The 144,179-nt window shown below is 29.9% G+C and overlaps 1 protein-coding gene across 1 annotated transcript; it reads right to left on the minus strand.

Moving 5' to 3' along the window:
- Positions 1-26,234: 26,234 nt before the first annotated feature.
- On the minus strand, positions 26,235-119,428 carry LOC129962199 (cytosolic carboxypeptidase 6-like). Its single transcript, XM_056075939.1, has 7 exons — positions 119,369-119,428; positions 109,214-109,388; positions 105,203-105,317; positions 105,012-105,123; positions 74,418-74,620; positions 28,359-28,477; positions 26,235-26,551 (listed from the first exon to the last, which is right to left on the minus strand). Exons 1-7 carry the CDS (start codon positions 119,426-119,428, stop codon positions 26,235-26,237), a joined length of 1,101 nt encoding a protein of 366 aa, XP_055931914.1.
- Between the last annotated feature and the right edge of the window lie 24,751 nt (positions 119,429-144,179).

Raw genomic sequence — 144,179 nt, forward strand, 5'->3', positions numbered from 1 at the left:
GTATTATCCTATTAATATAGGATAACAGGACAACAATCCATTTATGGGAAATTTACCAGTGTCATAGCTAGAAATTTCTTTGAGACATTCCACGACACACAAAGTAATACCATAAAAATTAAATTTCCTAGGAAATGTAATATATTTACTGACATCTTATAAAATCTCTGTATCAGATAATTTGGAGAACTGTTCCAATTAGATTAACCCTATAAATCTTTTAGGACATCATTTAATACACATCACATTCCATTCATATTATATCCTTAAGCCCCCTCAAGTAACCGTTTTTATAATTCCTTTATATTTTCTCTAATACTGTACATTATCATGTTCATTCATCCAGTTTTATTGTACTCCAGATATTTTTCATTCATAGTTTTTATCATTTCTTGTTATGTTTATAAGTATTAGTATTTTATCATTTGTTTGTTTCTTTTAAATTGATTGCTGTGTAATTCTTTTTTTAAAATAAAGTCCACTTTCAACTAGACCAAACCGGAAAGGGGTCACATAAGTTCTAGAAACGAAGGTGTGGTGTTAGGAAAATGTAATTGATAATCTTATAAAATATCTGTATCTGAATGCATCAGATTATTGCTGGCATCTTTACTAAATTCTGCTCAATAATACACATACTCAATACTCAACTATGAATAATTTTTTTTAGCAAGAGTCGCATTTCCTACAACTGCCTTTTTTCTACTGTGGGAACACATGAAACTAGAACCAAATGCACCCAATTAAAAAAAAGCATGCACGCTTACAATTTATGAGTTATTGTACAGTATATTTTGGAGAATATACGAAATAACACGAACTATACTGAACGTTTTTTCAACAATCAGCCTTATGCAACATAAATTCCTATTAGAAACGACTATCATCACTGAATACAATGGATGCCCTGTTTAAAAATCGTGCGAAAGCTCACCCTGTACATAAATTCTAAATTCATAATACTTTTAGGCCTTTAAGATGCGTTGACTGTTTTTAAGCGAAAGTCTTGAATATTGATTTCCAGAGCAAAGAAGACCGAACCTTAAACGTCAGATGGAAAACCTTCTTGGCTAAGGCCAAATTTCGTGGAGCTTACTTCAAAGGTGACAGTTTCATGAGCTGTAGCTTATAAAAGAGAGATGTCATGTTTAAGGTGTTGTGGTGGCGTGACAGATACTTGAAAGAAAAAAAAAAACATCTCACAAAAAGATTTCTTTTTGTAATCCAAATTCCTTTTCAAATTCAAATATAAATTCATCTTTTGAAAACAGTTGCAAAATATTGAAGTTTTCTCCTCTTTTTTTTCAAAAATATTTTCCCATTGTTGAAAAAAGAAAAAAAACTTTTTTTTCAGTCAGTTCAATGTTTTATATTCGAATATATCAAGTCAGAAAGTTTTAGGGAGTTTCTCTTTATATAAATGCAAAGAAAGTCAATGCATGGTACAAAGCACAAATTAAAATGCATTTTCAAACACATTTTGACGTTCGGGAAATGTGACGATAATACTGTTTTATTGAACAAAATAAAATTAATTTACTACATACATTTCTTCAAGTGAAAATGAAGACGTAGATATGTCGAAGGTACTCAAAATAAGTAAAAAAATCATTATATTGAAAATATTTTTTATTTAATGTCTTATTTTACTACTTCAATACTGTATTAGTAATCTGTTTCGTAGCAAATTAGATCATACAAAAATTTTATACTTTCTTTTAAGCATAATTGAATTTCTGTAAACAATATTTTCGGTGTTTTGGTAATGGCTTTTCGCTAATTTTCACGCGCTAAGCAGCCAAAATGTTAGAGATTTCTGCTATTCTCTAACATAGATCGAATTTTCACGTACGCTTCTATGTTTGATGACGTAGCACATTAGAAATAATCTATTGAATTCTTATATTGGAAGGAAATGCCATCATTTGTGATTAAGCTGAAAAGGGATGAGATGAAATTATTTGAGTGAATTAGAACGAAGCATGAAAATAGACTTAAAATTCTAAGTTTTACTCATATACTCATCCCAAAAGATTATTTTGAATAGCAGAATCAAAGAATAATAACGTACTTCTTAACTTTAGTTAAATGTTTAAATATATTAGACAGATAATGCATTCATTTAAGTATTGTAAAAACTTACTTAATATAAATGCTATACAATGTTGCTTTCTGTAGGTGATCAGCTTTTTGAATTCATTGGCAACAGAATATGTACTGCCAAAGTCTATTAATTTCTTAGTTCAGGCGTAACACAAAGTTAATTATATATATCGGTTACTACTTAGCATACTGGTGTATAAAATGGAACCAATCAAAGAGTTTCTGAAAATATCACTCATTTATAGAAAATTGCTACTGATGATGAACTTCTTGTACGAAGATTGGTTTTTTACGACTCAAAAACTAATAGTTTTGAAGATTAAAGTTTATTTCTCGATTAAAAACAGATATGTGAAACTTTGTGATGAGGCTGTTGCATAGGTGAATGTAAGAGAAACATTTTACTAATTTGCACTTTTGTTTTAGGGACGACATAAAAAAACGTAAAAAGAAAAATTAAAAAATGAATATAAATATAAGTATTTTTTATAAAAAGAATTATTAATTTTTAAAAAACAATTCTTTAACTTTTTGCTATATATATATATATATATATATATATATATAATAATAATAATAATATTTTCGAATCCTGTCGAATAATATGTAACATATTTTTGGTTGAAGCAGAGTGCAAGTTGAAGACATAGACGAGATGTTGTATTTTTAATTCCGTTTTATTCTCTCTCGGGAGGCAAACATGATTATTCACAAGAAGGCGCAGCGCGGCACAAAAACAGAAGGCAAATGATCACTAGTCTTATATAACATAGGATTTCTTATCAGGCGTCAATTCAATAGACGTGATGACCTTTGACACCTTTTCAAGGGCAACCTAAGATATCACTTTCTTTTGATACGTAGTACTAATGGCGCATTATTTTTACAGAGGAATTAATTAAACCGAAAGTGGAATTGGATCACGAAATAAGAGAATATTATAAAATGAAGTTACGATGGGCTAAATTAAGATTAAATCTTGCAAATTAATTTGGATTAAATTAAGAGTTTAAAATATCATTATATATATTTATAAAATAATAAAGAATATCCCTTTTTAATAAAAACCTGTCATTCCATTTATTGTTAACTTGAGTGAATAAAGAGGAATTTCAAATACTGCTTTCGATATTTTTTCAGCATGCTCGATTTATGACCATTGAAGAGAAACGAGAAAAAGCTAAGAATATGAAGCAAAAAGAGGATTGAAAAGTGCGCGGGTAAGTGGACTTCTGTTTTTGAGAGTGATGTTGGAAATGAAATGAAAGAATTGCTTGGATAAAAGTTTTAGGCAGTTAAAGTCAACATTATAATATTTGTATTTTTGAGTTTACCACGTTTGCATGCATTCGGATATTTAGATCAGATAGTTGATGCCTGGATTCAAATTGGGCACATATCTTCACTTGAGATATTCTAAATATCTAAAATCTATATAACAAACTTTTATTCACTTGATTCCTTTCCTTTATCTTCAGGTAAGTTGACACGATGATAGAATACCTCCTGAATAGATTTCATATAATTTTTTTTAAAAATATGCATATTTAGAATAGAGATTGAATACTGAATGTCGTCCGTCTCTACCTCAAAGAATTTTGTTTCAGACTCATCTGTCTCTATCTCAAAGCTTATACGAAATACATAAAGACAAAGAATTGTAATCAAAAAAAAAAAAATTCAATCTTGATATTTTGAAGAATCTCCACGTTTCAGTCTCTTGTACGAAAAACACAATTTTGGAATTTTTACTTGTTTATGAAAACTATAATTCAAATAACTTTGTTGTAGAGAGATGGTATATTGTACCTAATGCAAATGAGCAGAGTTTTGTAAGATTTTTAACGAAATCTATTCATTCCGGCAGACCAGCTCTATAATATATTTGGCGCAGCTTAGCCATATTTGGCTCTTGCACCATTAACCCTTTAAAGGGCCATTTTTTTCTAGTCATATTATGTTAAAATATTTTGAGGCTTGAAATTAGAATAAGAAAAGGGAATTAGAATAAGAAATAAATTTAATTTGATTAATTAATTAATTTAGTTAATTAATAATTAAGTACAAATCAAGACACATCATTTTGTGTGAGAAAAAGAACTAAAGTATCTTAGTTTCTTTTTTGCTAAAAAAATTTGTCAGAACTTATGCCAATCTACAAAATTTTATACAAAGATTGATAAATTTGGTGGGAAGCATACTTCCCACGGCCCTAGAAAGGGTTAAACTCTAAATAACTGTCTACCTGCCCATCATAACACGGGAAGAATAAAACAAAGAGAACCAAATGGATAAAATTTGGCAGACATATCTAATATATAGAGTGAAGATCTGTATCAAATTTGGAATCATATTCATTTAGCGTCTGTCTGTCTGTACTCTCAAAACTTGGAAATACGGTAACTCAACAACAGTGATTTCAATATATGAAATTTAACTACAATGATGACTACATTTGACTACCATTAATTGAATTTTATGTCTACAATTTTGTTTTTGCCAAAGTTTAATTTCAAAAACGTCCAAATTACACATTTTTCTTTGGTACCTGTGCTACCGGTTAATTATGAAACAATGATAAAAATCGCACTCTAACAGGTCTTTTGCAACTATTGTTCGTCAGTGGTATGCGGTTAATAATATGCAATATATATGAGAAAAGTTTGAGGAGACCACCTTGAGGTTCACAAGTGGGAGACAACATGTATTTGATACAATTATATTGATTTTATTTTTCTATGCATTCTATAGGACAGGTGTGGTCTGTTAGTGAGTTTTGGAATTCGATGTCTGATACTATAAATAATTAATTGTGTTCTTCATATTATGTTCTGGTTGAATATTGTATTAGATATATTGAATCCATCAGAGTAAAATATTCTCTTCCTGCTCTTATATAAAGCAGCCAATTTTTCTACTGATGGATTTTAAATATAATTAACATCGATTAGATTTTACTTCACATTTTTTAAGTTTTCTCGCATTTTTCCGTTGGTTATCTTTTAAAGATTTTTTTTAAAAGTCACTTTTAAATCGGAGGATTTATCTTCTTTTATCGCAATGCCGAAAATGTTTTCTTTCATCCAAACGAATTCCAAAATTAGGAAATTTTTTTTCTCTGAATTGTAAAAAAGAAAAAATGTCATCTCTGTCATCCTTATGTTGTCAAGATAAAGATTTTTTTTTTATCTTGATGATAAAAATTATTGTATCAAGTCATCCATTTCAAAAGTTTTATTGGCAAAAATAATGAAAGTCGTTTAAAATATTTTCACTTAATACAAAAAAACAAAAGTTATTACAGTACTCGAAAGTGAAAAACAGATATATTTAGAAAGAAAGAAGTTCTTTAATGCATTTAAGCAAATGCATTAAAGTACTTAACAGCACGATTGTATATAATGCGCAATTTGTTTCTTATTTTGAGTAAATTTGTTACTTAAGATTTTTTATCGTATAAAATTAAAATCATTTTAGCATTTTTTTTTAAAAAAGAAAATAATTTTTAGTTATACTATTCTGTAAAAACAGTGTTCCAAGAAATTACGTTTTAAAGCAGAATTTTATTGAAGGAAAATTAAAAAAAATATAGAGCAATTTCGAGGAAATATAGAACAGGACCAAAATATAGTTTTGGACAAGTTCCCATTTTCCTTTCTTTTGAAGAAATAAAAATATTTTTACATCTTTTCATTAAAAAAAATCCTATTAATAAATACAATTCCACTTTAATTTTATTCTTATATTTTAAATTTGTTAGCTTTGATTATTTTAAAAGTTACATCATATCTGTTATTTCTTAATGCTTTCAACTTAAAGTGAATTTTTATCTCTTTAAAAGCAAAGGTTTGTTAAACTTTGTCAATAAATAATTTAATTTCAATTAAGAAAGCCATGATCTCCAACTGAAAAACAGATTAAAGAATGATTATTTGAATATAGATTATTACAGATTAATGAAATGATTATTTGAAGTTAAAATAAATTTAACTTCAGTTAAAAATTATTATTGCATCCATAATATCTATTTCATTGGGCAATGGATGCAAATCTCTTTATTTTTAATTAAGTACTTTTATAACTTTTTTGTTTGCGAATATACAAATATGAAATACAATGAAAAAATTTAATAAAATTATCTTTGTGATTACTCTTATCATTTGCATGACTTTAGTTTGGATTGTATCCCACAGTTAAAATAATTCTAACTTTATACAATCGGTTTTAAAAATAACAATGAATTTTCTCTTATTTATTTTGATTACGAGTCATATTGAACACTGTGGATAGAGCCTCGAGCTGCCACGTTGTTTACTCAGGGTCGACTCCGGTCTTACAATTCGATATTTATCCTGGTAGGTTCGCGAGTTTTCCAATGCTCCTATTTTCTCCTACTGACGGGCACCTCAAAATTGAGGATGAGAAGCCTCCGCTATGGTGAGATGGGTGAGAAGTTCTCACCATCCTGGTGGACATAGGAAAAGGAAGGTTGGCTACTCCCATCGATAAAGGGTCGTACTTCCCAAGGGAAGGGTTGCCCCGTGGCCGGTGATGGCCCTTAGGACTCAACAACAGTTCTCACCAGTGTTGCTGTCGCGATGATCTGGTCATTCAGTTTTTTCCGTGTGTTTTTGGGCGTGTCGGAGTAATTAATTTGTGATTATTTGGAAATATCCAAAATGATCTATGAATAATTCTGAATTATACTGAAAATTATGATAACTTTTATATGTAAAACTAAATTCAAACGCATATAGATGAATGTATTAGCAACTGTGGTGGTTTGTTGGAAATATCTACCACTCAATCGTTTTTCATTGCTGCTTAGGCACGCGTTGGCCTGGTAGTAAGTTGCAGTGTCGGAGGGTTCTAGACTTCAAGCCCGATTCCATTGAAGGAACGTCCTGTAAACTGGTTTTTTGCACATTAAATCAGTCGAGCCTGACCCACTGGTGTGGTACGATAGCTTGGAGAGGAGGTGCCATTCTCGATGTCTTGTACCATTCTCGTCATTTCATCCCTTTTAAATTTCAAGGTCTATCATGTATATTTCTAGTTTTGTTTGGGAACGGGATGTAACTATAATTATACTGAATTCATTGCAGCTTTGATATGCTATACGATATTAGAAGTACGTTGCTCATTTCATATAACAGCAATTATTCTGGACAATCTTGAGATTGTTAATAAACCACGTTTTGAGCCATAATTCATACGCTACATTACCCTCATAATCAATGGTTATATTTAGGTAATAATTTTTTCTGTCTTTATACATACAGGATGATTGGTGAAGTCATTTTATCTCTTTAAATTTAAAACGACGTCTCGTATAGCTATGGAAGTAACGTGTACTTATAATAAAATGACAATGCTAAATTTATTGAGATAGGTTACAGCGCCCTTAGCGGCGAAATAAAAATCACAAAAATTACTCAAAAAAAAAAAAAAAAAGACCGACCAAAAAGTCCTATAATACGGTATACAATAATAAAAACACAGGAAAAAGCTTTACGTGAGTTATAAGTAAACTTGTGATTAAAATCATGAACTTTCCGTGACCTGGAAAAGAGTTTGTTCTAAATTGAAAAATGTAGCCTCCCTCACCGACTACTTTTGAAAAATTTTTAAAAATCATTTTTGTTTATTTTCTTCGATTTTAAATTTCTCTTCACCGCTGCTTGGCTCGATAAAATGCATGATAATACTGGAGAATACATTTTTCAATATAAAATGAATTCTTTCTTCAATTTTAAATTTTAACAACAGTTTTACAGATAAATCTATGAAGGCTTTCATTATATTTTTTACTATGGTATGGCTTGAATTTTTTTAACTGGACTTTTTGACCGATCTCTGATTTTTCGAGTTACTTTTTGTAACATTTATTTCGTCACTAGGGGCGATGTAACCTACCTCAGTTAATTCAGAATAGTTATTTTATTACAGGTAGGTGTTACTTCCCCAAAAATAAAAGGCGCTATTTTTGACATAAAGTGCTTAAAAGGATTTAACCGGACTGTCTGTACATTGCTCATAATACATATCTTTATTGGAGAAGTGTTTTGTTCAAAATCTGTCCGATTATAATATTTTTGTTACATAATATCTTGACCAAAGCTTTCATTCAAGATCACTGACTCTATAGTAACACACAGACGACGAACTTTCAAGTCAGCAGTGCAAATATCAGTGCTCAGAAGACATGTCATAAGACAGTGCTCATAAGAAGTAATTAAACTAAGTAGAATTAAAAGTAACTACAATTTCTTGGTTTAGAATCTTTCATGATATTGCAAAGTATTCTTTAAATATTGTACAATCTATTCGGGTCACTTAGATTTTCAAAAGGTAACTTGAATCACTTTATTTAAATTCCTAACTTTACCATTTCTTATTAGACATCAAGAATTCATCTGATTGCTTTTATTCAATTTTACATGAAAAGAAAAGGCTCTTCAATTTTTACCATCTCATTTGCATATAGAATGAGCACAACTGCAACCGTCTTCCGGCAGTGAAGAGGGGGGAAAAGTAATTAAGGGAAGCCACCGTCATCGGAAGCCCACCCCGTAAACATCACCATCCATTCAAAAGCCATTTTCCTTTACCATACACAGTTCGTTTTCTGCAAATCAACAGTCATTGTCCGAGGGTAGTATGATGAGGCAGCTTGTGCCTTTCAATTCCCCTGTCGACTCTGCTGCCAGCAGCTGACGACATCTAGTTCGAAAATTCTTCTTTGCCCGTCGCTTCTTCTCTTGGAAAATGGAATGGGAGGGGGAATTCGATCTCTTCAACGTAGACGTGAGCAGAATAAAGCAGACGACGCAGAAGTGAAGAGACAACTCAACTCGCCTCTGCCTGCTGAAGGCAAACCATGAGAAATGGACACCAAAGAAAGGGTAATTTGTTTTTAGAAGGCAATGATTTTATATTCGGGTTTTCATGGACTATAGTTACAGTTTCTTGTTGTCTACAGTTTCAAATTACTTTTCAATTGAGAGATCGTTTCCGTTCTTTTTTTTGTTTGTTGGTGACAGTAATGTAGAAGAATACAAGAGAATCTCCTCTTAGCTTTGATGGTTATTGACTTTAGCATTTTTGAAAATATTTGGGCATGTCAGTTTTCGACGTTTCTGAAACAAATTTGCATTAATTTATGATCTCTGATTACAGAATTGGATACGTTACTTCTTTTATTTTTTGCTCCAAGGTTTTTTTTCCTTCTAAAAGAAAGAAAAGTTATTAAAAAATTCCAGCATCTAGTATGTATTAGATATGCAAATCAAGTGTCTTCACTCACTTTAGATATCAGATTAGCGTTCAACATAATAAAGCCTAGAATTATATTTCTGCAACTAAATTCACTGTCTAAAAGGAATCAATTCTTCAAATTGTTTACAATTACCTACCGAATTTATCATTTGCTTCTAGTAGTATCGCCTATTTAATCCTTACAAAATTATCTTTCATGCTGCAGCATTTTTGAACTTAAAACTTTTTCTCTGAATCTGTTCTTTTTTTTACACTCAATTTTTTTTCTTGTTCTTTCACTTTTGATGTGTTTCAATTAAGTTTGATTTTTGGCTGCTGCATTTTCTTGTTCATAAACTTACTTTTAAAAGTTAGTATAAATAACGATAAGTATTATCTACTTACTTGTTCCATTTCGGTTCAAAATCATTTATTTCTTCTACACATAATTTTAATTTCCAAAGTGCAAAATAAAAACTTGTTTTGAAAATATGTTCTTTTCTATGAAACCATCTGTTTACAAATATTATCTCGATTTTACTTTAACGTGAAAAATAGATACTTTATTCTATTTTTCACCTTAAAGTAAAGCACTTTATCCGAACCGTTATCAGTACAATTCATTTCAAATAAATTATTAAAAAGATTTATCTGTTAATTTTTGAATTGCAATCGTTTTTGGCATTGCAGCAAAGGTGTCACATTGACATAACCATAAGAAAAGAGGATTGTATAGTTTCCATTTATTATACTGCAAAGTAAAAATCCCAGCTCTATATTTTGATGCATTTGCTTTAAATGCAGGAATAAAAATGTCATCACTTTTTAAAGTTTCACATAATAAATTGCAATGATTTTAGTTATCTATTGAAAATTTTTCCAGGATATAATTAATAGTCGCTAACAGAGCATTAAAAGTATTTATTAGAACTTTTCATGAATAATATAAAGTTCCAGTGCTATTATTTGAAGTATATTCATACTAATTTATCTAAAATAGGCATCATTTACAGTTTAAATCTAAAAATAATTCGCATTTCGTGAATTTTTTAAAAATTATTTTTTAAATGTAAAATACATAAAGTTCTATTTTCAAAGCGTGTTCTTGAGACAAATTATTAACTTTTATTATGAAATTATTGTTAAATTTCTATTAATAATTTGTATAAATGATCACTATATATAGAATATATAGAACAATTATTTCATATTTCTCTATTGATAATAATGATCTTCTATTTTTACATGTTATTCTGCCCTACATTGAATTGTTCATTTTCTGTAGTTTGGGGTGTATTAGTGTTAAAGATGAACAAAATTTCAGTCTGATACATAGAAGAATAAAAAGACTTTTAATTATAATTATTTATTTTTCAAAAAGTGAATCCCAAACATAAACCGACAAATCTGAAACAAGCATGATTTTAATTTTGAAGTGGGCAATACGTTGTTACTATTGTTGCTATTTATTTGAAAGATACATATATATTTGAAAGGGTAACATGTTCAATTTAGAAAAGAACGTGCAATCTTTAAATTGTTTTTTTAAATATTTATTATTATCATGTGAGAACATGTTGTTTTGGTTAGGGAGTTTTGAAGCTCGAAATCGCGTTGACACTGAATAAAGCATAAATGGCAATTTTCATCATCATCATTTAATCGTATATATTTTTTACCTGCTTTTACCAGTATTGCATTATTATTATGTATGCTTCTTTGACAGCAGAAAGGTCTTTTTAAAAGGTTGACGAAGAATTATGACATCATAGCTGTTATTTCCTCTCAAAATTGGTCAAGCTCCAAAAATTTATTTGCCAGCTAAAAAAATTGCAATTAAAGTTAAAAAAATTATCATTATATTAGTATAATATAGGGATAGAGACTGATAGAGAAGTCTCGTGATTGTTTCAAACCTGTTTAAACTGGTTAATGACTTAAATTAATTAAGATAAATAATGACTTAAAAATAATTATGTTCTCACTTGATAACTTGAAATTTGCGATCGTAGATTTCATTAAAACTTTTTTTACAATATTTTATTTCGTTTCATGCTGATTTTGTTGGCAATCTCTGTTTTTTAAAGAAAGATTTTCGAATTCTGTTATTAATTTTTTTGATGATGATTCTTCGTGCATCAAATTTTAAAATAAATGTGATTTGAATTTTGGAATTTTATCTTTGTTTGGTATGCTAAAAGCTTCTAAAAACAGAAATCATAAAAATGTAGCCTACATATTAGTGATCCAAATCTTTAAGAAAATAAAATGTCGAACAGTGATAGAATCGAGAATGAAACTGAACTGCAAAGTGAGTGTTAAAATGTTTTTCAATTTGGATTTAGGAATAAGTTTGGTTTTATCAAGTAGAAACTCAGTTCGATATAAGTGGTATCAATGTCGAATAAACTAAATTTAACTATTTAGTTTGTTGGGAATATATGGGATATAATTAGCAGTGCTTTTAATTGTGTAGTGCTTTTTGCCCAATTTTCTGTTGCAAAATTCTATCTGAAGTGTAAAAATCTTACCGAACTTTCTGTGGCATACTTTTGTCTACATTAGCACTAATTGTTGCGATACTAACTTTCAAAACAGACATGGGAATATTATTTTAATAATATGGAAATAAGTTGACGGATTGTTCACTCTGTTACCAGAAAAAGAGAAATTTTAAGTTAATTATCACAATGCATAAATCGTTTTCAATGGGAAATCTTTTGAAGAATTTGTCACGCATATGCGTCTGCATGACAACCGGTCACCATTGAGCTGAAAATTCGTTTTATCACGATTACAGGAATTTCATTGAGACATTCTATAGAATGTTTAGGAAAAACGACATGTAGGCCGTTGTAACATCTTGAAGATGTTGATACTTAAATCTTTCTCAGTCACTGATGACACGGGATTCATGTACATCGATTATTTACATTTTCTTGATTAAAATAATATTTTTTATGTACATGTAGCTATACACGGCAGAAAAGTTCGAAATAAACCATCATTCTAACTCTGGACACCCTTCTTCTTCGTCAACCTCCGGGGTCTCCGCTTTTTCTTCACTTCGTTTCTGTGCGTTGATTGATAACTCCCTACATTCCTCCACCCCTTGTTCTTCACTAAAAAGTTTTATTCTGGGGGTGAGGGAAACTTCGTTGATCTCATCTGCTGTCGGGTTTCTCACACCATGCAATGGATAGAGAGTATCTAAAACTATATACTTGTAATGAAGACTTCAACATATTGTTAAATTGCATCTTTCAAATAAATGGGTAAATATTCGTTGCAGAGTGCAATTTCATTCTGGTTCATATTTTGCAAAAATTGCTCCAGAGGTTAGGCATGCAAAAATCGTCAAAGCTCCCCAAAAGACAAACCATTGGATCATGAATTTTCAAATTTGGAGGTTTACTTTTTGGGCAGAAGGCACTAATTAAAGAAAGACATTTTAACATTTTAATTACATCTTTAACCAAAATTAATCAAAATCATGACACCTCTACTCAATAACTTATGATACATTATTATAGAAAATAATTTCTGCACCACTTTAAAATTAAAAAAATAAACTTTTATTTGATGTAAATTTTTTCGTATAAATTTTTTATGACTTAAAAATTAAAAAAAGAACAAATTTTCAAATATGTTTTGTAATTATGCTTTTCATTGTTTTAGTTACGAGGGTTATATTCACGAAGGCTCCAATGATATGAATTTTATTTTTGTACTCTTTTATCCCTCCTGTAGAATTAAGATTAAATTTTTAAAAATAGAATAAAGACAAACGAGAAAGGCCTAAAGCATTATCATGCTATTTCGAGCTGGAGGCTCGAATTTCATCAATTTTATTTTTTGCCCTAGTCATGATTTATATTATATAATATGAAAAAAGTAAATATAAAATTATGTTCAAGTAAAACTATAAAAAGATAAGCAATTTGTGATTTTTATAATTGAATACATAATTGATAAAATAATGAATCTTTTGTAGTACAAAGCAAAAAAGTTATACTTTATTCCATTTAAGAAATCGCACAATGCTTACTGAGATAATTTATTAACCGCCTAATTACTTATTACTTACTTAAGAATTCTTTGTAGATTCTATGGAGCAGAAAAATAAGAGAAAATCGATTTGCTTATTTTAAATATACTAATCGCCTTTGGTGACCAGTTTTTTCACCCAAATTATTGATTTTTTTAGACTGATTTTTTTAGGTATTTTCTTTTTTAAAATTCGTCTTGTTTGATAAGACAGAGAAACATGATTTTAATCGAATAAATCAAAACAAATTATAACGCGTGCAAATTAAAAAAAAATGTATATATTGCGATAATAAAAGCGGAAGTGAAAAGACTATTTCGAAATTAATGTCCAAATAAAGCCCTTTTTAAAACCCTCATTTTAACACTGGCAAAACTGTGTGATTGCATAAACTGTGCTTTTGATGGATAAGTTTAAATTTTATTTAATTAGAAAGTGCCTTAAACAAAAATTTACAAAATATAAAGAAGATATTGTACAGAAATGAAGTTAATATAATTAAAAAGGTACATTTTTGAGTTTTAAGGTAATGCAAAAAATCATTTTTGGGAAGTAATATTTTTAGAAGCTATGGTTATCATATTGCAAAGGTAAGTTATATTGTTTACCTATTTGGCAGCAATTAAACTTATTTTTGCATTAGATTAAACCATGTTTGAAGCCTATTTTTTAAAATTTCTTTTACATTTTCTTACCTCTGAGCGAATAGAGATTTTAGAGATCCCTGTCCGCCCAAAACGTTTCTAATAACATTTTACAGGTCTCTTAATTAACTAATCGAATGTATGAATAATATTTGTAATGTTTAGTAAATTCTGAAATGTTTGTATAATGATTTGCGTGTCCGAAATGTTTGTATTTCAATGTAGCAGTCTAAAATGTTTATATAATGATTTGTTTACACTTGATAGTTGCCATTCGACAAAATATAATAGCGCTTTATGTTCCACTCATGTAAACGCTATATGTAACTTGTAACTATATATATGCTTGTAAACACACAAAATTTATATTTTGAATCAAATACTCTTTAAGGAAATCCTTCAATATAATTAACTTTTTTTCAGTCAGTTTTTTCTGTCAGGGAATTAAATAATTGATTAATCAAATTAATTAATGGCAAATCAAAAAGTTTCGATGTATTGAAAATTTCGTCACATTTTTGCCTTATATTGTGGATTCGATTTATTCTTTATAGAATATTCCATGCTTCTGGAAAAGAACAAAGAACCACTTTAATAAGAAACTGTTCTCTTTACTTAAATAATCCAAGTCACCGCCAGCGTCTCATTATCCCTTTGGCCGGCTGATTATCTTTACAAAATCAGTCATCGCCATGTCAGCGACTTGAGTAAATGTTTAACCCGACCCAAGTAGCAGAACTGCTCGTCTATTAATTCAGCAAAGCCTCTGATGTGTTAATCGCCGTAGATTATTCTGTTGCCATCCTTCACCGAGAAGACAACTTTTTGAAAACTGTTCCGTGGCTTTTCGGCTGTCATCTGACGCCCAGCCAGATTCCGGGAGAGGTAAACTTGCGAAAAGTTTCGATGGCTAATTAGCTGCTTCTGTTCGAATTTTACTGCTTGACACACAGAACAAGTCGGTTCGGCGGCAATATGGAATTTTCTTAATTACGCCGGAGCTGCAGCGTATGGCCTCTCTCAGCAAAAGAGGGGAGAAATCTTAATTTTCTCTCTTCTGGTTTTTCATTAGCATTTTAAATGCGCCGAGGAAATGTTGATGATGATATTTGCTGCTGGGTAGGTATTCGGGAGTTGAAATTTTCTTACAAAAAAGCACGAATCAGCTGTGGGAAAGCAGGTAATTACCTTCAGTTAATTTTACAGCCCTTTCCAATGCGTTTTGGAATTCAGATGTCTAGTATTAAAGAGGTTTATATATATAGGAGTATAATGCAAATGAAGGCTAGCATTTCATTTAATGCATTTTCTTTATGTAGGAAAAAAATTAATTTAGGATAAAATATGTGATGTACCGTACAAAAATTCATAGTTTTTTAAAATTTTTGTTTTAAGGAGAGTTAAATATTTTATTCTGAAAAAATATGGTTTGAAGAACTTACAAATATTATTTATCTAATGGTGATAAGACTATTATATAATTACTAGATGTGCATGGAATTATTTAAAAAATGTCATTATATTATTTATTAATGAAGGGGGAAATATATTTAAAATTTGTATATTAAATTGATTTAATAAGTTTTTGTACTGTTTAGATATTATTATTTATTATTAAAATTTTTTGTATTCATAACTTTATATTTTAAATAAAACTTTCGAATAGAATTTTCGGAATTCGAACAATTTTTGTTCTTGATTACCTACCGAAAAGTAATGAAAGACGAAAAGAAATCTTTCAGCTAAAAAATTATTTATTTGATGTAAATAACATGAAACTGTTAAAGAAGCTGATTAAAATGATTTGAGTAACAATTTCGAATACAAAAATTTGAATCTAATTTTATTCAAGGAAGAAAATAGAAAAGTAACTTAGCTGTAAAATTGATGGACTGTCGAAAAAAAATATTTTATCACATAAAATATGCCGTGTTTGATACATTTGAACTTTTAGGAAGTAAAGTTCCAATTAATATTTGTTCTGTCTCCAAATCATTCGTACAAATAAATGTAGAATTTTTGTAAAAAAAAATCACTGGTGAACTCCGAAGAAAACAGAAAACAAGATAGATTTTAATTTTTTTTATTATTCTAAAGTGCTGTTGTGATACAAGCGTAGCTTTTAATATAACATCCATTCTTTTATATTCTTAAGTATATGAACCGTATAAAAACAAATAATATAAAATGACACTTCTTTTTTTTCCATAGCAAAGCAAGCAAAAATAGTTTACAAGAAACTGGCTTTCACTAAACCACAAAAGTATGATACACAAGCTCATCACAATATCAAGCTTTCTGTTTATCTTAAAGGCAGAATTAGGGTTATACAGACTTAATAATTACAGTAAAACCACGTTATAACGAAAGAAAAAAAAAAAAAAAAAAGAAGAATTTTGCAAACAAACAAAAGATAAATAATGAAAAAAATCGTGTCTGAAAAAAAGAATTGTAATTAAACATTGATGATTATTTTCTTTAAACATAAAAAAACCTTTAAGCGATTTTTTAGAGATTAGTTGGAATTATTTTTTTCAACAGAAAATAATAATTGACTTAATGGTTTAAATTAAGGAATGAAATTTCAAAGTTTAATATTTTTTATGTATTTTAAATGAAGTAACACAAATATTTTTCATTTAAAATTTAAATAGAAAGTTTCATTAATTTCTTACTCCTGTATATCCGTATAATGATTATAAGTCAAACTAAAACATTTATATCTCATGTTAAATAAAAAATATAAGATTTTTAGAAACATCTAATCTTTTCTATGTTGTAATACATATAATACAGTGAAATCAAAATATTCAGTTTCAAGTACACAATAAACAAAAAATTCATTACAAAAAAAAAAAAAAATCGAATTTCTATAAATTTTTTTCCAAAAATTCGAATATGTATCAATGAACAAGGTATAACGATGTTAATTTCATTCAAGTTTAATTAGTTATATAAAAATGCAATCGTATCAATTCTGACTAAAACAAAACACCAATGAAAAACAACAACAAAAGTTTCTTAATATCTCTTAATATCAAAAAGTAATCTCATATAAATTTATAGTCAAAGTTGGTTCTTTCAAGCTGCAGGAATCATAAAAACCGAAACATTCCTTAGGTATGCATTACACTGAACTCTCAAGCGACAACATTTTGGAAACTTTCATTTTTTAAGAGAATAAATACATTCTTAGCAAATTTACAATTCTAAACTATATATATATAATAGTTTAGAATATAGTATAGTTTATACACTTAATATAGTTTATACATTTGTTTGGAATACAATATGTGAAATTAGATAAAATTGAAGGATCAATTGAAATTATCCTAGTATTTTTAATTAAAATTATTTATTCAATTATTTTTATTTGCAGATTTCTATTAATGAGTAGCCAAAAGACATATACAATTAATATTTTTAGTTTAAATTCTACTTTCAATCTATTAACAAAAGCGATTATGTTTTTAAGAAGATCAATTGTTTTAGATATAGAAATGAAATCTTGGCTTAAAAATTCTTAAAGAAACTTAAAGAATCGATTTCAAATTTCGATTTAGAAACCTTATTCATCCATTATCAAATTCAACTCAATGATATAATTTTACATTTAATTTAACAGCCATATCGTATGCTTAATTTAATATATTAACTAAATAACATTACTATCATTTCATACTGACAAAAGTTGATGGGCAAAAACTAAAGAAATATTCATTTTCAGCATATGATGTACATATAAAATTAGTTAAAAAAATCATTTACCCCAAATTTGTGTTGGTCTGTTTTTTTAAATAGCATTTAGCAATTTTTAATATTTTCTACTTTCATTCATTTAGAGTTAAGAAAAATTCTATTAACTGTCAAGTTTGAAATACTTTCTTTTCTACTCGCATACCTAAAATCTCACAGCTTTTAATTAAACAAATTTCAGATTTAAACGAATATTCGGAAATGAAGAAATTCTAAAACGAAGGTTCCTTAAATGCGTCGGAATAGTGAGAGCTCATAATAAAGTAAAAATAAAAGGTACATATTATAAGTATACATAAATTGAATATTATTTTGTAGTAAGCATAAAGGATTCTTTACAGCGATTTAAAACTTCTGGAAAATCTAAAGCGAATCATTAAAACAAGTTTGGTCAGGAACGTCATTTTCATACGGAAGGAATATCAGGATTCCTATTATAACAGCGAAACTTGCAGAAATTTTTGATTATGGATTAATAGAAGCCATAAACCATACTTAACCTTAAATCTGAACGTCCTGAAGAATGGAGTTATAAATATTTCTGAAGTAATCGACGCTTACACTTCTGAACGGGTGCAACACTTATCGAGTAGTGAAGTAAATATGTTTCCGAAGTAAAGAAGTCCTAACCCATTTCAACTATGATATTCGTCAACTTTGATAAGCGATATTCCGATAGCTATAATATTAGGTGTTATTATTTGTTATTGTTAAAATAATATCTAGATTATAATAACTCCAAAATTTTTAATATAATCTCTGTCAAGCTTGATTTTTTCTCGCGTTATACGAGGATATTGTAGTTATGCAATAGCCGTGTCTTCTATGCAATAGCCGTGAAAGTTCAAGATACTCCAAGAATTTTACACAACGTTTGTAATTGAACATGTACACAATCTCAAACGTATCATATAGCTTGCTGATTCAGTCTTGAACATTTAGTGCCAGCAATTGTACATTCCTCAAATATATTAAAAAGATATTTTGTGTTTACATACGTCCAGATTTTATGCTTTCAACAAGATAATATGTCACGATATTACCGCTTTTGCATTTCTATTCAATTATAATTTGTTTTTTGCACACTTTATATTTTCCAGAAGTTAATGCACGAATTTGTAGAGCTTTCTGTATGAAAAAACACTGAAAGATAACAATCAGCTTCTAATGGCAACTAATTAAATTTTCATTCTCTCGTGAATCCACAATGTATATTTCATTATTTCTCTCAAAGTGCAGACTTTCTGACGGAAGAAGACATCACATGAATTTGTTATTATTCACTGAATTTGTCAGATACAGCAGACTCGTAACTTTCTGTCTAATGGTGGAAGGACAGGCTGGATAACAAAAAAGACAGTTAAACTGGAATTCGGCCAGTCATACGCATTACTTACTTTATCCATATCATTGAAATCTTTTGTATATAAATAACTTATTTATACTTGTATCACTTATTTGCACACATTTATTTATATTTTCTGATTTTGGAACATGTCATTACATTATAAGTATTTGTTATATATTATATGTTTTAATAACGCATTATTGGCATAACATTATTTTTACAAAAAATAATTCCAAAGATAAAAGTATTATGCTTATTTTACGTTGAATTATTTTATTAATTTAACTGCAGCAAATATAAATCGTGTGCTTTGTCTAGCATACACGAATATACTTTTAATTAAGTAAAATATTAATTAACATAGACTTGATTCTTAAAAATATATTAAAGTTATTTAATTGTTCTCTAATAAGTGATAACACATATGTAGGCATCGGATGAAATAATCAAAACAGTATATGTTTTATAAAAATGTCTTTCCCCAGATCTTCAATTTTCCCTTTTGGCCCTTTTCAGTCACCCTGTATGTACCGCTACATTCTTGGTCTAAGTAGTTCTAAACAGGTTTCGTTTCTTAATTATTACTGTCATGCAGCCCATTGGTGGTTTTTCCGGAGTTAAAAGTGGCGATGGACAGATCCATTAAATGGATATTATTGACTTAATCAACAAATAAACAAATATGTAAAAACTATAAATTGTTTGAATAAAAAAATATTAGGATTATAATAAAATTTCATCAAGCATAAATTGACAGATTCTTGTCTGTTTCATTAATTTCATTTGGTTATAATAACAGTTATAAATACTGTTGCACAAAAGCGGAGCTGCAATCATAAATTAAATAAAAACATATGCATTTTTGCAAAGTTATTAAAATAAAAAAAACTATAAAATAAGTAATTGATATATTATTAATTCTAATATAAATTAAAAAGATGCTGAAATGTGAAATTAAGTGGGTCATTTTATTGTAAAAAGGGGTCTCATAGTGTACATTGCATAGGGTTGCAAAGTTCTTAAATCCGCCATTTGTATTGCTTCAAATATAAAACTGTATGATACATTAACAGAGGAGTTCAGAGTCTACTGTATTAACCTTTCTTCAGTTTTGTCAGTCAATACCAGTATAAAACAATTTCGCTCTTTGAAATGACATTTAAAAGATTTCTACAAACTCTCTTTCCAATCCAGTCAACTATTAAAATTCACTATAGAGATAATGCAAGACAAAATGTATTCCAAAATATTGCATATAAAAGACAAGATCATAAGCATAAGGGTAAAAACCTTCATTATAAAATTCCAAAGCAGGTTCGTGGTTACACAGTCTCAAAGATAAATTACACGAGGTAAAACATTAAAAATAAGTAAATCAACAACTATATTCACTTGGACAATTCTAAAACTAGAGTGGACATAGTACATAAGCGTGTTTGGTTCTTTTACCATGCACATGAGCAGATGTTGAAGTTAATATTTTTCAAAGAACTAAGTGGATTTTAAAGCTTCTATGCTACATAAAAATTGCTAAGAATTCCTGACTGAAGAAGCCTTCAAAAAGGGAAGCGATGCATTTAAAGAATAGCTTTTTGCTGGTCCTCTTTTTTCTTATCACATTTCTTTAAGATACAGATTAGGCTTATTTACAAATTACAAAGTCATTCCATTGCATAAAAATTAATAATAGGAAACAGTTATGAAGTCCATCATAGTGTTATAATTTCTGCTGACTACAAGCGTTCATATATTTTTCGAACAAAGAAAAGCATTTTATTTGATATTTTGGATTACAGGGAATTTAAAAGGAAGAACAAAGTTTAAAACCATGTTAGATTATTTTGAATGAAGTATTTTTCAAAAGACGCTGAATGTAGCTAGAAAAGCTAAACTGCTAGAGAAGTAGATCCTTATGTTTTAGTACCCAACTCCAAATGTGATAAGAAGCAGGTTTTTTGGGACATACTGCTGTTAGCAATTTCAAGATGGGAATAAAAACATCTATTTTCCGATATTACGAAGGTTTTTATACATGTGGTAAACAGACCTTTAAAAGGAATCGCAACTGTTGTGCACCAGAATGTTCTGAAATGGGACATTCCTTTGCTAATGATGAAGTTTGATACAATAAAGGCACAGACTGAAATATCATAACTATCTCAAATAATTGCCCAAAAGCAAGAAGTAACAACAAGTTTTGGTTATGAACATTGCATGGCGTGAAGGACTTTAAGCAATAACAATATCACACATCACTTTCAAAGCTTCTAAATTTAAAAAAGATGGGCATTGTTTTAATCTCATGAAATATTTTCATTAATTTTTATTACAGAAAATGGTAATATATATATATTTTGGACGATTGACTTTGTTATATATTTTGTGATAAAAAATGTTGGCGAATTTATCATTTTTTTTCAAAACTTTGTTCTACTTTAAATGCCTTGTAATTCAGACTTCATTTTCATTATATCTATTAATAGCTTAAGTTGGAATTGCATTCTAATCACATTTATTAAAAATATAATGTCTTGAAAGACAGAATTAAATCCAATTCGGAATTAAGTGGAGATTATTCTGGATCTCAACTTAAAATTTTGAATATTAAAAAAAACTGTTTTATTTATTTACTCGTCTAGATTAAAAAAAAATAAGCACATACTTAAAAATACATTAACACACTATTTGATTATTTTCAAATACTTAACATTCTTTTAAAGCAATCAGTTATAGAACTCACAAGTTATGCGATTGAAATAGTGTAATATAAAAAGTGCTTTTGAATTACTTTCTAAAGTTATTGAAGCTATTTGCGTATTTACTTCAGACAATATGCTGGGTGATGCTTAATTCTCAGTGAAAGGATACTTCATGTACTTTTTGTGATGTTTAAAGAAAGAAAAATATATTATGCACTGCAAATTTTGCATAATTTAAATAATTATCCTTATTTTTCCTTAAGTGATTTAGAAGAAAAATTTTTAATCAGGTGATTACTTTTCTCGATTATATTAAGTAATATCTTAATCTTTTAAGTCATAAAAGTTTTTGAAATTATTCTCTGCCCAAGCTTAAGATATTGATTTTTTTTATATCGTTTAGATTGAAGCTGAAATTCCAGATTATAATAAGGATTTTAAGAAAACTAGTATATTTTGGCTCTGGAAATTTGGCACTTCATCTCAGGAAAAGCACAGATCTGAGAATCACGGAGGAATGAATCGATACATGTGTTCTGAATTAATCGGAAACTTGTTTCAAGTGTAGCATTCATTACTTATTGCCACTTTCGGCGAATGGAATAATTTAGAATCCCTAAACCCAAAAATAACTTTTCAGAGCCAATATATGGAGGAGTTTTTAATTTGTATTACAAACCTCATGAGACAGAAATTAATTTTTAATATGACCTTTGTCTATCGTTAAAAATTTGATACTTATTTGCCAATTTTTTACATACTAAGAATATTCACTTTTAGATTTATTGAAGTTGTTTTAAAAGTAATAAATATAATATGAAAATGGTTTTAAATAATTATCTTTGATATTTCGTTCCAATGTAAATCTTTGATATATATATCTTTTACTGTTTTGTAATTACTTTGCACCTTTTGGTATTCACAGCAATCTTTTAGGAATTATTTAATAAATTTATTAATTTAATAGTATAAATAATATATTGTATAAAGACATTGCAAAATTGTTCTTTACATTTTTATACCTGTATGTTGGCTTAAATACGACAACAACAAAAATGGCTCTTAAAAGAATATGGTACTTTATGCTGTATATTGAAGCAAACTGATGTGCAAAATAGTACTTGAATGAATTTGACAACTATTTGGATCTGAAGTTTACCGTACAGGAATTTATTTGCTCCACAATTTGAGTACTGCTTCATCTATTAAATCCAATAATACATAGTAATACCAGCATTCAATACACCATTTGCTCAGCAGTATACGTTTTTTCTTATTATTTTTTGACATAGTATTTCGAAGTTTCCTTTTAGTTAAAATTAAAAACTCGTCCATATGATTTACCGATTAATATGGATTTATTTTATTAACAAAAAAAAAATTCAAGTTCCTAGCCATTTTCATTGATCAATTATAAGTAAAACTGAAAATTTTAAAATTTGTTTATCATGAAAATAGAGTATCTAAATGACATTTTAAAAAGTTGCGTAGGATTTAAAAACCACTTTATTTCCGTCTTAAAAGGAATGATGTCTATATTCATGAATTTTAATTCTTGTATGTTTGACAATAATGGTTGCCAAAAGTTAAAATTTCTTTTTAAGTAAAAAATTTTTCTTTTAGATGTGGTTTATAAAGTTATTTGATATGATCAATGTGAACTTCCTCATAACTGATGTAAAATGTTAACAGTTAACGTAACATAAACAGTTAACAGTTAACATATTCTTAAAATTTGCATTTTTTCATTTTATAAAATACTTAAAGATTATTAACATTAAATAGTTCAAGTTTTTAGTTACAGTTTTTCAAAAATTGTTATATTTATATCCACTTTACAGTTTTTTTGTTGTAATTAATTTCCTTAGTAATTTATAAAAGTAGAAATATTTTCATAAAATTTAAATCACGGGTATCTTTTATAAACAGAAACTTTGCATTTTACTCATTGTAGGCATTGCATTTTCATTTTGACTTAAAAAGTGTTACGGTCTCAATTCTTAATCAAAAGATTTAAAATTCTAAGTTATTCATTTTTTCTGAATGGAAAAAGTTTTTTAAAAATAATACAACTTTTCTGTAAAATTTGATAATTTTTTATGGCTTTTTGTCCATTATAACAAATTTGAATCTTCAAAGTCAAAATATATTCTGGAGCATTTACTTTTCTTAGCATAGTTACTTTTAAGCCTACACTTTGTTTATAATGAAGTTTATAATTATATTTTTCCTTTCTGTATGAATTAATGTTACATTTCATTTTATCACAAATATTATAAAAATAAAGCAATGAGGGATATTTTGCTTTAGAAAAGAATCATAGCTAAATTTTTTTTATCTTTATCTTTCTCTCTTTTAATTAACAGGTAAATTAATTAATTGTGTTATTCACACTAATGCTTAAAAATGAAATCAAGCAATTGATTCTATCTTTTAAACATTATCATGCTTTTAAACATGTTTGGGAAAGCTTACACTGAAGCAGATAGCAATCAATATATATATAGCTGTCAGAAGTCAAAATTGCATTAATTTAAAAGAAAACAGGGAACATTGATAATACTGACTTACACAATACATAATATTTTTTTTTGTTATTAAGCATAAATTCTTTTTAACAAGATTTTATAAAAGTAATAGTTTATAAAATGGCATTTTATGATAGTATAAAGCATAACAATTTTCCCAAATTTTCTTTCAACAGTAAAATTAAAAAGAAATACCATTGTTGAATGAATGATATATATCTTATGTAATTCCAAATTATAGTTGGAATGATTTGATCCAATTGTGGTACACAGTAATAATATTTCTGAATAAAAACTAACACAAATACGGTTAAGTGTAGATCAGATATAATTATTAAAATGAAGGCGATCTTACTAAACCCACTTTTTTTGTTCCCCTAAACTTGAATCACTTAAGTGAACCCCAAATATTTTACTTTTTCAACAGAGATTGTGCTATATAATAGAGTGTCTGTGACAACAGCTGAAATGAATAACAATTAACGAATTAAAAAATGTAACAATTTAATCAACTATCCAAGAACATGGTATTTTTAAAATGCAACTTTTATTCTAAATGATTTATCCTTTTAGGATCTTTTTCATATTTTATAACTTAATTTAGAAGTATAAAATACACAATATCGCTTTAAAACATTATTGTATACAGATATAAGATTCATTCAAATCGAAAGCCATAAAATCCAGCTGTTTTGGACGTTTTTCCTATTTTATAACTGCCGATACACTATCGATGAAGCCAAGTTCAAAGAGAACACGAAGCTAAATTCAAAGAGAACATTTAATATAATCTGCATCAAACGCAATAGAATCTTACATAAGGTTTGGAAATATTTAAAGAAAATATTTGATTGCATTTTCCTAACCATGAGAAGACATAAGTGTTCTTAAAGTAGGTGCTTCATATGTTGACTGAGGCAGACAATCTAACGGTTCACCATTAGCCCTTCATTGTTGTTACGTTATATTGAATCTTTATTTCTTTTTTAGATACCGAGATGCATTTTGAAATGGATGCTATAAGATAATTGAAAAAGAAGACATCATATGTTTGTATTTGACGCCAAACGAAACATTCGCCAATAAAAGATACTGTTTTTAGTTAATGGTTCAACGTTAATCTTACACAGCTTGATCAGCTTGAAAATTGTTATAATAAAGTTCTGTCTCAGAAGCAGCTAGCACTTGTCAACAGAAATGAAATGATCCTTTTTCAAAACAACACCACGATCAACATATTTTATTCGGAACTTTTATTTCATCTGCCTGAATCACCAAACATAACTACTTCTGGCTATCACCTATTTTTGATAGTAGATATATTTATTTATCTAATAGCAGTTCTGTAACCAAGATGATGTCTTACAGGTGGTTTAACTTTTCTTCTTCTTTTTTTTTGGCTCGAGGGACAACAACTTTTTCAAATGCTCTATATACGAACTTGCAACATGGATATGTAATTTAAGCTGTATTAGATTATTTTGTTGAATAAAAAGCATTTGCACAATATTTTAGAGTTGTTATTTCTCGCTAATGCAGATATTTTCTTTTGAAAATAAAACATAAATTCTAAAATACTCATATTATTTTTTTCCAATTTCAATAAATTAATGAGAATATAATTTGAACAAATAAAATTTCAAATGTATCATTGCTATTGGAATTGAAATAATTATCATAATTCGTTACTGAACATATCGAACAGACTTTAAGTTAAGAATTTTGAAAAATCTCAAATCAATCAGTTCTGCACAATCTCTGCTAAAAAGATAACAATTTTATAACTTAAATGTTAACAATTATTTTGACTTCTAAGTTTCATTTTGAAAAATCTCCTAAACGAGGCCTTTTTTAAATATTTTTAGCAGCCGTTGCCTTGTGGTTAGATGAGGACTTCTGCTCGTTTGACTGCTTCGAGGGAACAGCTTTCGTCTTCATTGTTTTATTTTTGGACGTAGTGGGTTGGGGCCCAGCTTTTTTGTCATTCAATGTTGTATTCGATGCGGCACGATGAGGGGATCTATTGTTACCATTGCTGACCATTTTGGCTCTAGAACCTTTGCAGCAGGACTCCCTTACAGCCTTTGGTACTTCATCTGGAGGTATGTACTTTATTGCGCAGTAATAATCTAACAAAGAGTGGCAGATACTTTCTCCTAAGCGAAGATCTACGATTATTAAGGAAAGAAAAGGCAAAATTGCTTAAAACCAGTTTAAATTAAATAGTTATTTATTTAAGCAGATCAATCATTATATAATCAAAGATAATAGTAATAGATAGTAAAATATTAATGCATTCAGTGTTTTTTTTCTTTAAACAGTTTTAGAAATGATTTTCTGTTTTTCATTGATTATTTTTAATTTTACAAATAGTTAGATGTACACTTAATAATAGTAAATAGAAAATTTTATTACATATATTTATTTAATAAATAAAAATGTACATTATGAATGCATTTATTGTCAATGAAGCTCCACTTCAAAAATAATCCTCTCTGATATATTGTTATAAGAATTAATATAATCTCAAAATATGATTGAGAATATCTAAAAAAAAAAAAAAACCATTCACTTGAAATTTTTAATCTATTTAGAATAATTTACAATAATACAATTTTTTAAAGGTTAATTTCAGATCGAAATAAATAGTTATTGATTAATTTCTTTCATCGATTTCTCGATTTATTATTTTGAACCTTAATTCCGAAAGAAGATATAATTAAATTCTCAGATGAGTTTATAACATATAAAAAAGTGTCTGTAAAAGTTAGGTTTCAAATTCAGCTTGTTTATATTCAAATAAAACAGCGGTTCTTAACCTATGGGTCGCGACCCAAAATTGGGTCGCGAAGCATATTTCTTGGGTCGCGCTGAGTCGAACCAAAAAAGTTTCAAACATTTTTCATTCAGACAGAAAAGAAACACCCATTAGCATCTAAATTCTCTGAGTTGAAGTGGATTACTGAAGTTGTTTATTTGTCAGATATTTTATTTGAAATAAATAATCTAAATACGACTATGCAAGGACGTAATCATAATATTGAATTAACTGAAAAAATGACATGTTTTAAAAATAAACTCAAATGGAGAAATAAGGTTGAAGTAAAGAAACTTGCTTCATTCCCGACTCTTAATTTACTTGTTGAAGACAATAATATTGATATCACAGATTTTGAAATACAGAAAATTATTATTAATCATTTAGAAAAACTAATAGCAGACTTTGATCGATATTTCCCTGCAGACGATGTTTCCAAATATAATTGAGTTCGAATGCCATTTAATTTTGATGTAACTGATTTGCACGAGGAATTTGTTAATATTAATCAATTTCAAGAACAATTAATAGAAATACAAAGTGACCAAGCACTTCGATACAATTTCTACAAAAACACTGAATCTTTATGTGCTTTCTGGTTAAAATTAAAAACTGAAAAACCAGTAATTGTTAAAAAAAGCCCTAAAAGTATTATTGCCCTTTGCAACAACATATGTGTGAGGCTGGTTTTTTGGCTCTGTGTGTAATTAAAAACAATTACCGGAACAAGTTAAATTCTGAAATAGATATAAGGTGCTCCCTGACAAGCATTCAACCGAGGTTTGAAGATCTTTCAAAATGTATTCAAGCACACGGTTCTCATTAAAACTGTATGACTTGCATTTAAAATTTAAAAGACTTAACATATGTATTGATATTTCTTTTTTTTAGGAATAAGTTAAAATGTCAATTATTTTCAAAAAGTTATAAATATATTTTAATTTGGTCAATAAAAATTATTAAAAACACTTGATTATTAATTAAATTTTCCTTGGATCGAAAAGTACTTTTGTTTATCTTTATTATTAAAAAAAATGAATAAAAAATTTGTAAGTTAAAAAAAATCATCATCGCAGGATTGAAGATTTTTTATATATATTTCTTTTATATATATTTCACCGCTTAAAAAGGTTAAGAACCACTGAAATAAAGGATACACTCTTCTTCATTGTAGACGTGGATGGTGGTAGAATTTCCTTTCGGTACTTCGTAACCATGGAAACTCACTTCTAAAGTGTAACAATTTACCTTTTCGTTCAAAAAACCCGCTAAAAATCTGAAAGAAGAAAAGAATCAAAATGAATTTTTACTGCTTATTTGTAGTTAATGGAAAACAGCAAATTATTTGACCGAAAGATTTTTCTTATATTAAATGTTATCTAGTTGAAAATTCAGTTATTTTTCAAAAAACAATTTTGATAGACAAACTAATAATAGTATTTCGTATAGGAACAGACTGATTAAAAGATTGATTATACAAATTTGATAAAAAAAATCAGAAAAAATCACAGATATCTGATTTAAAAAATTGCGTCTAAGTTATCTTTTACCTTATATATGACCTTACCTTAAATAATTTGAATTATGGAAAATTTATAGTATTCAAAATAAACACCAATAATATAACTGTATTCTTAGGATTCACAGTTAAATATTGTGAAACGAGCCAAGTCTATAAGTCTATTTTTAGGATTCACTGTTAAATATTGTAAAACGATCCTTACTTGCCTTAATTTATTTCTTGTTTTGATTGTTTTCTTTTATTATATTCGATACCATTTCATGTGGAAAGTTTTAAATAAGGAGGAGACAGAGAAGACAGCCAAATTGGCGATTATTCCAATCTTAATCACGATCTCTGTGAACAACATCAAAATACTTCCTTTCAGATAGCGGTCTCAATGGGACCTTGAGACGAACAACACATCTTATGCTATCAAACTTGTTTAATCTTGGGCTTTATTACGAAGGTGGGATGAAAAGTTTCAAGCCTGACCTAGAGTTGGCTCTCCAAGAATTACTTTGACTAAATTATTTCAAAATATTTTCTTTATTTGATAATTCTTGCGTATTTTCAAAAATTTGTGTTTGGTTGTTTTTATACTGTGCTGTTTTAAAGCGTTCTTCTTTAGCTTTTAATTGAGTATGGAGAAAGCTGAAATGCGAGGTATGTTAAATATTTTTTTTATAAAAGTATTATCTCCAACGGATATTAAAAGTGGGTATATAATACACTTGGAGAATCTGCTCCTTCATTTACAACTGTTGAAACATGGGTTTCGGATTTTAAACGTAGTCGATAAGCACTCTGGATGCGAAGCGTTCTGGAAGATCAAAATCAGCCACTACAACCGAAATCGTTAGAAAAGTTCACAAAAATATTAGGAATGATTGCCGATTGAAATTAACGGAGGTTGCAGAGTCTGTTGGTATACCCAAAGAACGAACATACCATATTTTAAACGTTATTTTGGGTATGAGTAAATTGTCATTAAGATGGGTGACGCGTTTGCTGACCTTGGATGAATGTTTAGTTTAGTTATACTAACGTCCCATTGTAAAGCAACACTAGAGTATTTTGAGATGGACCTCGTAATTTTGAACCGCGGTCAGATGATGAGGACGACACCTGAGCTGGTATCCCCCTCTTCATATTACACCACACCAACAGGAGAACGTTTGGCCCTTACAGATTTAACTTGCAACAGACCCTTTTACATGACGGTTCTTTGGTGGAATCGGGTCTCGAACCTGAAACCCTTCTGCTCAAGAGCCGAGATCTTACCACCAGGCCACAGCGGCCCCACTCTTGGATCAAAAACTGCAGCGAATGACGTTATCGGAGCTGTACATTTGAAATCCAACTGATTTCTTGAGGCGTTTCGTTACTGCGGACGAGACATGGATCCGACACTATACACCAGAGACCAAACAGCAATAAAAACAGTGGCTAGCGAAGGACAAATCAGCACACACAAAAAAAGCAAAAAGTGAGTCATCTGCTGGAAAGTTTATGGCAACAGTTTTTTGTGACGTTAAGGGAATTTAATTATTGGATTATCTACACTCATGTCCAAAATTAAGGCCACAAAAATGTTTTTCAAAGTAATTCTAAATGGCTACCAGTAAAATTTAAACAAATTGTATTTTATATATTGTGAAGGACCGCTAACACGATATTAACCGTTTTTTGTGAGAAAAAATGTTGTTTAGCATTAGTTTTTGGGAAACTACTAAAATTAGACCGTTTAGGCATTTGGGATTTTTGCCTGTAATTTTGTGAATATTGCATTAAAACAAAAATTTTAACCTTTTCCAGTGAGAATGAGTTCTCATAATCGTTTAGACGATGTCTTGAGATGGAGAACTGTTAGTAGGCTTGAAGCTGGGCAGTCTCAAGCGGAGGTGGTTCGATGGTTACAAGTGGCACCGAATGTGGTATCCAAGTTGTGGAATCAATTCTAAACAAGTGGTACTCTAACCAGGAAGGCTGTCCAAGGCCGTCTCAGAGCAAAGACGCCTGCACAGGATCGCTATTTGGCATTAAGCGCACGACGGCATAGGCTGACAACGGCTACTCAACTTGCTCATGCTCTTGCTGCTGCGTCTGGAATAAGAATTTCCAAACAAAACGTATACAGACTTCTAGCTGAAAGGGCTCTTTATGCCCGGCGACCATTTGAGTTCGTCCCTTTGACTGCATCCAACAGAAAAGCCCGGCTGTTGTGGTGCCTAACATATCAAGTCTTGGGCACAGCAAGATTAGGGGCGTGTTCGTTTCAGTGATGAGTCGCGATTTACCACACAGAGTGACACGTGTCGAATATTCATCTGGAGAGAGCGAGGAGCTCGCTATCATCCCTCCTACTTAAAAGAAATCGACAGATTTGGTGGCAGAGAAATCCTTATCTGGGGTGGCATAATGTTGGGCAGACGTACGCCACTGCACGTCTTCGATGCGGGTACTGTCAATGCACATCGCTATAGCGTCAATGCACCCGCTATAGGGATGAGATCCTTGAAGCCTATGTGAGGTTGTTCCTGGGTGCTTTTGGCCCAGACTTCATTTTTATGGACGCGCTTATGAAAACGCGCTTCCACACAGAGCCCAGATCGTTGATGATTTTCTTGAGGAAGAGGATATTCGACGTATGGACTGGCCCTCTAGGACTGCGGATGACAATCCTATTGAATATGTTTGAGATGGTCTCGGAAGAGCCATTGCACAGCGTAACCCCCCTCCTAATACCCTCCAAGAGTTAAAAGTCGCGCTTTCGGAAGAGTGGGCTTTGTTGCTATAAGCATTTATTGACACCCTCATAAACAGTATGAAAGCTCGTTGTGAAGCCAGTATAGCAGTGCACGGTGGTCACATTCAATATTAGACAGGAATTTTCCCGAGATAAATGCTTTATCTCTGATTCATAATGTAACACTTTTTGATATATCCTGTTTCTTAATTCCAAATTAAAATCTTTTCCACGTTGTTATATGTCTATGTTCTTTCTTCCATTGTAGTGTACCTCTGTGCCAAATTTCGTGGCAACACAGTGAATAGTTTTTCATTTTTCGCAGATTTTATGTTTGTGACCTTAATTTTGGACATGAGTGTAGAAAAGACAGGACCATCATTGTTGAATATTATGCTAATCTTTTGGATAAACTGCATTCTAAAATCAAAGATAAAAGACCAGATTTGGATAAGAAGAAGACCTGTTTCGACAGGACAATGCTCCCGTTCACAAGGCTGCCATTGTGATGGCAAAACTTCATGAACTGAAATTTGAAATTTTTCCTCATGCACCCTATTCTCCAGATATGGATCCCTCAGACTACAGCCTCTTCTCCAATCTGGAAAATATCTATCTGGAAGGAAATTCTGTTCGGATACCGAAGTCATCTCAATGACGAATTCCTACTTTGAGGCCTTAGAAGAAATAGATCCTCTCTTATAGAGAGGGGATCCAAGCCTTATCGCACCCTGGAGCAAGTGTATATCTTTGGAAGGGGACTATGTTGAAAAATATAGCAATTATTAAATATATATTTTTTATTTTCCTTGTTAGGCCGGAAACTTTTCATCCCACCCTCGTAACAAACAAGAAAATAGATATAAATTTTACTCGCAACGAATTGAGCATTTCAAATTTACCCTTTTTCCCTTGTTGCTGAATAAACACCTACCACTGCGCTCGCTCGCAATGTGACTACCAAACGGCTGGTAATAAGTGCTGTCAGAATGTCCGAATTTTTTTCCCCAGCGTTTGTAACTTTTTCAAACGTCTAACATTCCATTAGCTTTTTCACTTAATAAGACCCCTCCTGACTAAGTTTTTACATTTTTAATGTTAATAAACTTTTAATCACTCATTGAATTCCTAAAAACATTTTAGAGTATTTTTTTTATATTTCTCTTTTTTGACTGTTTTACAATAATATGGTTTTACTTTTTTTTTTTCACGCTTCTTGCACCAGAAAAATCCAAATAATACAATTCTTACTTGCCTTATAGCTCTGTACTAGTATGTGAGATTATTCTAATATTTATTTCATAAATTATCAATTTATGCAAAATTTTTTAACTGGGTATAATGATGTAATCGAGAATTAAATTTAAAATATACATTTTCAAATTTATACCCTTTCACAAAAATTAACAGAAAAAAATTAAATGAGATTAATCAAACATCTAATCTAAAATTTTTTTTATTTCAAAAATCTTTTTATTTTATTTTTTATACTTACTTTTATTTATCTTTTAAAATTATCATTATTATTATTCCTTGTATTCATTTTATGCTTTAAATTTATAAAGATGAATAAAGTACTGGATTTATATTCACGCAGCACACGTGAGTATAAATCCAGTAACTAAAAGAGTGGAAAATATAGATGAATTTAAAACTAATTTTAAAAATTTAATAAAAAAATATGGAAATAAAATTATTATTGACAAAAAATTAATTTTATTGAAATTTAAAAGAGTAAAAACTGGTTTTCTTGCAATAATATGATCCGAAGTGAAAAAGAAAAATAATGTATTATTTCAATTAATTTTGAATTCAGAATCTGTTTAAATTTTTGGAGAAAAAAAAACACCGTCTTTTAGTGAACTTTTATGACCAAAAAGTAACTATCTGCCTTATCTGGTAGCTCCAGGTTCAAGAATTTACCTTCTACAGAATTGTGAGCGTATTTCCTTCATGCGTGTTGTGACTTTTGAATGATTTTTAATCATGAGTCACATGATATAATTTATAGATAGTATTCCAGCTTATAAACATCCAATTAAAATTATACTGCTACAGTTTCGAAAAGATAAGGATTGCATTATAAGTAGTTCATTAATGAAATAAAATAATTCAATTTAAACCAAGGGTTCGTTTCCAATAGAAAGGAGAAGTTTTGCTTCCATGACAAACACAATGTGACTTTAATGAATTCAAATTTGAATTTATTGACCAATCTTCAATTGCTACTTATAATAGTGAAAAATAAATGATTTTTTATATGAAATAATAATGTTTATAGACTGGCACATTAGCTGTCAATGGCGTCAGACGATGTAGATAATGCGCAGTTGTTCAAAATGCTTTACAATAGAGCTACCCTTGGAGCTACAACAATCAAATTTGGAAGGAAGTTAGTTCTGCTTATAATAATGGGGTAGTAGTTGTTCACTATAAATGGATTTCCTAAAATCCAAATTTGATTTTGAACTAAAAATTTATCAAAAATATTATATCTCTTTTCGGCAACATTGGTGTACATTATCATATAAAAACAATTTCTGCGTCAATTTAAAATAAAAATTGTTTTCATTCATTTCAATTTTTATTTCCTTAAAAGTTTATTTTCAATATAAATAAATTTTAAACATATTTAAAAATATATTTCACAAAAATATTTTCTAATATTTCAGCAACTGGGCTTACATATCGATATTCGGTGATATTAAATATATATATTTTTTGTGCGCAAGTTATCGCTGTTATATGATAAGCGTACATTTTAAAATTAAAGATAGATGTATCAAACCTAGAATATTATTATGGTGCAATGCCTATAGGCTCGAATGTCTGAATTTTTTTTTTTTGCCTCTTACTTTTGTCAAAAATATAAAATGAGTCCTTTGATGGAAAATTTAATTTAGTCTAAAAGTTAATTTTTAATAAATACTTTCTGCTTGCATTTGAATTATTTGTGTTTAATTTTATTAGCAAAACTTTAATCAAAACTTTTATTATTTTTTTTAAATTTATGAAATATTTAATTAGTCTTACAGGATTATTAATTAAAATATTTTATTTTATAAAATTAATTTAGGAATATATACATTAGTGCGCTAAAAATAGTATAATGCCTAAAAAAGCATAGCAATGTGTTGATATAGATTTAAAAACTTATTAATTATTTTGAACTTCAATGCTTTTTTAACATCCAAAAACTAGTTAGATGCTTACAATGCTTTGGTGGTCATATTAAACGGTCAAATAAAAATAAATAATGTAATTATTTTGATTAGCAACCAAATATTTTTTTAAGCTTAAGCATCAAAATGCCTTGTAGCTGCACGAATTTAATCTTAATGGCTAATCAATCCGGAATGTTGAAGGCTACTTAAGAAAAATTCTCGTAAGTCACTTACCTTTATCTTTTGCATTATATCAGTCAAAAACTGAATAATAACAAATGTTTTTATTCAAAATATAAATAAAGAGCAATATGTTAATGACAGATTCAACCGAATAATTGATATAGATGCAAGTTTAGACGCCATGCATAGTTACATATATCATATAATTATAATATCACATTAGTATAACTCACTGAAAACTATTTATAAAACAAGCAGAACAACATTACTTATGAGTGGGCAGAAACATTTTTGTTTTAAGCAACAGTTTAGGTTTAGATTTAGATTTCTGGCGCAAGATCCTGTTGCAGAATATGCTGCGCCGAAGCAACTTAAAATTTTCACAGCAAGATAAAAAGTAGTTTATCGTTACGAGAAGTGCAACTGACAGTGTTCAAACTAGTCAAAAGTTAAGGAAACAAGGTATTAAAACTGCAAGTTAAATTTCATGGATGATACCAACATCTTTAAAGTACGAAAAAACGTTTGGATGATGCGACTCACCCAATAAAAAAACTAAGGTAAAATTGTTGGACTTAAAATGCTTCCAACGAAGATCGGTAAAACTTGCGCATTCTATCAAAATGTGTCGGATTGTTAAAACATTTCCACAATTATAACATACTGGCGGTGGCTCGGTAAAAAGTAAAAATCTATGTGTCAAGCGAGTGTGACCAATGCGTAGTCGGGATAAAATTACATCATATTTCCTGCTTAGTTTTGAAGAGCAGTTGGCCAATTGTGGTTTAATAAAGTGAAGTTTGTTGTTAGTTTCCATGTCCCATTGATTTTGCCACTGGCGATAGCACCAATGAATAATAGCTGTACGCATATCTTTATAAGAAATACGTTGGGGCAAAATTACGCTCGCTGACTTAGCTGCTGTATCTGCGATTTCATTTCCAGAAATACCCATGTGCGAAGGGATCCAGGAAAGCAAAATTCTAATATTTTTCAAGTATAGAAGACTTTTAAGCAACAGTATTTATTTCATGATTATTTGGACTCTTTTCTAATAACAGAAACAATTACAAGAACAAAAGCAATAACAAAAATTTGCAGTAAAGTGTGAACCTCTAGTTCGAAATATTATAGTATAGTAATGTTTTAGACTCAGTTTCCCTCTTTTATTTTCATATGGATTGACTGAATTAGTCCTGCACGTTCATAACAAGTTTCACATCACGAAATTCATCGAAAGAATGTCAGCCTAAAAGCATCATCATAATATTAATTATTAAAAGTGAAATTAAAAGTTCTGGTTTATATGTAAGTTTCGAAGGAGGCAATTTTTTTATAATGTTAAGAATGGTAAAAACTGTGACTGAATAATTTGGTGCAACCATGCTGTTGGTTTAAATTTCTATATACGGTAATAAAAATTATTCTTAATATTGTAACAAATCTTGCGTAAGATTAATTTCGAAAAGTGTATTAAAGTTAAACTAAACTCGCATACATATAAACTGGTATAATTGAAACTTTAATTTTATAAATTGGACAAAATTTTGGAATAAAAATGATTTTTGTGTGATAATATGCACCCAGGTAATTTATAAAAAAATTTTAAACGTTAGATTTATTTCTAATTCACAAATTATTAATTATTAAAAAATTAAACAAAAAATAGCATGCATATAAACTGGTATAATAGAAACATTAATTTCATACATTTTACAAAATGTTGGAATAAAAATGATTTTTGTGCGATAATAAGCACCTAGGTAATTTATGAAAAATGTTTGACGTCCGTTTTATTTATAATTCACTAAAAATTATTTAAAATACTTAAAAACCCTTTCTTAATGAGAATATGCTACTCAAGAAGTATTTTTGAGTCAACTTTAGTAGCTGTACGTTCAAAAATCTTCATTGTAAAATATTTTGATGGTTTTTTTTTGTAATTCATAATTTGCTGAAAGTATACTATCTTTAAAACAAAGATTAAACATTGCATTTAAAACAAAGAACTTAATTCCTGTTAGCATAAGTACATCGAAACATGTCCGATAACTTGCGCATTTGTACTTTGTCATGGATTTTAACTATTCATTTGGTAACATTTTTAGATAAGTGCAATTAAGTTTGTTATATGACATGTAACATCGTATGAATTGATTCTGTGACAAATTTAATCCATGAGATGGTAGTCAATTCTAAACTATATAAATGTGGCCAATTGAAGTGAAGTAGTTTACATTTAATTCAAGATAAATAATTTGGGATAAATAATAATTTAAAGTAAATATTTCTATTCGAAAATATTTTTATAAAACTTATTTATTCACTTTCACAGATGCATAATTATTCTTTTGAAAAACTCATTCTTGGAAATTCAAGAATCCATAAGCCATCCATAAATTTTACTAAGCTTAAATGCTAATATATTATTAAATTTGTCATGAGTAATTAAATGAGAAATATATTCTAAATTCTGAATCTACATCATGAAAGGCAAAATTAATGACATTTGCAAATCCTAGATTATATAGAAATGAAAATAATTTATAAATAAAATATAAATCTGTTTAAAATAAATTACATTTTTTATTTTAATGAATGTACTTTGAATAAATGACTGTTAAAGACCGGAACATCAACAAGAAAACAGTTATGCACGCTTTTATTTTGCTGTCATATTTATTCAAATAAACATAAATATTTTTAAATTAACATATTTCTCTCTACTTCTTTTGGAGTTTTCCTTTATAATTAATTTTATGTCCATTATATTAAGCTCAAATAAGAATTTCTTTGTTCTTCTAATTTTAATGTCAAAAACTACATCTGAAAATTTTAATGATCGTCTTTTATTTAAAGAATTCGCAATTGTTCTGTCATACTTCATTACTAAACACAACTTAGTTTAATATATGGCTACTTATTAATCGTTAAAAAAAGCAACGATCATTGTTTTCTAAGGTTATTTTGCATTGTTCACTAATTACTGCAATCATTTCGAATGACTCTGGCTTAGTGTATTCCCCCCCCCCCCCCTACAAATTATTTTGTCCGAGATAAATAATTAATTTCAAAGTTTTACAGGCATCATAATTTAAGCTTTATTTTGTTTGGATTCAAAATTTTATTACACTAATTTATAATAATAATGAACTGCCGATTACTAGGCTAGTTAAACTACATTATGCTCATCTGTAATAAGATAATTTCTTTAGGCTAGTAATTGATAATTTATTCAGATTAGACAATTAGATATTTCCAATAATTAAATAAAATCAGTTTAAAATATAGTACACTATTTTATTAGCAATAATCTTCTACAAAAATATAAGGAATAATTCGTTTTGAAAAGGCGTAAAATTTTTTAAAACCTAAAAACGTAAATTTTAATTATTTCATGATTGACCTATACGTTCATATTAGTGCAATCACAGATCAATGAATAATATAAAAAATATTTTAAGACGTGATATTTTAAGACATATTTTTAAATTAAAGCATTGCTTATTTTGAACATATACTATTCACCTGTACAGGGCGTATAATTTCATATTTTATACATTAAGGTTAAGGGCTTTAAAACTTATTTTAAAATATGTATACTATTTTTATTCATAGATTTATTTTTCCTGTAAAAAATGTTAAAGCTTAGATAACAAAGAGTTATAAAATTTTAGTCTGTGCTAAATGGTCAGAAAACACGAATAGCAACGATTTTTGATATTGAAAGTGAGTTTATAATGGTTTGGATAAAGCAGGAAGTCTATCCTTCTCCGGCCATTTTGATATCTGGCTACTTATCTGCCATATTCGGCCGGAGAGTCAGTAATTTTTCTATATATTCTAGCTATCTTCAAAACAGAAAAGCCACATTCTGTATTATAGAAGGCGAAGGCAGACACATGAGAGGCCAGAAACAGGGTTGTCATCATATTTCATCTAATGGAATATGATGCATATTTCATGCATTCAGAAATTAATTCGCAAATGACGTATTTCATCAAAAATAATTAACCAGTACACATATTCAGATCTTTAAGATCAATTTTCGTGACCGAAAAGCCGAATCCAGAGAACAGATTAAAATGGACCAATTCTGCCAATGGCCAGATGCAAACAAACGTCTTTTCTAAAAAGACCAATTACATACTCTTTAGCAATTATGATATTGGTACATCAGTTTACAGAGAAGACAAGAAAATCAAACGAGTTTATTGGCATAAACTTGTTTACAGAATATTCATATTCAGTAGCTTAGATGCGAGAGCCATCAACTCCAGCAAAACTTTAACAAAATAGTTGGGTAAAAATTGGGAAATTTTGGTAAAATACTGAAGTTTTTCAAGATTATAGAGCTTGCTGATAGATGTATCAACAACATGGTGTTTGAATCCATCAGGACGAGTGAAGAGGAAACTGTCTGGTTAAAAGAATTTCCTTCTTTCTTTTTCTGGAGATATCGCAGCTATGCCCATTGCAGATGGTGGAGTCTCCAAACTGTATTTTCAGATCTACTATAAAGCAAGACTAACAGCTCTTAACAAGTTCCAACTTCCATTCCTTCGAAGAACTCAAGAATCCAAACCCAAGACCTACAATGGATGGCAAAGGGCTGGTCCACACATTTTCTCTATGTCTACACTCCACTCAAATCTCGTTAAAATATGAAAGCAATAATATTAGTATAAATTTTAATTTAAATATTTTCACTGATGACTGACATTAAGATAGGTTAGAATTGTGCGCATTTTTTAAAGACATTTCAACAGCAATACAAGACAAGAACAATATAGTATCTGAACCGAAACTCTTAAACCTCAAGGAAACTGTATAATTATGCAAAAATAAAATCAGAGACCTATAGAAATTCACATTGAAAATAGAGTCAGTATCTTGGCATCATCAAACTGTAAAAGTATTATCACGCAACTTGAAAAATATATCAAATTCAATTCTAAACATCAAGATAACGTAAGTTAAAGCTCTTATTGACCATGATGACTATTTGGCCAAAGATGTAGCAGAGCAAGGGCAACTTTAATTCTCAATCCAAATTCCCAAATCTTTCATCAAAACCACCTCGGGAAGTTATAAGTTACGTGAGTGGAGAGATCAAGATGACGTCAAAACCATGGAATTCTACCTCAAGTGTCCCAGTGATCAACTAACTGGATTAGGGAAGATGTTATTCACTGCTCTGAACAAGTACTTTTCCTAGTATGTCTCCAGATCTAGACGATTAATAATAATTTTGACTGCGGAGAAACAGACGCATCATTGCATTACACCCCAGAGCAGTTATACTATATTTTGGCATATATGAAAACTCTCAAAAATAAACTTTTTGGAAGAATAGTTGAAAAGAATAACTCTTTATTCACTTTTAAAATAGGAAATTCACAATATGATTAAATTAATGCATAATAATGGGCATTTTTACCTAATAAAGACATAGCATTTCTCCACTCATAGACAAAAATCTATACTTATAATAAAGCTCAATATGTATGTGTGTGTTGGCGTTCTACAGGCCAGACCATTTGACATACAACTACCAAATTTGGTACACGTATACCATCGAGGTCAGGAATGTGCAACTCGGAGCGATTTTTTTAAATTTTTAATTCGAATTTTAATTAATTGAAAATTAAGCGAAATTTCGGTTTTTTTACAATAATATTCGAAAATATTATTGCAAAACATTGTTTTTGCATCAAGTTACAGATAAAAAAATTAGCTTTTTAATGATACCAATATTTTAACATATAAGTTAAATTTCTATTTTTAATGAATTTTTAAGAATTTATTTTATGCAAAATAAAACTTAACCTCCACGAGCATAAAAAAAAAATAAAATAGTCTTTATCAACGTGTTGCCATCAAATTGATAAAAGCTCAAACTAAAAAAAAAAAAAATTACTGTTATTGGAAATTAAATCTAGAAAAACGTAATTTTCAGCACGTGTCTGCATGAAATGACATATATTTTCTAAAAAATAAATCTAAGGAAAATATTTGACTTTTTTACATTGTATATATTATTAATTCAATAAATTAGTTTCATTTAAGGCAAATATGGGTTTCATATATACAAGGTATCCACTCTAATTTGGGACCAATTGTTACTTCGTAAACCTGTAATAATTGACATATTTCTGATAACAAAACTATCTAAATAAAGTAAAAAATTATATTTTTTTATGTAATTTGAGTCAATAAATGCTCTAAAGAATTAGGAATTTTAAATTTTTACACAGATCCTCTGCTCGGTGAATCATATTTAACAAAATATTCTTGAGACGCTAATATTTTAAATAAAAGGAGTAACACTCAAATCAATTAAATCAGTCACTAAAAGTGACTGACTTTTGAAAATCTGAATATCAGTATTTTATAAAAACGGGCGATTTTAGATCACTTCATCGACCGTCTCAAAGTTGATACGTCAATCATCTTCCAGTGTTTCTCAAGAGTGATTGGCCAAGAGTGTGAAAATGTTGATTATTCTAAAATTGTTATATATAAACTTCATAAATTGATCATATTTAATCGCAGAAGATAGAAATGTTTATTTAATTTTTTAAAAGTTAGAGCTCCAAGAATATTTCTCAGAATATGAGTTCTTAGGATCAAAGGACTGTCTAAAAGTTAAACCTTTTGAAGTAAATTTATAGACCGAAACAAACTAAAATATTATTATTGATGCCATTTAAATCCTTTTAAAAATAAAAATAAAAACTGAATAGTATGATAAATAAGAGAAATTTTTTGTTGAATAATCCTTTGAGATATTATATAAATTAAAAAAATTATTCAATAGTGCGCATAAGATTTAAATGTAGAACGATTCTACTTTCAGTTATCATATTTTAATGAAAGACATGCATGGTATTAGTAAAAATGCTTTTATATTAATTTTTAATTTCAGTTTAACATTTTCATCTTAACTTTTCAAACTTTATGGGCAATGGCAAAAAGTTCAGAGATACGTAGTAAAATGAAAAGTTTAAGGCCTACATAATAGAATGAGTGAATTATATGGCTATCAAAATTTGAAGTTTAAAAGTAGTTTTTTGAAAAAGTTATTAAGAGAGCAAGTGACATATTGAAATGAAACTTTTAGCGACATTAATACTGGCGAACCCACTGGTCGCCAAGGTGGCTAGTATATAATAAAACGTAGTTCCACTTATCTGATCATCATTTTTGTACGTTGGTACTTTAACTTTTTTTAGTGCTCATGCGAAATAAGAACGTTTCCCCGCCTTCTTAAAAATATTTTGTAAATTGTCTTTCCGAAAATAAATCTAAATTTTCTACAATATTGCTTTTGAAAATCTTCAGTACCTTTTTTCCCTGCAAATCCATCTGATTTGATTAATCTTTATACAGGTGGTTATCAAAATAATGGAAACAACTTAGATTTATAAAGAATCCTTTATTTGTATGGTGTAGGACCACCTTTGGTATTTAATACAGCTTGGATTCGCCAAAGGAATCGATTCTTACAAGTGTTGAATAATGTTTAGAGGAATATTGTACGTTTCTTCCAGGAGATATTGTAAAAGTTCTGGGAGAGATGCTGGTAGAGGATATCAATTCCGTATTGAAAGCTCTAAAATAGACCTTAACGGTGCAATTATATTGAAGTCGGGTGACTATGCAGGCCAAGGCAGATGTTTAACTTCATTCTCATGTTCATCAACCCATGATTGGACAAGTCTCGCTACAAGAAGAGGAGTATTATCATCCTGGTCTTATGATGCAAACTCCTTCATACTTCTCTCCAGTGATCCTCCCTTTCAGGATTGCGATTGGTCCAACAGAAAACCACGACATAGCTTTCCATATGACAGATCCACTTCCATGCTTGACAGATGGAGAGACAATCACAATCACACGCTTGTGCAGGTGTCCTCCAAACGTGCACCTGCCCTGTCGTAGGGAAAAGTGTGAAACATGATTCGTCAGACCATATTACTTTCTTCCACTTAACAATCGACCAGGTTTTGTGAGTGTGGCACCATTGTAGACGACGTTTATCATTAACGTCTGTGACAAGTGGCTTGGGAATTGCTGCTCTAACATAAATGTTCTGTTTATGAAGGTGTCTTCTAACTATAATCACTGACACTTGAAGAATCCAGATGGGTATTGAGCTATGCGGTCATTTTTGCTGCAATTGTTCGCTTTTTAGACATTACAATACGCTTGAATACCTATCGGTCTCTTTCACTGTGGTTCTGTTTCCACCCACTATTTTGCTTTGCCGGACTTGTTTTGCCACGCTGTGTGTATACTGTCATGACTTTAGACATCACACCTCTAGAAACGCCTAAAAGTTGGGATGTTCTGGTCACACTTTCTGCAGCTAGACGGGCTCCTACAATTTGGCCTCTTTGAAAATCTGCGAGGTCCGACATTTTACGGTTTTGTAAAAACTCCAAGAATTACAGAACTTTAATAAAGCTAACATATATTACCAGAATATATACATACATTGCTATTTATAAAAAAAAAACTGTTGGCTATTATTATATTTTAATGCTTACGAAGTGCATTCAAAAATGTCATTTTTATTCACAGGTGTTTCCATTATTTTGATAACCACCTGTATTTTTTTACGTTAATATAGTGTAGGTAAAATTAAATTTGTTCTTTTAGCGTCAGTTTATTTTGCTTTTTTTGTCAATTATCATCTTATATTTGTAGTGTTTATTAAAGCACATTAAAACGACGCAACTATGTTTAACAAATTGCATAAAGATATAATCTCATTCCAGGTACCTGGTATAGAGATGTTTTGTTTCAATCTGATCAATATGATTTTTTAAAAGTTTTATGAGTCTTCAGAAAAAATCGAATCGATGTTTCTATTACATCCTGATTACGACTATTCCACGTTTCAGAATTGTAAAATGTCCAATCACTAATTTGATATTTTCCTTCTATTAAAAATGCGTGCGAATTCACAGTCCACATTTTCATAATCATCTTCAATTGGGAGCTTAAAATTAGTTAAAACGTTATACAAAAAGGCATAATAAAATGTCTTTTAATTTTAAAAATTAAATGAATACTACAATAAAATCCTTAAATGTTTTTTTTAAAATGAACGCATTTCTCTTCAATAATATCTGCCCTTCTGTAATGTATATAAATTTTATATATAAAGGTTTTATAATATAAATAGGCAGCGTATTCTCTAAAGTGATTATTTTTTCCAAGAATATTAATGGAAGTTCGACTTTCAGCTCAGATTAGGGTTTCTTTGTTACAACTATTAACAAGCAATGATGCTCGTCGAATAGGAATGCAGAAAGTAGGCAAAAGAGACCATGGGAATCATTTAGTGTTCATATTCTTCTGAAAGAGATTTCTCTCATTTGCAGCTGAGCAATCATTTGGGTTTCTGTATTTGTAGATTTTACGCTTGGAAAATATAAACTCTCGCAACATCAGAAGTATGAGTTGAGATTGTAAAATAATTAATTTGAATGACGAATTAACGAATGAACTGAAATTAAAAATCATGCATACATTCGTAGCGATCCATATTTTTTTCCTACTTAAGAAAAAAAAAAGCAGTTTCTCTATTCAATAACGTAATCTTCAAGTTAATGCATTATCAACATCAAAGACAGAACTTCAATGAAATCCATTATTCTTCTTAGAGAATTTCTTAATGAGCACCACAAGTTCAGCAAAAGCAACTGATTTTAGTAAAATTAATGGGGAATTACGCGGAACTATTTCTCGATGGAAGTTGTGAAAAGTTAATAATGTTAATTAGAAAAGAAAACTGAAACTTAAGATCTAATTAGATGATTTAACGATTCTCTGCTCTTATTCTACAAGATTGCGAATACTTTATTTTAGAATCAATTCATCAGCTGAGACAAATAAAGGAAGGCTAACATTTTAATAAGTACAACTTCTCATGTTTCCAGGAGTACTAAATTAATATGGAAAAACAATGCAATTCGCTTGAGACAAATGCTATCGAGTTTCACAAAGTCAATTTCTTTTAATTTTAAGTCTGGTTTCATGAAAAGTTGCTTTGTATTAAATATATGTATTTTTTAAATTATAAGAAAGAATTATACTAAATGAATATTTATTTTCAAGTAAATATATATTATAGTTTTATAATTTGGGGAATAAATATTTTTCCGCTTAGATAATTAAGGATACTTAATAATCAATTTATATAAAATTTTAAATTAAGTTAATAATTAATCAAGTGTAACTTAATAATGCATGGTTTTTCATGACATTTAGAAAATAATCACTTCCCCCTCAAAATATCCTCAATAATTGTAATTTTAATTATAACATGAAATATAATACGAAATATATGCTTATATGTGAATAAAAAACATTAAAATATTATTGTTAAATAGAATGAATGATTAATATTCTCGGATTAATAAGCATATATTTTTAATAATATTTCTTAAAAGATCTGGCGTTTTTTACAGATTTAAATGATTTTGAATGTTCCAGAAAATATTATTTTTGAAGGAATGGTACAAAATTTATTATAGAAATTCCTGTTATGCACTAAAATAAACTTGAGAATATATTTTATGATTCTATTTCATTTATATAAAAAACCAATTTTAATTCAGCAAATTACGAAATCCGGATGAAAGTTTAGTATCTGGGTATAAAAAAAATACTTCCAGAAAATTAACTTTCAAATAAAATGACTGTTTTATTTCAAATGCATATTGTATGACAGTAAAGAAATAAACTTTAAAATTAAAATACTTGGACTATTTTTAAATAATTTGAAATGTTAGAAATTTTTTAAAAAATAATATATTTAGGATAATAGAATTTTTCTTAGAATAATTCACTTATATACATTTTTATATAAAATATATGTATAAAAATTTTTATCAATCTAAATCGGTAATTTGCAAAAATTCTTAATAACTTTTAATTATTTATAATATCTGATCTATGAATCTTTGGCATAATAATATAAATTCTTAATACCCCTTTTGAATTTGGAGGAGCTATGGGTACCTTAGTCTCTTAAAGAAAAAAGCTTTAATAACGAGATTTTTGAATTTTGAAGAACATATTTTAAATTTGATCTAACAAAACATAAGATTTAATATATATTAACAAATACTGAAATTTTGTTACATATGATTAGATAAATTTTGCCTCGTTTATAAAAAGTTTGAGTTTTCATAGAAGACTTTCTGTACAAAGTTTTGCAAAATTAAGAAAAAATACTATATTTTTAGTGATTAAAGCCCTGGAATTAACAGAAATTTAATCATGTAAGAATAAATGCATGATAAAAATTATGCAATTGCTTAAAAATTTCGATAATCCTTATTAAAAGATTGCCTAGCAAACGGATTCATTTCCCGTTAAGGGAAGTAACTTTAAAGGTAAACTATTTGTAAGAATTTGTGATACTGCTTTTTAAGCAATTTATTTAATGATAAGGAAGAGAGTTTTACTGATAGCGAATCTAGCGGATGCTGAATGAATACCAATTCAGCTCGGCCGTGGCGATAAACTTGAATACGAATTTAGAGACTTTGGTGCAAAACCGAAAATTCCAGAAATTACTGGAATTTTGATATCTTGATTAAAGACGAAGATACGATATCCTTCTAAAAGTTTCTTTTGCCCTGTCACGGAAATTATAAAAAGACGAGAGACATAGCTGAAGTCAATTAAGTTAAGCTTAAGTGAGTAGTCGAATGAACTTTCTCTTCGAAGTATTGATCTTTTGTGAAATCTCTATATGATATTCTTGCTGCTGCGATAATTTAATAATGATTTGCTACTTGTGTATGGGATTTAGTTTAGTTTAGTTATATTAACGTCCCGTTTAAAAGCAACACTAGGGTTATTATGGGACGGACCTCGTAATTTTGAACCGCTGCCAAATGACGAGGACGACACCTGAGCTGGCACCCCCTCTCCACACCACACCAGCGGGAGGACGTATGGCCCTGACGGATTTAACGTGCAACAGACCCCCTTACACGAGGGTTCTTCGGTGGAATCGGGTCTCGAACATGAAACCCTACTCCTCACGAGTCGAGACCTTACCACCAGGCCACCGCGGCCCTTTTGTATGTGATGGATTTTTGGAAGTACTGCTTTGTGAATGCTACGTATCAGTTTTATTACCCGTGTTTCTTCATTTTTTCCTGTAGAATAAAATGCCGTTATTCGTTACTAAGTGTTTTGGACATTTCACTGTACACTTATTAGAGAAATTTACTTCAGTGCTATTATACAGGTTTGATACGAAATGAAAGATGAAGGTAAACAAACAAATTGAATTAGTTCTTAATTTTTATAAAATAAAAGTATAGTTATGTCGATAATTAAAAACCTTATCAAGTTAAAGTTTTGAAATAGTGCAAAAATAAAAAAGCAAACAAATTTACGACACATTTTTATTAATATACCGTAAAGCGATTTATTTTTATTATTTTCTATATATTAGATTTTAATTGATAATTCCTTATCCAAATGTTAAGAAGTCTTGAATCAATTGTTTCTCTAATTTATTATCAAGTTGCGCTTCACGTATATTATCAAAATTTAACTTTAATTATTGATTCACTGGTAATTTCATTTATGAAAGTATTAAAATAGAAAAATGCAATCGACATCACTAAGTACACAAAAATTTTGAGGCACATCGCGAATTAGGTGTAATTCGTACAAAATTCCATCTTTATAAATATGAAATAAATAAAGCTAAATAAAAGTTCGTGAAAACTTTTAACATGCAAAATACGAGGCGTGTACAGTAAAAGCCTAAAAAATGTCTCAACTAAAAATCAACGACGATACTAAATTTGATATTCAAGTGAACCATGAATCTTTTTATTTTGACGAAGTTATAAATTTAATCTCTGTAAGAGAAAAAACATCAGATACAAATCTTTTCGGATTCTTCATTCATATTTTTAAAAAAGTACGCGCAGAAAAAACGAGCATATTCTCATTTCGGAAGCCAAAGAGATATTGCACTATTCAATAAATATAAGATGTATTTATACATTTTCAGTTCAGACATTGATTGGAAAAGGACGGCATGACCTGTTACACTGATCACGTGGTGGAAACATTGTTTTAAATTTATTAAACAGTACAGTTAAACAGTAATAAAATTGAATGGAATGCAATCAAATAAGTAAAATGTTATCAATATTTATATAATAAACATAATGTATTTTAGAGCTGACAATCAGAGCTGAAAATGAAAAATAAGAAATTGTTTTACTTATTATCTTCCATAAATGTTTCTAAATTTTCGCAACTTAGATATACCGAAATCTCACTTTATTGAATTCAGTCATCGAAAAGTAAATTACATCTCATATTAATGCGAATTTATATTACTGATTTTAAACTAGAACTGCACGTAATTAAATTAATATTGCACGTAACCCGTGTGATGACATCAGGGTTAATAAAACCTACTTTATCGCATTAAAGCAACGATACATTTCACTAAGTTTTACAAACTTCATTAAATCTTATAACCAATTCTCGAAGTGGATATTTCACATTTAACTTTCATGTGTGACGAGAATCTCTAATCTCCGATTAGCTTGCTGACAAGATGGCGACATCTCAAAGTCATTAAATTCATTACTTTTCTAAATATCTCATTTAATTCTTCGTAAACGACGACACGAGCTACCAAGAGTCAACTCACGGACCCCCCCCCCCTCTTTCAAACATCGAATTAAGAACAAGAATTAACTACATGTAAATAACTCCAATTAAACGCAAACCTCAGAAGCATCGATTTCGTCCCCTCGCTTTCGCAATAAATAGAATACAAATCGTTCTTGGTCGTGCCGTTGCTCTGCGCTCTTGAAGAGTTAGTTCTTCTCCCCCATCCCAAAAGATAGTTGGGAATGGAGGTGGAGGGATAGGATTCGCGTAAATGAGTCGGAAGAGTCGAAAGTTGGGAAGGTGTGTGTGTGGGGGGGGGGGCTGTTGAAGGAATCAGAACAATCGCATTCGAACATTGGAAGAATTTCTAAACAGACTGGGAGAAGAAAGGTTTGTGCAGAGAGACTTTTAGAGTAACCAGAATCGCCGACTAATATTACAGACGAGGGAAATTTCACCGAGATTTACAATAGCGGTGAAATCAGTCATTATTAATGGTATGAGTTTGGCATGGTGGTCCTAATTTAGGGACTCTTTGGTATTACTGGAAACAAGAAATAAATGATGCTTAGTTAATGCTTTGCTTCTTACTCTTCATGTTTAAGATATTCACTTGAGTGCAAGCTATGGAGAACTTTCAATTAGGTAACCATCTAAGCCCACAGGCAGATAGATTAAAAGAAGGTTATAAGCTTAATTGCCAAATAAAAAATTGTAAAAATTAAAAATTTTATAAATTTTAAAATAATAGAGATATAATATGTGTTTATATTGGATTATTACAATAATTATTAGATAAATTAAAGTATAATTACTTATTTATAATATATTAGACTATTAATTACCAGTGAGACCGAACTTAGCTCGATAATTTTTCTTTTTCTTTCGTAAAATCATGTTTTTTAGGAAAAAATATTTAGATACGAATAACATACTGATTACATATTTTTCAATCTTACCTACAAATGAACTGGTCATTTAAATAAAAAAATCATGAACATACTTAGTTTAACATGTTATTCGAAACTATCTGCTATATTAAAGTATTCATTTTACAGTTTATCTATCATTACTTATATTTTTGAACTTAGTTTTTACATAGTGAAATAGGGTCTGAGATCGCGGTATATGACATTGTCAGCATAAGAGCTTATATAGAAAATGGCTCTAATAGTTAATTATAAAAAAAATTTTGAGCCATTTCCGAGATACAAGAAATAAATAAATTTATAAAATTGCTCATTTAAAATTATAAGATTTTTTCTGAAGCTCGGATGTTTACCTCAGTCTGTTTAGATCCTGCTTAGACTGGTGGCGCCATCTCTTGGACTCTGATAGTTAGCTATTTTTTTGTAAAATTGATTTCTTTTTTGAAAAGACACCTATATTGATAACTTAAAAAGCAAAACTTTATTTAAATATAAAATTTGATTCAAATCGTTAGAACCATTTCCGAGATACACGATATTATATATATATATATATATATATATATATATATATATATATATATATATATATATATATATATATATATATATATATATACACAAGAATTGTTCGTTTAAAGATATAAGATATTCATTTAACTTGTTACGTTATAATCCATTTAACAGATCCTTAAATTAATAATATTTAACAATATATTTGTTTGAAAATTACTATTTCCTTCTATTCCATCAAAATAATTATATATTTTCGCATTTAAAGAAAAAAAAACATTAACTAAGCAAACAAACTGTAATCACCATAAAGGAGAATATGTGTACATTGGCCCTCTAAAGGAAAATCATTTTGATTATCACTTACTTCACTTATATTTTGGAAGGCTGGAAAATGCACCTCAGATTGGTTTAGAAAAAACTAAATTTGGATTGATTTCGTTACCTTACAATTGTTTTTGATCCTTACCTTATAACAATTGATCTTCGTGTAAAGTATCTTGGTGAAGCCCCAATGGTCCTATCTTAGGTGCGCTACTGATTGATTAAAAATTATTTCTATATCTTGGATAAGTCTAACATTTTCGTATTAAATATTAAAGATCTCATTACTTGCAGCTTTTGTATTAGAAAAAAAAATGAACGTTTTTTCCTTTCGTATTGCTTATTTTTTTAATCTTTAGTACTTAATTAAATTTCAGTTATATTTTGTACTCTGTCTTAGTCTTAAAGCATTTTTTCTTATCTACTTACTTTATCATTTTTGTCCGTTTTTTTTTCTAATGAGTTTTAGCATGAGTGGAGGAAACCAAATGGCATTCTTTCAGTATCGCCTCTCTATTGTTACACTTACTTTCATAGCTTAATTCAGCTATGAAAGTAAGTGTAACAATAGAGAGGCGATACTGGAAGAACCTCTATTTTATTAACCAAAAAATTTGGGTGTAACTGGGTGCTCCTGTACCCGATTCTTCAAGCCCCCCAAAGCAGTTTTTGAAAAATTGATGACTATATAATGTTTCTTATATTAAAGGAGAAATTTGGAGGAAAATAACAAAATGTTAATTTTATTGTAATTATGCTCAACCAAAACTAATTTGAATCCTGTAATGTCTCAAGTTATAAGCAGAGAAATTTCAGCAATCTCACAGCATGCAAATTTTGTGTCAGTGGTTCAGCACACAGATTTTTTTTATAGTTTCAGGATCTATACTTTTGTAGCTTTTTATTCCTGTTTTGCTCCATGCATGGTTTTTACAACATAAAGAAAGGCCATGCTAACTGACAGCATGTACCGGATCAGTGATACATGATGTCACTTCATCTGCATTTTGATACATGGTACAAGAAGTGTCAGTTTGTTGTTTTAGCATGCAGTGATATAATTTACAGATTATGATTGAACTTACAAACTACATATAATTTTACTTTCCAAATCATATTGTACAAACTGAAATATAAAGGAATTCCGTAAATATTTCTTAAAATTTGGAAATGAAGAAATATAATAATAAAATGTGCTTATTACTTAAAGAAGAAAAAAAAAATTACATTTGCTCTTTATATATATATAACTTGAATGGAAACCACAAATGGTTTCTAGCAAACACTAATGAGTGTTGCTTAAAACAGTTTAACTGTTTATAACTTGAATGGAAACCACAAATGGTTTCTAGCAAGCACTAATGAGTGTTGCTTAAAACAGTTTAACTGTTCTCTGCAGCATAGCAACACAAACTGAACCAAGATTAAACGATCCAAAGTGTATTATGTATGAGGCATAAAAGCCTTCCCAACTAAAACGAAACCTCCAAACATATTTAAATTTCAAGAGACAGCGGAGAGATAATAAATATAAAAACTGATGGTAATTTAATAGAAGATTCAGATTACCATAAACTTAAAGTAATTTTAAAATTCATCATTCATTTGGGAAGTGAATATAGTGGAAAGCTAAAGATGCATTAAGTTGAGTATCTACTTAAGAAAATTTTAAATGACTTATGCTATTTTATTTTTATATTTTTCGATGCAAATTCTTAAATTGAAGAATCTTTAAATTTGAGAATTCTACGTCTGGAAATATTAATATAAATAATAAAATTAGAAATTTTAAGAGCTTTCTTTATCCAAAACTTCTTTTAATTCCACTTTACAGCTAAATTAGTATTCTGGAAACTAGAAAAATGTAAGTAAAGAAATTTAGAAATTTGGTTAAAAAAATTAATTTCTTTATTTTTACTTAATTTTATAAGTCAGTATATAAAATCGAATTTGGCACTAAGAGAATTAAGAATACATGAAATATACTTAATGCATTCGTGACATTTAAGATTATATAAAGTTTTTTTCTTTTTATTCATTCTAATTGGGGCTCAGGCAAATAAAAAAAAAGAACGGATGCTTTTTTAATAAAACTGAGTTCTGAATGCTTGAAATCTCATTTTAATTTTGTAATTGTATTAAGATTTTGAAGTAAACTTTTGGCAACTATAAAATTATTTTATGGACATCTGAAAACGATTCTGACGAGATTGAATAATTAAAAATAAAATCAGAAAATAAATTCTCCAAATAAAAAAAAACACTCAAATAAATAAAATTAATATTAAATGCATTTGAATAATTACCGTCAATCAAAATTAGATAAATTAGAACTTCAATTATGTTAATTAACTTTCGAAAAAAAGCAGCTTACATTAAAATTATTTCAAGAAAGTAAACCAAAAATACTAGTTAACTTGATGATTCAGGTTTCAATAAATGGAAAAATATTTTATAAACTTTACTTACATGTTTATTTATCTATGCAATAATGCTAAACAACACTGAGTTCTGATTAATTCAGTAAATATTTTCAATTAAAAATAATAGCTGTGAAATAGAATTTTTAAAAATTTATGATGATGTTAATATCCAATAGTTGTTCAAAAAATGTTTACAACTAACCGTTAATGAAAAATATTTAACGCCTGAACAGATCGGAGCCAGTAATTTAAGTGCACAAACAAAAGTCCGTATCCAATATGAAATTGGGGCTAGCATTACTTCAGATGCGATCACTTCCCAAAGATATGCAATATATTCCAAAATTTAACGGGCCCAGCTCTTTTGGAGTGTTTCACTCGATCCTGATTTAATCTTTACTTAGATGTTTGAGATGCATCTTTACAAAGTGTTGTAGTTATGAAAGAGAATAGTTTCATATATTTGATTCATTACTCCATATTTAATGAAAATATTAGTATGATTTTTTTTATGTATGAAAAATTTTGCAAGATGATTTATTTTGTAATTTGCATCTTATAATAGCAAATATTAGTCTGTTTGCAAATATTGGTACTTTAATTTATAATATTCTTTTCGATATATCAGACAGGGTAGTTATAATTAAAGTGTCTCCGTTCAGACATCTTTAGAACCCGTTCTGCCAATCGGATTTTAATGAAATTTGATATAGATGTTATATAGAGCATGGGAAAAAATTTCTGCAATAAATAAAACTCGAATTTTGACCACCAAGGGGAAATGTGCCACCAAAATCAGGACAAAAAATCTGAAAGAATACTTAAAATTTATTTAATTACAGAATGTGCTCAACGTGTGCTTCATTAATAGTTACAGTTACTTTTAAGTTACGCTTTAAAAGTGTATCAGTGTGTTCAATTGTAGCACAGAAAAGATATTAGATTTTAGCAACATGACGTGTAATGCTGGTTTTCAATTCAGATAAAGTCCTAATTATTCCTTCATAAACATGATCCTTTAGGAATCCCCATAACCAGAAATCACATGGATTTAAGTCGGGTGGACGAGGAAGACAGGCATCCAGAAAAGCTTTGGATATTATACGATTCTCACCTAAGTAAGTACGAAGAAGCTCTTTGACTTGGCGCCTAATGTGGCAGTAGTTTCATCTTGCATGAAGATAGTGATCTGCAAACATTTCCATTCCTGTAAACAAGGAATAACCTGCTGTTAAAGGAGTTAACTGTACCGTGACTCGTGACAGAGTACGTTTTATTGACATAGAGGAATAAGAGTTTCAAAGAAAAATGGTCCGAGAATAAAATCACTAATAAATCCACATCATGCAGTCATATAATCAGAAAGCAGTAGTTGTTGGTGCAGGAGATTAGGAGTTGAAGCACCGCATATACGGCAGTTTTGATTATTCACATTTCCGTCCAAAGAAAAGTGTTCCTCGTCTGATCATAGCCAAGGCCATGCGTCATCTGCTTCCATTCTCACAAAAAATTAAGATACAAATTCATATCGTGTTTCGTGGTCTTAGGGTTGCAGCATTTGCACCATGTGGATCTTATACGGATACCATTTTAAAATAGATCGCAGAATTTTTCGTGCTTTCGACCACGGAATCGTCAACTAAGTGACACCGATCGAGCACTTTCTAAAGAATAGCTGGAACTGGAACACTATGACCACAGCAGCAGCAGTAGCGACTTCTTCGACAGTTTCATTCGCAAGCAGTTTAAGTCCTCTTCCTGGCAGCATACCAAGTCTCTAGTCTCTTCAAATTTCATAATAATCTTCTTAAAACCATTTTTCGACATGGGCCATGGGCATTTTCGCAATCCCTTGAAACAACGATATTCAAGCAGTGCAACTAAGCTATTACTTCCGTTTTGATAAAACAGTTTTAATAGTAAAGCTCGTTCTTTCCTTTGTAAGGGCTTGGTTAACGTTAACAAAGGCTTGCAGAATGATTTAGGCTCTAACTGCAAGTCTCTTTATAGTTTTGACTGTTTTGTATAAGGAATAAGTGGGCAAAATTTTAATTATTTTTTTATCACATAAATCTTTCTTTCATGGTGCATATAATGGATGTACCAAGTTTCATAAAATTCCTATAGATAGAATGGGTTCTAGAGGGGTATAAATAAGATCACTTTAATAATAGCGAACCTGTAATTTAATTTTAAAATTTCCCTTAGGTAATGAACTTGTTTAAAAAGCTTATAAAAATATTTTTTGTTAATGATGGTTAAGTGAAGTTCTCTCATTTAAAGGACCAATTTGATTACGCATCTACATGCAAACATTGTTTTATTGCGCAGTTTTAAACACTTTCTCCAAAATAAACATTTCTAGAATACCTATTTTCTTCTCAGCAAATTCCATTTTTTTATCACGACTGAATTTAATTCGACTGAATTCGACAGAAGCATTAAGCCCATTTATCATTTTTATTTTTTACAATTTTGTTCTTATCACTTTCAACGTCCTTCCATTCTCCATCTTATAATGATGCGCACGGATTTTTCACTATTCGACGCAATGCTTCTACTAATTTCCTGAAAGCAGCTTTAGCATCTTCATCGTTTCTACTTTACATGCATATACAGTTTTAAGTCCAATTCATTTTAGAGCAATCTTGATCGTAGAGCATAAAAAGAATTTCCAGGGGGCGAGATCGGATGAATAGGGCCGATGCTCTTTTGTGAACTTCTGGTTGATGGAAAATGTGGTGAAAGATGCTGCTTTAAGGGCTAGGGATTTATCTCGATGATGAAGCCATTATTAGTTTTTTCACATTTACTCCGTATCTATTCAAATAAAGTAGAAAGTACACTCGTGTAAGTTTCTTAGTTGATTCTTTGTTTTTTGGATTCCTAATTAATGTACAAAATTTCTTTGATGTATAAGAAATTTTCGAATTTATCAACAAGTAGATGAATCGACATCAATTTCTTCTCTACTCTTTCCGAATCTTCTAAAATGTTAAAAAAAATGTGTACGTCAGATGCAGATTCTTGTTTAACAGCGGAGAAATTATTTCGCAAATTTTCAAAGTTTAAAGACGGATTTCATATTAATACAGAACTTTTTCTGAACAATTTGCATTTTTTCTCTGTACAACGTATATTAACAAACCTTTTTCAATTAAGTTATAGTTGTAGACATGTGGATTGAAATTAGAACAAACGCAAGACGAGGGACATGCATGATTTGTCTCGGATTTTCTAACCATTCCTTTATAACAGAACAGTGCAGTTATTTGCTTGTTACACCTGATACCACTTTAATAAATCGATTAATTAAAAATCCATAAATTGTATTTTTAAAATGCGAAGTAAAAATGGATGAATGAAAATTTTTTGGGACAGACTGCAATAGCGTGCATTTCTTTAGATTTGCAGAATTAACTTTGTCATAGTGACTAATGAGATAGGAAGTTATCACAGCACAGACAGATATGTGTAGAACTAAAGTTAACATAAAATAAGGAATACACTCAATAAAATTAAACACTTTTAATTTTATTCTGCTCTTATAAAATATATATTAATTCAATGAAACAATAAGAAAATGATGCAATATATTGTATTTAGATTCACTGCCACTCGGAGCATAGCGTTGTTGTATCTCTCTTGATAACGTGGCATAAACATGTCGCTATTTTGTCCCCATGGTGTTCCCTAAAACTGGTGCCTGGAACATCTATGCCTTTTTTGCTCTTCCTGTCGTTAAGATCATTTCTTAGATTTTTTCTTAAACAGAAATATATTTTCTAGTTATCTGAAATCGAAACTTATTGTAGTGATGCACATTCTTCAAAGACAGCTAACGTTTTTCTTTCAATTCAACATCTATTCTTTCTCTTTATTTCATTGAAAAGATGTAGCCGAATTTTTATCTTACGATTGACATATTGATTTCAAAGAGTTGAAATTGACCCAATTTTCAAATCTTTCGTTAATGTAGAATTAAAATTTGGTATTTATGTAACGAAAGTGAAAACTATGAAATCTGTAATTATTTAACATCTCAGCGTAGAGAAGCATATCCGATTTATTCATTGAATGACAGATTTTTTATAGGATAGGATAGGATTATTATAATATGTTATTAAAATAAAAAATAGCAATTGATTCAAAAATTAAAATCCATTTAGATTGCTTACGCATTTCGGGATCTTACCCTTTAGATATGCTTATCTATATTTTTATGCTAATAAATGTTCCAAACAGGATGTGCCTTCTAATTAAGAGATAATATGAATTCGTACGTAAAGGGATTCGTACGTAAAGGGACTTAATTAGGGCCAGCAGAATAAAAAACAAACAAAAAGAAGTCACTAAATGTTGGATTTGAACATTGTTAATTCTATCTTTATTATTCGGGGCTCACAGCAGTGACGAATTCGTGACTTAAAATTATCAGAGTTCTAAATAAAATAATATTAAGGTAGTCTTAATAAAAAAAGTAAAGTTTGCTTACAAAAAATTGTGACGTCCTAGAAACCGGCCTGCCAAAAGTAAAACGAACGAGCATACTTTGATTAATTATTGAAATTCAATTCTGCAGTCAATGACGTAAAACGAGGTATTTAATTATTGGACTATTCCGATTAAATGAATATTTGCATATGAGGCTGGAGTCTTGGGTTTCTATGAGGTTTTATATTAATTCTATTCCCATCTGATGTCTTAAAGGAAGGCGGAGATTAATGCTTCAAAAAGAAGATTTTGTATGTCTGGAAGATGTCTAGCTCTGTACAGTTCAGGCGCTTCTCGAAAAGAGCTCGTTAGAATAGAGATAGCTCCTTTCATTGGAGATTGATGTTATTGAAATGGTTATGCAGTTATTTGCTTAAGACTTCTAAAATAGACACACAGAAAGAGAAAGAATTTATTCCTTCAACTATTGAAATTTTAGAATTACTATTTAAGTGCAAATATTTATAAAATAAGCTGATTCTTCTTTGAATGCCAAGCTATTGCAGAATAATGAAGTCAACGGTATAGACGGTAAACACATTAGCTCACGGGATGCTACAATCATTAGATTAACTTACTAGCAACGTAATCTTCGGATTGCGCAGCTGGAAAGTTAGAATCAAGTTAAATAAAATGTGTGACAAAAAGAAAAGAGGCAAACGATTAAGTTAATTATAAATAAAATGTTTGACAAAAAATATCTGGAATTATTTGCTTGAAGGAGAACTTCCAAACTGTGCAACAAATACAAAAAAAAAAAAAAAAAAAAAAAACCGACATTTTGACAAAGCATCTTTTTATGCAATACTAATCTTTCAGTTGGCATAAATCAAAACTTACTGCAGCCACCCTCAAACCGTCAAAAACAACCTGCGTTTCATTTAAAACGATACACACAGTCTTTACACAGGTTCTTATTTCTTCGAAAAATCCATCCTATTTAGGAGACTTGAGCCATTTTGTTATCTGTAAAAAGCAAAACAAAGAAAAAAGAAAGCGTCTGAAGGATGACTTAAGCACTTGGTGGAGGGAAAGTTCTATTTTCTACTCCCTCCTCCCTTGTATTCCGTTTTGTAAGCATTTTTGTTTTGACAGCTCTATCACCAATGGCTGATACTCCTCGGTAAAAAATTGAGATCCAATGAAGAAGCGTAGTCGCTCGCTACTCATGAGAATCGAAAAAAGGCAATCTCGGCAATTTTCCCCCTTTGTTTTGTTTTCAATAAAGGAGCAGCAGCATAAGCGCGGTGTCATATGGCCTTCAACTCGCCTGGGGAAATGTTATCCCATTTTTGGCGTTCGCCAAGCCCAACTTGCTAAGTTGGCATCGTGTTACTCGGATCACGCGAGATGCGAAAGGGGATGGGATACGTGTTACGATTTTATTCCACTCGAGTCGTTCAATAAAGTTTTCAGGGATCGATAGAATGGTAAGATTCTTTTCGGTAAGTTCTTATGTGACAGGGAGTAAGATTCTAATCATATTACATACGGTAGACAGAGAAAAATGGGAATATGGAAATGCCACCACAGATATAGCAGCAAAAAAACAAATATGTGACTTATAATGAATGCATGGAAATTTTGTTCATTTACTCATAATGGCTCAATGTTGTTGTGAATATGGGTAATATTGATTTACTTTAGTTCTATTTTAGAAATAACGTAAAAAGTATTGTGAGACGGACTCGTAATTTTGAATTTTCACAGACGACGAATCTATTTCGAAATTCAACTGTATCTTAATTCAACTGATTAAATGGAATCAGGTTACAGATTTGAAATTCACTTGTCCCAAACCACAATGAACCTATAAAACCTTGATAGTATTGATTTATGAATAGCAAGAAAATGGCTTAGAAAAACAGCTTAAATCGTTGCAAGAAGATGGATATGCAATAAAAGGTCACAAATTTGAATCTCTCTGTATTCTTAGCTTGATAACATCTATCATATCAAACATAGGGTACATAATTATAAATTATAAAGTTTAGTTGCCGTATTTTTAATATCAGATATTGTATATATTTCTCTATACTATTTAAAATTAGTTCAACGTCCAAACGTGACTGTACTTCTTCTTCTTGTGTACAGTCGACTACCCCGCCACCACTGAACGTAGCAGTATCGACAGGAAACGTGACTGTACTGGAAGGAAAACGAAAGAATACGTCCTTTAATCGTACTTTGAACATAAAAAAGAAGATGAATTCTAGTTTGTAATATTCTGATAAAGATATTGATGAAGTGAGTTAATGAATCGAATTTTCTGGATCAAAATCATTATCAAAATAGTGCCCACAATTATTTATGAATCGGAAGAATGTTCATAGATATCAAATCAACTGAAGAATTCAAAATAGACCTGTAAATATTGAACTGCGTGCCGAGTTTTTAAAAAGATTTCACAGCTGTTTAGAAAATCGGCATGGTTAATTTGAACTTTAGAGAAATCATTACTTTAGAATATGATCACAAAATGAATATAAACAGAGGAATATGATAATGCATAATGAAATCTGTGAAAAAAAATGCGGAGTAAGAAATAATAGAAATATTGATGAATGGGCATTTACAGTAATTAACATACGAAAATAATTTAAGATTATTTTCTACTATAATTTAATTTGTTACTACAATAAATGAAAAAATATGTATACTGAAAGAACAACTATGTGCAAATGGAGAAAATAAATTGTTTTGGAATTTGATGCATTAGAGCCGTGTGATTCACTTCAATTGCGATTCATTTATACTATCTAAATAGATGACCCCTTCTTTACTATAGTTAAGAGATAGCAAAGAAAAGGCCATGTAATAATATATATTGATCTGAATTAAAAGAATAATTTATAGCAGTGAAGATGTTAAGACTATTTAATTATTACAGATGGTATGTTTGTTAGCTTCCTGTAATGAAAATAATTCTCCCATCAATTACATATACAGGATGTTATTTTATTTACCATGCCATGATAATGCATATAGTTGTAATGTTTTTATATGCCATGATAATGCATATAGAAATTTTCAGACGACCTTTTTGTAAAGGTAGATTGTGATTCAAATAGTTCATCTTCGACATTGAAATGAATGTTACTATTTTTTTTTTTAAGTTCTCTTTGGACTCGAAACTGACAATGATTTCACTTATAACATAGCAGTTCTATTTCAAAATAGGAAAAAACATTTCTTCAGTGTCAGTCAAAATATGTTTTTGGTGCAGAAACTGGCGACTGAAAAATTTTGGCAACCCTATTCAAGAACATCTTTTGTTTCTGTGTGTTTTGACGCACGTAACCTACATAGATACATTTCTTTGTCCAAATGAATGGCACAGAAATCCATTCAATAGCAAATGCAAGGATGAAAAATGGATAATTTAAGATATGGAATATATTAAAGAAAAAAATTGCTATCGCCTTTCTTTTCTATTTTCTCACTTCGTCGTCTCACTCTTTTTAGTATGCATTTAATTTGACTATTTAATTCTGATCCGAAATATATAAATTTAAGTCATTACTATTAGGATTAACTTTACAAAATGTTGCATACATATTAGGAAACTTATTTAATTAAGTTCGACAGTAAGCCTAATGTCCCTTAAAATTCCTTGTTTGAAATTTTAAAAAATCATATTGTACAAGAAATGTATTAAAATGCAAAGATTTTTTTCAGCTATAAATGCATGTGGCAGATCTAAGGGCACAACTTCAGGAATATTTGAAATGTCTACCTAATTTCCTAACCAATATCCTAATTTTGGAAAGCCTGCAGTTTTTTTCATTGTACCATCCTTTGTCTTTTTTGCACAGTCTTTGAGAATCATTATGATGTCGTTAGATTACTTAGATTCTAATCATCGTCGTAAAACGGAAAATTTTGTGTTAATCCTTAAGTCCTAGCTGGTTGAAAAACTTAGATACTTGCAAATGTTTGTTTTAAGCTTTTAAAATCTTATTTCAAATATCAAGTGAATTTATTTACAACAATATTAATATAAAATGCACCTAATGAAGAAAGAAATTGAAATATGAATGAACAGCAATAGTTTTGTAATATTTTAAAATAGCTACTTTCATGCTTCTGATATAATGAATATTTCGTTTATGGAGACTTCAAATTTTCAGTTCTCTGATTAGTGAATATTTAATGCTATTTTCTTATTTCTGTAGTGTGAAGATGCTTTTCAAAAAGGAAAAAAAAAAGTTGATATTTCCAGCTTTGTAATTTCAGAAGAATAGAGAGGGTAAGTATTTTCTTCAAGCACAGCATTTGCTTTCAGACCAACTCATATTTGGCTTTGAAAAGTGACATACATGCATGTAAAAATTTCAATTTAACCATTCGAACTCCGGTTTCACTTTAATTTCCGAATTGTATGGATTCTTATTTTCCCACACTGAGTCTACCTTGCTAAACGCTTACCGTCTAAATGCTTCAATCTCTTCAATTATTATTATTTTTTCTGATTGTGTAAAAGTTCAAAATACTTTTCATAATCTCTTTTTCCCGTTCTCTGCATTTTTATTCGGATTACATCAGTGCTTTATCGAATCATGAAGACAAAACATTTAAAACTCATCCTAAAATTTGAAATCATTCCATAATAATGAAGAAAAAATATGATTGCGATTTCCAGTTAATTACGCCTGTTCTTTTTTCCCAAGAAAACTATTATGTGCTTTCATGTTTTGTGTTGATAGTGTCATCTAAAACTGGCGCCTGGAATATGTATACCCCTCCTCCATCTCCCTTGCCACCTTTACCGTAACTACAATACTGCAGAGCTTTAAATATGTTATTACTTTCAACACCTTTCCACTGAATAGTTGTCATAATTGTCATATTTTTCAGATACTATAAACCTAAACTAAAATTAAAGGTATTTATCAAATACCACCACTATTTGTTTTTTATCTCTAAGCATAAAAAAGCGTATAAAAATAATTACAACTAGGGGGATCGGTCACTCGCAACTTTAAAATGCACGTATTTAAAATGCACGTAAACGTATATTATTAATCGCATGACAATGACACGAGCAATAGTCACGAAAAAGTCTGTTAGTATGTGATTTTTTTGACTATTAATAACCGAAATGCGGTTAATACACACAGATTGTGTATTTGAATGCTTTTTTTTCTAATGTATTGAAATCAAACTTAGGAGCAGATATTCAACTATAGTCACAAGATAACATACCAAGTTTCATTTATTTAAGTAGTTGTATTTTTGAGTTACAGCATTTATGTGCAGATTGACAAAGTTTCAATTCCTTGGCTCAAATTTGGTTTAAAATTTGATATTGATCAAACTTTTAGGTACTAAATTCATGTAACAAATTTTAAACATCTAGCTCTTTTTTAATAATTATTAGCTAATCTTGTATTTAGACAACCGGATAGACAAACTTCATCTGCAGAAATTTCATTCTGATTTTATAGAAATGTGTAAAACGTGTGTAAAGGTTATATACTAAATATCGTCTGTTTAATTCAAAGTGTTTTTGAGTTATCGAGTTCAAAGACAGCCAGAATTCCAAAAATGGTTTTTCGAACTCTGAGAAGTCCGAAAAGATAAGATTCGTTAATATCACGGGTTGTCGATTTTTTTTTTTTTTTTTTTTTTTTTTTTTGTCGAACGAGGATTTTTTTTTGTTTTATATTACAAGTTACATTATTTAGGTTTTAATTCTATCAATCTTACTATAACATTAATTATATTATTAATTATTTTATATAACATTTTCTCTTTATTTAACTTCGTGTAAGAGAACTTACACTCTACTTTTTTAACTGTAAGAAATACAGTTAAAAAAGTAGACCGTTAAAATTATTCGAGAATGGAACTCAGAAGAGTAATTATTATGATTTGACGATTCTATAAACTATAAATTTTGCTACTCCAATTCTGGATGACCTATCAAAAATTGTTTTTTTATACCCAGAATAAGTTGAAATCTAATTTATTTTAATAGTGTTAAGTTAAAATTTTAAGCATTTAAATTATTTTAAATCAAAATCAGCCAAAAGACAAATACTATTTTAAATTTATAGCCCACATTATAATCAAATAATTAATGTGAGCCTGATGCCATCAGGAATGAATAATTAGTTAATAATAGTCACATCATGAAATAATTGTTAGTATAAATAGTCTAAAGGCAAACGTCTTTGAAATGTTATCTTATAGTATATCAGTTACAGGTGCATAGTTCATTTGATTCTTGCTTACAGATTATGCATGTTGAAATGGAACGGAATCGATTTCCTCAGTACACCTACGTGCTGTACACGAGGTGATTACATCCATTTCCAAACAGCCGTGGTAGGGAGAGAATAGCACGTATTTCGTTCCAGTTCTGTGATACTGACTGTCATTCGAGACAGGGATTTCAAAGCCAGGGAGGGTGGGCTTAATGCACTACAGAAAAAAAAAATAAAGCAAGAAAATAGTGAAGGGTATAATATGAAAAAATGATGGAGGGGGGAAGGAGAACTCCGCTTCCAATCTCGTCTGTCATGATGTGCTTTTCACCCGTCTCGATTTTGATCTCTAAACAAATACGGCTTTGGATGAAGCTTGATGTTTGTTAAATTTCGCTCGTGCCTCTCTAGGTTCAATCACCTTCGACAGAAAAAAGAGTAATAATGGATGAAAGGAAGGTTTTTTTTAGGGGGTGCATAATTTTTTTAAAAAAGCTTGTGTTCTTTCAATTTATACCAGCACGGATGTTCTACCATTTCTATCTTTCTTGTACAGTTTCCCTATATGAGCGTTTTATGTTTCGATTCATCGGAAAATATGGACTATTAAGTATATAGCTCCTAAGTATATGCCTCTTTTTCATGACGTTGTTGGCTTAAAGTGTATACTAATTTATATATTAAATTTTATCGATCTGTTTTGATCTTTTCTTGAGTTACATTTTACCTCTATACATAGATGGGCGGACAGATTACACTATAATGGATCTAAAATTTCGATGTTAAAAGCATGTATCAAATTTCATTCATTTACTTTTGGCATTTTTTTGTATTATTGTGTTTTTGTATATTGCAGCTAATTCTAAATTTCAGATGTTAAATTTATGTACCAAAATTTATCCATTTAACTCTTTTCGATTTGTATGATAATATTAAGAAAATCGGGTAAGCAGATTTTCTCTAAATGCATTTCACTCAAAATATAATAGAAAACTACACATTTGGAATATATACGATTTACTAAATTATTTCATCCGTATAGCTCAAAGTGTGTTCACAGAGTGATATAATTCCAAAAATACGTTTTCCAGTACTAAGGAACTCTTAAACGTGGAGATTCGTCAAAGTATTGATTTAGAATTTTTTGAGATATAGTTCAGTATTTTTTGTTTGTATTCAGTTAAATTTTTGTATACTTCCTATTTTTATATTTATTGGACTTCCAATAAAGACAAAAAGAAAAAGAAAGTTAATTTTCTTGTTAGTTTTATGTGTGTATCTTTTATATCAAGAAAGTTCACAAAATGGATTTCAATTATTTTAGAAATTTACGCTTGGTAGGAATAACATTCATAACATATGGAACGAAAGTTTACCTTTTTTTAATTTATGGAATAATATTTATTAAAATAGGGCAAATATTCAGAAAATGCATTTGAAGCGAAAGAATTATAGCAAGTAACATTATGTAACTTATAAGAAGAAATCCAAAGAATATTATGATCTGAATAAGAAACAAGAAATCAGAACTGCGAGAATGGCTCACCTAAAACTTTTACGCATATTCTTTAAAAAAGGTGCCATCAGTCAGCCATCAGACAGACATTAAACTAAAGCTTGAACACTTTGAATATTCAGATTTTTATTTTCAGCGTCCCGCACATGAATGTTTTATGTTCCGTTGCAAAGTATGGAGAAATCGAATATGCATTTTAGATGTTTTATTTTCTGACTATTTGAAATTTCATGTATTTAATTCTTTGCGTCTGTAATTCTTTTTCCATGAATACAAAATTACAAATTGGTAGATGGTCTTTTGACAGATTTGTCTCAAAGTTTGATAAGGAAGTGCACTTTGTATGGAAAAATTGTACACCGAATTTTATAAATCTTCTTTTTTACATTTTGTGGTGGTTATCGAATGCTTTTATATTAGGACAATCGGACAGATACTTTTAGTCAATAAATTCGTTCAAAATTTGAAAGAAATCTACAAATTTGGTGCAAAGACTAATATCAAATTTCACCCTCTGACTCAAATCGTTTAAGAGTTACTGTATTCGCAGTCAGACGCAGTTTTTAGACATTTATGGCTGAAGCGTAAAGATTCATTGAATTTCAAGTTCGATTTTTTTTTCTCATGATTACAATATTTTCTCTTTGCATACTTTACATATGAGAAAATAAAAATAAATAAATATAATTTAATTCAACATAAAGTCTCTTAAGATAAATTAATACTGAGCTGGAATCATTATTTTAAAGATCGAATCAAATTTAGAACTACCACTTAAATGGTTTGGCACACAAATTGATAGATTGAGAGAAACAAAAGAATCATATTCGAAAAGTTGTTTTAATTCAGAATACTCGTTTAATGACTGCGTTTCCAGTTCATATTGGTAATCGAATGTAGGCTCCAGCTCATCCAGTATTGCGAAAAATTTTGAATCAGAGGAGCTCCTCCTATCCTTTAGTTCTCATATCATTCATTCCTTCTTCCCTGGGGCATTGTGTACAAAACAAAGGTGACGTCCCTCATTGAAGTCAAAGAATTCACGGATCTCGACTGCCCTCTAGATGAGCTTTGAAGGTGAAATGAATGCAAGTGAAGATATTCCAAAACTATGAAAAGTATTTTCATATTTGCTGCGAAACAAATACACCAGGGATATCGTGAAAATCTCAAATCCATTTCAAGTTTGCGCATTTTTCACGTTTACGTACTGCATGCATTTTTAGTGCAATTATTTTATTATGTTCTCTTACTAAAAGCTAGGAGTATGTTTTTAGATATTTTACTTTTGATTTCAAATTTATAATCGATGCTTGAAAATATTTTAATTTTTAAAATTTTATGCAACGCAATTATGAAATTTAAATGGAATGATGCTGAAAAATACGTCAAATAAAATATTTTGGGATGTAAATCAAATAATTTGAAACCAAGCAAATTTAGCAAATTGCACAGTTTTTGCAATAGAGATTTGTCAAAGATAGTAAACATTTTTTAAAATCAAAAATTTCCCTGTATTTCTGGAATTCGGACGTTTTAAATTTTTTTCCCATTATAATTGCTCTCTAAATTTTTAGGTGTAGCTAAGCACTGAGAAATTACAATAATTCCTGTTTTAAAAGTGTGGAATATTTTATAAAATTATTTAATTTTTCCTTTTAATACTTACATTTATTAACAGTTTAATATAGTCTTCTTAATTTGAATTACAAAAATTATTTCAAAGCATTCTTAAGTGCGAGAACAATTTTATCAGTATTTTATTTTTACATACTTTTTTTTAAAAACTTGAGTTGTTTCACGTCTATAGAATTTAATGATTTATTGTTTACACATTTCCTGATGTGCTATAGCCCTTGATGAAAATGCACTATTTTAATACTTTGTAAATTCATGAATTAATCAGTTAATTAAAATAAATTTTGATTTTATACGAGTGGAGCTATGTGTTATGAATTTGAAAAAATGATATTTATAATAATAAATGATAAACTTAACGATTTAAGTAATTAATAATTAAAAATAATTCAAGTAATTAAAAAAATTTATAGTAAAAAAGTAATTTTTTAAAATTACTTTTATTATATTTTTAAAAATTATCATTTTTCTCTTATTGTTATACGCGTTCCCACAATACGCATTTTTTTAAATGCAAGATATCATTTCTTAAGCGTGGAATATTTTTTATTATTGTTATGACTATTGTTATGTGTAATTTTCTTAAAATTTTACAATCGAATCGACATAGATGCATGCTGTAAATCAATTTATTGATTAAAATATATAAGCATACGGAATGCAAAATAATTTATATATATTTATCAGGCTTTCAAAGGAAAAAAAAATGGCATATGCAATTAAAGCAATGGTCTAAATAAAAATTATACACAATAATACGTACAATTTATATGTATGCATAATATTAGATACCATACAAATCTTGTTGTTAAGCTTGGATTGAAGAATAAGTCCCTGAATCGTAACACTTTTTATTTTTTAAAATTTCAAGGAATATATTGAAATTTTAGCATTTGGCAAGATTTTTTTGGCCAAAGTAAAACGACAAACCGAATAGACAAACAGAAACGATAAAAGAGAGAACGTAAAAAAACAAACAAACAAAAAAAAACATCGATCGCATAGTTTTAGAAGGAATTTGCAAAGCACAAGGTCTTGATTCCGTGTCAAAATTAAAAGCCCGCGCATTTCAAAAGTTAAAATATAACGAAGACGGAATTCGAGCGATTAGGAAATTATTTTAAGAGCGTAACTAATTTGAAATTATTATATATATAAGTTACTAATCTATAACAAAAAAAAAAAGCTAGGTTTCTTGGTGCGAAAGTTGGAGGTGTGTCAGTTAAAGTACCTTTCCTTAAAATTAATAACGGTTCACAGTTATGACACCCATTTTATTATCTAATCAATTCCGGAAAAGCTTAAATTCATTACTGGTTTTCAACTTGGATGAAGAAATAAACATAATATAAAGTTGTGATTCTTGAAACCTTACATTAAATAGGCATTATTGTGTATTAAATAAGTACAACATAACTAAGCAATCAGGAAAACATAAGCCGAAAACAAATTGCAATAATTTGAACACAAGTGCTTGTAACTTTCAATACAATTTTGCACCTAGCAATTGTAAAGACTGTTAACTTTCCAACTTTCCCTTTCTTCAGTATCATGTGGATCTTCATCACTCAGTTGAACACAAGTTCATTGATATGACCATCCATTCTTAGAGTAATATCTCCAACAATTTAAAGATGAGTGTTAGGACATGAATGCCTTTCACAATCCGCATAAATCGTCGCGAATTTCATCCATAATTTCCGGTAAAAATTATAAACTTCGGTACATTTGCAGAATATAAAGATCAAAAGCAAGTCTTGCCTTTGATGGAGTTAACTGGAGTCAGACCATGTTTGAAAGTTCACAATCTAGTTCAGCGGATTCATCTCATGACTTAATCCCCTTTGAACAAGCAGATATATTTTTAAGGAATGCACGCGTATAGCGTTCGGCACTGAAGGCCAAATTGAAATTAGTTTTTACAAGCGATTTTACAAATAGGCGAAATGTTAAGCCATCCATATGTCCTAACAGCGCTAAAGAATTTTTGTTTTGCGTCAACTATACTGTTAGTTTGAGCATATTTGCATGTGAACATATGCGATATTTGCAAATGCTTCTTAGGGAAAATAAACTTCTTCTAACGTTATCTTTTAAATAAGGAGAACGTATCATAAACATTGAAAGCGTGAAGATAAAAAAAAAACCCGATTAATTTTTATTTATTGAAGTCATTCGAAATTGTTGTTAGAGAACAAGTTATGTCGGTAAGTTTAATTTATTCAAATGCAAAAAAAGTATTAAATTGGTGAAGCTATAATTAATAAGGTGATAGGTTTGTACCTTTCCTTTAGTACAGAAAATATATGCTCTTTAGGATAGGCAGTTGTACTGGTGGCAATGGAGTGGCCCTTGTTTTTTGTAGCGTGCTTAGCTGAAAAGTCCTTAAAAGTCTTTGCTAAACTCGAAGTTCGTAATTATAAAATCGTTATTAAATTTACCATAGCTAAAAGCCTTTCTTTATTATAATCGTACTGCAAGAAATGTTTTGAGGTATAATCTCTATGATTAACGCACTAAATTCTAATTTCTGTGCAGTGTGTTTTTCTTAGTACTTCTGAAATTTTCAGATGATTTGGTATCGATAGATTTTCCGATTACATACTGGATATTCACTTTTATCTTGGCCCAATAGCGAATATCTAAATCATTAGAGGTGTACATATAATTCCAGTTGTAAAAATACTTTAAATGACGGAAGTAGTTATGTCTTACGTTACTTTAGCTAATAAATATATTTATGAAAAAGTTACGAAATCTAACTTTTTATGTAGTTTCCTTAGTTTCATATTTAATAATATATTTTTCACATTGCAGCTTTTTATTGCAGAATTACGCAATTCTTCTGAAACATTGAAAATCATCATTTAGACGAATTTTACAAATAAGTGCCAAGTCTCTTAGATTAGAAGAGATCGTTTGCAAATTGAAATGATGCATTTTTTTTCCAAATTGTTCCTTAAAATACGACCTCTATTTAAGTTAAACAATAATAATTCGATCCATATTAGTTATAAAGATATTGAACTTTTTTTTCATATATTTTAGCGGGTCGACATTAAAAAAAAATAAATATGGCTGCTAGAGCTGGGAAGCGTATAAAAAGTTAATCTCAGAAATACATTCATTGACTCAAGCAACATAAAATGCTATTTTTCAGTCATTTGAAAAAATTTTGCAACGAAAATTATTTATCTATCTCCACCGGTTAGAAATTAACTATTGAACACGATTATAGCGGACACTCTGCATACATCACAAACAGCAATCGATTTTCTTGAGTGTAATATTTTTTAATATATGTACTGTATTTGACAAGAAGTGTTGCTGAAATTCTACCATTCTTTCAAATTATTCGATTCCAGAAGAATTCATTCCCAATAACGTAGTCTACATAGTGTAAATTATTTTGCTAGTCAATAAGACGAATAAAAAGCGTGTGCAAAACTTCTACACATAAAACATTCATTGAAGAGTTCAGAAAATACTATGTTAACACACTGCGCTCTGCGCGCTCATGCTGTCCCAGGGCCCGCACTTTTTTGAACGCTCTGGAAGCATGCTTGGCAAGCATTTGGATGCATATATGTGTATTTTTAATTTGCATTTGGTATTATATTTACAGATTTCTTTGCAGTCCTTAATGTGTTGAATATTTGTCTCTGGTTGATTATGCATCGATTTAGCCGAAAAAGCATGAAAACGAGATATCTTGTGACCCGGCTACAACGTTCAGCCTACTAAAAACGAGAAATTTCGTGACCCGTACGCAATGTGTTAATTGACCGGCTAAGTAGTCCTACAAATTGGTGTTCTATTTGTTTAAATGAAGGATCCTTCAGAAGAGGTTTTTTAGATACGCATAACTTATTTGAATTTTGAATTTTAATTCTTGGAGCCGGTTTCATCCATTTATTTCATGTAATATTCTTTTATTTCTCCATCTTACTTTGTTACCATTTACTTTGTTAGTGCTTTATATGCAATTATGATATCTACTGAATTCAATTTGCCACTTCGACTTTTCCTATCCAATTTAAAATCAGTAATAAATTCGATAAGTTAAGAATACTGATTTAATTTAGTTCAGTCAGGCTAATGCTCTATTCTGAAGCTAAATGAAAGTTATTTTGGTATGGACCTCATGACTTTTAATTGTGGTCCGTCACAGAAGAGCAGGCACGCCCCTATCTAAACTTCTGCATCACATTAGCCATCTTGAATGGCACACGCATGCATGCATGCTCGCTCGCACTTGAATGACGAATATACAGCCACACACATACACAAATATTTCTGCATTTCGATTTTATTCAGACAACTTCTTAACCGTTTATGTCGTCTTTTAGTAGAAAGACAATTTGTATTTGAAAATTAGAAATTCTTTGTATGTTTGATAAGTGATAAACACAAAGATGAAAAGAGATTTGAAGAGTACTATCGTTGTAAAATATGGGATGTTGCGATTTATTTTTCATTGAATTCTTATTCTGTAAATATTATTTAAAACCATTTTTAGAATTTAATGTGACAGTTTCAAATTACTTAGACAAACAAACAAACGTAAAAATATTTTATTTCATTTTTTTTACCATTTTTATTACAAAGGGAATATTGAGATGGTTTGATTGGACTCTAACTGAAGTCATTAAAATAAAACTGTTAGGTATACATTGTGTCTTATTCCTTCAAATGTGCCCTAATTTCTCCTACGTGACTGTTCATCAAATGAAGTTTATTTTAAATTAATCACTAATTTGACAGATTGAAAATTGCGTAATTAGATATACAGCATTGTATGCGAAGAGGTTAAGTGCTCGTGGTGTGATTGCGAAAGATTAAACACATTTTGAATTGATTCTCACATTAAGAAAATAATTATCGATTTTTTTTACTCGAAACAAATTTAAGATCATGCAATTATGATGATTATTCGAAAGTAATGATATAAATAATGTTCGATTAAGTTAACTTATAAAGCAAAATATCTCTCTAGATTAAATAAGAAAGTAATTGTGCTGCGTCTACTATAATAATAATAAAAAAAAGCCAGCTTCTCTACTGTTATCACACAGGAGAAGCCTTTTAACAAGAGCCATGCCGAAATCCATTATTCTATATAAATAAAAATGAAACCTATTAAAGGTATGCTATAGAAATTCGAACACACAACAGCATTTGTAAGAAAAATTAGAAAAAAAGCTATGTAATGAGAAAAAATGTTTCATTGAAGCTTCCATAAAGCTAAATTAGATCATTAATTAAAAATTATTTCCGCATGTAGACAATATTATTTTGTCTTGAGTCTTGGTATTCTTATTGAATGAAAATATTATAGTGAGTGAGTGTGCGTAATTGCAGTGCATTTGAAGGACTTCTAGAAGGAAAAAAATTATTTGGAATATGTTGAAGTAGCTTGGTATTTGCAACATTTACAGTATGAGGAAATAAATCACACAATAAAAAAAAAGTTAATTCAATTTTTTTTTTCATCTTTCCTCAGCTATAAAAAATATTTTTCCTTTAGAAGCAATAAGGATATTTTTAGCCATGAATGTGCAGAAGATATAATGAGTTTTGTTAACAAAATGTTGTTACCACAAGAATAGGTACCAAAGAATAGAAAGAATAACTATTCTGGTATTTTGAAGGAATATCGTCGTTTCAAAGATTTTCGAAAATGACCGATTTCCAGTAAGGTTTGAAGAAAAGGATTAGTAAATTTAAAACTACAGAAGAACTCGTTGTGCTTTCTGGAAGTGGGGACAAGTTCCATAGAACACTATAATAAATCTCTGGATTGAATCAGGAAGTTGTGGAAAGAATTAGGGAAGCAGCTGATTCAAGATAGTGGATCAGCGACTTGTCAGAAAGTATAGTAGGGACTTTACTAATATTAAAATCTTTTTGCGACGTTATGTATACGCATTTTACTGTTATCCGTATAAAATAAACATTTTGTAGCACTCGCAATCCTGTGTTCCAGAACAAAGAATTAATTTTACCAATTCCATTCTTTCCAAAATTTATGATGACAAATTATAGATTCGAAAGATTTTGTAAACAGATGAAGCGCATTTCACCTCATCAGAGCAAATAAACATACATAATTTTAAGATATGGAGTTCATTCAACTAGCACGCTGTGTTTGAAAAACTTTTGCATTTTGAGTTTCAGTTTGATGTGGTATGAATACTGACTTTTTTATCGGTGCATTTTTGTATCGAGAATGTTATACTAACAAGGTAGTTTATTTCATCCTGATAGGCACAATTTACAGTAAAATTTTAGAAAATGTGATATCTGCCTTCCAAGTAAGAAAATGCCTATATTCTACAATATATTTATAAGGAAGAACCCCACCTCATATTGTTCAGTCTATTAAATAACTGCCTCACCAAACTTTTGGCGAGGATTACATATTTAGCAGATGTTTCTGAAACGCTCGACCATCCATTCACCTAATTCGAATCCTTTAGATTTCTGATTGTGGGGATGTATAAGAAACCGCATCTATAAAGACAAACCTAATTTTGCTGTTGATTTGAAAAGCAGATTTACTAGACCCCTCTTGGAACTTCACCAGGAAGTAATAGGTGCAACTGTGGATCGTGCTGTCCTGCAGCGTTTGAATATATTTAAAGGCCCGCTTAAGAACTGAATTGTTACAATATGTACTTAAAATGCTTTCACAAAGAAAAATATATAATGGTTTCAATCTATAAAGTGATATTATTGAAAAAAGCACCACCTATTGAAAAAATTAACTATTTTGTTAAATTTAGTTAATTTATTTGCTTATGCTGTATATATTAAACATATCAAATTTCTTCAACATGCTCTAAATAGCTTTTCTTCTAAATTCGTTTAAACGCTTTTAACCATAACCACTCAGTATCTGTTTCAAATAATTTGATTTATCGGCTTTTGAGTTACTATTCGCTATTTTTAATTATGTATAATTTTTTAAATTGCTAATAATTTATGGGCCAAAAATGAGTTTTCGGCGATTTTTAAATTTTTTAACAACTCTGAAATTTTTCGTGATGCTCCTGTTTAAAAAAATTCTTTGATATAAATGATTTTTAACTAAAAATAAGACTATAGGCGGTTTGTCTATTTTTTTAGACTTGAAAATACTTTTATACCGAGCAACACCAAGCAATTCACCTAATTAGAAATATGATTATCGATTAAGTATAACGATACCAGATGAACTGAATATATGCAATAACATCAGGTTGAAAAGCTTATTATAGAGCAAACTGTTATGACCACCTTGAACAAACTTTATGTGACTGAGAAGTACTGTCAGTCATTATTACTCTATTTCTATAGTTTAGATATGACAAGGCTTTTAAACTATCTAAGGCTTCTCCTCGTATTAAAAATAGATTCACTACTAAAGTAGATCACGAGTCAATATATAATTCGTTTGCAATCAGTGAATTTTGAATCATGTTAGCACCTTTGAGGACAACTATTTTGACGGAATTCAAAGTTTAAAGGTGATTTATTAAGATTTCCGGATATATACATTGTGGAAATGTTATACTTTTAATGTGTTCTATATGTCATCTAACTGAACTAACAAATAAGAAGCATAACAAAAGGAAACGCTCAAAAAACGTTCATTACTTAAAAATGTTTCGTATTGTATGCATGCTAATGTGACTTAAATTTGAATGTTATAGCATTCAATGTTCTATTGAAATCACAATGAATGTTTTAATCGCCATGGCCACGAGCGCGTTAAGTTTAAAGTAAATGATATTTTGACAAATCAATAAGGCTGAAGTTCAACTTCTAGAGCAGATTAATTTAGGCTACAACACAATTAGTGAAAGTTAATAGAAAAACTGTGTTAGATGTAACATAAAGCAAGAAAAATAATCTCACCTTCTTGAAGTGCCCTGCTTGTTCTTGTCTTTGTTGTAGGCTGTGTGCTCCAATGAGAAATCCGGTGCGCAGTAGCTGAGATGCTTTGGGAAGAGGGTGTGCCGTTGGAAGCGGTACACGTCCGTGTAACTGTTACCGTAGACAAAAGCTCCCAACAATCCTGTATGGGCATGGAGATCTAGATACATGTCTATCTCTTCATCCTAAAGAATACAAAACAGGAATAGAAAATTTTTAGAGCAATGGAAGAGTTCTTTTAAAAAAAGTAAAACCATATCTGAATGATACTTTGAAAGTTTGCTTTTATAGCATAAAATCCAGCACTGGCCGATTTGGTGTGTACCATAACACTTGGGTCAAAGGGTGAATAAATGTTTTTTAGAAGCTGGTCAGATATGACTTTGTAGTTGAATTAATATTAATTATATGACATAATGCCATCCTGCGCCCCAAGTGCGTATAATACTGAGTTATCTAACCAGTTGGATGAGCACAAGGTGGAAAGAAAAAAAGGGGGAAAAAAAAAAAAAGAGAAACATTCAGGGATTTCCATAGAGAATCCCATCGGTGTCAAATCCTGCATAGCTATATTTAATGTTTTGGCGAAGATTATAATTAATTGAAGGGAATAAGAACATGTAAAAACAATTGGTGACAATGGGTTGAACTTACAGGAAAAATGTTGATATTTACAGATGAAATCTCTTTAACTAACTATAGTGGGTAAACTATAGAGATTACAAATATAAGAAAAAAAAGGAAAGAAGATGGGAAAAATTAATAAATAACATTATAAACATCTATATGATATGTATAAATCTATAAGCAAACATTGTAGAATAAGAAATCTGTAGCTTCTGTGTGGTTTCTGTAGTTTTGATTTCTTTCCTTTGTGAGAACGTGACTCGTTGGTTCTGTAGGGTATTACAGTTACGAGAAAATAATTTAGGCTGATTTTGGCGAGTGACATTTTGGTCTTAGCTTTTGAGTAGTCTTAAAGAGATTTTAGTATTTGTGAATATGATTTACTACAGCGTGGATCTTTTCGCGAAATAGGGGCCGCGGTGGCCTGGTGGTAAGGTCTCGGCTTCGGAACTGGAGGGTTTCAGGTTCGTGACCCGATTCCACCGAAGTATCGTTGTGTAAGGGGGTCTGTTACACGTTAAATCCAAACGTTCTCCCGCTGGTGTAGAGTGGTGTGGAGAGGGGGGTGCCAGCTCAGGTGTCGTCCTCGTCATCTGACCGTGGTTCAAAATGACGAGGTCCGTCCCAAAATAGCCCTAGTGTTGCTTTAAAACAGGACGTTAATATAACTGAACTAAACTTTCTGCGAAATAGGGTATTCGATGCAACTCTCCTATATCTTTCTTCCTCGAAACTTGATATTACAGTCACTTCAGGAGTAAAGCAAAATCTGAGGTTAAGTTATCAATTTAGGATCAACAACTGAAAGACTGACAATATTAATTAATATCCGTGATATATTATAATATGAGAATATGATGTGTTCTTGTGTTGCCGAAAAACATTGGGTAGATATAAATAATGTTATATTGCCACATTAAAAAAATAAATAAATAAATGAAACAAATTAATTAAATAAATAAAAAAGAAGGAAGTTGGTAACATGAAAAAAGGATCGATTTCAGAAAATTTCAGATCTACCTTCTGAATTCTGTGAATTAGAGTACAAAATTTTATCTCACAAAACTTTCGCTACTGAAGAAGACGTTTTAAAGACAACAATATTTACTGCTTAAAAGAAAAGAATGCTAGGGCATGCATATTGCCTTTTTTTCAATTAATTATGATGCTAAGCGTTGCAGAAACAAATAAAAGCACAATGACTACAACGTGGATAAAAAAAGCATATTTAGTAGTTCCTGAACTATGTAAAATTCTTTAAGTTCTAAATCATGTTTATAATTTAATCTTGAGCCTTTCATGGCAGTCTTTAAGCATTGTTTTTTTTTCATACACTCTTTTTAGAAACTCACCTCAGAAATGATGGGAGTCTTAAATGCACTGATATATTTGTAAAAATAAATCGCCTCACATTCTAGTATTTTTTAGAAAAGAACCCATTACCCGTTCGTTGACAATAACAGCCATGAGATTAATGTACTGGAGGTGAAATGTTTGTCTAAGCGATTTATTGCTGGTCATCACGGCAGACCTGGGAAAGAGCACCATCGGGTAGCGTATCAAACACTTGGTTCTATGGCTACTTCAGGCGCAACTGCTTTGCTTTGTTTCCTGCGTACAAGCTTCTGTTTTCTGGGATTTTGTTGTTTTTGATAAAAATTGTAATTATTTCAGCAAATCTGATTTATAAATCCACTTATATATTTTTAAAGACAGCTATAATCATATCATCATATCATTATTAGAACATTTAATATGAAAGAATAGTTTATACCAGTTATTTAATCATCTCTGATGATATCTGAATTTTTATAAAGCTTTGCTGAAAGTCTTGCAGATGAGCGGTTTGTACTTCACTGTACAGAGAAGAAAACCGAAGTGCAAAATGGATATCTTTCTTTCAATTTATTGAAAAAAATATGATGAAAAATACAATTTTTGTTTACAATTTCTGTAAAAAAAAAGATGGTATATCAAATTTTTTTTATCCAAGCTGTTGCGTTTCAGAGTTTACAGAATGCGAATATACAGGCAGACAAACAGACTGCCTTTAAGCAGATTTGACTCTAAATTTTATATATGTACAATTTAGATACTAAATATGTGTATTCAATTTTATCTATCTAGCTCTGAGTTTTGTAGTTATAATATTCATTTGTACTCTGACAACTAGACATTTTCTTTAAATGGATTTCATTCAAAATTTGATGAAATCTACAAAATTTGTCCTAAAGACCAAATTTTATCCATCTAGATTAAATGGCATTTGAGTTATCGTACAAAATTTGTCCTAAAGACCAAATTTTATCCATCTAGATTAAATGGCATTTGAGTTATCGTATTCACAGACAGGCAAACTGACAGAAGGATATAATTTCAAAAATATTTTTTATAACTTAGATGGGTTTTAAATGTGAAGATTCGTCAAAATTACGTGGTAGAACTTTTCGACAATTACATTACTATTTATTTGCATAAGAGAAAATAAGAATGATTAATAGAAAAACACATCGTATTATTTATGTCTGAATTAAAATTGTGTGAACTCAAATAAAAAAAACAACATTTTTTAGCAATGTACAACTATGTATTAAAACTCTGAGATGGAAGCTATGCATTCATTTTTTCCGTAGGGAAAAGTTGCAGCTAGTGATCAAGTTCTCCCTTTACGTAATTATCATAATCGTTGAATGACTATAGAGTATCTCGTACGCAAAAAAATCTATTCTACGATACGGTCATCCGGTTTGATAATATTTCCTTCTTTACTATTATAAGGAAAATGTAAATGAGTATTTTGCAAGAAAAATTCAAATTGCAAGCATTAAAATTAGATAACAGAAGCATAATATTTGCATATTTGCTTACCTCTTAATTATTGCGATCAAAGAAAGGCTAGATCTTGTCGCACGTTTCTACATCTTTAGAAGAGTTTAGTTATATTAAAGTAGCATTTTAAATTAATACTAGAGTTATTTTTCAAATGGACTTCTTCATTTTGAATCCGGTGAGATGACGAGACGGCATCAGTGCTGGATTTCTTTCCACTCTTCTGAACCACGCAGACAAACAGGTTCAATGTGCATCAGACTTCTTACATAGAGTTCGGCAGAATCGAGGCTAGAACCCTATGATAACAAAGCCTGGATTTTGCTACCAGGTCATCACGCCTTTTGCATCTCTGGTAAAATCCTGTTATACAGGTAATTCCGATTATCTGTTGTATCTTTGGAATTAACAAAAAAGTATTGTTTTAAGATTTTGTTCCCTACCTTCTCTGTTCCGTGGTAAATTACGAAAAATGAAAGGAATAGAAATATCTTCCAATTTAAAAACAACACGAGTATTTTTTAAATGTTATTTCAACAAATATCAAATATAATTTATTGAAGTATAATTTTTAATGCTGTTTTGATGCAGATAAAATATATATAACCCAAAATATGTAAAAAATCTCTGTATATTTGCCTTGAAACTTCAAAACTTTGGGATTTGACGGTAAGTAATAAAATTTAGATGAAACTTAAAAATGAATTTGCAGTTGCATTTGGTAAACGAATAAGTTGAGTTTAAATGTTTCAGTTGAAAAATATTTATTTATTTTTTAATCCAACCATTTAACCATTTCAATCCAAAGGTCAAAATTCAGCTATGCTATTGAAAATGAATAGAATTAAAAGTCTAAAAAATTGTCTTACTAAGAATGAAAATAAACTTTCTTTGGAAAGATATTGTCACGTAGGTACTTTAGTATGGAACTGAATGACACACATACAAAAGAAGTAGAGCTAAACTAATTTTTTAACTCAACTCAGAACACAATGACTGACAGATCTTCTGCTTTTATACTAACAGGGAAAGTTCCAGAATACTTTTCTGGAGACAATAAGAAAAGTCCAGAACACTTATCTGGTAAACTAAAGAAAGTTCCAGAATCTTCTGGAACATGAAATAAAGGAAAACATAAAATCAAGGAATTAAATATTAACACAAACTGTGAATCGCATTGTTTCTAGCGGGATTCGAACTTACGATCTCTTGATTATGAGATCAGTGCCATGACCATTCGACCATGGAAAATCAGTTGCCTCTTTTCAATGCGGCAATATAATTTTTTAAAAACTTGACTATAGATTTCACTTGATTGATTTTATCGGCTCCTCGTTTTAACAATATACGAGAATTATTTAACGAGATGGATTTTGTGAATTAAAACCGAGATCAGAATAGATATCCGATTCTACAGGCTTCATCAACTTGTAGATAAAGAAGCTTTAATTCATTGCAACAAATTTAATGTTCGTTTGAAATCATTTTCTCACATGAAGCTAATCCAAATTTTTCTAGAGCGACATTCACCCGAGGCCAACTATTGTTCGCAATAGACAGTGGCAAATAACTGCCTGAAGGAAACAACCATTTCCCATTGTTCCAGTGGGATCACATGATGTTCCTGAAGTAGGCGTGACTTCTCATTGCGTCCAATAGTTGTTCTCGTGTGAACGCTGTTTTACCAAGAACTCTCCGACAATGGCTTGAGTCGGGTTCTGAGCCTATGAGTCGCGATTCCATACGTGATTTCACTGTAGTTCCACCGTATATGTTGGCCTTCATTTCACCGGGATGTCAGAGACCGATTATTGTCTGCTAAATGTGGTTAAATAATCATTCATTTCTGCCTCTTACAAATATAACTAACAGGGATAACTTAAAGTGTAGATTTTGATTTTTGTCATTCAATATTTATTTAATATAATATTTATGTTAGATTTCATTTTATAAAATTCTTTAATAAAATACCATTATTTTAGAAACCAGTTTTTCTTTATCTCGTCGAATTCTTCAAGATTAAGGATTGTTCTAAATTTTTAAATAATGCTTTAATGGAACATAAAAGAGCGTCCCTGAAGTTGGTATATCAGATTGTAGGCAGACGATCTATTGCAAAAGTAAAATAAATAAATAAATTTAAAAAAAACTGATAGAAAAGACTTGATCGTTTAAAAAGCTTAGAATTCTGAAAAAAAGTAACGGTACAAATTCTAGGTGGTCAAATTATGATTTTAACAACAACAACAAAAAAAATAAATAACGTGGTTACATTATTATTATTTAATGTGTAATACTAGACATGGTGTGGTGCAAATTTTAAAATATATAACGAAAATCAGTAAACTCAAAGTTTTGTTCTCAATAAACCTGTGCTACATTAAGAGAAAAAAAAAATAATGGTTACCATCTATTGCGGAACATTCCTAAAGGAGTTGGTGGTTTCTTTTATCGCATAGAAAAAAAGGAAATCTATTTAGGAGAGAGAATAGCTTGGGATCTTCTGATAGAGGACGATATGTCTTCATAGTAATAATCATATGATTTAAAATCTAGATGGGGTCGTTAGATTGGAATATCCGGTCCATTAAGGAATTAAAAAGGACATATGAATAGGATTTAAGCAGGTTAAATTCTTTTATCCTAATATTACCCCTCTCTCAAACATAGACCCAACATGTAAACATATTGGAAGGCTAAGATGCTTAAAGCTTTACTTCCCAATAAAATGCTTCAAATAATAGAGACCTGCACATCTAGGACAAATAATCAAGAATTCACATTGACTCTTCATGTGTTAGTATAATTAATGTAAAGTGAAAGAAAGAAAAATCATAATCTTGTGACGATACATAGTACGTTTTCATAGTAGTTACTACGCTTGTTAATCTTACTTAAAGAGTTTCTGTTTGAATTATCCATATGTAAACTTAATGAAAATGATTCACAAGTATAAGTGCAACTGTAATTATATATTTATTCACAAATTATTATATTATTCTCTTAAAGGTAAATTAAAAAAAAAACTAGTTAATAACAGAAAGTAATTGAGATTTCTTTAATTTTATATTCGACGGAATCAAATCTTTACCAGTTTGCTCATGCCAATAAACAAAGAAATTTTATTCAGTGTTTACACTCGGGCAGTTATAAGACGGTCACTAGGCAGCGCATGCGTAGAAAGGCTGTAAAATGCTGCTCAGTCGCAAGCAAGTAATTGTCTCTAAGTATTGTATTCTTTTTTCTTATTGCGCATGCGTTTGTAGAATTCGGCGCTTTTTTTGGCGTCAAAAAAATTGATCACTTATCATAGATTAATTCCGACATATTTTGCTCTTTGATCTTTCTGATGCGAGGTTATGTTTTTTTCTAATTTTATTTGCCATTTCTTTTTTATAGTTTTCCAAATTTAGGTATGTTGCCTTTTTTTAATTTTACGATGTTTTTTTTTGTGTAAAAATCCATTATTCGAATACGATGCGCAGTGAAAAAGAAAAATTTAGAGAAGGCAAAATGGCGATTTATAGCCAAGCATAGAATGCCTGAATCTGTTTTATGAAATTGTGGCAAACATAAATCCTTCTGTGTCTGCGCATGTGATGCTTACTTGTCGTCTTATAACTGGCCGAGTGTAAACCTGGCATTATGTAAGATACTGACGTCATTTCTTTAGTAGAGGTATAAAAACAATTCGGCACCTCATTCAGTACTATCATTTCTGGTTTTCGTTTTAAAAATGGCATACGAGTTTGATGAAATTCAGTTTTTGAAAATTGAGGGGCGAGACTGGTGGCAGAGCATTAAAAGAATTCCTCTGAAATTATTAGATCAGGATTTTGGGAAGGAGGTTCAGTTTGGAGAACTTGAAGAATTGCTCACGGAATCGACTGCATCAAACGAGGGAAGTTCGTCAAGCAGTGAGAAAATATATGACATTGACAACTTGAAGTTGAAAGAAGACGTCATAAAAGAATCCGGTTATTCCAAAGTGAAGTTCGGAGATGAATTTTTTGAAGCAGAGATATTCTCTCGTCAATTTGATAAAAATGACTTCAATGCGAGAATTGAAAAAGGATTCTTGATTATCGGCGGATGCCAGAAAGAAAAAGTGGAAGGCGATGGAACGCTATGGAGGCATTTCGAACGTCGTTACATGCTACCACACGACTGCCATATTACTGATGTCAAACGTCAATTGAAGGTACAACATATCGAAGGAGGAATCTCTGTAAGAGTGCACAAGACTCCTGTAGCTACCCCAGGAAGGAAAGACAAGCATCGATGAAAATGTAAGCTACCACTGAACTAAATATTTTGTCAATGAAAGTGTTAATCATTCATGCGTGAATTCTATTCTAGAGAAAACGGGAACACTGTTGGCAAACATAAAACATAATCCTAAAAACTTTCTTTATAAACACCTAATGTATCTCGTTTAAGATCAAAATAAATTTTGTTCTGAATTTGCTTCGATATTTATTTTTACTGATGTCTCGCACTAGAATGAAGCTGAAATATATGAATGTTACCCCAATTTAGACATGCTATGTTGGAGATTGGGAACTTTCTACTTGACAAAAAAATTGATTCTTAATGTAGTTGAAAACTCTCGAACATGATGGAAAATGTTCAAAAAAATGCAAAAAGTAATTCTTTCTACAATATGCTATAAGTTCTCCGTTATTAAATAATGGAAGTGAATTAGAATGGCAGTGAGGGGTAAAAACGAATAGCATGTTTCGCCCTTTGCACTCGGATGGCGACTATCGCTCGCCATTCAGGAAGGTGCATCATTTTAACGTTTTATTTATTTTTAATTGTTAAAAATACCTGGGAAAAAATGGTAAGAAGATGTGGAAATTAAAATATATATATTTATATTTTGCGGAGTAATGAACAAATTCTTGTCTTAAGTGAAATATTCATCGAATTACTTCACCGAGTGCAACGGGTTAATATGTTGCCTGCCGCGCTAAGTTTCTTGGAATGTAATTTATATGGGCCCGTCGATTATGGGTAGCTTCTTCCGCCGTGGCGGTGAACGTGTTAATTTAAAGCTACTTGCTAATTAGATTTGCATACATCCTTTTGTCCTACTTGTTTGCATTCGAATAACTAGCAATAAGAACAGGACTCTCCAATTTTTGTCAATTAGTCTTTAAATTGCAAGCCAATTATCAGCCTTTCCCTTCCGCGACAATAGAAATTTTGGATCATTAAAGTAACAGGGTGTCATATCGCCTTTGTCGTCTTGTATCGCGACATGCTTGATGGATATAATTTTTGTTAATAAAGATAAGCAGCATTCTAAGTGAGATTTAAAGGAACACAAATCTTGTTTATCAATTCTGAAAAAGAACAAAAGAACTTTGCATTAAAATCGTGTTTTAATCTCCCATAGACATAATCTGAAGATCGCGGTTTGGTTAACTCGCAAAGCATCTTGATTAACTACACGATGAGCAGCGAAATTTTACTTGAGAACAAGCTCAATATTCGTTTTGCAGGGTTCATATTTAAATATTGTTAATTCGCATATTTGGCGAGTTATCGCTTTGAAGGGGGAAAAAGAACTAAATTAAAAAATAAAACTAACATAGTATACATCTGTTAATACTTCGATTTTTTGAGAAGTAAGAAGAGATTTCGGATTTCATATAATGTAATCTAAAGGTCAAAGAAAATGTTTTTTTTATTGAAATTATTTTTCTACATTAGTTTATTTTCTAAAATCTTGGGAAAAATTTTATGAACAAAGAATAAAATTGTAGGAGCTTTGCTACGAAAATAAAGTCAATATTTCTGGCATAACTTGATTGTGTTTTTGTCATTACTCTCACGCTTGTAAAGAGCTAAATATTCAGGATTCTTTATTGTTTGCAAAGTCCCAGTGTCATCAAAAATAGTTTGTTCCTTCGTACTTGGTGGGGTTGCTCTTCGGGGGCCCCATCAAGTTTCCCGCATGGCCTCTGGCTGGGGCGGGGTATCACAAAGTACTCATACCATAATGGGGAAATCGTCTCTTACGATGTTGGCCAAAGACAAGCCTGAAATGAAAAGTTGTATGCGAAAATGTTTCATTAATCCTTCGCATTCCTACATCTAGTCTGACTGCCATTATACAGGATGCATCGTTTTCACATTCTTATTGGATAATGATTTTTATAACAGCAAAAACTTTCACATTAATTTAAGAGTTAACTTATAACTATTTCTGAGATTTCTAAGACATCCTTATACTCAAATATGTATAATAATTCATTTAAATAAATGGTTGATAAGAATGAAGTAGTTTCCACAGGTGTGTTTTTTTGGCCCCCAAAGCACCCACCAGTTTAATTTTTTTTTAATAATAAATCTCAAGAAGAAGAAATCAGTTACAACAAATGACCTTTCACATTATCAAATAACTTAAGTATTATTATTAAAAACTTAAATTCTTTGAAATAAATATGTCATTTATTCGTTCTCCTAATTTGTTCTCCAATGTTCTCCTAATTTTGGGAGAAATTTCGGTGGATTGATGATTATATAAAATGGGTATGGGCTTAAACAAAAAAAGTGTTTTACGCAAAAATGGATTTAAATGTTTATATCTAACCGAAATATCTCAAAATTCACAATTCTCCGGATTATATATTAATCGCCATTGGTAACCAGTTGTTCCATCTGGGATATTGGCTACATTTAATTTCAGTTTAATCACTTAGATGAAAATTTCATGTCCATAATTCTATCAAATTGCCAGCTGTTAAAGCCGTATTATTTTAGTTGCTATGGAGACCAGTCCCATGACATCATAGCGCTATTAAAAACGTAAATATTCGATACATCTGTCTTCGAAAATTCGCGGCATAATAACTTCACTTTTTATTTATCTTGTAAACTACACAGATATTATACAGAATCTTTCTACTTTGATTTTCAATAATGGAAAACAACAACAACCACGTGATGAAATAATGAATGGAACAATGTAAATGGTTCGAATTTCAAAACCTATTGTTCAATTCAAATTCTATTGTTGTTTTGTTTGATATAGATTTTTTTTTGATTTTATTTGATATTGTTGAATTGTTAGAATTTCAAAATCTATTGTTGAAAAATGAAATAAATTTTTTTTTTTAAATTGTAAAAACTGTGGGAAAATTTCCGCGACTTGTTTATATTAAAAAAGTAATTGTTTTAAATATTGAAACGGTGAGGAAATTATAATATTATCCTGGAAAAACTCCAAAATTCAGTTTAATTTTTTATTAATTAAAATTTAAAAAATCGCTCTAAGGTGTACATTTTTATCTTCCAAAATATATAGTGTGCCAAATTTGATATTTGTAGGCCAAACAATCTGGGCTGTGAAGCGCCAACACACACACACACACACACACATACATACATACATACATACATACATACATACATACATACATACATACACACACACACTTCTTGATGACAAAGAGAGATAGATATAAGTTGAGTAATATCTGATCTTGTACTGTTCTGAAAATAATGAAAGTATCCTAAATTAACATTAACAAATCGAGAAGAAGAAAAAATTAAAAATATAGTCCGAAAATCAGATGGGCTTGATTGGTCTATTTTCTCATAGTCCGTGTATATTGTATTAGGCGTTGCCTTCTGTGCTTAGCGAGTCTTATATAAATAATTTGCAGAAACAATGTCTATTTGCCATCCGTCTGTCTTGAAGCTACTTTTTTAGTATTATTTTTTTCTTTTAATGGAACGATTTTCAAATCGTAAAAAAAATGCAAATTTGCAAATAACAGCCTAATATATAGATTAAAATAGCAATCAATTGAAATTTTTTTTCCATATAATATATGATGTATGCACAACGATATAAAAAAATAATTGTCGTTGCCCAGATTGTCTTGGATACCATAAAATAACATTAATGTAACATATATCTTCTACCGCATTTTTTACGCAGGCTTATTGCCTTGTGGATATACGTACATAAAGCGAATTATTCTAACATTCCGCTCTAGTTCTCACCAAACAAGGAGCCGACAAACTGAACAAATAATATCCAGCCTTGAGTAAACAAATTTAATTGAAAATAGATTGGTAGACGTATATCAATTAACTAAATATATTTATCCAAGAATTCCATCGGGAAAAATTAGGGAGATGTTTAAGATGTCAATAAATTGCTCTCTTGAAAGAGATATCATCATCAAATTCTTAAAGTAATCCAGAAAAGTGGTAAAATGTAAAGACAACGCTGTTGTTTTCGAATAAAATATATCTTTTCAGAAATTCAATTTGAAGATGGTTTATTTTATGCTAACGAACTAGTAGTAAATAATGAAGTATTTTTATCTGCAGTTGAAACAAATAGCTTAAAATAATGGATTGAAAATTTCTTATAAAGTTGCAATTTTTTAACTTTCTAAACTCTAGATATCCACTACTAGATAAAATAAACTGTATAAAATTACTGGTGGATATCTGTACACCTACTGGTGTCCACCATATATACTAACATGTTAAAAACTATGAATCGTCTATTGATTATCGTCGGAATGTATATTTACTAATTCCCTTATTCACGACAGTCAAAATTAAAGGATTAAGTAATTGTATGCAATCGTTTGATATATCAGCTTCTTGCTTAAATGTTTTTTATGATCTTTAAAATGTATAGAATAATAACGCTGCCGTTTAAGATTTTTCTCAACTGTGGTGGCAATGCATCATATGCTTTTAAAACTTATAAACGAAAATTAAGTTATTCTAGGACGCTATGATTTGACACACATCAGGCATGCACATCTATGCATTTTTAATTGACATAACAGCACATTCCCGAAATAAAAAGTGCAATTCTAATTAGAAAGTAAAAGATGTACGACATTCCAGGATTTCAAAGTAGTTAGAGATACTCCGGATGTTTCTGGTGACTTATTACAGGATGGTCTGAAACCGTACCGAAAAAAGTCTAGTGATGATCGTACACATCAAGATAAAAAATTTTTATCAGTGAAACAATCGATCACAAATGCTGATAAACTTAGAGGATCTTTATCAGTGAATGGCGAAAGATTCATAAGGTAAATTATACAACAAAATGTAAGGGAATATAAATTTACTATAATACAGACTTATGAATAACATAGTTACAAACCATATACAGCATGATAGATACAATGATATGTAACAACCATATTAACAATAAATCTTAAATGACTTAGAGCAAGTATTTGAAGAACTTGCCACTCAAAACGACATGCTTCATATGCTGATATATAAATGTTATTGTGAATTCTTATGCTGTGAATTTTATTAGGTATATCCTTTCCTGTTCCTTGTAGGGGGGGGTGTACATTCGTGATTCCAATTCTATAGTACGATCTTCCGTAGAAGTTTCAGTTGGAGTTCTCACTGAAGTTCCGAAACTACACTATATATGGAAGTATTTTAGTTTTAATATTTATGATTTATTTGTATCCTATGCAATGTATAAATTGGATAGGATGATTTAATGAATATGACTTGGTCATCATTCTTTGAAGTATGATTGTTGAATTTCGGGCCAGAATGTGCCAAGTGTTATCAAGAACAGTCAGCATCTTGCCATGTGCTTTATGCTATGGATCCCTTCTGTATCTAAAAAGGTCTAGACACAATTGTAGCATAATGGCAGCGCTTCCTGTTCATTCTAATGGATAAGCCGTGAGCCAAAATTAGGCTTAGGGAACGCTAATAGGAATGCCAACTAATATATAGTTGACACTTCGGAGACAACTCCATGTCTTGCAAATGGCATTACGTAAAAATGTATTCCAAATACAATTTTTATGTAATTTTGTACGCAATGTTAATCCACTTTGAAAGTGCATAGAAGTCTCGAATGATTACACTTCATGATTGACATACTCCCCTCCCTTTTCAATGCTAAATAGACTGATTACCACGAATGTTAACATTGTTATATTTCAAATATGCTATTGAAAGGTCGTGTTTTGGAACAGGAACGTTCCAGCTTCAAAACTTGTTTCTTCGGGAAAACCGCCAGGTAAGTAGGATCAGTCCATTTTAAATCTATTGGGAATTAATGCCCACTTGTTGAGATTTAGAGAGAAAAAGGAATTATCTGCTCAGATGTCAGCATCTCCATCTGATCACGGTTTAACATTAAGATTTCCGTTAAAAATAAAAACTTAGAAAGTTGGATAGAAATCTTTTATAAAGATATATAAGCTTATTATTTATACTTGAGCTATTTGTCTGTTAATACATATAAAAATCATTTTATTTACCACCAAAACTTTATTAAATGACCTATTAGAAAGTATAGTTTAACCATCTTTTGCATAAACATTTGTTATTGTCAGGATACCATTAATTGTGGCATGAATATTTATTACAAGATTTTATATGTGAATTGTAAGAATATTTGATATATTGCTTTACAATGTTGTAAGATATATCAAAGTAGGTTATAGCATGAATATTTATCAAAAATTTTATTTGTGAATTCCAAGAAGATTTGATATATTACTTTAAAATGCAGTAGGATATATTCAGATTATTTTATTTATAGAAAAAAATAATAGTTACATAAAGCATTTGCACAGACAGTTTCTCATAGTTTTGGTGATAAATTTATCCTTGTTAGTGTAATTTTTTACTTTTCAATGAAGAATAATGTCACAATAAAGACTACTGCCCCTTTCGTTATTTTTTTTCATTAAATTCCATGAAACCTTGCTTGAAAAAAGATTTTAACATCGCAGAACGCATTTCATTTGAAATTCTGAATATAATTATACGATTTCAATAATTTTCACTTCTATTATCAATTTAAATAATTTTTGTATTTGCCGTGAAAACTGAATTTTTAGTTTATATAATATACTTACTAAGAAATTTTTCATTACTCAGTTAAAACGTCATTTTCTTCCTCTAAAAATATTGTACGGTTGAAGCGAAGATTAGTGTGCAACCGAGTTTGTTGCTAATGTGGCAACCGAACAGAACGCTCTTCTAGCAACCCTAATGCTGTTTTTTGTACTACTTTTTAATTGTACATGAACTAAAACTATTTTATGAAAAATATTAAATTAAAGATAATAAAAAAATATCAATTAAAGATTTTAATTTTATTCTTTATTATAATTAAAAAAAATTTTACAACTAATTAGGCACTACAATTTTATTTTTAATGTGAATACGAACAGAAAATATTTATTCTTTTACAATTTTTAACTGTCAATATGCGCTTTAAAAAATCGTCTGAATTCTTACTGTACGGAATCGTCTGCATTTTTACTTTAAAAGTCAGCTGAAATGGAATTCTTCGCAGTTCTGTTTATTATTTTGGTGCTCTAATGGTTGGTTCCATTGATAATTTGTTATGTCGGCAATTGTGCAAGAATGGATGTCGGGTAAATGGGATGGAAGACAGTAATTCGAACCTGCAGAATGGATGAAGTGTAAGTGGAATATACCTACTATATATTCTTTTTATGAGTTGGTGAAGTTAGGAAATGATGTTTGTTTGAAATTTTGTATGGAGAATGGTTTGATTGCTTCTAAATGTGCATGTCCGGTGTGTGGTGAGAATATGAAACTGATTGATTTGGATGACAGAATCGATGGGAAGATCTGGTGTTGCAGAAAGAAAGGATTGAATCCGCACCATATTAAAAGGTCCGTACTAAAGGGTTTCTGGTTCGATAAAAGTCATTTGGATTTAGGAATAGTTTTATGTATGGCGTATATGTGGTTAAACCGAATGAGGAGTGAAAGCATTGGGGATGTTTCAGCAAGAACGGTGACTGATTGGATGAATTTTTGTAGAGGTGTGTGTGAGGATGCTTGTTTAACCTTTGATGGGAAAATCGGTGGGGTTGGAAAGATTGTTGAAATTGATGAAAGTAAGTCTGGGAAGAGAAAATACAATAAAGGAAAGCGAATGGAAGGGCAATGGGTGTTTGGAGGATTAGTCAGCTATACAAATGACTGTTTTTGTTTATTTGTTGTTTTGTTGTTGAAGTAGTGCTTGAAAGAAGTGCGGATGTTTTACTGGAGGTTATAAAAAGACCTATTCTTCCGGGTAGCACCATAATTTCAGACTGTTCGGCATCGTATAATTGTCTCGATAATGAAGTTATCAGCATTTAATGTTGAACCAAAGTCTGACGTTTAAAGACCCGAAAACCGGAGCCCACATAAATTCTATTGAGGGGACCTGGAGTGCCATTAAAAGATCTTTACAAGGGACAAACCATGTAGCCGGAGAATTCGATGGCTATATGGCAGAGTACATATGGCGTAGACAAAACAACGTCGCAATAACAGAAAAAATACGTCGATTCTTTAGAGAAATATCCCGATCGTACCCTGCCGAGACAATTGATTAAATAAGCCAAGTAAGTAATTTTAATTCTTTAAAATTCCCTTTGAAATCCTTTCTATAACGTCCTTCATTTTTTTTTCTATTGATTATGTACCGTTCCTATTATCCACACAGTCCTTATGTTCAATGTGCTAGCGAAGCTACTAGGCCTTCTACAGATGCCGAAGGCATCGCATGCTCTAACTTTTGCTCTGCACCGCCGGTCTGAAAAAAACAATACTTATCAGTAAAAAAATCTTAATTATATTGTGGGAAGTGGTAACCGTAACTGTTCCGCAAAAGTGTTTGTTTACTTTGTCCGTCATCTTTATTGGTGACATGGCATCCTTGGCGCAGCAAAGGGACACTAAACTTCACTTTTACCTATTGTACTATTCTTAGAAGCTCCCTTAAAAGTAATAATGAATTTAGCGATCATTTGAAAATAATTTTTTTCGAGAAAGTAATGTATGTTTAAAATAATACAACTGAAAAGTATTTTTGGTTTTATTTAGGTTATGATCACGTTATATGAATTTGTAAAGAAACATGAAAAATGCAATTAAAAACAAATACTCAGCCATTCAGCACTTGGTGTTTTTTAAGTATTATATAATACCTCATTTAGCACAGTCATTATTAATTGTAGTGTATTATAGATTAAATATTAAGTATTCAAAAATGCACAATTAATTAAATTTTAGTGACCCAGATTGAAAACTTTCACTATTTCTATTTTTCTTTTATAATGTTTCATACTAAACCAAACAAAATGTTGCAGTGGCTCGCCTTCAAATAAAGTAATTTAAGCAGCGTTTTTGTAAGGAATTGGTTTTCTCAGACCCTGTCAAGTAACTTTAGAATCACGATTGCGTTTTAAGAATAAGAAAGGTTTAGCTTTCGAACCACTGTTTATCAGTCTGTTTAGCTTTCTGGCCTATCTTAGGATAGGAGTAAAAATGTGTATTTAAGCAGATTCTTCTTGCATCCGCCACTTTCTATTGGTTCGTCAAGTTCTTCCGGAGTGGTCCAGTGTTACTGACTTTTCTTTCGATCATGGGAGGAAACGGAACCCCTGCAGGATTAAAGTGAACAAGTGATACTTTATCTCTCTGTTTCACTGTAGGTTTCATTGAATTCATTCTCTTTGCAACTTTTTCGTTCATTTTGACCTTGAATTTTTGGAATAAATGTAGAGTATGTGCATTTATGCGCAATTAGGTTACCAAGTGATACTTTTTATGTTGATGCTGATGTGTGTTGCTTAGTAACTGAATTGTGTTTGTGTTGCATTTTGTTTTAGAGATTTTTACTGTTATTGTTCTCACTTCCTGTTGGAAGTGTGTTCAGCTTATAAAGTTTTGGCATAATTTATTGATATTATCATAAAGAACATACAGTTTTACTAAATAATTTGTTTTATTTGAAAAACTGAAGTAAAAAAAATTACAAAAACGCTTATGCTCTGGCTTCAAGGATTATAATAAAATACGTTTAGAAGATCGAAAGCACGCTCTTAAATTCATAAATCACGAGAATCCTCCAGAATTTTTTGAAAGCGGATAATTTTTATACAGTGTTGTTAATAAATCTTTCTGCTCACTTAATTGTGTTTAATTAGGTATTTTTTAAACTTTAAAAACCTTAGTTCACATGCATCTAATCAAAGTAAGAAAAGGGAATAAATGCAAAAATTTGATTTCTTTTAAATGTGACTACTTTGATACTTATAAAGTTTATAAGAAAAAGATTGTATAAAAGCTGGCATGTATCAGATCTTCCGAATCTTCCAATATCAAGCATCAGATCTTGAAATATGTTTTTACATCCTCAATGAAGGAAGTCTCGAGCATTCGTAGACCCATCATTTGTGAAGGTGTGTGGTACGAGTCAATTTGCTGCGGTTAATTAGATAAATAGCCATTTTACTTTTTCGTATATGAAATGTACAAAGAAAAAGTATTTTAATCATAAAAATTCAAGCCTCAAATTTTGATGCATCTTTACGTTTCAGATACACTTAAGTCTGAAAATCGCATCTTTGAAATTATGTCTATCTGCATAAGAACATTATAACTCAAAAATTTTTTGGGCTGATTATATAAAATTGATGTGCGATCTTTATGCTAAATTTGTAGATTTATGCAGAATGTTCAAAGAAATCCATTCACAGAAACTGCATTTGTCCCTCTGTCAATATAAAAGTGGATTCGACAACTATAAATCATAAAGTGCTGGATAAGTAGAATTTAATATACTGGTTCAATCTTTAAAACATAGATTCTTATCACATTTTGAAGGAAATCTAGTAGTGTAGTAAAAGCGTTGTTTATATGTAGATCTGTACTTTCTCATGAAATGTAATAACTCGAAAAAGCAGTTGGGAGAGACCAGGCAGATTGGCACCCATTTTGATTACGAATTTTTCTTATTTTTTTGGTGATGTTTAAATAGCTGATATGTGTTCCAAAACATTTTTACATCCGTTGGCTAGTACAAAACGGAATTAATAAGTTTGGTTAAAAAATAAGCGAGAAATATCGAGTTGAATGAGCTAAGTCCATTGGTGTCAACGTGCCTAGGGGCCGGGATACGTTGGCACCATACTCGGGGCAAATTGGCATTATATATTTGTACTTTTCATTATTATACTGTAGGTATTTATCTAAAAGGAAAATAAAAAAAAATATTTTTTAACTAGGAACTTTTATTGAACTAAAGTTTAAATAATTAAATTTAACTAAAAATTGCACATTTTTTTCGGATTTAGGAGCATTTAACCAACGAACTCAGATCGACCTCACATTGCAAAAATGTTTGTCTTTTTGTCGTTCCAATGTCCAAAAGCGATGGTAGAATCATTTTTAAATCTGCCTAATGAGATAACTGCTATTATTGGGAAAAATAAATGTGTTCGTCATTTTAGAACTTTTCTTGAGGAAGCTCACGTACCATTCTTGGAGGTTCTTTTGATTCAAAACTTAAGCGGAGAATTTTGAGAATTTTTTATCTTCAATTAACAGTTTTACTAATGCAAAATAATTCTTTTTCTAAATTCAAATAATCCGATTTCTCAATCAAATCGCAATTGATATCAACATCGTCTTCATCATCTGGAGACCTCCATTCTTCTTCACTTTAAGAATGAAAGATTTGCCTCCTGAATTTTCTTTCTCTGCATTTCGTCTTTGGCTACTTTCCTGTTTTTGTCCTTTCATTCTTCATTTTTATTCTGTAGGACATTAATCTTTGTTTTCACAATTGTTTTTTATCTTTTCATATTAACGGCTTATTTTTATGCTTGACCTTGTATCCTTCACCTAGGTATCTGTCAAAGTAGCAGCCTGCCTCTTCCTTCTTCCTTTTCTTGTTCCTTGTCTTGTGCCAGCCTTTGGTAATGGCCATAGTTCTTCCAACAGTGAAACAGAATGTGGGATCAAAATTTCGGGAACTGGGGATGATAAAACCTGCAGTAGTTGAGTGCTATTTCTTACATGCTCTGCTTCAGAAATTTCATCGGAATCAATAGGCATCAGGTTAGAACAAATGTAATCCAAATCTGACGAATCACTCTGAGATATATTAGATGTGGCTTGAGGACGTTCTGTTACGTAACTGGGAAGGAATTTCGAATCGAGAAATATGTCTGGGTTCAGTGGACTTATTCCAATAGCTGCAAAGTGGGCTGTTAAATTGCTTTCGGTGGTAACCAGTGGGAGAGCAGTTGCTATGATACCTGGAATATCGTAAATCTTCATTGTTTTTCCAGGATTGTTTCTATGTCATGAATCACATGCACTGTTTACGTATTTGTTTAGTGGGCGATACAGAGGTTGCAGCTTATGGCTGCAGTGAGGTGGAAAACTCAGCACCGCCGCAACTCCGTTCGTTTTCAAATAATTGAATGCTGAAATCGAAAGATGGGAGTCATGATTGTCCAGTAGCATTAGTGTAGGTATTTCCTTTGTAGACTTCTTATACACGACGAAATGTTCAACAAAGTGCATAAAATGCTCTTCCTTCATCCATCCTGATGGATTGCAATTTCTAGTGCTGCCTGTAGCTGCCCATTGTGGAAGTGATCTCTGAAATTCAACGTGGAAAAATGAAGAGAGGAGGAATCTTCATATAGTAGATACAGCAACAGTCAAAGTGACAAGAGTTCCTCTTTCTGCAGATGTCATTTTGCCAATATGTTTATATCCCCTCCGAGCTACCACCCAGTCGGGTTTTGAGTAGTTGAGTTCTCCATCGCATACATATTCCATATATCCGCAGGTCCGAAACTGTATTTGTCGTAAAACTGCGTCACAAGTTTAAAAAATGGGGCAACGTTTGTTTTATTAAAGGAGGTAGCCCGGTGAGGTTTGTTGCTTCTAGCTTTCTGATGGATAAAGAAGAGTTCCTTTTTAAAAATAAGCTGAATCAGTCCTCGCTTGCTTGTTGATTTTTTCCCCCCATGAATCGGGCACTTTCCGTTTTAATGAAATAGCAAACTGGTACGCAGATTTCCTTACTTCTTTCGGACTAAGACCAAACTAAACATCTGACTCGCGTTTTACTTATTTTGTGAGATCTGCTTCCTCTTAAAAGCTGAAATTTTTTCACGTTGGCAGATAGCTGAAAGTCAAAGGATAATCACCCCCGGCTTTTGAAGTTCAAATAAATTTATGATCTTGTGACTGCAGCTTTAATTCTATGTCAAATTCAGTTTTAAATTTTGGGAAAACAGCATCGAAAATACACATTCGATCTTCGGATAATTGTGTATTGATCGTCACAAATTGCATGACAGATTCAGTAAAAATTGCTAGCTTCACTCACAAATAAAATAAAAATATGTATTTCGTAACTATTCTTTGTCAATGCCTAGCAAGATCTTACCCAAGGTCCCGAAATTTATATGAGGGTGGGGTGATAGTAGAGCAAGATAGTAGGTATTATTAGGGAGAATGGCAAGAAAGTTTATTTGGGAGGGGGGGGGCTAAGGGATCACTCCCACTAATTAAGGCCCACTAGTTTTTTGTGAGTGCGTGTTTGAAAAAACTCAATACCAATATTGTCGTAGCAACTATAAGTTCTTTTTCCACCATGAATTAGTTCACTGAGGCCGTCAAATGTTGGTTCAAGTTTAATTGTATTGAACTCAAATGTTCGAACCATGGTTTAATGGATCCTGTAGAGCCGTTTTTATGTGTACTAAAAGTTCGAAATTTTAGTGCCACTGCAAGCCGCTGGAATAGGGATTTCTACATTTTAACGCGTTTTATTCTAATAATGCCTTACTAATAGGAATTTTATTTCGGACTGGTTAATAGAATTAGGGGTGTAGTATCCATATTTAGCCATGCTGCGCCAAATGTAAGATATCTCAAAGCAAATAACATAGGGACTTTAAAGTGAGTGAAAGCGATATATACAATCACGGTAATTAAAGGAACCAACCTATTTCATTTTGTCGACCTTCATCGTTCGATCTTAAGAAAGATATAATTTGAAAGGGATTAACATACTCTTAATGGTTTTTGAGATAAATATTTCATAAGGTGGCGTCTATATACTGAAATAAGAACAGACTTCAAAATTTTCGATGGCAGTACCCAATTTCCTCATCGCATTTTAAAACTACATCAAAATTTATTGCCGAAAACTGAATTTCATTAATCTAGGTCTATTCGTTTAGAAATTATAAGCGACCAAAAATTTTTTTTTTATGTTAAAATTTCGAACTTTTATTCAAATCTTTAAAAAATAACATAGTTATTGACTTAAATTTTTTTAAATATAAAAATATAATATATTCTACACATTTTACTCATTTTACTTACATTTATTAATAAAATATAATCTTTAATGTGCAAAAAATTTTCAAAATTAGTTTAAAAATTCCTAGTTAACATATTTAAATTTGGGTATAAATCGAATGACAAGTTGATTTTAAGTAGGCATGCAATAATATGAAATTGTAAAGTTTGCGTAAAAAACACTTCTTTGGTACTTATTTTGATTGCTACAAATTTAAATGCAATTATTATGTGCATTTTATTTTTATAACACTCCAGTTTTTTAAAAATCAGAATTTCTAATTATTTAAAACAAATCGTATAATAATAATTCAAACAAAAATATAATTCAATAGCAGTTTTAAAGCTTCAAAATTAAACTTTTTAAACGCATTGATTATTAAATTGCTTCTCTATTTCGCATGAAATGATTTTTGTCGCGATATTTATTCATGTGTCTCGTAAATTTCAAATCCTTTTCATACAAATCTTACACAGTAAAGCAATCGATATTCCTATTATTTAAGCATCACATAAAAAGCAATAAATAAAAGTATCCTCGCAAAATTAGATTGAATCCTGAAGCGGATACACAGAGCTCCTTGAAAGCTCATAAAAGTGAATTAGATGCTTCTGGAAAATTAAAAGACCTTCCATAGCAGGGGACATAAAATGTTCTCGCGCAATTAAACCTAAGTACTTGTCTCATGGCAAGTGTTAAAAGAATTCCTCTTCCTAGCCCACGTAATTCATGTTCTTTGTTAAACTCGTCATTAAGTACCTCAATCGAATTTACTCTTTAATTTTGTTTGAATGAAAAAAATATAAATAAGAATCAAAGAATAATCTGTCGGTTATGACTTTCAGAGATTTCTGTAATAATTACTAAAGGCTGTTTTATGTGTCATAAAACGCAGGTAATTTTTCTATATGCATTTAAATTTTTCCATGCATTTGATTTTATTCCTTTTTATCTGGCATTTAATATTCCAGAAAGTTACATTGCATATCGCATACGATTAAAAAGATTGCATTTGTTTACATTTTTTGACAATCATCGATAATTTCCAGGAAGTTATCTTGTATGTTTGACGATTTTTAGTGTATGTAATTTGGACTTATAAGGACATTGATTATAATATGACAATGGTTTAGTAGATGGCAAAAATAGAACAAGAGTTTTTAGCTGTCGTATAAGAAATACTTGTGAAATGGTTTGTTTTCAATGTTCTTAAATTTTAATGTCTAGTTATTAAGCCAAAATTGTAAGATGATCTTCTTGGATTCTTAAAGTTTCAAATTACACTGTCTATAAAAAGACATGTTAAATAAATGGTATCCTATTTCTATATTTATTTTATGTATGTATTTAGCACCAGTCTTGACAGAATATTTTTAATTTAAAAACTAAATATTGAAAATTATAATAATTTCACTATGCATATAATGTACGGTGAATTTATTTCTTAAATATGAATGGTTTAAGTTGAATTTTTCAATGGGAAAGATTTTATTTTCATTTGTTTTTCAAATTGATTATTGATAAGTAATTCCATGAGGACTGAACCACCGTAGATAAGCAAATGAGCGAGCGAAGATTGTTAATAAAATGGTACAATTCATATACATATATGTGAAAGATGGAGAGTTTTCGATGCGATACCCACAAGCAAATTTTCAATGAAAATTAAGGGACTTTAGAAATAGTAAATTTAGAAACGATTTTTCATTGATCAATTTTCAATAGTCATTTAGAGCAATCCTTGTGCAATTGATGCGATTTTTTTAAATAATATATTTCCTGAAAAGTTTATTTGCTTGATATATTATCCCTACAGCTGATAGATCCACACATTGACATTTTATGAATTAGGAGTAAAAGCGCTATTTTCAAAAAATTCAATAAACATAATTGTAAATATTAATCCAAACTGATTCAAAATTAAAATAAAGATGAAATTATTAAAATAAGAACATTATTAAGTGAATTTAAGACTAACAATTGTCACAATGTTCAGATCAGCAGCAATCTTCAGCAATCCACAAGAGCAAACTGAATTACTAAAATAATGTGTAATGTTTAGATTCTTAAAGCACTGAAAGCGCAAACGATGCGACATTGTTTACTTTTCCCCTGTATTCCAAGATGATGTTCCATCTCTTTTTGACTCAACACATTTGCAGGTATTTTCACTGTTATTAAAAACCCAAATATTAACGGTGAAAATACCCGCAAACGGTTTCTGTATTGTTGATACTTTTTTATATTAATTTAATCTTTTAAAAATTTCTTAAATTTTTAAATTTATTTGTTGATTTTCTCTTCATTAAAATAGTATAGTTTATGCTTGTAGTTTTTTTTCTTTAAATAATGCTTTATATTTCTTTAAAAAATAACGTCAACCAATCGAAAATGGTTATTTTTGTCTCTTTATTAAAGCAAAATTGTATGATACAAGTTATTTAAGCTTAATTATGCAGCAATTTTAGTATCTAAACAAAATAACCTGGCTAGCTTTAGAGCGTGTTTAGTAAGTTTTTGCTTTTGAGAACATTGAGAAAACCAGTTTCTTTGAAAAGTGATTTTCCAAAAGATTAGGCAGTAGAAATTTTTCTCGTATAAAGTTGATTCAGGTGTTTCTAAAGATGTTCCCTGATTTTTTCAGCCCCTCTATTATAATGGATACTTCCATTTGAACAAGTTTGATCCCTTACACCTTGCTTAAAATTCCAAACATCTATAAAATTAATAAAGGTAATTAGGTAAAGCATTCTTTGTATGGGATAAAACGTGCGTCATTTGTTATATTGCTCGGAATCATCCAACACAGAACTGATTTATTCAACAAGTTTCGAAAAATAATCTAATTTTGTTAAAAATGTCAGGTTTGACAATATTTGCAAGTGGAAATTTTTGTTATTGCTTTCTAAAGGAAGGTTTACCTTTAAAAAAAACACGGAAATACTGTATTCTGAAGAAAGCATCAATTCCTTTCAATGTCCAACAATTCTCGGACTCTGATTTGAAATTTGAATGTAGAGTTTCTAACTCATACATGTTTTTTCCACAACACAGGAAAACTATCTAAAAGAACGGAGAATCCCGCACTTTGAATTATTGAAAACCACTGTGGGCAAAATTGACTAATCTGAGATATTTCTCAGTTCTTCATTATTTGTTTCTTTTTTTAGAATTTGTTAAAATTTTTTGATTTAAGATTTCAAAGCTATTTAATAAAATACGCTGAAATTTTTAGGAAATAGTAAGAAAGTATTCTTTAACAAATTACATAGTTAAAAAAATCGTATTCAAATATTCAACAATTCTTTGACAGTTAGATTGTAACCACTCCTAATATATAAATATAATATGTGTGTGTGTAAGCATTATTTTATGTGAAGCAGGATGCAGTTTTGAAAACAGTGAAAGTACTTTCGATTTCTTAAATTATTTTTAATATCCATTCCGGGAAGGCATAATTATTTACAAGCAAAGACGCGGTCATTGCGCGTCCGCCACAGCGCGGCACAAAGCAGAAGTGGGGAAGAAGGGGCGAAATAAATTATCCCTCGTCTTATATAACATGAGATTTTGATAGGGAAAATATTTATTTACAGTGCTAATATATTATTAAGATTCTGATAGGGATTTCTGACGCATGTCAATCACATGTAAAGGAAAAACGGGGATCTTTTAAAAAGAATGTACTTACTGGACAGTTTTCTATCCTTTCACGCTGAGCGTGTGAAAGTGTTGGCGTTAGCCGATTCAGCAATTTTATAAAGCTTCTCTTGAATTAAGTAGAGAAAGTGGAATTGGATCACGAAATAAGAGAATGAATTTACTATGGTATAAATTAAGATAAAACTTTGGAAATTAATTAAAATGAAATTAGGGTTAAAATATCATTACATATATATATAATATAAAACTGAAGTTGTTGAAACAATGCCTAGCTTTTGTATGCTATCGTTGACTTTCCCTTTTGGTTTAAAACAGAGGAAATAAATATCCAACTGCAGCTATACGAAACTAATTACTACAACCTAAACTAACTTTATTCTACATAATTTTCAAATGTCATTAGATAATAATAGGTCAAGAGTAGAGACCGAGTCGAGCTAACCTTTTCGATGGGTATCGATTAATATTCAGTCGGTGATAAGTTACATTTTGCAGTAGTTGTTATTTTTTCGTTTATTGTTTGCCACATGATTAGTATTTCTTTCATTCAAGCTACTCTTATGTTTTAATGTAAAATGACTTTCTTTTCGACTATCCCCCCTTTCGAGTCTCGTTACATGCACGTTCTCGCTTCTCCTGGGAGTGTAGCATTGGTGATGAACTTGCATTTTTGCTTCCATTTTGATGACAGGGCGTGTCTCTTTTAGAACAAGTCTCTATTGGTTCAGTGTTGGTTGAGGTATTAAGATACTGTTTCCGTGTTATTATCGCAGACTTACAGTTCACACATCCTCAAAGTATAATTTATGTTAAAATCATTCAGTTTGTATGGAAATAGAGACAGCACCTCTGTACTCCTCTATCAATTATGGCACAATATTATCTAGCTCACTTTCTACAAAATTTATTGAGCGAAAAGCAAATACAGTTACAACATTACTGTTCTATCTTATTATATCTTTAATTATAAATACCGTCGAATTTCCCTTTTATTACTTTTCTAATAATCGCGTTTTCCCTTTTGCTACAGTAATCACAACCGTAACGTACATATTTTAGTGTTACTGTTTGCGAGATTTCAGTTTAGAGAAAGTGAAACACACATAAACGAAATTATTCTAAAATGCTACCTTTTAATTAGTTTGTTAGTTTCGTAAGGAAGTCGACAACGGTTATTTGGATTTACCAAGTGTCCATTTTCTAGTCCTCTGCTAGTTTCTTTCAAAATAAAGGTGTCAAGAATTTTCTCATTTCTAGAAAATAGTTCACTAGCATTGCTAGACTCTTCTGGAAGAATTGAACGAAAAATCAATTTCGAAAGTTACAAAGTATTTGAAGAATTCTTATAAGCTATGATTTTTATTTATTTATTAGCAAGTTCATGATGAAATTATTTTTCGTTGGTAAGAAAATTAATAAAAAATATAAAACAAAAATCGTTTGGAGATTTTTATTTTCAATATCTGCTATTAAAATTGAATTAATTGGTGAATTTATTTGGACATTAAGGTGTACGTACACACTTGAAGATTTTTTAAAAATTTTAACTTTAAAAATCCAGTTTTTTTCACAGTAGGTTATTAATATGTGTTTAAACTCATTTCAGTGAGAAAAAAACGTATTACACTCATTATTAATTAATCAAATAATATTTAATGAGCTAATTAGCCTATTTTTTGAAACATGATATCTTAAATTCTAATTTGTACAGACACACAATTCTAGTTGGAAATGATGCCTAATATTAGTCTTCATGTTGTCTGGCTCAAACAAGTTATAAAAATGTAAGATTTTTTAAACAATTTTTTCATCAACGATGAATAGAAAAAGAGAGATTTTTTCTGTCATTTTAACTTTTAAACAGCTATTAAAAGTTTATCTCTATAAATATAACTTTGATTGACGCACAAAACATCCGCTATTTCATACAGGTTATTTTGATATATAAATAACTGTATTTGGTAATTTTCTTATTTTTCTTGTTATGATTGTTTGAATGAAGCAACATAGTGGAAAAATATCATTCTTCATAAAATGAGTTTAAAAAAAACCGTAACTAGAGTTTTTAATGAAAGCACCTCAAGAAAATTTATTATAACTCGAGAAATATTTCGAATATTGACAACATCTTGGTATCGTTTGAAGGCTAAAGATCAGAGAACATTATTAAGCAATAAAAAAAATATACGATATTTTGAACGATTTTTGAAGCTTCAAGTGTGTACATACACCTTAAGCTAAAAAATAAGGTTTTGTTTATTTGTATTGTGTATAGAAGTGTAAGAAATAATGACCGAGTCTCTTTTTAACTTTTCTGTAAAGAAAGTATTATAATCGAGGAAAAAAATACCAAACTCGAGATTTTGACAAATTTTCACATTTCTAGTTTTCTTGTCAAATAAATAAATAAAAATGAAATAAATCTGTGTACACGATGCATCAAATAAAGTTTGAGCTAAGCGGATAAAATTCCGCATGAGGCTTTTGCATCAAATTCGTAGATTTCTATCGAATTTTGAAAGAAATCCATACAAGTAAGCGTATATGGCTGCTCGGATGCAAGGCATAAGATAATTACAAAGCGTATAGAATTAGAGGAATAAAATTTGGGACACAGACTGAACATGTAAAGTGAAGATCGGTATTAAATTCTGAACTAAAAATCGACCATGTGTTTCTCAGTATTCTTCGAACAGAAGGAAACGCAATAGCTGAAAAACGAAACGTCTTGGACAAATGAGATTTGGTACCGATTTTTATCGCCTAATGTGTGAATGTTTAATAAATTTTGAATCTAATTCGTCAATAGCTTAACCGTCCATCGGTGTGTTGATTTTAATGTATGAAAATGAGATAGCTCGAAAGCGCATTAACCCTTTAAAGGGTCATTTTTTTTCTAGTCATATTATGTTAAAATATTTTTAGGCGTGAAACTAGAATAAGAAAAGGGATTCATTTAGCTTATTAGATAAATTTAATTTGATTAATTAATTTGGTTAGTTAATAATTAAGTAACAAATGAAGACACATCATTTTGTCTGAGATAAAGAACTGAAGCATCTAAGTTTCTGACTTAGTCAGAACTTATGCCAAAATTGTCAGAACTGAAAATTGAAATCTGTCAGAACTTATGCCAACCTAATAAATAATTTCATAAAAAGATTGATAAATTTGGTGGGAAGTATACTTCCAACGGCCCTAGAAAGGGCTAACTTAAATAAGTGAAATACTGAATTTGGTCTTGTTTCTACAATCTTAATTTTTTGTCAAATTTTAATTCCAATTTTTTTGATAGAAAATATATTTAAAATGCGTACTTATCATTATACTAAACACTCATCAACAACAACATATTCTATGTTTTCATCTCTGTACAAAATATAGTTCAAAATTACGAGGTCCGTCCCAAAATAGCCCTAGTGTTGCTTTAAAAACGGGACATTAATATAACTAAACCAAACCAAACCAAACTGTACAAAATATAGTACAGTATTCTCACGTGCTGGAAAATAAAAATCTAGAAACTTGTGCGTAAAAGTTTGGACGAGGTCAATCAAAGCTGATTATTATTTTTAATTTCGCAATATATTCATTGAAATTAAAAAAAAAAACTTTTCAAAAAAGTTTCATGATGAAATTTAACTGGCATTTAAATAACATTATTATTAAATAACTTTAAATAGAAAAATCTTTAAAAGCATACCATTGTGAATAGCACATAAAGATAGTTTTTTTATTTTCTTTTTTTAAAACTTTAATTCATTATTATAAATATTATGATCTATTTTCTTTCCCAAATTCATTATAAAACTTCCCCACTTATAAGGAATCAAAATATAATGAATCAATCAATTTATTGAAATCAAGTTCTAAAAATGTTTAAAAGTTGTATTTTTACCCATAATACATAAGTTTGTGAAATTTCTAAGCTCTAACCCATCAAAGGAAGTAAATAGTGACGTTCTGTCTTTACAAATAGTATATAAATAAAGTTAATTAAATTGCATAAAAATTTAAGGTGAACATTTAGTTTTCTAAGATTTTGCATTAACCATGTTTATTTAAATAGAATAAAAGAAGTCTTTGATGACACTTTGATATCACAAAAAAAAAAAAAAAATGACTTCGCAGGTATTAATTTCAGTTTAGATGGTCACTACTTGATCACAGCATGGTGTATTTTTTAAATTATGAGGTAAATTGACTTAATGGTACCAACATAATCGAGGATGCATACATGAAAAATTCTTATTTGTGAATTTTAGTTTTCTAGAATTTGCTCTGGTTACAGATTTTTTGTCATTTCCAGTCCAATATATTACTCGAAAGAATATCGCTATCAAAGAAATGATAAATATTATTTTTCATTATGGACTATTGATTTGGAATATAAGTATCAAACTATTTTTTGAATTTTATTAAATTATAAATAATTTAACAAAACAATCAAAGTTTCACATCTCGGCCAGTTTTAGTAGGAAAAAAGTGGGCGCAAATGAAAAAAATATAGTCATTTTTTCCTTTATTTTATTGATAACTTTCAGATGTCAAAAATAATTCACTTAAGATGACTGATAGGACCGGAGGCATGTATAAATATTTAAACTTTGGTACATTTAACCCACCGAACCATTAGTGGGATATTTCTTTTTTACCTGCACTACCTAGAATAAATCACTTATTACTCATACATGAAACGGATTTTTAAAGATAAAATTATTTCTTATTTCATTTATAATAAAATCAATCATATCACGTCTTGTAAGATAGAATTTTTCTCTCCATCTAAATGCAAAGATAAAAAAGGTTTTTTTCCCTTTAACTTATGAATCTTTAATGCCTTTGATTTTTCGCAATCTCACAAATACTAATTGTTTTTATTTTAAAAATTAGACATTCACCTTTTGCATCCCACTAATATAGGTATGAAAGAGTAGATATCATACTGATATTAACGGAAAAAATGCCGTTTAGTCTAAAAAGTGCCGAGTTTGGTCTTTTCAAGGAGAATTTCCGTTTCATGTGTATAAAATATACCCAACAGGGTCTAGTAACTGGCCCCGTTTACTTTGAAATTTCACCGGCACACATACGTGTCATATTTCTATGATTTGGATCAACTTTAAATTCAACTATCATTTTTTAAAAATATTTTCCAAGATTACAATAAGTTAAATTTTAGATTTATCGACAGCTGCAAATCTTTTAAAAATATCTATAATTTACAGATAATTTTATTTAAGTTACTTCTACACAAATTGAATACATAGCTTTAGTTTTTTTACCTTTTCAGAAGATAAGGTTTCTGTGACGGATTTCACTGCAGCTAGTGTCGGATAAGCGTGTATAGACTTTTCCTGCCAGCAGCGGTTCAAATCTTGACCCAAAATACAAGTCCTGTGAAATTCAGGTGGGATTAGAGATGTGAAAATAATTGCTCATAAACACTGAAAATTATTTAAGAATTATTCGTTACCGGTAATTTCCGACAAATACGCCATCAGGGTTGAGCATGGGGATGAACTTGAATGTAACGAAATGTCTCAATATTTTGGCAACTGGGTTGTCGCTGAGAAGAAAATTTATCATACCTGAAAAAAAAATTGCTACTTAGAATTTTTTAATGATGTTTAATTATACTGTTAAAATGATTTTTTGAAAAATATTGGCAGCAAATTTTATTTAAAATTGCTTAGGTAAAAAAAAGCTTTTTTTTTTCAATGAAGTTTTTTTGTATACTTTCTCGTACATGGACAGAAAGTATTGTAATCATTAAAAATTGAATTTGAGGAATTGAAGAATGGATCGTCTGTCAGTCCATAAGTTCAGACCATGTGAACGAAATGACTCAAAACCGCGATGATATAGATAAAGGAAATTTAATGCATTGTTTTAGCATCTAAAATTTAGACTTTGTAGGGGATTGATATGCGCGAGGATAGAACCTGGAACCTTATGGTTCGCATTCCAGTAACATGACCATGATACAAAAGCAATTGCTCGGGTAACGTAATTGTTAACTGGCTTATAAGCTATTCATTACAACTTTTATTGAATTTGAATCAAATTTGTTAAAGAATTGACCGTCTATTAGTCTGTCTACATGTGAACGAGGCAGTTTGAAAGTGATTTGAGAAATGAAATTTGGTACGTAGATTTAACATTTAAATTATAGATTTGTATCAAATTTTGAATCAAATCCATCAAAGGTTTATCCCTCTTTTTTGGCCGGTACTTTGGCAAACATGTAAATAAGAACACGTAAAAATGTAATGACTTAAATAAATGACATTTGGTACATCAATTTGTAACTAAAATTGTAGTTTGGACTCAAATTTTCGCTTTATTCTGTTCAATAATATATGTTTAAAATTCATAATCGATTTCTTTTACAATGATATGCATCATAAAACTCGTTTTCGGGATTATGAAAATAAAACTCTGAACACTCGTAACGTCCATGGCTTCGTCCAAGATATGTTGGATGATGGAATAGGGGAGAGATTAAACCTCAGAGACAGTGTACCAGAAAGTTTCCAGGGGACGACTTCCACTGTTAAGCATTTGTTTGTTCATTCCAAAACAAAACAGTTTAATGAACCTTAAATTCTGTTCCTATATCATTTACCTTTAAATATATTATATTAGTTTATTGTATCACTTCCAATCTGTAGAGCATGCAAAATTTTTGGCAAGTTTCCTGATACTGTTCGTAAGTATTTTAATATTAATTCCTGAATAAAATAACATTGGATAGTTCTTATTATGCTTTTCAGTTTTAAAGTGGGAAGAAGGCGGATTTTTATGAATAAATAACGATATAAAGATAGAAAACTGTGAAAAATTGATCAAAAATGAAATTTTTATGTTTATTCGAGAGATGATATCCTGCCGAGAGGACCAATCATAGATATTAATGATGCCCAAGAGTGTCATTTGGCGCTATCCAGTAACAGCCGAAAACGTGCTCGCCTGCCGTAATTTTTAAAGAAAGTATTAAGAAAGCATGTGCTGTGCTAATTTATATCGCATACTATGGCAGTGAACACGTAAAGATATGATTCTGAAATCATGGAAGAGTCTTTAGATTTATGTTAATAACAGAAAATTAACTTGACCTTCTGAAAAATGCACCGTTTTCACATTCTTGTTAGATAATTATTATTATAAAAGCCGTGTGAAAAGCAAAGACCTTAATTTTTAGGAATTATAATAAACTTTGTAATTTCGAATTCCTTAAGCACTAAATCAAATTGTTATTCTTGCATTTGGATAATTATACATCTTATTACTTCTTGGACTGTAAAAGGTTGACATCGGGCATAGATGGATGACCTTTTGTAGTGGAATTATTTTGTCGTTGTTACTCTGAATTTTAAAAAAATTAAAAAACATTTTTTTGACCTAGTTTAAGGACTAAGTTTTTATTTTGATGGATTTAAAACAAGAAATGTTCATTACACTATTATAAAAATATCAAAACGTGGACAAGTTATTAAATTGATTATCCGAAACAAAATACGATATCGCATATCTGGATGTTAGATGAGAAATTTGGGAAAGATATAAGAAACGTCTGCTTCGAGTTTAAATAAAAGTTGGAAGGAAATGCTTGGAAAAAAATTGTTATAGTTATATGTTTTGTTCATTAACTTAAATATGAACTGTCAAATATTAAAAGAGCTCATTTAGGCCAGGGATAAATTAAAAACTACACCAGTAATGAAAAGTATTTTTGATGCTTTGATGAAAAGTTTTGCAGTTCTTACAAGCACAATCTATACAGGGGAGAGTAACTGTTTAAAATTTTAGATCGATTAATTCATTGATTTTCGGCTATAAGTATTTTACTATCAATCCTAATTCGTTAAACGAAAAAAAAAACAATTCTACATTTTTTTTGTTCCACAGTTTTAGATTGTTTTAAAAAAGTATTAATTTAATATTTTTAACAATTTTTCTATCTCATTCTGAATATTTTACAGAAAATCCGTTTTGGTAATACGATAGTAATCAAATTTAATCTTAATTGCGTTTTTTGAGAAATGACTATATAACTAATATTTGAAATTATAGAACAACGTTTTAACACTTGAAGTGTTTACTTCCCTTAAATTCGCATAATTAGAAAATTGATTCAAATTATTTGTTTACCGACATTGATTTTTCAACAAATTAAATTTCTCAAAAAAGAATGCAAATATTTTCCTAAAATTTTGATCAGATATTTTGGTGAATCGTGGAATTTTTTGCCTAATTTAAAAAAGAATTTAAATTTTTTTCATATTTATACTTTTTTAAAAAGTGAATTTACTTCTGACCTAATTACATTATTTTAATGTTTGATACTCGTTTTTTAGGTCCACGTAATACATATAACTTTCTGTTTAAACTTTTTCTTCCATATTATCTTTTTATTTAAATTGAAAAGCTATTATTTCAACTCTTTTTTCTGGTCTGATATTCAGGAGAAAATAGAGTGGATTGCTTGAATGGCCAACACAACAGTTTGAAGTAACATAAATTGTATCACATTTTTTTCCTTGTGGAAGTAAATTTGACTGTATCACTATTCAAAATGGATACAGACAGAACTTCATAGTCGTTCTGTCTGGCGGCATCCTTCACAACAAAACAATAGCCAAACAATCATAACACATGTCTGGAGAACTACATGCGAAAATAACTTTATGAAAGAGACAGCTTTGAACAAAAAGTCATCTGTGACGTGATTCAGTAGTAAGAATACGTACAAAAAGTTCAAAAATAGAGAAAACGAATGGCGATTCAGCTGGAAAATACTAACTATGTATTGAAAATGTATCGTGCTACAGTAAAAACAGGAAACGATTTTGGGTTCCTAATGTTAGGAACCCAATGCCTTTGTGATGCCTAATGAATGAACTTTGTGATGCCTAATGTTAGAATCTTGTCTTAGGAGGGAGATGCAGATACGAATCATGATTACATAAAACTGTTTTAAGTGTGGGCTTTATAAAAATACGAGCAGCAAGTTCTCAAATTCAGATGAATTTCAAGAATGTAAATATTATTCATTTGTTCATATCTGTTTCCAGCCTTCTCTCGGCTTTCAAAGGAGATTTTATCTAACAAGCAACATAAAGTTATTTTGCATTCACAGACTAATGATATAGTTAAAATATGACAACTCTTTTTTTTTCAGAGTTAAATTTGTGTACCAAATATTTTTAAAGCATGCAATGTTCTATGGTAATACTTTTTAAAACAATCTACTAATATGTGCATCTAATGTGAATGTTAGTATATTTCCTAATTTTCAATCAATTCCTGGAAATATTCATATCATTTGCATACTTCTGTCTGAAAGAAATAATCTTGTAAACTTGACGCAGCAGTTTTATTAATATATCAAAAAATATTTAGCCATTAAATTGATTCAAAATGCTTAAATGTTTCTAAATTGTTTGCTCTGTGGCTAAAGTTAAGAGCTTGAACTATTTATTACCTTGACAAACATACGAGGAGGGTGTTTCTCCAGGATGAACTCTTGCACCAACGAAGACTATTTTCTTCTTTTTCTTTGCTTGCTTCTTTAAGGGATTATTTTCAAAAGTTTCATACTGTTCTTCGGTCCACTTAACATCTGATTCAATGGTCACCATGTCCAGCCTTCTTCCATGCTAGAGAAAAAGAAATGAAAGCCTATAAACACAAATTCCCGTGACTTTTTCAAAGGATTTTTGAAAAGGAAAATTGATTTTTACATCGTCTTACAATAAAAGAAAAAAAATTTCTTAGTGATACTAATTGTTTTTCCTTTTGAATTTTCTTTTCTACAAATTTTTTTCCAAAATATTTTAAGCATATTTTCCAATAACATAAAAAAAATGAGATTTAACCTGTAACGACCATGTTATGCGCGCATTATAAAAATTAGGTTTTATCAAATGTTACCATTACATTGTCAGATGCTTAGATTAAAGGATTAAGTCAACTTACACAACAAACGGAACATAACAAATTATAATTTTCAGTAGATGTCTCCATGAAATGAAATAAATGTGAAACATGCTATTTTCTATAAAAATAAATGCAAGAAAAAAATGTTTTTTGTGACCGTTTAAAAATTTAATTTTAGTGATTTGATAATTATGTAGTATTTAAGGCAAACAGGGCTTTTATATTCAAGTTTTCCATTCTAATCAGAGCCTAATAGCTTATTCTAAACTTTAGTAATAGTATATACATTTAATAAGAAGAATGGTACAAATGAAGTAATGAATTGTATTTTATGTAGTTTGGGTTAGTAAATGTTATGAATTACGAACTTTAAATTTTTGAATAGACCGTCAATACCATGAGATGTATTTACTGAATTCCTTCTTTTTGCAGTAAATTGAATTTTAGTACAATAAGAAAGAATTTATTGGAAGTTGAACAAAAGAAATTTTTATTAAATAATCCTCTGAGATATTGCAAATATTATTTAAAAATTATTCTAAAAATTATTTTATAGATTTCAATGCTTGGCGATTCTGTTTTCTGTAATCATATTAAAATTTTTTTGATTAAAAAAACTGTTTCTCTATTAATTTAAAATTTGGTCATTTTCTTTCAAATTAAAGGTTAAATTTTACGGCAGATGACCGTATATTAACACTCCAGAAGCTTATCCAGTGATTTCTATGGGTTTTCAATCAGTCCATTTTCTACTGCATCCTGCGTTTTTCGCAGTTTAGAGTGTTTATTTTTTACGATTACAGATTTTTACTACATCATATTATTATCGTGTAATATATCAGTTCATTTTATTTGAAAAGTGTTTGAACTTATTTGCAAACATCGCATCGAAATAGTCATTTTTTCAAAAAGAAATTCGCAATCAGAGGTTTAAGGAAATGCATAGAACAATGAACACAACAGTATAATGTTTCTAAAATAGTATATGGCGATGAAAATTTGATAATGAAAAATATTTTGTTAAGGGAGCCATTAAGATCAAGTTATATACACAACAAAAATTTTAGTGGCCGTTCATTTTGGCCATTTAGTAATTAATTCATCTTAAAAAACAGAATTTTAGTGGCCATTAATTTTGGTGAATTAACTGTTAGCCAAAGGTGTCTAATTTAAAATAAATCTTTCTTTTCTGTTAAGTAATTGCGTGTTGTATTGAGAAAAGTTGATCATTAAATTAATATTATTATTATGGTGCGCGAATATCTGATTGTTGTAGACAACAAGTATTATGCTATATGATAATAATGAAATACCATGTTATACAGTTAAAAAGTTTTTATAAAAGCCTTTTTTAAACATATTTTAAAAATAGCTGTTTATGGAACGAAGATATTATGTTCTGCAAACGACATTTTTTTCCAAAAAAAAAAAAAAATCCACCCATAACCAGCATATTACTTTAAATTTCTTTCCCCCATGAAAGGCCAAAAAATTCGTCTTTTCGAAGAACGTAACAAAATATTCTGATGTCTCTTGCATCCTAAATCTTGTTTGTGGGGCTGAAACACAATTTCTACTCTGTCCCATTAAAAGAACGGGCTCTTTTCTCGTCCTAAACGACATGACATTTGCAGCCGATGGCATGCCATAACGACTTCAATTCTCTGCGACGGAAAGAGATGCGTCATTTTAGAGAATTTTTTTTTGTCAGCGTAACAGGCCCTTTTAATATCATTGCTGGTATAAACTTTGCGACTCAAATGGTGAGTCGCGAATATATTTATGTTCTAAATTTCTCGTAATTTTATACCTAATTTATAAAGTAAAAATGCTTTTATGTCATTTTTTTCCTCGACTACCTTAACAAGAGAATGCATTCTTTTTGTGATAGTTGAGGCACTGAAAAATTCTTTTAACGCTTTATACGAATAAACTAGTCATATATAAAAAAAATTGTTCGTGAGAATTTTTTTTTTACTATCTTTCTTTTTATTCCTCTTAGAAAAAAATTTGAACTCGGATATTAGGAAAAACAGTTTTTAAGTGTAACAAGATATACATTTTTACTTAATTCATGATATGAGAATATAATAGACGACTATTTTTTTTTATTAGCGAAGGACTTTGTTTTTATTAGCAAAGACTTTATTTTTCAAGAAAATTAGATTTGAAAAAGGAACAAAATTTTTGATAATTAAAATTATAATTTTCCTTTGAATTTAATTAATATTTTACCAAGATTTAGTCAGTATTAATGAAAATTGAGGACTTATACAAGCAGATTAATGAACTAATCTGAAAACTGTTTTCAGAAAATCGTCGTTTTAAGTTAAAAGTAAACAAAGTAAAAGAATAACTGTGCCTTAAAAATATTAATAAATGTGTCTATTAATCAAAATGATACCCCATTATATGGAGATCTAATTGAGCGGATTATTGCCTCAAACAATCACGCTTTTGTTTTGAAGATTCGACTTTTTGAACCGTCTTAATCCTCATTGAGAATTTTCACTCTTGTATACGCAACGTTAAATATTTTTCTTATAATACTCTATCATATTGATTATATTAAACTTGTGTTATGAAATATAAAACGTAATTTTCTTTTTTGTTAAAAACCTAATGAACACAAAATAATAAAAAATGATAAGTTTGTCAATGTCTTATAGCTTTTCTTAATTAAATATAAACCGAATTTTTAAGATGAGCGCGATCTTTGTGACAGAATTACAATGTTAAATTATATTATCTTGAAGATTTTCTGAAAACCTTCTTAATAATCACTTGACTTTTGTCATCTATTTAAAATTTGAACACTATTTCCAGAAGTATAAAGATTGTTAAAAATAGTAATTTTTTTTTGCTTGTTTAAATCTGTGCGTTCTAAATAGCTAGATAAATTAATATGTATTTTTATTTTATATATAATTGAATTCTAATTTTATGGACCATGCAGTTCTCGATTAAATACTACCAAAACTGCTCATTTTCCGGCATTCTTCCCATTATCAAACAGTGTAAAGCGAATCTCCAGAATGTTTATTATTTATCATGAACAGATCACCAACATTAAACACGAGCCTTCTACTCTAATCTACCGTATTTTTGTAACTTTATTGTCTCCCTTCATTTTCCGTAATATGTAGAAGAATTATCATTCTTCCGTCTGAATCGTCATTGTTTTTGAATTTATTCAAAACCCTAAACCGAGAAATGTATTCTGCTGTTTTCACTGTTTTTAAGCTATTTGTGGGAGCTTCAAGGTCAACTGAACGAACATTAAAATATCACAATTACTTATGAGGCTGCTGTTGAATAATTAATGTCGTAGGATATTTTCAACCAATTAGTGATGTAGGAAAGTCCAAGTTGATTAGAGGAGAGTGATAATGAATATCATTATCAGTTTATTTGCTTATTCAATTCCTACTATTGGTTCACACTCTCCCTATATATATATATATTTACATATCTTGTTCAAATTTTCAATCGTTAATAAAATACTTTTTATTCATCCACTCAAGTTGAAATACATTTTTTTTTAAACTTGTAGTGGATGACACTTGATGTTAATACAGTTTTCAAATATTAATTAATTATTAAATTTAATTAATTGTTAATATTTCAAATAAGAGTTTTAGCTGTTTGTAACGAAAATTGAAATCAACAGGCAGTAACTCAATCGGTAAAATGCAAGGATTTCAGTATTTTTCACGCAAAGGGGAAGAATACGAGTTCTGCCTTTGCGAAAATCAATAATTTTTTGATACTTAATAATTTTTTTGATAATTATTTAATAAAAAGTAACTGAAATAAAATTTTTCTTTGTTGATCTAAGTAGGAATTGAATTAATTTTTTTTATATTACTTGTTTTTTATTAATGTTTTTCCGTTTTAATCAACATTAGTTTCAAACATGTTTTGTACTGAAACTTTCAAACTTTGTACTGAAAATATGAATGTCAGTGCTAAGAGATGGCAGACGAAACAGGTCAGTTGGAAAATGAGGGAAGATACGGGCTTTAAGAATGGCTAATTGATGCCAACGATGTTAAAATGATCCAAAGAATAGATTTAGTACTACTGAAGCAACCTTGAAAATTTTTAAACAATATATATATATATATAATATATATATATATATATATATAAATGCGCAGCAGTGCCTTTTGCACTATAGTGTGATATAGCAGCTTGAAAATACTCGTTTACAAGGTAACATTTTTTTTGTCAAAATTTTTGATAAACTTTTCCTTTTAAAAATTAATTAACATTTTTTTTTCGTTAAGAAAGTTTCATCGCTTGGATTGTTTTTTATATATATTTTTCATTTTGTGTTTAAATACAGTACATAAGAACCTTTTTATTAAGAAAAATTTAGATGATTGGCTGGTCTTATCTTTTTTTGTGTGTTTAAATACATAATTAAATACATATAATCAATTTCAATACATATTCAAGACAACATTACGGAAATTTTTTAAATTCTGTCCGTGGGTTGCGCTTTGTAAAGTCTGACAGACTCAATGGACACCCAAGTTGATCCATCCCACCCAAAATGGGTTTAGAGAAAAAGAGGATCAGCCAAAAAAAGATTGCCCAGTCAGTACTCCGGTGACTCGCCAGTCCCGTCCTCAGGGCAGACATCTCAATGAGAAATAAAAACGCCTTATTCTATAATCAGGAGTGAAACGTAGTCGAAGCAACACTTGTATACAAGAGCAACACTTGTATTAAACAGTAAAACACAACCAAGAAATCGGTATTAAACCGTAACAACACAAAGTGCTCAAAAAGAACTTGCAGGAGAAAAACTTCGCTCAGTTATTCATGTTTCTCGATTCGTCTACTGCTCTCAATTGAATGAGTCAATACTATTACAACACTCGAGTTTTTATAACATCTGTGACAGAGCCTCAAATGTTCGAAAAAGATGTCGTATCTTTACTCCTCATCAATATACGCCTGTAATTCGTATAATTTCAGGAACTTTCGCCCAATAGTCGCCAAAATTTGTTACTAAGTCGTGAAATTGCCTCCAAGTTTGTTGAAGAATGAAGTGCATCCATTCAGTCCATCAGAGTTATTTGTGAAACTATTTCCTTTACCAGGAATTTTACTGCTCTGGATTCGTAACAATATCTTGAATAAAAAGTCTTATTTTCCTTCTACTATTCGATCTCGGCGTCATCCATATATTGGTTTAATAGAAATTACTGAGCAAGTGCCGATAATTTTCCTTTTTCCATACATTTTGTTCTTATTTTGTAACTAATTATTTAAAAACTAATCTTTGGATTTCAACTATCCAAGCTCTTAACATTCTGATTTTTTATATGAAATGATTAGTTTTCAATAAATTTTATTTAACTTTTACAATAAATTTTGTTATTTAACGAAATACGTTATGCTTTAGATTTAACATTTTTCTATTTTTAACAATTTACAGAATTTTTTTGTAGCATCTGAATGTATTTTTTAAAATATTTTCTTTCAAAAAGAACATTTTAGATTCTTTTCCTTTTAACGTGTATTTGTAATTATTTGGAAAAAAAAGAAGTAAATTTTATGTTGAAAATATAATTGAGATTTCTGCGCATGCGCATTGCTAAAGGGAATGCCCATCTCCAATCATATAATCTTCGGAAGCCCGAATTGTCACCTGTTCTTGACTTTCCTCTTTAACACTGAATTTAATTATCAAACATAAGATTATACAATACGAGTGCATATATAAAATATTTATAAGTCGATTAGAAAATGAATTAATTCTGCAGGAAGAGAGAAATCCCAATAGTTTAAAAGTACAGCAGCCGATCTGAAAAGAAAAATAATCTTGTTCGGAACTTGCACTATCCCATTTTAAAAGGGAAAATACAACTGATAAGCGCTGTCTATAAAGACTTCCTCGCTTCATCAAAATAATTTCTTATAATAATTCTGGAGAAGTTGACAAAAATACTTTAGGTTTGTTTTTGAATATTCTCTTAACACAATGCTTTTAGTTCGGTTTAAATTTGAGGATCAGTTTTTTAACCCACATTTTAAGAAACTGAGTTAAAATTTGAATTAGGCACTTCTTAGCTATTCCTCGCCTCATATGTATCTTTTATACTTACAATTATAGAAAAATTTGAAAGAAGATTGCACTCTTAATATATTTCAATACTCCATTCAGCCTTAAGAACACATAATTTAAGTCTTCTAAGCGGTTAATTAGTTTCATTTGGCAGTTCTGAGAAATGAGATTTAAAAATGAATAAATCGTACTGAATGGTATTTAGTCCTAATTTTTGACTTAATAAAATATTTTACTCATTGAATTGTGATAAATGCTTAAATAAATACAAATTATCTGCTTTGGAAGATATTGATAGGAGGCTTCATAGAAGCTCCTAGTTAATTCCAACACTTCTTAGCCGTTCCCTAAAGACACTCTCTCAGTCGATCGTGTGACGGAAGAGCACTTTTCCTCACCTGCGACATATCGGGGCTGCGATGGTATCGTATCTCTCTACCTTATTGGAATGACCTCTTTTATGCTGCTCCGGACACTTTTCCTTGCTCCATCTCGCCATTTATCTTTGAAATATTATTTATTGTTACGGGCCATCACGCCGCCGCTGCCTGCTTGTTTATTGGCCGAGCACTGTCCAAGAAACCAGAGTAATAAAGCACCTTTGATGTATTTTAATGCCCTACTTTTTTCCCTCGCTTTATGGGTTAACGTGTTGTTTGAGAAAAAAGGAACATTATTTTAGACCACTAGATTTGAATATTTTGACTGTTATAGTCGCAAAAAGCATCCTGAAGGGAGCATTAGCAAATTGCTTTCGCCCAGGCTCGAGTTTTAGGTTTCGGTGGTGATGCCATTAAGATTTGAATTTTATGTTTCGGTTTCGTAGTTGGTGGAGGCAGTTTTCTTTTTTAAAATCTAGTTTTTATGATGAAAGGAGTGGAAAAAATATAAGGCGTAGATTCTCTTGAAACTATTATCGGTGATTAGATGAATAGTGGTGATGGTATTATAAATCATGTGAGTTGTATTATGTCTAATCGATTTTTTTATAAAAATGAGTTAATTTTGAGAAAGATTTATAAATGCTTGCAAATTAGCCAGGAAAGTGACTATAATTTAATACTGATAGATATCATCGCATGATTAAATCATAAATATCATGGCAAATTGGAAAAAAATGTAGTACTAATTCAAGAGAAGTTTTCAGTTAAAAATTATGAAATGGCTGTAATTTACTTAGTTGTTATTAATTTAAGGATTTAATTACTAATGCTGGAGATGATTAAGAGAAAAAGATTACTCAGATTTAAATTTCGAGAAAAAAGGTAGATGAACCAGATAACGAACCAGAATTTAAAATTAGATTTTTCTAGAACATTAATGAAATCAAAAGTAGTTAAATAAACATTTGAATAATATAGCCGCCTTTTTGTATAATCAAAACAGCCCTCATTGTACAATGTAAATAATGAACTGCTCTTATCTCTTGGCCACTTTTTGTGACCAACTATGAAATTTTTGTAAACAAACTGCTATGGAATTATATATCTTGATACTATGAAATTTTCGTTCTCTTGTTTTATATCTCGGTCTCTTTTTGATACCATGAAATTTTAGAAAACAAATTACTTTGAAATTGTTATATCTTGAATATTATGAAATTTCCTTGAAAAAAAGTATTAGTTGCGAGTCTGGGGTTTCAGGAAACACAAACATTCCTTCTATTTAAATAAATAATCAGTGAAAAAAATTGCTTTTAAGTGATTGCATCAAGTGTTTAAAATGTTCCAGTTCGTTTACTTCAATTAATTTCTACAATTTGTTCTCAATTATGTGTTTTATCTATACCATTATAAGTAAAAAGTGGGTCTAAGGATATAAAACTTCTCTTTTTGTTCTTCCAGTTAATTTTTATTGCTCCTCTGGTGATGAAACCGCTTGATAAAAAGATTTTCCACTAATAAAAATTCTTTACAGAGATAAGATAAATTCGGTTAAAAATGTCTCCACTTCCATACTGTTCGGTTAAAAATTACTAAGCGTAGTAGCCAGCATTTTAAAAAAAGAGAACTCGCATATATTGCAAAAAACGCGTTTCTTTTTCAAAAACCAGAATTGAGGTTTTTTGAGAAAAATGGTACTTATGCATTTTCTTGGAGGGGAATCGGGGCAATCAATAGTTTAATTAGTTTTTCAATTTTTTATTTAACATTTATGTATGAAAAAAATGAATCTGTATTCTTTTGAAATAAATATTGCAGCAATTATTTCTAAGTAAAAAAATGTGTATTTGCTGGCTTAGTTTCTAAAAATAGGACTGAAGTTGATTTGCTTTTTTTTTTGGCTAATCCCGAATCGAACCAGAAACATTTTCGTTTGATTCTCTTAGGGTGAACTTAATGCTTATAGTAAAATAATAATTTCTTCGTAAAAGTAACAAAAGATTGAAAATGGTGATGAGTTTATCACAAGTATATGGAAAAAGCTTTTTAATTCACAAAAGAAATCTCATATATAAGTTTTCTGATACTATTGTTACTGTCTAAAATAGTATTACATTTATGTCCTATATCTGTCTCAAAGTGAAATATTTAAGTACAGTATTTTATGCTATAAGTATACTTGATTTGCACTTCAGACTATGAATTCAAATTCATGATAATCAGACAATGACTTTGGATATAATTCGAATTTTTTTCTATTATAGTTGCAAATATTTCAATTTATCAACACATTTTCCGACTAGAAAGCATATCATAAAATTATTATGCTTCGATTTATTAACATGCAGACAGTAGAAAACAATAATTACCTGAAATATTAGCAAGCAAATGGTCTAATTATATTATAAAAAGAAGTTAATTATTACGAGCTCTTAAGTCTTACTATAGCAAGCTATGAAAATACAAATATTTTTAAAGGTAATTAATTACTTGAATCTTTAAAAATTGTAACCATCCACATATTTCAAGAATCCTTTTTGGGGGGGGGAGAATTTTTTCTATCCCCAATATCTTTTTTTTTTAAATTAGGAAATGTAACGATTTTATAAACTGAAATAAGATAAATAAAATTGTTTATAAAATATTATTTATATTATATACCGCAGAAAAGTTTTTCAATTGGCAACTTTAAAAAATAAATGTTTACAAAATTGGAATGCATGATCGCACCAGTATTGCGTGAAACAAAATAAAAAAAATTTTATAAAGGAAAAAAAATAAATAGAATGCTTTTTTTAAAACCGCACACGCACAGACACACACACTAATAGATGTGCATGCATTGTTTTTAATTCTTAACAATTTGAACTTTTCTTCCAGAATTCTTATTTGCGACAAATTATTATAGTTATAAAGGAAAAATGTTCAAAATCTGATAAGTCTATTGTAAACTATATTTTATAACTTCGAGATAATCAATGATTCTGACTAACGAATAATTAATAACTTCAAATAAATTCATCTTAGTATCTTTTGTATAACCATAAGCGGCTACTCCGACCCGCTTGAAGGGACACGGAAAAATCTGAATGACGCTGCTACAGGAGCATTGGCGGGAACTATTGTTGACTCCTAAGGGCCACCACCAGCCACGTACTACCCTTCCTGTGGGAAGGGTTAAAAGGATGTCCCGTCATCGATAGGAGGTAGTTGACCCCCCACCAAAATCTAGACTCACAGGGTGGCGAGAACCAACCTCCATACCAGAAGATACCATCATAGCAGAAGCTACCACCATACCTTTTGGTACCTAGGTACCTTTTGTATTAAATATTCTTGTAAAATTTTAAATATGCGATCATCTGATATCCCGGAATGTAAATGACTAACACAGCAACTGGCGCATTGTAAAAATTCTCAACTGAAATTATTCTTCCCATAAATATCTTTGAAGTGCTTATTTGATTTAATTGTTTTCATGTATTCAAATTAACATTTTGATTTAAAATTTGAATAAAATTAGACATTTTTCGCTGTAATCAATAAAAAAACTTTTTTTAAAAAAAATTAACTTTTTCTTTGTACATTTAACTGTAACGGGAAACAATTCAACGCTAAAATGTGTAAAGGTTGATAGTGGTATAACACAAAGATTTATGTAGTCGTCGTTCGGAATCTTATTTGTTCTTCAGGGCCATATAATTTTACACAAAGAGAAAATAAAAGCTGGACGTGATGGTTGTAAAACTTTTGGGACGTTGTTTGTTCGGATTACAATGCCGATGGTTTTAAAGGAAGTTTGAAAATTCTTTACCGCTTCATGCAATCGACCATCGGTATTTTATATTTGTTTACCTCTTTTAAATAAATTTATTTACACATATATATCAATTTTTTTGTTTCCTTTGAAAGCTTAAATAAGTTACAATGAATTGTTTTGAATTCGGTACTTGGTACCATGACTCCATAGAAAATGTTTTTGGGTAAAAAAATATATTTATAAAAGATACAAAATAAGGAAAATAAATTTCAAACAAATAGTTTTAACTAAAAAAAAAATATTCAGGGATCATAGAAATGTAGTTACAAGTACACTTCGTGGAAGTCGAAAAGAAAAGAGGTAGGGCGAACTGTGTTACACAGATTGTAATAAGAAAAGTTCTGAACAACACAGATTATTTGAAAATAATTAAAAAATGAATAAGCTAAGATGAACGAAAAATTTTGGTACAGTTTCTATCGCATATATGTGGTTATTTAAAATCTAACTCGAAGTAAAGCAATAAAAATACGATACTAAGTCAGTAAAGGAAACTTAGAAAGTTTACAAAGTCGAATTTTTCGTTGATCTTATTTACAGAGAAAAAAAAATATTGAAAATATTTTTAAATAAACATTAGCCACCAAAATTACGATACCATTGTTTTTGAAGTTCCGCATTAAGTAAATACAAATAAAGCAAATAAAGTGGTATATATGAAAGACTAACTTTAATTAAATTGAATAATATATGTATACGTAACATAATTTAATAGATGCATGGCCGAAATGAAGACATATTTGGAATTGACTTCAATTTATTTTTTCTTGCAGAGCGTAATTTGTACACGGGAAGAAGCAATGAACCGCTTCTATGTATATCGAGATATCATAGAAAAATGACAATTTTTTCCCTCAGTACTTTTACTAAGAGATTCTTAATAAAGATTTCTTTGACACGTAGGGATTTAGGAATGGAAATCTTAGGTGTCTTTGGAAGGCATATCATGGACGTTAGGGATTTTTGTCCCTTCGATTGCAGCTAGAGAACTGTAATGGTCATCAATTTTTTTAGAGTCCGTGTTAGAAATAATAATAATAATAAAAAATGGAATAAGATAAGCAAATTTGGATCCGAAAAGAAGAGAAAATTTCAGGAAAAAGTAACATGGACTAATTTAAGTTATAAAATATAAAATTAATTAAAATTTAAATAAAATTAAGATATTATTAAATATATAATATGAAATATCATTTTTGACGAGTGAACAGACAATTATTTAAAATATATTTTTATTTTTCTCCATAATGATGTAAGGTGCAGGAGCGGATTTTTAAATAGGCAGATTAAACAGCTGTCTAAGGTCTGGGATATCTGTGCCTGGTTAACCCTTGTTACTACTCTTTTGTTTAGGCTTTTTAACAGAAATAAATTTTTCAGTTATTATAAATCAAAATTTATTGTTGTGATACAAAATCCTTCAGCGGCAACTGGCGCTTTCTTTTTAATCGGTAGCAATTCCCGACTAAGCGCATTAATCTGCCAACTTAAAGGCAGAGTGCGGGCAAGTAAATTAAAAAAAAATATATAAGTCTAGTTCTTAAATATATAATTTCATAAAAAGATACAAATTCATTGAATTTTAAAATATAGATTAATATAACACTTTGCTAAGCATAATTGGTCAAATTCATATGTTTTATACAATTAACTTAGTTATCGAAATAATTATAGGTATCGAAACTTTGAAATAAATCGTGTATACATAAGTTAGCTTAGTTACTCGATGAATGTCGAGGCAGACGGCGCCTTAACTCTGCTCAAGCATAAAACGATCTTCTCATCTAAACAAGGAACTTCTGTCCATCATTCAATGGTTGTATTAGTTGACGTTATGGCGATTATTAGATGACGTCATGGTTTTAGTTACATTTTAGATACATTTTAGTTTTGTGAATAGTTTCCTTTTGAACCGTGAAAGACATTAATCTTATTATATGATTTGTAGCCACTTAAAACTTAAAGATGTATACCTCTAATTCTTACGTATATTCCGCTAATTGTGTAATGAAACTTTTTAATGGAGACCAGTTCCATGACATCATAGCGCCATTAAAAATTTAAATTTATGATTCACATTTCTTATATATTTCGTAGTAATAAGAAATGTAATTCACTTTTCTATACGTCTCAAATATTACACAGATATAAAATGAAATCCTTCTTCTTTAAATCTCAATAATGAAAGAAAATCACACGATCAAATAATTGATAAGACAATGATTTGAACTTTAAGGCGATAATGTAATCTATTTTTGGAAATTAAGCACAAAACAAAAATGTTTAAAAAAATTGTAAAAATTCAGTAAATTTTCGCATGATTATTAAAGCAATATCATTAAAAAGATAATTTTTAAAATTTTAAAACGCCATAAAATTTATTTTTGTGCAGTGATATTTTCGTAATTTATCGCTAAAAAGCATAAATACAAATTAATTTTTGATTAATTAAAATTACAAAAAAAATCACTCCAAGACGATTATTCCCCCCCTTCAAGGATAGCCCTAGCATTGCTTTAAAATGGGACGTTAATATAACGAAACTAAACCCACCCGTCAAGGTATATATGTACCGAGTTTGGTAGACCTAGGTAAAAACGGCCTGGTTTATAGAGCGCCAACATATACATACATACACACTCATCTTTATAATTAGTAGAGTTATTAAGAAAAAAAATAAGAGGAAAAAAGTTACGGAGTGTTAGTGGGCGAAAAGTATAATTGTAGCCGCTCTTGTAACACAAATCACAACTGATTATGATGACGTCATAGATGGCCCCCTCTGATGCCTTGTGGCGCTCCAACTCAGTTCAGAACTAACGATGGCATGTGCTGGGATGGATCCATGCTCTTATATATGTATCTTAAATTATTCCAAATTTTTTCATGTAAGTTGTCAATGTGTAACGTAACCTATAAATAAATAGCTGTTACACTAGTTCGGACTTTTTACTAAATATCTTAACGACCCCACATGACGAAGAAATGAAAATGCACGTTCCGAAATATCGAAATAAACTCAGTCTTAATCAATATATTTTAGCATTAAGAGAGCATTTACAAGTAGAATGAAAGATGATGAATCGTCAACTTTTACATCAACTGCAATTACAGCTAAATTTAAAATAGTTTTACTAAGGGAATGAAACGAAATAATAAAATATGAAATTAACAAAGAGAACGAATATAAAGTATTTTTAGGGTTCATTCAGCTCGTCAGTTAAATGCAGATAAATCTCACATGGAAAATCGAATAAAAAGATAATATTAGGTTCCATAATATATTTCATATGTTGACTCTTTAGTTAACAGATTCTGGAACATAGAATCTTCGAGCTGAGGCAATAGATTATATCATCTATTTATATTATCCATAGATTATATCATATCTCATCTAAACATTTAACAGAAGCAAAACACTGTAACTTATCACAGTACAAACATGTACCCCCCCCCCCCTGATTAACCCTAAGTTTGCAAATAAATATATTTTTTTTCCAAAACTAAGAAAGGAAAATTGAAAAAGAGAGCCCGAACGTTGAATTCAAACGTAGAAGTGTGTGACTAGTGTTTACCATATAAATTCTTTTTGTAAAAAGAAATTTTTGACTGAAGGTTTTAACGATTCTAAAAATAACAAAAGAGTTGTAAGACACGAGTAAGGTACTGAATTCCGAGACACGGTGAAAAACTTTATTCTGATAGGCAATTCTTTAAGAAGATTCCGCAATGCATCAAATGTATGCAAAAGAATTTGAACTCTGTTGTAATGTTTTGAAATGTTTATTCATGTAATAAAATTTCTCAGCAATAGGGGTTTAGAATTTCGAGGTAAAGGAAAACATGATTTTTTCGGATAACTTAGCAATAGAAATATTTTAGATATAATTCAGACGAGGATTTTTTAAAATAGCACATATATTGGTATCACTCCAGCTTAAACTAATAATTTATCGAAACAACATGTTGAATTCTTAGATATTATATGTAAAAGAGTATTCAATAAAAAAATTGCAGAAATTTAAATTCAAAAATTCACAAATGTTGATTCCATTTCAGATATGTTAACTTTAGTAATTTGATTTGTTTTATTTAATGGCGATCCTGTAGCCATATTTATTCAATTCATGTAATTAAATGAATTATACAGCAAATACAAAATTTAGTTTTAGAGACACTTTTTCAATTGGAGACACAACAGATAAGAATTACAGCAATGCCAATAATATGTTTGTTTGATTAAAATAATGGGATAATTCGAAATAAGATTCTTTGGGAAGAAATAAGATAGGAATACATCTTTTGTTCTGTTCATATGTTGAATGTTGTCAATATATAGTACACTCCGAGTATCCGGTTCTTGACTCCGGCTTCCTTACTATAAGGCATAGTTTTCTTTATCGTAATTAATGGAGCAAGGCAAGGCAAGGCATTGCACTGGCAACATTGTCAAGGCATTAGAAGCTGGTGTCTGCTGGATATGTGTTGAGTGCAAAATACAATTTGTGGCAGAAAGAGCAGCATTCTTCTCGTTGTTCATTGTTCGTAACGGACCTCAATTGTTGGAGCTGTTCCTGATTATAGAACTGCACAGTATGTACAGGATTCGTAAATTGTTCTTTGAGTATGCTTAATGTTTTTTAAGTATACCACAGTGAAGTAAACAGAATTCATGTTAAAATGTGAACAGCTTATATCCATTGTTACTTTTTCTTTTATAAATTTTTTCAGTGCAGTATATAAAATTATATATTCTACCAGTACAAAGCCTTCTATTTTAACTCGACACGTTACCGACAACTGCTTCTATGTTTCACCGGGCCGCGGTCGCGTTCTCATTTTAGTGGCTTGAGATGAATGGAGGGCTTAGGGCTCAATAAGAAGGGAGAAAATATGTATTGTAACAATGAGTTTTAGTACAAAAACTTTGTCTTCTGGTATTGGTGGGCAAAGAAATAAGTTCATAGAACATACAGGAGTGCACTGTAAATGTGCAAATTAATGGGTCAACTAAACTATTTATTTTTATTCAATAACTTTAACTGTAACAAACTAAATGCATCAGTTTCTAAATGATAAATAATAGAAAAAACAGTTAAAGAATAGAATAAAATAAAATAAATTTCTTATAATCTGTTATATTGTATGTTTTCATATATATTAAAAGGTATAATTATTTAATATTTATGTTTAGTTTTCAAGGAATATATATATATATATATATAATATAATACTTCTGACATTTCTTTCTATGGTGCAAAAATATATTATATATAAATACATATATAGTGTTACAAATATTTATATATACCAAATATAAAACATTATATATTGTTATATATATAACAATACATATAAATACTATCCATCTAACATTTACAGGGTGTTGCCGAATTCGACCGACAAATTCAGAGGGGTGATAGTAGGCATCAAGAGAATAAATAATCACCATACAACATGGGGTCCCAAACGACGTTTAGGGGGTGAAAATATCAAAAATATAAGGAGTCGGCAAACTTTTGGAAACTGTAAAAAATTAATAAAAAAAAATAATAAAAGGTGTTTCAACTATGAATTTTTTAAAAGTGAAAGCACATTCTTAAAGGCAAATTTTCATATGAGTAACATGTCGATTTGATGAACCAGGGGGTCTTAAATTATTGAAAACGAAAACCACTGAGGCTTTCAAGCCCTGCATTTGGCCTCGTTATTTGAAGGATCCTGTCTCCCGCAACCATCTATTAATATTTGCAAAGGTGCTATGGTGTGGACAACGCCTACTTGGATATTGCTATTGGTATATTCTTTGTGCTAGCCGTCCATTACCATTCGCTCGGTCTAAATTAAATGCATATCCGCATATTCGTCATTCGTGAAATCTAACATGTTGTTTGCGAATGAAACTTATCGACTATCAATTCTGCACTGCTCTTAAATGAATACAAGCTGCTTTTATATTCCTCGAACCATCAATTCTGCAATGATCGCAGCTTTTATATTCCTCGAACGCATGGAAAATTGAGATACGAGAAAACTTCTTCTTCTCGACTAACATGTTCCAAATCCTTGCATTCTTAGGGCCGTTCTCTTCGCCAGGCTAATTGTCTCTTCGATGTCTGTGTTTGCGATTTTCACAGGAAAAACGTCTCCTGCGACCCTATGTTTTATGATAATTTTTTATCTCTTTTAATGCCTATTATCACTTCTCTAAATTTACCTTTCGAATTTGGCAACACCCTCTGTAAACATCAATACCGACTTTGCAGCGATGTTTCCTGGCAAACATTTTAGTTTTTCTTGAATATCTTAAAACCTCCTCAATTTTCACACTACAAACTTATATCAAATTAAGGAGTATAAAATTCATTATATTTTCAAGCTTTTATTTTTTCTTAAAGTTTTAATATTTTTGCAGATCGGCATGTTCGAAACTACTTTTTCGTTTTCAATAATTTACGACCCCCTGGTTCATAAAATCGGCATGTTACTTACATGAAAAATAGCCTTTAAGAATGTGCTTTCACTTAAAAAAAATTCATAGTTGAAACACCTTTTGGTATTTTTTTATTAATTTTTTACAGTTTCCAAAAATTCACCGACTGTTTATATTTTTGTTATTTTCACCCTATAAACGTCGTTTGGGACCCCATGTTGTATGGTGATTCTTTATCCTCTTGATGTCTCCTATCACCCTTCTAAATTTGTCGGTCGAATTCGGCAACACCCTGTATATTGTTTACGTGCAAGAATGTAAGTTATTCTAAAATCAATTTTATTTCAAAAATTGTTTCGTGAAGATCTGTTTCAGTTTGGTCACCAGGAAGAAGATGACTTTCTAGCACTTCCGATCCAAAGGAGAGCCACTGCTGCCTCTCAACAATTTTCAGATATTTTTCTGTGATAACGGTGAATATATTTTTCTACGATGTTGAAATATCTTCTCGATCAAGGATTGTATATAAAAAGATCCTTTTTGTGTGTGCCTCCTAACAGAGAAGTGATCATTAAAAGCGGGTGTAAAAGCGCATTATTTTCACCAGACAGCAATGAGCTTCTGCATTTTTTGTGCATCTATCCAGACCTACTCTGAAGAGTTAAGGTCTTGTGCTGTTATGGAAAGTGCAAGGAACCAAGTACCACCCATATAGCATAGTCAAAGACACAGCTGTGGAGGAGGTGGATTCAGGGCTTTGACTGGAATCTGCTTAGGTGGATCAGACTGACCTCCAAGTTCTCCAGGACGAAAGTTTTTATAATGTGAGATTTGTTAAGGATATCTTCGAATAGTATGCCAAACTTATGTTATAAATGATGAATTTATCTCAAAGAGCTCATCTGAGCCTCGGCATCTCGATACATGTCATGAGAATTAATATTTGCAACAAATGACTGATTCAGTCTTCAAACTTTATTCCGATAGATCAAAATTAGTATTATCTTAGAAAATAGATGACTGCTTTAACCCTTTAAAGGGCCATTTTTTTCTAGTCATATTATGTTAAAATATTTTTAGACTTGAAATTAGAATACGAAAAGGGATTCATTTAACTTATTGGATAAATTTAATTTGGTTAATTAATAATTAAGTAACAAATCAAGACACATCATTTTGTGTAAGATAAAGAAATGAAGCATCTAAGTTTCTGTCTTTGTAAAAAAAAAAAAAAATGTCAGAACATATGCCAAAAAAATTCCATCGAGTCTGCAAAATTGAAAGCATGATCTTCCGCAGAACCATGATCTTCTAACGTAGTTGATTAAACTGCGGTGAGACAAAAGGAGCTTAATTGCATCGCCATTCATGCAACAAATTGTTTCGTTAAAAAATAAGCGTTTATTTTATGATGCCATAAAAATATTATAAAATGTTTTGTATCGTTTGGGCACTGATATGACAAAAAAGAAATTAAATATTTAATTTATTAATTTATCAAATTGCGCATATTTTTTTTGAATTACTACTTGACTAAAATTGTTAAATTCTCTCTATTTATATAGTTAAAAAAAGTTGAATATACCCCGTTCTTTCAAGTATGATATATTTTTCCAACAAGTATTTCAGTCAACCATTTAAAAAATTAGAAAAAAAAAATGTAAACAATTTCTTTGATGAAAAAAAATTGTAGAAATTCAGACGTAATATAAAAAGAGTATAAAAAGTAAAATCACAAAAAACAAAAATATGAAAAAAGAATTTTAAAAATAAAGAAGAATTCATATTTCTTCTAATAATGTTGCTCAAGGAAAAAGGGAGAGAAAAAGAAAACGTCTTTTGGACGTGAGTTTAAATTTCGAACAATTTTTTTTTTTCGGTTTCATGTGCCTGACGTCGGGAAAAAAAGGAAAGAAAACTTGCCATGTCACCTTTGTCCTAACGCTCCTGGTTCTTGACGCTTCTCAAAATCGGTGTAATTTTCTTATTGATCACGGTTCAGACAACTTTAAAGAGACAGACAGAATTTTTTAAGGCGTTCCACCAACCGTTACTTGAAAAGAAAGGAAGTCAGGAATTCCCCAGATTTTTTTTTATTTATTTTATTGCAAGATTTCTTATAAAACTATCTAGCGAAGAAGACGTTTTTGAAAATGGTTTGGGAAACTTTATATTTTTCTTCATATATTGAATTTCTTTTCCTTCTTAATACTAAATAAGTTTTCTCCGCAAGTAAAGGAAGGATTTTTTTTACATGTAGTCCCAATTGTAGATATCTATATCTAGCTTATTTAAAATGATCGTAATTACTGAACCATATAAAGCTTTAAAAATTATCGAAATAAGCAGTATTGTAGAAATTTTCTTAGATTTAAAATATTTGTCATTTAATAGATCTTTTTAAATGAAGACATCTTAAACATTGAATGAAAGTGTACAAAAAATTCTAAGCATTTTTTTTCTCACTTTTGTAATAAATTTAGTGCTGCACAGGTATAAATAGTTCAATAGCACAAGTATACTATAAATTTTCTTAGATTTAAAATATTTCTGTCATTTAAAAGATCTTTTTAAATAAAAACATCTTAACCCTTTAAAGAACCATTTTTTTCAAGTCATATTATGTTAAAATATTTTTAGGCTTGAAACTAGAATAAGAAAAGGGATTCATTTAGCTTATTAAATAAATTTAATTTGATTCATTAATTAATTTGGTTAATTAATAATGAAGTAACAAATCAAGACACATCAGTTTGTCTGCGATAAAGAACTGAAGCATCTAAGTTTCTGACTTACTAAAAAAATTTGTCAGAACTTATGCCAACCTACATAATTTCATACTAAGATTGATAAATTTGGTAGGAAGCATACTTCCCACAGCCCTAAAAAGGGTTAAACATTGAATTAAAGTATTAAAGAAAAGTAAAAACTCTTAGCTTTTTTTTTCTTCACTTTTGTGATAAATTTAGGGCAGCACAGGTATGAATTGTTTATTAGATGTAAATCTGATTTAACCAGCGTCACTAAAAGTTAACTTTCTTATAAACAATTGCTAATATTTTATATTATTTATTAAATGCATTGATTTTAAAATAATTAAAAAAAGACCAGGAATATTATTAACTAATAATGCTTCACTTTGTAAATATTTTCCATATTAGTATTACTTAATAATTAATTTCAGAAAAAAGTATGATATAAATATAATGCTTATAATTCGCTATTTTAATTTGCCTATATGAAACTTATCCAAAATGTGTTAATAATTTTACATTTTCCTATATTTATTTCTCTTATTTTTTTTAAAAACAGTTCTTCCTTTTATGTGTGGTTTATTTTTCTCGAACGCTTTACAACAAAACAAAGAAATTCCCTATTTTAAAACTTAATAATATACTAACCAGTATTAAAAATAAATTATAGTTTTTTTATATTTCATTTGTGTTTGCAAATTGAATAGGTAGTTTAATTCTATGAAAATACGAATTTTGATGCCAGCACTTTCGAGATGCATTATAGAAACTGCAACAATACTTTGACATCAAATACAAACTGCATATTTTTCAAAAAGTAATTAATAACTTTAATAATATTATCTGCCAAACTGACGTCGTGTTTTTCTATTCTGTGCTACTCTGAATTTAGTTGCATTTTAAATCCGTCCTGACCAAACGTCCTCCCGCTAATGTGGTGTGGTGTGGTGTGTAAAGGGGGGTGCCAGCTCAGGTGTCGTCCTCGTCATCTGCCCTCGGTTCAAAACTACAAGGTCCGTCCCACAATAGTCCTAGTGTTGCTTCAAACGGGACGTTAATAAAAAAAAAACTAAACTAAACTAATTGAATTTAGTGTCTCTCGAGTTTAGTGTCAGTCGGGGACAAGAGAGACACCTGATTTTTTAAGCCTCCTTTCCAACCATTCCAACGTCTATCTGTCCAGCTGTTTGAATGTACGCTAACGCGATAACTACAAAATGAAGAAAGCTAGATGAATAAAATTCGGTACAAAGATTTAATATATATATTGTAAACATTCATAAAATGTTGAACCTAATTCAGCAAGGTGTTAAACGTCTGTCGGTCTGTACTTTCAGAAGCATGTAAATATGATAATTCAAAGACGCAATGGCTTAAACATATCACATTTGATATACGATTTTGTGATCGCAATTGTATCTTTGTGTCAAATTTTTGTTTCAGTCTGTTGGAAAAAACTCGTATCGAAAACACAAATTCGATTTTCGGATACTATTAACCGCATGCCAGAGTTTAATCACCAAATCACTCACCAAGGATTCATCACATAATATATTCAATAAAAGTGGTAAAAGTACTAAATTTATGCCAAAGATTAATATTTCGTAACTATTGAACGCCAGTGCGAAGTAAGGCGTTCTCTGCTTCGCCCGAAGTCTGAATTTTTTGTGGGGGAAGGGATGGCAGCTTTATTAGAGAATATACGAGAAAAGTTTGGGGAGACAACTCCCTCTGGTTTCTTTTGATTATTCTAGTCAGTCATTTTGGCTGTGAGAAAAGTTTATTGCCTTAAATACAATACATAAGAAAATATGATGAACATGTACATTCTACATATGTTTGTGTCTTAAGACGATAATCACAACGACAAAATGAGCTCCCGCCGCCTTGCCGTTGCGTTTGCGTTGCTGAGGCAAAAATCGAGCATTGAGAAGAACGCATAATAGCCTCTATTATTACTTTGTCTATGCGTCTACTTCAAGAGTAACAATTCGTCGTTGGAGTGGAAGTGACTCGATCTCGTGCTATTACTGTACTATCCACCAGGGAAGCGATAATCTGTTTACTTATATAGCTCCTCATCTCTAAATATGAGGTGCCCCTCCCACTTCGAATTGGGTAGTGGAGATTATAACTCAGATCTAACTTTTAGTTCGAAGTACTTTGGTTTATGTCTGATTTGTCTATTTTTCTTTGTCTGACGTGATTGCCTCAGCCGTTACATTCAGTGCGCAACAATTTTTACTTTACGCTGTTTACAAAAAGAATGTCGTACAAAAACATTATCTTGTTAAAATAATATTCAATGTTTCAAATGTTCAATCAAAATGTTCTTTTATTTTTTCCCTCTTCGATTAGGCGCCGCGATGGCCTGGCAGTAAAGTCTCGGCTTCGGAACCGGAGGGTTTCTGGTTCGAGACCCGATTCCACCGAAGAACAGTCGTATAAGGGGGGTCTGTTGCACGTTAAATCCGTCCTTACCAAACGTCCTCCCGCTGGTGTGGTGTGGTGTGGAGAGGAGGGTGCCAGCTCAGGTGTCGTCCTCGTCATCTGACCGCGGTTCAAAATTACGAAGTCCGTCCCAAAATAGCCCTAGTGTTGCTTCAAACGGGATGTTTAGTTATAACTTAACTAAACCCTCTTCGATTAATTGGAATAGTATCACTTTGCAGGGCGCCGGAATGATAGTTAAATAATATTATGTTGGGATATGATGGCAGAGGTATATGTACAGATGAGATTACAACAGCATTACCTAGTTTAAATGGTTCAATAAAAAATAATGTACATAAATTCTTTCTGTATTTTTTTTATAATTCTTTTATTCTTACGTTTTTTCTGCTATCTATATTTGAAAATAAGACCAAAGCTGCAATTTCGAAACATTAATATTCCATTCATTAAACTAATAATTTTTAGAAAGTTCTAAATTTATACAAGCGCTTCGTTCTAATATAAAAAGCAGTATTGTGGAATGCATTTTTATAGCGCTGATTTTAATTCCTCTCTATTTCGTTTTTTTATAACGCTTACCGTCATATTAATAGTAATTATCTTTTCTCAAAAACTGATTAGCCTACTAAATATTTCCCTCTTTACATATTACTAATTTCATTTATTATATTGAGTGCTTAGATTCAAAATATACCTTATAAAAATCGAATTACCCATTAGAATCTGAAATTAAACAATAAAAATTAAATATTATTATCCAACCATCCAATTAAATTCAAAAGGAAACAATCTAATGGTCATAAAAATGCTAAAAATTGGCACTCTGCGTTTCAGAATTTGTCATAATAAATGGCATATAAGGAAGTTCCAAATATTAATGATGGGGTAATTCAGCCATAATTCAATTATAGTCGTTATGCATATTAAATGCGAATTGTAAGTGGCATAGGAGTACAATAGTCTCTAATAATTGTTGTAACACACATAAAAGTTGATTTAATTAATACATATAAAGCAAAATAAGGTGAAACCTTTTAAAGCTTAAAATAGTTATTTTCACCAGACACTTTTTTTTTCTTGAGTTTTTTTTTGTTATGCCATTTGTTTCCACATTTTCTGAAACGTATTAACTGATATTGCTTTTCTTGTGTTCACCTCCTTGACACTTTACCTCCTTCTGAACAACGGCATTTTAATTCTAGCAAATAGGCATTTCATTTCCCAGATGTAAAATAACAGTAATGGTTTTAATACTTTTGATATTAATAACAGTCTTTATTGATTAAAAATCTACTTTACCAATGTTATTTAAAATCCCTTTCATATGATTGCAGCAAATAATTTGAAATCAAAAGTTTTATTACGACCATTAAAAGTATGGTAGTTTGAATATAGTCTCATAACACTCATTCTGAACATTTCCATTACATTGACATCTTAAATACATTTAAAAATAACCTAATCCCTCCCTGTCTGACATTTTGTATAACTTTTATTAACATTAATCTTTAAATTACAAAACTATAAAATAAAAAATATATTTTTTCAAAATGGAAATTCAGCAAAGAAACTGAGTGGCACTGTTTTCTGTTTCAACTTATTGTAAGGTTTTGGAGTCATCCGAAATCTTGCTGACTAACCACGAGATTACTCATTACTTTAAAGAATAAATCCAATTGTAACACAAGACAGTTTACGGCATGATTTGCGAGTAAAGATATTAGGTGCGTAAGTTGGATTTGGGGGAAATTTTTTGTTTTAATCCATTGAATGCCCTGTTAATTTCACATGACTTGCCCGTCTCTCATTATGAAATGAATATTGGTGAAATATTAACCCGTAACTGGAGACATGAATTTCCTCACGTAGCCCGAGACATGGAGTCAAAATGACTTATTTCGTAAGCACAATACATTCTGGAAATCATGCAGTTACCAAAAATATTAATATTAAAAATGTTAAATGTTAGAAAGATGATATAAGAAAAACCTAAACAATCTTTTAATGAATATTTACTTCATTTAGATATTACAGAAATATATTAATGTTATATATGTTAGATATTACAGAAATATATTAATGTGTTATAGAATACAATATTTTAATTTTAAAATACTATTTTAAGAATATTTCTTCATTTTTTCTTGCATAATTAAACGAAAAGCAGTTTCAAAGACAAGGAGTCAATGACTTCGTAGATAACAGCATAAACTTTGAAAAAGATTAACTCCTTTATACGCACGTGTTCATACGTAGAATTTTGGCAATATACTGCTGAATGAGAAACTTGAAGGTACTGAGGAGATAATTGTCTTCAAGGATAAAATACCAATTGATAATCAGAATTAATGAACAACGTGGAGTCATTTTGTCACCCGTCTCCATTTACGGCTTAAGCAAACAAGTTAGTTTATGTAATCATTCGTCATGCATTTATTTTATTGAGGTCACATGTGACTCCTTCTTGGCTTTGAAATGTGGTCGTTTACTATATTTGTATATTCTATATTGCGTTAATTTCTTTTCATTATTTATTAACGATTGTAAAATTTTGAAACATTAAACACTTACTCGAATTATGTGTTTCTAGAAATCTTGGATTTGTAGGTCACCGATGACCTCCGTAGAACTACGAATAAACTCAGTGCCGGCCACCGGTGATCTCCTCTGCATTAAACGTGTTGACGGCCCAACAACTGTACAAGGAAAACGTTAACCACTCATAAAACATATTCTATGCTATCCTGCTGATAAATTTGAAATCAAACTACAGACAGACCTTTGTCAATTTTTGCGCGATCCCCGATGCGGATGATATCCCGTCTTTCGCAATGATCCATTTTAAAAGGTCCTGGAGAGAGCCAAAAAGTCGTTTTTAGTGTCTTATTCGAAGAACAGGAAGTTGGCAAAAAGCGAGAGAAAGAATGAGAAAGTGTCTTGCGACGCGAGAAGATAAGTTTTTCTTCCAAAAAAGAGGAACACTTGGCGATATTCAGGCCGATGCAGGAAATCATATCCTTCTGAAAAATCTCCGAAGTCAGCATTTCGCCGCTGAATACCTTGCAGATGACTGGAATAAGGGCAGAAGGGGGCTTGTCCTCGCTCACAGACAGATTTATATCGCAGAGGGTGTCAGGAAACACAGAAGACGTAATATTTCTTCGGAATCTTCTAAAGCCCTGCTGATAGAAAGCTTCACAAGATTTGTTTCGCAAAGATGAGATATCTTATTGCAGTAAGACAGACAATTAAATAATGAAAATGAGAACTGCGCCAAAAAGTTGATGATTATTATAATCTGGTTGAAATATAGAATTGATCTTCAAAATCCTGGTCACAACCTAAAACATCAAATAAAACTTTACATTAAAATTTAAAATTCGGGAAATGTTACATTAACCAATTTCCAGGTTATAAGTGTTACAAATTATCTGGACCGCCATTCATAAACACTTCCTTTTAAATATATATTATAACTTTAACTTTAAAATGATCTAAAACTCATTTACTTCGAGTAGTGGTTTCTATAGAGTTAATGCCCGAATTCGGATAAAAAAAAATTACCAATGACAAATTGCTAACTGGAGAAAAAGGTGATACTGAACTGATGTTAAAAAAAGTTTTTTTATTCTTAACATCAAAATACAATCAGTTTTGGTTATACACTATAAGTGAATTTCTTGAGAAGTCTGCAAAGAAAGTATTGATTTTCTACTCCACTTATGTATCTAATCATGTTTTATAAAATAATAGTTTTTAATTTCTTTTCCAAATTTGCTAACATTACCAGAGGTTAATCATAAATGACAATTATGTTACACATTTTTAATCATATACGAACTTGGGAAACATGTTGTTCTAAAAATGGGAAAAAAAAGAAGAGGTAGAGGCTAATACAATTTCTTTTCTTTAGAGGACGAATTTTGTTGTTTTTTTTTTAATTATGACAATCGAATTTCTTTCATTTCAGAATGCACTTAGAAATAACGAAAAATAAAACTGTTTTAAAACAAAACAAAATTTTAAATGTGATATTCCTATAATATATTTGTAATTTGCATTTTTGCTATGGATGGTGAATAATAACAACAAGTATTATAAACATTTATTTAATAGAACTGATTCTGTTTCCTGGAATATTTTTAAAATTTCACTTTTTAAGTCATACATAACGCTATAAAATTCCCTTTTAAACACCAGGTAAAAAAAGTATTGCATCCTCAAATGACTAAAGTTCGAAAACTTCCTTTCCGCTTAAATATAATACGTATTTTGATAAATGTTTAGGATCTTTCCACCCATCAGAAGTACTTTTTACCAGATAGCATCTGTTTTACGAATATTCTTTCAACATCATTAAACACTATAAGTACCACAATTCAAACTGAAAATCATTTCACCTTGACATCGCTTGAACCTTAAGTCCAGTTAATCTATCTGATTCATGGTTATTTTTCTTTTTCTTATTGGCTTTAACCATAGATGGTTTAGTTCTAATATTTCTATTTTTTGCTTTGGAGTGTTAGCTAACGATATTTGTTTTAAAACTTTTTCTTTATTTATCACGTTTGGTTTCATTAGTTTATTTGTTACATTTTTATCTTACATTTCACGGGTGAGCTGATTAATTATAATTTTTTAAAATACTTTTATCATTATACAGTGAAAAAATTAAATACTGAAAAAGTTTTTGAGTTTCATTACCAATTTTTAAATTACTATGCCTTTGACTTGAGAAAAATCCAAACTGGCTTTTGTGCCATAAAAACTCAAACAATCATTGTATCAGAAACGGGAAAAAAAACCATGGCTATAGTAAATTACTTATTTTTTCTCAATATTTTAAATTAATTACTTTATTGATTATGCAAAAAAACTTTAATTCTTCTTTTTTCTGTTTCATTTTTTATATTTACCAATATTTGGTAAACTATGCTACTCTACTCTTATGTCATCCACTTGTGGAAATAATAAACCTTTGATTTAAAAAGTATTTTATATTAGACTAATAAAATTCAGGATGCAAATTTTCTTCTTGTATATATCCCCTTCCTTTCTCTACAAATATTGTCTGTAACTTTATCTAGTAAGTATAAATAGTCTTTTGAGTCTCTGTTTTGGTGAATTAAACCAAATCAAATCTTACTTGTAAATAGACTTTTCGAAAATTCGGGTAGTTCTAGAAGCATAGGAAATTAATCTCGACTCTCTTCGTATTCCAAGTAGAACAAATACTCGACATCGTTCCAGTACTCACAATGCTTTAAGATTCATTAACATGATGGAATTATTTTTTGTTTAGTTACTTTAACGTCTCCTTTGGAAGCAACACTAGAGATATTTTTGAGACTAACTTCCTGATTTTGAGCTCTAGTTAGATGGCGAAAATGAACGTGATATAAGCACAGTTGGAACTATAGTCATAAGGATTCATGCTAAGCTGTGTAGCATTCAATGCAAAGATTTTCTCTCAGTCTTATCTTTCAACATGAACACGTGTGTTATGCAGCTTTGCATTTGCCCTAAAATCTGTGTTCATACTGTTGTACGGTGTTTCACTGTCTTCATTCCTTCCTTTTAGCATTTGCTTGCAGCCTGACTTATCTCTTTATTCGATGTCGTTCATTAATCTTCCTTTCAACGTCTGCCCAATTTATTTAGTTTTGTTCTTCTGTTTCGGAATGTTTTGATTTACATTCTTTCTGAAGATGAGGGTTAACCAAAGGATGCATGTTTCTTCAGAGGCACGAATCAAACTTTCATTTTTCCTTAACCCTTTAAAGGGCCATTTTTTTTCTAGTCATATTATGTTACAATATTTTTAGGTTTGAAATTAGAATAAGAAAAGGGATTCATTTAGCTTATTAGATAAATTTGATTTGATTGATTAATTAATTTGGGTAATTAATAATTAAGTAGCAAAACAAGACACATCATTTTGTCTGAGATAAAAAACTGAAGCATCTAAGTTTCTGACTTACTAAAAAAATTTGTCAGAACTTATGCCAACCTACATAATTTCATACAAAGATTGATAAATTTGGTGAGAAGCATACTTCCCACGGCCCTAGAAAGGGTTAAGTGCAAAGATGCAGGAGCAGATGATTAGAGGAGTATGCCATAGTCATTGAAATTTATTTGATCTGATTCAGTGCACCAAATTTGGACAAAATTTTGTCCAAAATAACGTTACAAAACAAAACTTAATAAGATAAAAAAAATGTAAAACTTATAAATTAAGACATAGAAATAAAACTATTATAATCGAAAAGTATTCAGAAGGTTTTATTTAAAATACATCTACAATAGATATTGTTTGCTAACTTCTAACAAACATTTTTGTAACTTTTATAAACAATTTTCGGTAGTCAGAAATTATTTCATTTTATAATGATTTTTTAAATTAGGAACTGATTTAATTTATAATTTATTTTCATTGAAAAATTTGCTTATGTATTATTAGATGCATGCCACTAGCGAACAATAATTACGAAAGATCCCATTAGCATGTAATATTTGGCGATTAATCGCTGGAATATGGTTATTACGCAAGCATCAGAACACCAAATTGGAATTTTATCCAATCTATTGAAATCAAATTTTTCACAGAATTACAAGTATAATCAAAAGTTATATACCAAATTTCATATATTTAAGTCAGCGCATTTTTGAGTTTACATGCTTGTGAAAGTACAGGCTGGAAGATGGTTAATCCCTTGACCGATCTGGCTCCCATTTGATACGTAACTACATTATTAGATGTTAAATCTGTGTGCTGTATTTTAGCCATCTAACGCAAAATGCAATTTTTGGATTGTCAGGTTCACAGACAAACATAATTCCTACAACGTGTTTTTGAAATTCAGGAAGATCTAAAACACGGTAATTAGTCAAATTCTCGAGTTAAATTTTTTTTTAACGATTATAATATTTTCTTTTTGTATACTTTATATACGAGAAAATAAAAATATTGACCAAATTTCATTGAAATCAGAGTAGATAGCTTTGAAGAAGATGCAATAGATTAATAAAGTGATATCTTTTGTTTTATGCTAAAATTTTCCGAAATACTTTTTGACCATAATATTATTTCTTTGCCACTACAATAATCGTTAAAACATGTAAATTTATCTCTTGCTACATTAATAATAATGGACGATAACATTTCTCAAGCGTTCCCAGATGAAAAATATTATGTTAGCTATACATTAGCCTATTGGTTATATATCAGTAAGTTACAAACTACTTTAATTTAACTTACTAAAAAATAGAACTTTTTGGACTTTGCCCTGTTATAGAGAATATATGCGGAAAACTAGTAAAAATTCACAAAAAAAAATACTAATTTACCATTTAAAATAAATGAATAATTCGAATTTTAACAGGGTTTTTATTGCGTTACATCACATTTGTGTTTATCCATTAATGCGTTCAATTTGGTTTCGATATATCAGACTATCTGGACGTACATAGCAAAGATGAAAAACGGGTATATATATATATATATATATATATATATGCAAACAAGTTCCATTACTTATGTAGATAACTACTTTCATCTAGCGTAATACTCTTTAAATATCGGCAGTTTGCTTCATACATCCATAGAATCTACCTATGCATATTAAGGAGCAAATGGATTGAAAAAGAATTTAAATCTAATTCCGAAATAAATAGAAACTATAATTAGTCATAATGATTTGTCGATTAAAACAATGTGCACAAAAATGTATTCATAAATTTTCAGCAACTTTTTTTCTTTACAAATATCGCGTTTATCGTTATGAGAGGTAATGTAGCATTTTGCGTGTCGAAACATTTTGAATAAATAAATGCAATTAATATAAATGCAAATCACTCTGGATAAATTTTTAGTGAGGAAAAAATTACTGAATACAAAAATGTTGTACAGTAAATGGCACAAAAAGGTGCCAAAAATTTTTCATATGCAATTTAAATTGAGGCGTCTTTTTTATGTAGAATTCTCAGTAATTATTATAGTCTGCTTCTGGTATTTGTTAAAATTTATTCAAATGTTTGAAAACTTCTGAATGGATTGTTAGGTAAGCTTCATTTGCTTAAAATTACACCATGACTATTTAAATATTTATCTTATAATTTTAACATATTTACATAATTATTATATTTCTGATCTAGTTTTTTAATTTAACCAAATCATTATTATTAGAAATTTTAGCAAAGGGGGATGTCAAAACCAATAAAATAATATTCAACATTTTCTCTTTCCGATAAAAATATGTCACATTTGTGCGCAAAGAGTAATTAATGTTTGAGGTTATCAATGGGCAAACATAAGACTGTATTCAAAACGTTGCCATATTTCCATGGTAACAAACAATGACTGAATGCATTTATCTATCTAATTAAATCCACAAATGTCCCTTTCTTGCTGAAGAGAAATTCAGCTTTTCCTTTATGCTCGAACATCATTAAGATTCAAAATCTGAATCTGACATTACGAAAAGTGTATTTGTCTAGTAGATCAATAAGCTCGAGCCTTTCGAATCGGATTCAGGGGGGGGGGTCTTCCCCTGCTGAGGGGGTTAATTAAGTTCCCACAATAACGATTGCCTCTCCCAGGCCCCTAGGGGTTCCGCTGCGAAGGGTTCGTTTGACTTCGATGAAGTAACGAATTAAAGAAAATTACTATTCAGTACTTAGTGAATTAACATTACAATTACTTTGCAAGACTTCAAGGTCATTGATTAGATGAAAGTGCAAGTAATCCCTGTGTTTTCAGGGCCGGGTAAAGCCTTGTCGTGCGCATTTAGGCAGTATAAGTTTCGAATCCCCTTTCTTCCCAATTAAAATCAGATAATGCTTGCTGTTTTTAACTTCACATAAGTAGTTTTCAACTAAAAAAGAAAATAACAAAGCATTCTATTGTGGGTCATTTCCAACAGATTTGGTTTTAAGATTTCGCGTATGGGGAGACGAAAAAACGATCTGCAAAAAAAAAAAAAAAAAAAAAAAAAAAAATCATCATAAGAAGGACGTACACGATAAGTGTTCATCAAATGAAAGCCCAAAATTCAATTATTCTGAATATACTACACCCCCTTCCCATTCTCGAAATACGAAGCCTGTGACTTTTCCAAGCGTAGTGGTTCATTTCTTAAATATCATATATCAAATTATTTAATATGCGATTGTTCAGTTTTAATCAGTTAACGGTTTCGACCTCTTCGGAAAACGAGTATCTAAATTCTGACACAAATATTTAACGATGATGAGTATACTGGTCAAACACAGTGTATGTGTAATATAAAACGACTTTTTTTAAATTTCAATCATTGCATTTATTTACTTAAACTAATATACATTTTTTTGCATATGAACGAAAAGAAACATAAAATTAATTTATTAACTTAATTTGCTGTTAGAATAGTACTGAGCAAAACATGGTACAAGGTGTCATAATTAGGGTTGAGTATATTTTTTGTGACCCCAATTATTGGGACGCTTTAGAAAAATAACTTTATTTATAATTTAACTAAAGAAATTAAACATTTGATTTTTACTAGAATTTCACCAAGGCAGTGTGCGCGAGAGCGTTCCGAAGAGATGAAGAGAATAGCTTTTTAGAAGCATGACCGGATGACCATGCGCGTCAATTACGTCACATACAGCCTCGACGAAGCTTGTAGTTTACAGATATCTGATATGATTTATGATAGGTATATATGATTTATGATAGGCATTCACAAAAAATGCACAATAATCTTTTATTTGTTCCTTTGATTTCTACTTGGCCTCAAAATATTTTAAACATCTTGAAATTTACGAATATGTTTGACTTTTTACTAAAATTGTAATTCAAAACTCCAAATTGTCACTAGTTTCACCAAATTATAATTACTTCTAATAAATAAATTCATCATAACGCAAAGTGTTGTATTTTTCCATGATGAGAATACTCGCCAAAAACAGATGTCTAAACTGGTTAAACAATCCATAAGAAACTTTAAAATATATTTTCTTCATTAAGTGATTAAAAGATTGAACCATTACACTTTAAATACTTTGATATAATTGGAGCAGGAGATAAATCACCATGCTTGAAAAAGACCAGAAGCCCATATGCAAAAAAGTCAGTTGTTTCTTCACTTATTTGATAATCTGGTCCAGCTATCGTTATGTGCTATACGAAAATAAGAGATAATGCAGAAAAGGAGATTTCAAAAAATTTAGAACAAACATGTTTTACATTTTTATAATGAAGAAAATTATCTTCATTAAATAATTGTATTGAAAGCACAACGTACTAATATTAATTAAATGTGTCTCCACCATCACTGCTAAGCACCACACACCGATGGTATTTTCTTTTATCACACTTTTGTTTAATCTGATACATTAATGAAGTTTTTTTATTATTGATTTTTCATTTCATTCCTGCTGTACTAGATATCTGAAATTCTGTACAGCCGTGTATTGCCGAGAGTAATATAACATTTCCATATCGTTTTCAAAATAAATTATTATTTAGTTTTTAATCTATTAATTTTTATTTAGTTTTTACTCTATATAAGCGTCGGAATTTGACAGTGAATTTGCGAAAAATTGATAATAAGATTTCGTGATAATTATAATGATGAATTATGAAATATATTAAAAACTAAAATGTAAAAAATGGTAATAATATATAAGTTTACTAAAAGTACCTTTGTCTGTCAAGGTATATTATGAAAAGCATAATTTTTTCTATCAAAGAATTGGAGGTCAAATATAAATTCGTAAAAGCGAGAGGCATTAAAATCAATGCAATATGGAAATTACGCTACAATGAATATCAAAATAAAAAAGATCTTTAGAAAATGCAATAAAGATTAAAATTCCACTTTTTACTAAAAGGATCTATATCCGCCCAACACTTGCTTGATTTTACATTAGTATATTTTTGTTGAAACTAGATTATTTTTTACATCAAGTATACTAATCAAAGAATATTTCATTTAATTATTTTTTAGATTTATTTAATTATTTTTTAGATTTATTTAATTATTTTTTAGATTTATTTAATTATTTTTATTGAATTTCTTTCTGAACATTTTTATTTGAAAAATATCATTGCAAGGAATTTGCTTGAGAATAAATCTGCACCAGTTTAACTTTGTTCATCATAACCTAGGATGTATCTAGGATCATTATCTAGGATGTACTAGAATTCTGCACTTTTTTATAAGTTCCTATTTTGGAATTTTTACTTTTTCCTTGGAGATCTTTATAATCTTTTAAAAAATGCAGTACTAAATACTTACAACGTGATCTCTTAAGCTTCGAGACTTGTTTTTGGAAGGATCTTATAAATATGGTTTCATTTATTCTATAAATTATAGGCCTTTCTTTGTATGCTACTTTTAAATATATAAATAAGATCTAAGTAACGATAAATAAGATCTAGGTGACACACACACATACAGCTTCATAATAAGAAAAGATAATGAATTATATATCTTGTTGCAACACAAACTGTTCATCATCTAATTCATGAAACGAAAATATGAAGTAACCGTATTATGCTCGAAGAAAAACATTTTCAATTAAATTTATCTACTTTCCAATTCCAATTCTAAAAGTGCCAATGAAATAACTTGATGATCTCTTCTCTTTAATAACATGCCCACCGATGGTTCCTTTCAAGAAACAATGCCATTTTGAAATCGAATAATACCCTTTGTATTGATATGTTCTATATACCTCTAAAGCCACATTTTAAACTCTGTTTTGATTAAAAATATATATCATTTTAAACTATGTGGGTATGATACCTTATACGAGGATTTAAATCGATATGTATAGTATTTATCAATCAAGAGTAACATTGAAATTACCAAAACTGGTTATGGATCTTAATTAGAAATTATTCGAAACCACTATTATTTTCTATAAATTATTAAAATTTAATAAAAACATAAAAAAAATTGAATTGTAAAAATTTTTAGAAATATTTTATTAATGCCAATACAAATTCGGAATTAAAAACACATTTTTAATGCGAATAATAAGGCACTGTGACTCGGAGTCTAATAAAGCAAACTTCAAAATTGATTATAATAACTGGCATTGGAATTTAATTTATTCAGGTCATTATATTTAACTGGTTAGTTGAAAAGGTGGAATTTTATGCAAACAAAATGAATTACCAGTTGCTTAAATGCTGTTGTGATCCAATTTATTAAATATGACCTAATATAAACCTTCCAATTTAAATAATTGCTATAAAGAAAAAAGCTGTGAAACAACTCTTCAGAATTTATGTCATACGCAAATATGTCTTAACGATTTAAAAATAAGATATATGTTATTTTTTTCAACGTAAATATCTGTAAATTTAAATAACGATTAATAGCAAAAAAAAAAAAAAAAAAAAATGTGTGCTTAAAACACATATTCGAAGTAACAAGAGAAAACTAAGCAATAAATGCAAAAATATTTCAAAACTGGCAAGTAAATACATTTTTAATGCTTCACGGATATTTTTTAAATTACATTAAAATCAAAATTCTAAATATGAAATTTAGAATTTTATTCTCAATTGATTTGAAAAAGATTTTTTTAAATAATT

The sequence above is a fragment of the Argiope bruennichi genome, chromosome 2 (genome assembly GCF_947563725.1).
Source record: "Argiope bruennichi chromosome 2, qqArgBrue1.1, whole genome shotgun sequence".
Lineage (NCBI taxonomy): Eukaryota > Metazoa > Arthropoda > Arachnida > Araneae > Araneidae > Argiope > Argiope bruennichi.

What these genes read in the sequence shown, in the direction of transcription:
- LOC129962199 (XM_056075939.1), bottom strand. Translation starts at nt 119,428, where the DNA reads ATGGTGGTAGCTTCTGCTATGATGGTATCTTCTGGTATGGAGGTTGGT. An exon ending in CTCCTCGTATGTTTGTCAAG is followed by an intron (nt 105,318 to 109,213) that starts GTAATAAATAGT and finishes TTTTTTTTTCAG; the next exon opens with GTATGATAAATTTTCTTCTC. An exon ending in AAACCTTATCTTCTGAAAAG is followed by an intron (nt 74,621 to 105,011) that starts GTAAAAAAACTA and finishes TGTATTCTTTAG; the next exon opens with GATGAAGAGATAGACATGTA.